The following is a 143,431-nucleotide window of genomic DNA, read 5'->3' as shown; positions in this document are numbered from 1 at the left end:
CAATATCTTAGTCTTAAATATCTCTTATGCATATATGTTAATATATGTTATTACATACAAACAGCTGGGTATGTTTACACAATAAATGTACTGTTTATAAGCCCACAAAGTGAAGTTGATTGTAACTATCCTTGACTTGTGCTTGCTTGTGCTTGATTGATGTCGTTACTGTAGACCTGGCTGGTTGAAACGAGTCTTCACAGATTTCGTCACCTTCACAGTGAAACTTGTCATTAAAGGCCAGGTAGGTGCAGAGGCAGACCTGTTCTCAAAGATGTCTTCCTCAGAAGCATTAATTGCTCATCTCTGCCCCCTGTTGTTTATCTTAAAAATAACATGTGGAGAGTAGTAAGAAATGCCTGTAACAGTGTGAAGTATGTATTTTTCACCGAGTTGTTAGTTATTAAATGTATCATACATTATGGCAGTAAATATCCTAAAGAATAACATTAAATAAATGATAAATTATGAAGTGTCAGTAATATAGCCACATCAAAGAAGCCAAATCTATAAGTGCTTCACTCAAACAGTAAATAATTAATATTAATTTAGTTTCTTTGCTTAACTACAGATTTGCAAGGAGATCAACAATGTAGCAAACATTCTGGCAGACTTCATACAGAACCAAGCAGGTACTGGCTGTATGAGTTAAACTGACTCATGCATGAAAATGTGTACAGGGTGCTTTGCTTGGTCTCATCTATATTGTTTTTTTAATGTTTGCATATGGTTATCCACAGAACAGTTTCTCAGTGATGGCAACATCACAATCAACATCGGAGTGACCTCAGCGCCAGTCATCACCTCCAACTACGTGGAGTCTTATCACAAGGTGGTGGACACAAGATGGAAATTAAGTTTTATTTTGTGAAGGCTTGCATTTCAGTTCAAGATTATAAGAACATAATATAGGCCTGAATAAATGTCTGGGGAACTGTCCCTGGAATTTGTCTTTGTAAATCGCTTTGGATAAAAATGTCAACTAAATGCATGCATGAATGAATGAATAAATAAATATGTGCTTTCCTTTCAGACTTGAGCTTATTTGTTGGTGCTTGTATTTTCAATCAGGGTCTGACCATCTATAATGGCACGAAAGCTGTCATCAATGGCTCGGTCTTCCACCCATCTCAGCTGACCGAGGACCACATGCTGTACTTCTGGTTATCTGATGGCGTCTTTAACCCACTAATAGCTGCTGCTCACCACGACGGACGCTTCATCAGGAACATCAGTGGAGCTGAACTCATGGTGCGCACCTTCGGGTTAGATGGATCAACAAGAGATTAGTTTACTGTTTATCAAGGCTAAGCCGACTACATTATGAGAAAGGTGTGGTAGTGGCCCTACATAATGTACATAACACACCTTTTAAGACTAAATAAATAACAATCCATTATTCTTTTAATGTGCTTCCCAATGTATGCTTTGTAAAGTATTGATCATGCAAGGGGAACTTCAAGTTTTTTTGTAAATGAACTCAGGTTGTAGGCCTACTAATAGCCTTGCTTGTCATATTTTTGTTAGCTAGTAGGGAGCAGTGTAGGACAGATAAAGAAGTGAGATGGAAATGAGGACTGTACAATGCACAGTACTTTGTGACTTCAAGTGAGGAAAACATCTCTGATTCATTGCAGAACCTCTTCAAGACAGACCTATCTACAGAAATGCCAGCCTCCATCAAGCAGGTATGATAGTATCTGCAGCACTGAACACATGTCTATGTTTCCACATTCCCTATTCAGTGTCTTCATATGTACACCCTAGTCTGTGTGTCTTCATGTTTACACCCTAGTCTGTGTGTCTGCATGTTTACACCCTAGTCTGTGTGTCTGCATGTTTACACCCTAGTCTGTGTGTCTTCATATGTAAACTCTAGTAAACACTGTAGTTTGGTTTACTCTTCAACAAAAGGCCCAGAGGCCCTAAAATAACAGACTTTTATGAATGGGTGTGTCTCTGCCCCTCCCCCCCAAACACACACAATTTCTGTCAGGCTCAGGCTAGCTGTCCCACTGTGGCCCTGAAATGGCGTCTTTGTTTGTCAGATCCTTGCCTCGGAGGCTGCTGTGTTGACCGCCTGGAGTGTAAGCGTGCCTCAGCTGTGGAACGTTCCCGACGGAACGCACGTGAAGGCGGTCGCTGCTGTAGAGCTGTCCCCTGGCGTCCCCAGTGCCGACATCCCCTCACTATACTTTGAGACGGTCAGCAAAACCAAGCTTTGTCACTTCATCTTATCAGCCTACCTATAACAACGCTCCCTGTAGCTGCATGGACCTAATTGGTTACTTAGATACGCTGTATGACCACACTGCATGACCAGCACCACACATCACATCCCAGTGCATCACAACACAACACAACACAGCACAGCACAGCACAGCTGCAGTATGAGGGAACAGTATATGGAATGCTAATGCTAACATGCTGCTAATCACCTCTGCTTTTATTCTTGTTTAAGGTTTTGCTTTTAACCACAATGTGAAACAAATATAATGTGAACTCTTGTTTCAGGAGGTGGAGGTTAGTGTGCAGACATCTTACGCAGACAAGAAACTCATTCTGAAGGCTGCGCCTGTTAAGTAAGTGAAGTGTGTTTTGTGTTAGAATGTGTTGCGTGTTGTGTCAGTGCACCTGACTTGATGACTGAATATCATGACATAGACTTTATTGTCCCCATGGGGAAATTGGGTTTTCATCACAAGGCACTTCATCGCAGAGACACAGACATCAAACATGTACTGTAATCACACCAGAGTCATACTCATACCAGATGACATTCTTTCCACCCACATATACCCACACCATGCACCATGGGCATGACCAGGCCAGCTGGACAATTGACTTATTTTCACTAGTCTTTATAGCTTGTAGAACAAATGAAACTTTGGCCAGAAGAGGGAGTCAAACACATTGCCTGATGACAACAATTTAAATGGTGAGGCAAGAGGGTGTGTAGTCACATACAATGTTCTTTGCCTTTTTCATCAGTCTATCTTTGTAAATGATTTCTATGTAGTTAGTGTGATGCCAAGTAGATTACTGGCAGGGGTGGCTGTCTTTCTGTGGCATTGCCAAACCAGATGATACAGCAGGTTACACTTTAAGTCAAAGCAGTAAAACATTTAAAGCCTTTTGTTGTTGGCATTGGCATGGGTAACACATGTTGAAATAGGTTTAGCAGCCTCTGATTAATTCTTTCATTTCTCTTTAAGAATTTCCATAGATAAGATTCTTCAAAACCAAGATACCATTGCGGTAGGTAAAACCGGACAATGTATACCTTGCAAACATATTCATGCATGGATATGTGCTGTCTTATCTGAAAGTTTTTTATCTGCAAATTTACAAGCTGGAAGATGCCCTGGTGAATTACTTAACTGAAGCTGTAGAAAGGATTGGGATACCCAAAGTCACATCATGTAAGTCTTTGTGTGTGTGTTTTTGTGTGTGTGTGTGTGTGTGTGTTGTATCTCTGGTGTACATTTTACCATTCTATCTCATTTCAGACCTAGAGCCAGGCTTGACAGCTTTGATGGACATGCAGGGACTGAATTTGTTTGACATCATCAATCCTGAGGTGGTGACACAAAATGTAAGAGCTCTCTCTTTCTCGTTCTCTCTAGCTAGCTCGACCTCAATCAAAGAAATGTAAATAAACAAATCATATGTAGGCCTAATATTTTTACTCTGTTGTTGCAGGGGTATGTGGTCGTCCGGATGGGATTTGGATTTCCTCATCATCTACTTGTTGAGTTTCTAAAGAAAACACTAGTGTAACATGACTGTGTAACTGTGAATTGACTTTTTTGGGAGGTATTTTGTCATATTTTTGAATTAACTAAAATAATTTGACCTTTGTTTTACCTCTGAGAAGTGTTGCTTATTATCTTCTTTTGCAAAGCTGTTTACTTAGCACACACACACACACACACACACACACACACACACACACACAAAGCATGTGTACCATCCCATTTATAAATCATGTATTCTTAAGTTATAATTAAAGTTGTATATATTGTTAACAGAAATATTAGTGTCTTGTCTATTTATATATGGTCAATATTGGACATTTTTCCAACGTCATGACTTAAAAGTGCAGTCAACAAGTATGCGAAGTATCGTGCGCACGTGTGAGCACATGACCGTTTCGCGTGAGCACATAAAAGTTTCGTGTGAGCACATGAAACTAAACTAAACTTTAAGTTTTTATTTGCGCATGTCTCCTTAGGGCAGGGGCAGGCAAACTTTTTGGCTCAAGAGCCACATTGGGTTTTGAAAATTGGCCGTCAGACCAATCATGGTACAGTGATTCTGACATACTTCATTGTAAGACAATTTGATACGATGCATGTGTAACAGAAGAGGAAAAATATTCCTGGAGAGGCTAAAAGTGTTTGTTCACAGTATTTGTATTTATGCAATACATTGGGGTGTCTGTTTCAAAAAACTGACCAGATGAACCTGCCTTGCCTTAAATTTCTGGACTGAAAATGTGCAAAGTAAATTCACATAAAAATAAATAAACAAGTAAATGACTGCCAAAAATACACATTTCAGTTCTTAACAAGCATAAATAACTTATTTTATGTAAACAACAAAAGAGAGTGTGAAAAAACACCATGCATTGAACCTGCCTTGCCTTAAATTTCTGGACTGAAAATGTGCAAAGTATAAGTATATATACTTTTTTGATCCCGTGAGGGAAATTTGGTCTCTGCATTTAACCCAATCGGTGAATTAGTGAAACACAAACAGCACACAGTGTACACAGTGAGGTGAAGCACACACTAATCCCAGCGCAGTGAGCTGCCTGCTACAACAGCGGCGCTCGGGGAGCAGTGAGGGATTAGGTGCCTTGCTCAAGGGCACTTCAGCCGCGGCCCACTGGTCGGGGCTTGAACCGGCAACCCGACGGTTACAAGTCCAGAGTGCTAACCAGTGGGCCACGGCTGCCCATAAGTAAATTCACATAAAAATAAATAAACAAGTAAATGACAAAAATACACATTTCAGTTCTTAACAAGCATAAATAACTTGTTTTATGTAAACAACAAAAGAGAGTGTGAAAAAACACCATGCATTAACATTCAACTGCTCAAATATACAGTGATTTATAGTGATTCAGTCTATTGGGGACTTGTCTGCAGTGTCTTCATCTTGGTGTCTGTGTGTGTGCAGCATTTTTAATCCTGTCCTCATCTCTTCTTTAATTTAGTCTCAGCAAACTCCACCTTCACCCTCTGCAGCAGCTCAGAGGACAACACCTCTAGGGTCAGCTCGCAGGTTAAAGCGGAGCTTTGTTACAACCAGTGCCTGTTCAGACCACCATGGGGCCCTAAGCAAAACTCTGCTATAAGGGGCCCTCCTACCTGAACTCTGTGAGACAAAATGTAACATTTTTACAGTCCCACAGTGCTTCCAATACAATCATCCCACCCCATTTTGAATGTCTGTAGGAGTTACCAAATGTATCTTTTTATGGAAAGAAAAATAATTGTGTGAATCATCTAGCTATAAATGCCCAATTTTAGGGTCTGGGCTGCTGGCTGTAGGCTATCTGGTTGTGCTACTGGCTGAAGCTGACTGTTCTTGTATCTAGGTGCAGACATGACAAACAAAATTGATAAGCCTACTTTAATTTAGTGGCCTGTGCATTTTGTCCCATATGTGCATTTTGTCCCATATGCAGCATAGCAAAGTTAATCCATTAGGCTTTACATTTGTCATACATTCAGTTGTTCTAAACCAACCAAAGCTTGACTGAAATGTAAATGTTTTAAAAAGAAATGTAGCCTATGGGAAGAGTGAAATCTCTCATCATGTCTCATTAATTAAGAGACAGATCCTCGCATGTTTCTGCTGGGAAAACTGCATGGTTTCATTACCAGTCGCCGACATTCAAAAAACGGAATAGTTCAATATTCTACATCACATCACATCACCTGACCGCTCATTTAAAGGAAAATTCCGGTGTGATATTGACCTAAAGTGTATTGAAACATGATACCGAAGTGTGAATGTATGTCTCAGAGCCCATCTCGCTTGTCCCCTGCACTCCAAAGTCTGGCTAGTTAGCCGATGCTACCAACAGCTTTTTCAATAGTGGTGCTTCGGCATTGGGCTAGCCATGCAAATAAATCACTGTTTTACACCCATTTACGAGGCTCAATGTATCTCCACACTTCATTGGTAGACTTCCGAGGGCCCTGACATTTAAAACGAGACATTGAGAACTTTGAAAAGCACTGGTAGTTTATTTACAAGGCGATTTATACAGACAGTATCTTTCGAAGTTTAGCGTTTGCAGCCATCTTGAATTTAGTCCACGATAAAGTCGAAAGCAACAAGTAAGAATGAACTGGTATGATAAGGGATCAGATTCCAAAAATAATTCAGTGGAAATGCATGGATTCCAGTTTCTTCTAGTAGCAGCAACTGGAATCCATGACCAGACGCCGGACAGGTCGTTTAAATTCCGAACTGTCCGGCCTAAATCTGGATGTATGGCCAGGGATGGATTACTGCACGGGCCTACCGGGCCCAGGCCCAGGGGCCCAAGGGGTCAGGGGGCCCTGAAGCCCAAACCTTTGCATGGAATTATTGCCTCAATATCAACAAATCAGGATGTAGGCTATGAATCTGATTGAATTTAGTATTGGCCATCCCCAAAATGCACCAGAATACAGGAAATCACATCAAACAAATTAAACATTTTAAACATGTTTTAATAAGTGGGGGGCCCTTAATACATCTGGTCCCAGGGGCCCGAAATTTCATAATCCGACCCATGCGTATGGCCACCCTACGTACACGTCCTCGCATGAGAATATCAGTTTGTAATTTGCATTATTCATCTACTGTACGCCAGGGGTTCCCAAACTTTTCAACCCGCGACCCCCAAAATAACCGTGCCAGAGACTGGCGACCCCCACTATCCCTGGATGTGACTCAAAAAATAAAATAAAATGTGCGCACCGGCCATACCCACTAGGCTTATCCAAACACGGGCTTAACGACAACACAAAAGAACAGAGCAGCCTGCTATGATTTTACCAGAGGTGGAAAGTAACAAAATACATTTACTCACATTACTGTATTGAGTACTTTTTCTGTGTATTTTGTATTTTTTAAGTAGTTTATAAAATCTGTATTTTAAATTTTACTTGATTACTTTTTGAGTGAAGTATTGTACTTCGCTACATCGAAAATCCCGTTACTTGAGTAAAAAAGTTAAGACTAACGAAAACAGAAAGGGAGAGAAAAAAAAAATCACCTAAACCACTAGCCTAGTGATAATGATCAACATGTAGCCTACAACAGGACATGAATCAAGCTGGCGCCATGCAGTCTTTCTGAAAGTGATGGAGATGGAGCTGGATCACGAGATGCATCAGATTAGCCTGACCTATGAAAGTGTATTTTCCGCTATTTCAATGGGCTGTCTCAGTTCGTTTTAGCACCAATGATTGCGGAGACATTCAAGCAAACACCATGGGATTTCGTCTTTTGATGTTTGTGCTCACCTTTCTTTGGAAAGAAGTTTATTGTTTCCCCTCATTTTGATGTCTCTCTTTTTTCCTGTTTTGGCCTTTGTTTTAGTAACCTGACTTGGCTTTCATGGAGAAAGACATTGCACCAGCAGCACAACAATTAACGGTCCACTAGGCCTACTAGCGATGCTCAACTAAATAAACAAAAGATAGACTACCTTATTAATCGTGCAGGCGGACTAAACCATTTAGCTCTTTAGCAAGGGAGAGTGAGAGTGACCTTAGACAGTTTTCACTATGTTTTGTATACAAAATCCAGTCAGTCAAACTTACATTTCGTCCCTGACATTCATTTTTACATTTAATTTGGAAGTTAAAATATTCAGGTAAAAATAAATATATGGTGGAAATAAGTATTGAACGCTTAATTTTTTTTTCAGTAATTAGCCTAAACTTCCAGTGAGTCTATTCGAAATTTTCACCACACATTATATTAACACACATATAAAAAATCCAAACATAAGAGTTTTGTGTATTAAAGTGGAATGACACAGGAAAAAAGTATTGAACGTGCCTACTGAAATTTCATCAATACTTTGTGGAAAAGCCTTTGTTTGTAAGACAGCTTCAAGACATTTCCTGTATGACAAAACTTATTAGTCGCAGTATCAGGTGTGATTTTGGTCCATTGTTCTAAACAGATTCCAGGGTCCCTCTTGTGAATCCTGATCTTTAGTTCCAGATTACTTCCAGAACTGTTTAATTGAATTTAATTGAATTGGCTGCCTTCAAGTCTTTCTGGAGCTTTCTCCGAGTGGTCCTTTGCTCTTGGAATTGACTATCCTTCTGACTCCCTGGTCAGAAATATTGCGAGGAGATCCTGTGCCTGTGCGGTTGATGATGCAGTGATGTTTCTTCCACTTGGAGATAATGGCTCCCATGCTGCTTACTGGAAGATTCTGAAGTTTTGAAAATGCATCTGTAACCAGTTTCATTGATATGTTTTGCAACAATAAGGTTGCAAAGGTCTTGGGAGAGCGTTTTGCTTTTATCCATCATGAAATGTTTCTTGTGTGACACCTTGGTAATGAAAACCTTTTTATAGCCCATCAATATGTAAGCTACTAACCAAGCTTATATTAATTTGCCCAGATAGAAAGGATAACTACTCTCTAACTACTTACAGATTCCAGCTCGTTCCTTCCCTTTCCTTGCCTTAGTGCTTTTTTTTCTTAGCGTGTTCAATACTTTTTCCTGTGTTATTCCACTTCATTACACATGACTCTACTTATGGAGTTGTTTGGATTTTTATGTGTGGATTACCTGAGTTATTACTAATGCCTGATGAAAATGTTGTGCCCCTGTATTTCACTTTTCAGGGCCCTCTCCTCCATTGCCCTATACTTCCCCAGTTCAACGCCCTTTAATCTGCTGAACCTTCTGCTCGTTTCCAAACTCTCTGCAACTCAACATTGGCCTGCCTGCCTCAGCTGCCTGTGAGGGGCTTTTCAGTTGGATTACTGTTCACTGCAAAGCGACCCAAGGATGAGTGCAACTAACTTGAAAAATCAACTACTGCTCAAACTTAAAAGAACTTAAAGGTGGTGATTTTCACATAGATCTCCATTTCTCAACATCCTTATCAGGCAAGTACCTCCACTCGGCTGCCATATTGCAACACTTTTTGGGCACTTATCGTGCATCTATTTCGGCAGAAATGTGTGTGCGTAACGACACCAATCTTGCTCAACAGCGAGATCACAACAGATGATTGGCACGATGTCTTCACAACCACACCACATGATTGGCTCAATGTATTTTACAACACACCACATGATTGGCTCAATGTATTAACATGTCAAAGTTTTGCCGCGGAAGGGTTGTGATATGTGTAGACAACTGCCATATTGGCATTACAAACTAACCCCATGCATTACTATGGAGGATTTTTTGAGTGCTGTACCCAAAAAAAGTAACTAAGTAACTTTTACTTAAAGTACATTTTAAATGAACTGCTTTTTACTTTTACTTGAGTACATTTTCAGATCTGTATTTTAACTTGTACTTGAGTAATATTTCATCAAGGTATTGGTACTTTTACTTGAGTACAATATTTTCATACTTTTTCCACCTCTGGATTTTACATATAGAACTTTACTATATGATAAAAGCAAAATACCTTAGTCAAAAAATAATATCCATGTAACATGAGTGCAACTGTGAAACATTACTTTAAATTCCATTTTAAAGCAACACCAAAGCACTTTTCCTGTCGCACGCACGCAATTGTTTATCTAGCACTGGCTTTGGAAATAATGTCTATAGACAAGGTAGAGTACGTTGCATGATTTTATGAAAGTATGATGTATTGCGTAAGATACGTTAAAACGAACAGAGTATGAGCTGGTAACTGACATTTTAAACAAAACGTCCACACACGACTGAACGTGGGGAGGCAGCGCGACATATATGCGACACGACAAAATGAAGTGTCGTGCAAGTGGATCGGTACCGTAATATCAAGTTACACAGCAGATGAAATCGAAACCTTATTGTAGGCTACCCTTTGTGTCTTACTTTCGTTTTCTCTTTTAGCCTAGGCTACTGCGCGACGTTATGCTCGACTCTGGTGAGTTTTTCTCATTTATTAGTCTATTATCTTAGACTATTTTGTGTTTGTGAAATTGCCGATTGCAGACATGTGCAGAGTTCAGACTTGGTGTCAACCATTCAAAATAACCGCTTTATTATGGCAGAGGCAGACGATATTCGCATCATCAACACTCGGGGTTGTTTCAGGTCAGGACGTGTTGAAGTTGTGAAGGCTACAGAGTTATTAGCTTCCAGTTTACATGAAATGAAGCCTAATATAGACGTTTACCATCCTTGGGGAAATCAAAGACGCGCTTTCTTTCGCGCATGTAAACAATTGAATGAAAAGCCATCAAGTTGGTCCAAGTTATGAATTTGATGGGTAGCCGTCACATTAGTTGTAATGGTCTTTTAGCATTTTAAATATTTCGAGTAGGCCTAGTCCTAAATTGTTATTTATCGTTTTTATGCTGCGGTGCCTGTAACCGTTAAGCAATTGTTCTTGGTTGCCAGACTTTAGCTTTTGGTAGCTTCGAATGCACGTGTTGGTAGTCTAATGATGTATTGGCACAAGTCAAACGTAACTTCAAAACGGAAAAAGTTATTCTTTCACCGATGTGTTATTCAGAGGAAAAAAACTGCTGAAGCCACGTTTTGTGAGTCTTACTAACATACAGGGTGCACCGCTGCTATGCAGTGTTAACATGTTTGCAGGGAGATGTTAGGTGTTGAACTGAGTTGAGTGTTGCTGTGTCTGTCACCTGGCACTGTGAAGGAGGCCCAGAGCTATTGGGGGCAAATGGGTCACAATGGAGAACACAGACTCGGAGGATGGCGTACTCTCCGTGCTTGAGCAGCAGAGTCTGAACCTGGTGGAGGTCATCAGCGCTCAGAGGCCGCACGTGCTTGACCAGCTCCAGAACCAAGTGGAGGGCAGCGTGCGAGACCAGCTGTTGCAGCTGACCAGTCCCCGGGACAAGGCCGCCTGGCTGGTCGACCACTTCCACAATGTGGGGCCGGTGGAGTGTGGACGGTTCCTCGAGATTGTCTGCATGTGCTGCGAGGACATGCCCATGTTCCTGGAGTCACAGCTTATGTCAGTCTCGGGATTTGTGACAGGTACTGTGCCTCCGCCATGCTGATGATGTTGATATCTGGAATACTGAAGTCAGGTGGAATTAATTTGTTTTGAATTGTAACATACCTCAGTCAAAAAATGCATACTAGCAAACACGTTCTTTTTGGTCTCTCTCTGTTGAGTGAGTCTCCAAAGGGGATCTCAGGGTATTTTCTTGTAAAAGTTTAGCTGAGTAGCCTAGTTCCATACATAATGCAGCATGTTATGTCTTTCAGGAGATATCAATTCAATTTTCAATTCAAATGTATTAGTCACATACAATTATAAAGTATAGTGAAATGATTTGTCCACTGTCTCCATGGCTGTGCAATGTGTAAATAAATAAGGAAATTAACAGAAAAAGAAGCTAGCTTGGGGATTCTGTAGCAGGAGCACAAGCATGTTGGAAACATCTTATGCACTTTTTTTATTCATGTTTTCATCATTTAAGCACGTTTTGTAACATGTAATTGAGTAACTGTGCCAGTATTCTGAATTAAACAAAGAACAATGACGCAGTATTCTCAACTGAGGCAATGAAGTGAAAATGAAACCAAAGTAAACTGAAAATAAACTGTTGGCATTTAGCTAATTTCTATTTATTCTTCTGATTCTTAGGCAATCATATTGAATACTTTTCAGTGTTTGGCTTGATGCTTGAAGAATCATGCCAAAACCCCCCCTGTAATACTCGTTTTTGTTATGTTTGAAGGTGATGTTGGAAATCAACACCAAACAAAGAGATCAACTACTGTGCAGATATCTGCTAAGCGTCCACGATTAGGTACTTTCTTAATTGCTAACTTCCTTATTGTGGCCAGTTGTAGCACAACATTTAACCCATCTCTAGATTCTGGGTATTTTCACGCAACATCAAAGTCTGTGATAAACATTGGAGGTATTAAAACATTAGTTTAATAATTAATCTTTTAATTAATTGTGATATTTTACACTAGATGTGAAATTAGAAATACTTGCTTAATGACAATTTGACAACATTGACATTTTTAAAAATATATAGGCCTACTTTCTTGCATTTCCTTTTAGACCATGTACAGAGCTACACAGATGAAACTAAGTCATTACTGCTGCAAAAACATAAAAGCTTCACAAAGAATGTTGTTAGCGAGGTACGTCTGGACGAGACGTTGGTCAGCCTGCGCCGCAGGATCGTCCCCCGAGGTCGAGACAAGGCAGCTAGAGTGCAGGTCACGACCTCGGCCTCCTCCTCCTCCTCCTCCTCCGACCTCCAGGACTCTGAGGAGGCTTGCGTGGAGGACCGGGTGGCGGTGACGTCCCTCCTGAAGACTACTGGCCAGGCCACGGTGCTGCTGGGGGTGGCCGGCTCAGGGAAGACCCTGCTGGTGTACAGCTTGGGTCAGCGCTGGGCCCAGGACGCCTACCCGGCCCTCAAACTGCTCTTCCTGCTGGAGTTCCGCCAGCTCAACGCTGTCTCCCGCCCGATCTCTCTCAAAGACCTCCTCTTCCGTTTCTTCCTTCCTGCTGAGAGTGACGATCAGGCCGAAGCCGTGCTCGACTACGTAGTCTCCAACCCTGAGAAGGTGTGCTTCATATTCGACGGCTATGACGAGTTTCGGGGAAAGTTTGCGAACCCTGGCGACCTCAGGGGGGCCTTTGACCCACGCTGCCCGCTCCCAGTGGCGGAGCTCTTGTCCGGGCTGTGCGGGCAGAAGATCCTCCCGAGGTGCACCCTGCTGGTCACCTGCAGGCCCCGAGATGTGACTGACCTGTTTGACAGCTCGGGCTGCCGCATCGGCGAGCTGCTGGGCTTCGAACAGGAGCACATCCGCGAGTACGTACGGCACTACTTCCAGAAAAGGGATGAGGCGCTGAAGGAGCTGGCGGTCAGTAACCTGACCTCCAGCCGCCACCTGCTGACCATGTGCCATGTGCCAGCACTGTGCCACCTCTGTTGCGTGTGCCTGGAGCACCTGTTCGCCCGGGAGGGCCCTAGCACGACCACGCCACTCCCTGCCACCCTCACGCAGATCTACTTCCAGATCCTCGCCGCATTCCTGAGTCGCCGCACTCCACCTGCTCGGGACGGCGCAGCCTCCAGAATGTCGGGGGCTCGGCTGGACAGCGTCACGCAAGTGCTGGCCAAGCACGCTGGGCTGCTTCGAGAGCTCGGCCGTCTGGCCCTGGAGGGACTGGAGGAGAGCCGGATCGTGTTCGCAGCGGAGAGACTCCGGCCTGAGCTGGCCGAGTTCGGCAGCCGCACCGGGCTCCTGTGCCCAGTGGAACTGACGCTGGAAGACGGGGAGAGGCAGCCGGGGGTGTCCTTCATGCATCTCACTATGCAGGAGTTTCTTGCCGGACTCCACCTCATGACGAGCGCCGAGGTCTCGGACACTCAGTTCAAGAAGAAGCTGACCCTCAAAACACAGTGGAGAGCCAAGAACGAGCCCAAGACCGTCTTCACAGACTCACTCCAGCTGTACCTGTGCGGTTTCCTCGCTTCCACATGCACGCCCTACCTGATCCAGCTGGCCAGTGGTGGCGCCAAGCACATGGTCCAGAAGCGCCGGACGCACGTGGTGAAGGTTCTGGAGAGCTTTGCGGGGAGTGCCAACCTCAGTGGGCCCAAGATGGTGGAACTCTGCCGCTGTGCCCACGAGTCACAGGACGTGCAGCTGGCGGCAAAGGTCGGCTCAAGGCAGTGCTTCGAGCTCAGGAACATTCGGGTAACCCCTGTTGACCTGGAGGCCCTGGCCTTTGTGGTGTCAGCGGCTGGTGAGAGCATCGCATTGGACTTTGGAGGCTGTTCCATGGAGCCAGAATCTCTGGACCTGCTGGATGGCTGCAGAAACGTGGAGGCCCTTATGTGAGTTAGTCAACAACAAGGTGTCTTCTTTTTCATCTTTAATTTATGTCAAAAAATGTGTTCAGCCTAGATGTCAGCCTTCCCCTCCAGGACAGTTTGATAGTGGGATTATTTTGACAGTATGAAAGCACAAAACCATGTAGAAAACATATAACAATGATTTAGCTCAACAGAACACTTTGCCTATAGAATAAAGGGATGAGAGTAAATATGACAATATCCTGTGTGCTGATTTACATATGAAGAGGTACCGGTAGCATGAACGGTGTTGAAGGGTTTGTCATGACCCTATAGAATCTAAAAGAAAAGAAATGGAAATATTCAGTCAGAGAGTTTTTGCTTTTAAAGATGCATTTATAAATCTGTACTTTGAGCATGTCACCACATTTATTGTGGGCTGCCGTGGCCTACAGGTTAGCGCTTCGGACTTGTAACCAGAGGGTTGCCGGTTTGAACCCCGATCAGTAGGAATGGCTGAAGTGCCCTTGAGCAAGGCACCTACAGTGTTTCCCACAGAATTGGATTCAATTTGTGGCGGTAGCTGACTTGGGGGGGGGTGGTGGTGGTGGTGGTAGCCTATAGGTCTGAGTGCCATCACTGCTGATGTGTGGATGCAATTCAGAACATTTTCTGCATAGTTAAAATAAAGGTTCGTACTTCTCCTTGGGACAAGCACTGAATTTTGGAAAACACTTTTCCATTTACATCGGGATTTTGCAAACATTCAGTGTCGGAGTCAATAAAATGAGCCCTTTAACGAAATTGACAAGCAGCTGTAAGTAGGCTAAGCATGCTAAATTCGACATCCAAACAGTATTCTGACGTTAGCTTTGAGATACTGCTTGATTGCATAACTTAACTTAGTTTAGTCTCTTCAGTGTAGCCTACTATGTTGTGATAAGATCTTAGCAGAGTTAACTTCAATGCAGCAGTTTTGAACAAATTTCGCAGCGCAGTCCGCGATGCTAAGCGGATTTAATAACAATTTAGCCAGGCGTATTCTATGCAATGCGTTCGCTGGACAAACGCCAAAGTATGCTGGCCAACACGCTGGCTGGGCTGCTGAGAGCTCGGCCCGTCTGGCCCTGGAGGGACTGGAGGAGAGCGGATGTTCGTGAGAAGGGAGGAGACTCCGGCCTGAGCTGGCCGGAGTTAGGCAGCCGACCGGGGCTCCTGTGCCCAGTGGAACTGACACTGGAAGGCTGGGAGAGGCAGCCGAGGGGGTGTCCTTCATGCATCTCACTATGCAGGAGTTTCTTGCCGGACTCCACCTCATGACTTAACTTAGTTTAGTCTCTTCAATGTAGCCTACTATGTTGTGATAAGATCTTAGCAGAGTTAACTTCAATGCAGCAGTTTTGAACAAATTTTACAGCATGGTCACGATGCTTGATTTAATAAAAATTTAGCCAGGCGTGTTCTATGTAATGCTTCTATGTGGCAACAACAATCCTTCAACAATCGTGAATATTTTGTTAAATGCACATGCAGAGGAGGGGCAGGGGGATACGAGAGAGAGCGGGGCGGGACAAGGAAAGGCTGCGTGCGTATAAAGCGCAGCTCAATGGCAATGCAAGGATTCTTATACTTAATTTAATTTATATTAAATTAAATTAAGTTAAATTAAACATATAATATTTATGTGTGGCGGCCGATTTTTATTTCGTGGCGCCCCGTCACAGATTAGTCAATTTATGGGAAACACTGCACCTAACCCCTCACTGCTCCCCGAGTGCCGCTGTTGTAGCAGGCAGTTCACTGCGCCGGGATTAGTGTGTGCTTCACCTCACTGTGTGTTCACTGTGTGCTGAGTGTGTTTCACTAATTCACAGATTGGGATAAATGCAGAGACCAAATTTCCCTCACTGGATCAAAAGAGTATATATACTTATACTTATATATTTGGGTGTAGCTGTATAGTTTATGCTAGAGGCCCATAGAGGCTAGGCCCATTTGTGTTGTTGGTGGTGATGATTGTGTACCAGTATGTATGGGTGTGTGTGTAGATGTATGCAGATTTTGTGCATTTTTGTGCCCTTTTAGTTTCCGTAGCCGAAAGTATGATGATGTTTTTGCTGAGATGTTGTCTGCCGTCATTCCAAAACTCCAAACCCTGAAGCGTCTTCAGTGAGTCATTCAAGCATAACACCTTGCAAGGCACATTTGTAAACAGCGATTTCTGTGGTGCCAAGTGCCAACTGTAGTTATGGCACTTAATGTGTAACATCTTTTTACAATATACAAGGCCAAATATTGTAGTAAAGCGTTTTCTCCCTGTCCTCAGTCTGACAAGTGCAAACCTAACAGAAGTTGGAGCTGCTACACTTGTTCAGGCCTTGAAGAACTGTCCTCTGATTGAACATGTGGAGTAAGTGTGATATCAATCATGGATATACTTCAGATGCAGTAAAGGTAGACACAGTGAATGCTTCTGGTTTCTGTTTTGACATCACGTCTTGTTGGTCTCATGGGGCTTTTCCGACAGCAGCCTGTTCACGTGCCGATGTGGTGCAAGATGAGCTGAAATTGCTGTTGTGGTTTCAGTTTGGGAAATAGTTTAGACTTGCCATGCACGTCTTGGCAAGTTAATCCCTTGCTGAACAGAAAAATAGGCCTAAGTGAGACAAATGAAAAAGTATAAAGTCTGCTAGTTTTGGAGCAGCTTTTAGTGTGTGTTAGCCTAGAAATCTAGACGCGCCTCTGGCTCGTCAGGCTAAGTGTGTGTAAAAGTGATGCGCGAGTCGTTGGTTTTTATGACTCACATCCGCCCAACATGACAAAATATGTGTTACATATCGACCTGAACCTGACCCGACTCACAAATGGCTAATTTGAATGGTATGTAATGTGGTTGCGTCCATATGATGGAATAGGCATGTTTCCTTATTTTATAAGACATTCATGTAGGCTAACAAATAAAATTAAAGCACTTTTTAATTCATGGGACAATCCAATGCAGTCAATGTAGCCTTGTCTAAATTTTTTTATCTAAGAGTGAGCTGAGGAGCAGGGATGTTACCAGACATTGTGGTTAGGATCTAATCACATCTATCCGTTTGCTTACATCAGGTGTTTTATGAAATAGAAGCGTTATTTAGGCTATCACCTGCATAATTATAAACAACAGTTTAACTTATAGTGCGGATAGGCTTTGTCCCCTCCAATGGGGTATTTTTGTATCCAATCAACGCTGGTGTGTATTTGAGACAGAGAGGAAGAGAAAGTGGAAGTCTCTCTTTAGCCTACTGTACATCACACACAATTCTGCACATGGATTGTTGCACATGTTGGACATGTTGGCCCACGCATCACTAGTTTTGGGGACTAACAGTTTTTCAAATAGAATTGGCTTGTCATTTATCATCGACGATATGTGACTAAGACTAATCTATTGATTGTTCTGTTTTTAGCCTCAGTAACAATAACATAACAGACCGAAGTCTAGAGAAGATAATGGACACTTTTCCCCAAGTCTCAAATTTGAAAACAGTTTTGTAAGTTTTCCTGTCTTTTTCTTTGTTTTAGTTCTATTTCAGGGCCTTATGTTATGCCAACTGCTGTGTCTCTATGCAATGCATTGCTTTTTCACTTTTTAAAACCACATTTAGCCAGTACAGGCTCTCACCAGTCTCCACAGCCAATAAAGGTGGCGTCATGAAAAAATATGCTAACATATGTAGTTTTACATTCATGATTTCACTGTTAACATGATGTATACACAAATCAGATGTTTTCAAGTATATCGCAGCATGGAATATGATCTTGAGTATTTGAAACAATTATCTTTCGAGTGAATCATGCACATTCTCTAAGAATCTTGTTCAGACGTGAATCATGCAGTACAGTATACAGTAAAGTATCAAATACATTTACAGGCTGGGGAGAAACATTTATACCTGGAACGGACTGTTCAGACTTGTCAAGATGATGATGACCTGTGACACTCTTCAGCTTGTGCTTGTAAAGTGAGTTGAGCTACTATATTGTGTCTTGTGGAGAGAATACTTTGTGATTAGAATCATTTAGCATTTGACACAGCCTAACACTTTCTTTTTATATCAGGGGAGCCAGTGTGACTAAGACAGAGGAAGTGCATGAATTCAACCTCCATTTTATCGGCAGGAAAAGGTATGTGATAGTTGACACCAGAACCTTCTTAGTTGTAACTGAGAGTGGGTCTGGGGAAGGTTCATTCACAGCACATTTCCGAAGGGGGGTCAACAATGGACGTCGATCACAATGCCTCTGCACGCATTATGATCAACGTCCATTGGTGACACCCCTTCGGAAATGAGCTGTGAAGTAACCTTCCCCAGACCCAAGCTAGGTTTGTGGATGAGTAGCAAAACCACAGCTCTCCTGACACAGGAATAAGGAAGTTGGTTCACAATATTTAGATAAGATAATCAAATCACATGGTTTACCAGGGCAGTGTACAATGCACTATTGTTAAGAAGTTAAAACTTGATTTAATATGAACAAGCCAATTAAGATGTACTTTGCCTGATTAACTTATAAATAAATATGCAATATGTTTGTGGTCATCTAGATAGCTGTGTTGGTTTATTTAATGTTAGCTAGGCCAGGACCTGTGAGCTGTCATTAAGACGAAGATTAATCTTGGGTGATATCTGTTTTGTTTTTTTTTGTTTGCCTAGTGAGAGCAACTTGAACAATCTTGACCAGGACAGTGAAACTTCAAAGACTCTTGTGTATGTACAAGCTGAATTATACTCACATCATGTGTATTTATTCATGTTTACATTAAGATACATTATGATTATATTTCACTTGTGGTTAATATTGAAACTGCTGATTTATCGTGCTATAATATGTATTATACATATGTATTATTATCATATGTATTATTATCCATAATATGTAGAGTAAGAAACATTATTGTGGGATTGATATTGTGGTTAATATTGAAAAGGCTGACTTCCCCTCACTATTGGCTGCTTTTAGCTGGACAGACTATAACCTCAGTGTGCCTCGTTTGAAAGATTTGTGTGATGCACTGAAGAGCTACCAGGGCTTGACAAAGCTTAAGTGAGTAGTAACACAACACAGTATTGCTACATCAGCATTTACTGAATCCAATGTGATTTTATTAGTATTGTACGACAGAGTATTAGGCCCACACATGAAGAAAAAAAACATTTGCTGCCGTTGCTCCGTTGCTCTCTCTCCAAACTAATTTTGATGATATGTCAAGATAAAATGTTGAGATTAAAGTCGACATGATATGTCAACTTTATTCTCGAAATTTCGAGTTTAATCTCATCATGGCAAAATATGTTTTTCTTCATGTGTTGCCCTAATAGGCCTTTATCACGGCAGCCGAAGTAGGAAGTGAACAGCCCTGTTCCTGTGTGAGCACAGGTGTTTCTAATTAAGTGTCAGATTCGACCACAGTTACTTCAACCAGAGGCCTCGTTAATGTTTTTAGGAACACCTGTGGTTTGCCTGCCAACAGGAAAGTGAACAGCCCTGCTTCAGCTGCCCGTGGGCTGCCGTGATAAAGGCCTATACTCCGTCGTAGTATTTAATTATTTTAAAGGGATATTCCTTGTGAAATATCCCTTTAAGTATACTTAAAAAATGTTACTCTTAAATTCCTTAATCCCTGATTAATGATAACCATGGGTTTTACAGGCATAGGGAACATGATTTGAAACTCTAGAAAAATACATTAGACACTCTGTTACTCTGTATCTGAGTTGGCGCGAAGCATGGTACGGTGACAAGTCCCTTGGTCCTCTGTCCACAGCCTGTCGAGGAACTGGCTGGGGAATCAAGGAGTGATGAAACTGCTTAAGCTGCTATCAGCCCTGGGGACCATACAGGAAGTGATGTAAGAATCCATGCTTCTAGATTCCCGCTAGCCAAGTTCCTTAGCCCTTGCATTACCACCACTACTATGCATAGTGCAGTGTCACATTTATTACAAATGAATTACACACGAACACCTTTACATAACTAAACTCAAAGCAACAAGGTGACTTTTGTTAAACTGAATCAACACATTTACTTTTAGATTGCAGTGTGAGAGCTGTGTAAGAATGTGTAATCTCATAGTCTCATGCTTGGCTCTGTGCTAGTGTCAGTGAGAATGGTGTGGACATGGATGGTATGGTGCTCATCGCTGACCTGCTCTCCAAGGACACTGGTCTGTCCCAGGTGGATGCCAGGTAGGCCACTCTTGTAGGCTAACAGTGCACAGATGTCCACATTTGCGTCTGTTGGGCTATGACCGTTGCCATTGCTTTAGTTGGACTGTTGAGCATCTGTTTTTCATTTTTGACAGCGACTGTGGAGGGAAAGGACTGGTCTTGAAGTTTCTGCCAAGAAAAAGGTAAAGTGCTCTCAGCCTGTCATGATAACAGATCCAGTCTGATGTCAGTCTGATGTTATTTTAATAGTTACTCAATCAGACTGGATCAAATCTATTGTTGTTGTTACAGCAAGCCGATCCCAGCATCTCAACAGACCCAATCCCAAATGAGGAAGAGACTTGACTCCGAAGACACCAAACAGCAAGGGGATCAGTTGAGAAAAACATTCTGGTGTGACTAGGAATTAACTCACTTTTTCATTTTCTGTTATTGTCTCACCCCGGTGGCCTTTCAAAGAAATAAAGCATTCAGTAGCACAGGTGTAGATCCTGTCATTGTGTGGACAGCACAGTCACACAACTTCAGACATAGGAAGCAGACGTATACATTTATTCATGGCTGTTACTCTCTCAAAACACTTAAAACTTGCAGCAAAAGCTAATTTTGCCTTCAAACAACACATCCTGTCGTCAAATCACTGTGTGATTTCAATCAATCATTACAAACTGGACAACAAAATGCAAAATATAGTTCTCAAAATTAGCATTTTTGTTATGTCTGTTTAATTTCTTTCTCATTTTTCTGGAATCAGAAAAAACTGTGAAAAGACTAAATGTACTGAAAAAAAAAACTTTATTCATTCCTCCCAAGATGTAACTGTCACTGACATGTAAGACCTACAGTAAGCACCTAGGCAAGACAAATTTCATTGAACTACAGTTTGTCATTTTTCATCGAAATAGACCTACAGTAAACACCTTTTGTACTGTTTTTTTCACCAAATAAGCAATACAGTACTTTGTCTAAATGAGCATTACAGTAGATCCATACTTCCAAATAGCAACACAGAACAGACATGGCATCTCTTATGGATAATGAATGATTGCTGATTGAAGAATTGTGTTTCACACAGGTATATCAGAGATTCAGACTGATGCAAGGAATCTCTATGCAAGGAATCTCCACCAACTGTGAAAATATGTTCTCCTTTTGTTTAGCACAGGAATTTGGGGTTTCTGAATGACTTCTGTGTGAACTGTTTTGCAAAAGGGTGTAACAAATATGTGAACCCAATGAATATGTGTGAACACATTCGCAAGAGATGACTTCTGCTGTGCAGAGAAGTGTTCATGAAGACCAAGTGGATCCCAGTTTCTTTAAGCAGGTCAAAGCAATCGAGAAAACCTGTAAATCAGAAAGTTGGGAAATGAGGGTTACACACAACTTTGTTCCCACTTGATAGTATAGCACACAGGCCTTCTGTGTTTGATCATCTTTGAACTTTTGAACTTTATGCTCTTGACTGACCTTTTTAATCTTTACCATTTCATTTCCTGCAGTCTGAAACACAGCACCATCCAGCCAGCCAACATGGACAGACTGTGCAAAAAACTGAAGCACTGTCCCGGCATGCTAAATTTAGAGTAAGTGTCTCCCGATTGTCTTCCTGTATTTCTTGTAATTTATCTCTTTCTCTCTCTCTCTCTTTGATATTACAACAGTATATTTTTCTATATTTTTATCTCTCAGTACATACAAGGATAGTGGGTGAGATCAAATCAGGGATGCAAACTGCTCACCTTTTTGATGCTAAAACAAATTTGGAAGTCAGAGGCCTGTTCAGTTCCGTGTGCATTCTGATTGGCTTTCAGGTTTCAGATATATGCTGTATGTCCCCTATGTGCCTTTTTCAGCTTTTCTTTTGGGACCTTTGAAGACAACACCATTAATAAGCTAGTGAAGAACCTCCCTAGCATGATGGGTCTTCACCTGCTGAGGTGAGAAAATCTCACTGTGGTCTTGACTGAGCTGCTGCTTTTGACACTGAATGCTGTGTAGTTTATATATTATATTATCTTATGTTACTATAGCAATGGTCACCTTTTTGTGTAATTATTCGATTTAACTCACACTGGCTCTTGTCCTGTGTGTCATAACTAATGTTGAGACAGTAAAGTTTTGTAGGATTGTGAGTGTTTTGACTTTTGATTGTGTTGTTTTCATAAGATATACCAGTATTGTATACCTTATGTTTTTATGTGTTTTTACGCTTCAAGGAGTGACACTCATCAGTTGTGGTGTTTATGATGTTTTGTTGTAATGTAATGATTTGAATTTCCCTTGCCTCCTGCAGTCTTAGTCATGTCCAGATGTCCACAGATGGGGCTCTGTTATTGGTCCGTTCTCTAACGGACTGCCCACGGGTAAAAGCAGTGGAGCTCAGGTGCGTTCTCCAGCATCGTGATCCTCATTGTTGTCATTTATGACTTAAGCCATATTCAGCAAATACTCATGAGTGCACGCATGATAAACCTAGTGTTTTCACTGAAAATACCATCCCTAAGTAGGTTTTTAAACTCTTTTAAAGGAACCATATGTAGGATTGTGGCCAAAACTGGTACTGCAATCACTTTCAAATTACTGTAGAGCGGTTTATCCCCTCCCCCTCCCCCCTGACTCGAGGTTGCCAACCCGGATGCCAAAACACTACTGACTTTGCGATTAGTAGATAGGTGGAGGGATGAAAGCATCATTCCAAAACACAACATGACATGACAAAACACGACATCAACATCAGTTGAGGGCTGCAACTTCAATTTTTAAATGACAATATCCTGGCCGGACTACTGTTGTCAGTGATATAAGTATTTGAACATGATTTCTTAATGTCTAGTGACATATCAGGGACATTTTATGATTAATTGAAATACATTTCTTACATACGGTTCCTTTAACTCATCTAAATCTACATAATCTTAATACCTGAGGACCTGTGTTAATCCCATTTTTTTCTGTTTTTATGTTAATAAATTACAAAGTAATCATTTTGCCACCATGAACTGATGTTTAGGAAAGTGTTATTGTTAATCCTAGCTTGCTGTAGGGGTTGTATTTGCTTCTTTTCATTTACAAAATCAGCAGCATGTGATATGTTCAAGGGTGCCCAAATCTTTGCATACAACTGCATGCCATGTTTCCATCAGTGCATATTGTACATGTACAGTGCATGCATATTGTCTCCTTTTGGGCTTTTGGTTTCATACAATGGCTTTTGGTGTGTGTGTGTGTGTGTGTGTGTGGTGTGTGAATCTGTTTAACAGAGTAGTCATGAAAGTTATGTGCTCTTCAGGCCCAGAGGAGAAGCCTTCATAAAGTTTTGGGAACTGAAAGCAGAACATGCGACTTGCAAGTGAGTATCGTTTTCTCTCTCTTCTCTCTCTCCTTCGCTCGCTCTGTCTGCTGAGGCTTGGAGAGGAAGTTAACTCTTGCCGCTAAAATGATGATTGTGGGTATCTGGTGCTCCGTAATTACAGGATCTGTAATCCTTGTGCCCACATACTCACACCACTTACTGTGGTGAACTGGTGAGTGGTGATGCAGCTGCATTTGTCTGTTTTTGATTCGTTTTGTTTGCTTGTGTCCTCAGGCTCACTCAATATAAGCTGAACAGCAGAAATGTGAAAAAACTCTCTGAAATCCTCGAGCCCTGTGCACGAATTTCTGACCTCGAGTATGTCAATGTCAATGTCTATTTATTTATCCTCCTGAAGTCTTCATTGTATGACCTTGAGCTTAACTGTGGCCACTTGTAACTAAGTGCACTTAACATGGAGAAGTCATTTATAAATTCAATACAGAATCCAATGTAGCAACTGAATTGCCCAAACTTTTCCAGAAATATGAATATGCTCTGGCTTCCGTACAGTAATTTTGGAGAACTCCATGTTACACACGTTAATGTATCATGTATATAAACAATAAATGTCTGTCTGGTTGTCTGTAAATATCTGATGTTATTTGTATTATGTTTTTCATGCAGGTTTTATTCTGAATGCTTCTTTGTGACATATTTTGTCTCCTTTCCCCTCTAGTCTGTCCAGTAATCGCCTTCAAGATGAGGGTGTGGAAATCTTAATGGACTGGCTCCCAAAACTGCGAATCGGAAACTCTGTGAAGTAAGTGACTTGAAGTTGCAGTGCAGAAAAGATGTACATTTATTTTGTGGACCTGAGCCCTTCAACTTGCCATGTCTCTCCAGTTTTAATCTAACAGTCAACCCACACGAAAACTAAACAAAGCAAACACCATTCTCAGGTTGGGGCTACACCAGGTCTGCAACTGAAGCACTCTGTTCGCATAGCGTAAAAATAGTTTTGGGAAGTGGTCTAATTTTTTCGGATGTGTCCATGCGTACAGTGGAAGCTAATTGTTGCAGCAGATGCTCTGCCAGCAGAATGCTTCAGTTACGTGCCCGCGGTAGTCTCAATAAAGCATATCATCACAGTGCAGATAGACCCCAACCTAAACGGTAACAATTTCCGTTATTATTGCAAGGGGAGGGGAAATCCCCCTTTATGCAGACCAGAGTAAGCCCTTTTTAAAGCTGGTTTACACAGGTGACTGTACTCTCTTGTAGCAGTGGCAGTGGTTCCTCTACCATTCTAGCCTGGTTCACATGACTAATTAAATTAAATCATGTCCTTAAGAATGATTATGTATCTTAATGGACTTGAACACAATTATGTTTATTTGTACTTATTAAGAGAGAAAGTTTATTTTTTTGAAAAGTCGAACTGTCCCGCTTTGCTCCCAAGTAGTATACGTTGCTCTATAGTAATCAAGGGATCTTAGCCCTAAACCTTTAAAGCTGGAGGTGGTACTCTCTTGTAGCATAGTGGTTCCTTTTGCACAAATCTGTGTGACTTTTAACTTTTTGGCGAAAAGTAGGAACACTGGAATATTTTGCTGACTTTAATTGGCGTGAACAACGCGTTTCGCAATTGTGAACCATGTGAACCTGATGAAGCAAATTGCGAAATAAAGTCAGCAAAATATACCCTCCAGTGTGCGATGTATACTACTTTTTGACTTTTCTAAATGCTGCAACCATCAGGACCTGGTGAAAGAAGGGCTGTGCACAGGGATTTTGAACCTTGTACTTTTTTTTTATTGTTGTTTTTGGAACCTGCTGTGTTTGATGTTTTTGTTGTTCTTGTTGAATAGCTTAAATGACAACGGGCTCACTCAGGCCGGTGCCCTCCACCTGGCGAACTCCATCAGCACCTGTGAGAAGGTGGCGGCAGTGAATGTCAGGTGCAGTTTGATTTTATAATTTCACTGCCACTGTTTTTCAACCTCGTGTGTGATGTGATTTTTTAAAATCTCTATACCATGGGTTCCCAAACTCCATCAATGTGGGCCTCCTCTCTGAAAACAATGACACCTCCCTTGTCTTTGTTTTAGTCTGGGGGACGAGGAGAAGTCCCTGATTCGCTTTATGCAGGAGAGTGTGCAGGAGAAAAGTCTGAGGTGAGTTAGCACACAGGAAACTTCTCTGTCTGTCTGAATGAATGTGCTCGACCGCAACACTTCATGATCGTCTCACAGGTGTGTGTGTGTGTGTGTGGGTATGTGTGGGTGTGTGTTGGTACAAAGCAGATCTCATTCATAGAGCAAAGCCTCCTTTCTGCCACTCCTCAAGCCACTTCCTGTTCCACTCTTTGCTTACTTCCTGTAGTTTGAGAGAATGCCACTTCAGACCTGAGGATTTGCAGAAGCTTGTGGAGATCCTTTGCAGATGCCCCAAACTGGTCAACCTAGAGTGAGTTTCATTACATCTACATTGAAAACAATTAATTTACAAACACTATGAGACTAATGACCATGACTAGTACCGTAAAACTCCAAACAATAGCCTGGGCTTTTATTTTCCCAAATCGCCAAACTGCACCGGCTAGTATTAGAGACAGGCGCCTATATGAGACAGGCCTTTAATTCCCTTTACACAAAACTTTTCCTCTGCAAAGATGGAAAATATTATAGAATTAATTATTTTAAACACACTGAATGTCTACCTATATGACTAGGTTATCTGATGACAATTACGGATCATCATTCATTTAGTGTTGAGATGTTGTTCATTGAGTAAGATACAGTAAGATCCAAATAGGATAGCCAGAACAGATGAAACACGTTTTAATTAAACGTAATTTACAAAGAGATTGTATCACACTGAAAGCTCATATTTTGTCACTAGCAAATAGCCTATATCGGTCCTTTGTCAAATACAGTTGCATTATCAGCCCTGACCAAAACCAGGAATTATTTATGCAAAAGTGGAACGTGCTTAATGTTTCATTCTCCCTCCTTTTCGGCACGAATGAAGCAGCATGAGAGAGCATGAACCATATTGTTTCTCCCGTTTTATATTTGCCAAATTTGTCTACATTCAAATCATAGCCTACTTCCAGGCGCATTGGGAACATATTTTTGACCATGGGGTGCTGAATAACAAAATAATCATAGATGTCCGACGATTTCTCCCCCAGCATATGATTCAATTTAGACAGCTAACACGCCATTTCAGCGCCGTGTATGAGTAGGTCTAAGAGTGAGAAGTTTTATAATGCCCTGGGCAGCCACATTCCACTGCAACTATCGCATCACTTGCCAATCCGACTCATCAATAAAAACTGTCGCGGCGCACACACCAGTCCCATAGAAGCACTTGACTTTACATCATTAACCTATTTCAGTATACCTGTGTAGCCAGAGAATGTCCGTAGACGGGCTCTGATATAGCCTAGTCTAAGGTAAATTCCTTTTCTGACTTCTTTCTCTTTATCGCCATGGCATTTAGAATAAAGAATAACGTTCGCGAACCGTTCTGGTTTTGTTGCCAGCATAAAAACAAGCTTACCATCGGCCTATCCGGAAATTTTAAACACAAGGGATGAATTGAACGATGACGAAGTCGGACATATAGGCATAGTTCATATTGAAAAAAAAAGTTATACAATTTGGAACTCTAGCTTTTCCCCACCGCAGTCTTTCAATGCCATCTAATCATAATGTGCGCAGTCTGCGCCATACTTAAGCCCAAATCACACCCAAGATTTGCGACGAGATGAGCAGCAACTTGATGCAACATTCTAAAACCTTGCAACTGTGACCAGACATGCTGAATGCTTTGCGACGGCTTGAAACGACGTGCAACATCTAATTCACACTGCTGTAACGGTTTCGTGTCATTGCGAATCTTAGGTGTAAATTAGGCTTTAAACAGACGATCTGACGGGTTTTAGAAGATTAAATACAACCCGAAACTAAAAAACAGACCAGGCCTCTACTGGAGACCGGCCTTTAACCCAAACCTGTAGCCATGCCAGGCGTTTAAAAGAGACAGGCGTCTCTTTGGGACTCGGCGATTAGTTTTACGGTATTATCCTGTATTTTTTTTTTAACTCTGTACAATTGTGAAAGTCGTAATCAAATAATTCAGTTCAGATTTATTTATTTTGGTGACATTTTTAACAATGACCAATGGCTTCACTCAATTAAAACAAAATAAAGACCCCTCCAAAATCCCAACATCAAACTCTCAGTCATATGTATTAGTAATACTAAATAGCAGTATTGTAAATGCCCTGTCACTGTACTGTAAGAGGGTTGTGTTTAAATAAGTGTTTTATCTCTGGTCTGTAGGCTGTCGTACAATACCCTACACAATGAAAGCCTGAGCATACTGAAGAGGCTGGCCCAACTGTGCGCACTGCAGAATCTTGAGTAAGTGTGACACAAACATACACACACACAGACACACACACGCGTATGGCATGCACGCACACAATTTTAACCACACAAGCTAAACTTTGTTTCCTCAAGCACATTTAACCACATATACAGAATTATAGTCTGACATCAGACACACAAACACACACACACACACACACACACATACTGTATGCAACTGAAATTACCACACAAGCATATCTACTCAGTTACACAGGGTTCCTACACGGTATGGAAAACCTGGAGAAGTATGGAATTTGATTTTAGTAATTTCCAGGTCTGGATAAGTATGGAAAAAAGAAACAAGGGTATTGAGAAATATTTGTGTTTCCAGACTATTGCATCTACAGTACTAATCACTTCACTCAGGTCATAATGAACCATTCCTACTGTTGTGTAGCTTAACTGTCAGTCCACATCAGCAAGATACAATTGAATGGGGGTCCTCAGAAAAAAATTATCTCCCACAAGGGGACCCTGGTACCAAAACCAAATCAACCCCTGTTCTATGCAAGTGGCCTACACCATTGTGCACTGGTATGTTTGCTTAGCTCTGCTATTTTCGGCTAAAACACATGTAGACTTTTTTGATTTTATGTAAAAGATACCAAGACATGGACACTGCGTTATCTGATAAACTGTTATTGCAAACAAATAATATTGTTTATGGTGATTTCTGAGGCCTCTGCCAGCAGTGCACTATTCTCCAACATATGTAGGCTATGCTTGTATCTACAGAGAACTAAAAATATGAGTGCACCTTCCAACACAGCACTTCCCCCAACAAAAAGTATCCAAGGCCTACCAAGTTAATAATAAACATTATTATACAGCTCTTCACAATGCTAGTAGAACGCTCCATTGACTGTCTAGAATATGGACAGAAAAATGTACCGAGAAGTTTGAAAATTTGAGTATGGAAAAATTATGGATTTTTTAAATGGAAAATGTGTAGAAACTATATGCACTATTTATCGGCGGCCGATATATTATTAGCCGATAAGTGAAAAAATGAAAATATTATTATCGGTCCGATAACAAAATTCTGGCCGATAATTTGCGCCGATATTTTTAAAGTCCTAATTTAGGCCTACACGTGAAGGTCCGCCTGGCTACACTGAGCTAGCCTACTTGAGCTTGGTTGGCTATACTTTTTCCTCAATATAATGTCAGCGGTGTGAATGTATTTCACCACTCTAACAAAATCTGTGGATATGCGTTCATTTGGGAATCTGTGCATCTCAAAATCCTCTAGTGAATGATCCGCCATTTAAAGGAGAATTCCGGTGTGATATTGACCTAAAGTGTGTTGAAACATGATACCGAGTGTGAACGTATGTCTCATAGCCCATCTCGGCTTGTCCCCTGCACTCCAAAATCTGGCGCTAGTTAGCCGATGCTACCAACAGCTTTTTCAATGGTGGTGCTTCAGCATTGGGCTAGCCATGCAAATAAATCACTGTTTTACACCATTTACGAGGCTCAATGTATCTCCACACTTCATTGGTAGACTTCCGAGGGCCCTGACATTTAAAACGAGACATTGAGAACTTTGAAAAGCTCTGGTAGTTTACTTACAAGACGCATTTATGCAGACAGTATCTTCACAAAGTTTAGCGCTTGCAGCCATCTTGAATTTAGTCATGATAAGTAGAAATAATTTAGTAAGAATGAACAGGTATGATAGGATCAGATTCCAAAAATAATTCAGTGGAAATGCATGGATTCCAGTTTCTTCCAGTAGCAGCAACTGGAATCCATGCATTTCCACGGAATTATTTTTGGAATCTGATCTAACTAGCGCCAGATTTTGGAGTGCAGGGGACAAGCCGAGATGGGCTATGAGACGTACGTTCACACTCGGTATCATGTTTCAACACACTTTAGGTCAATATCACACCGGAATTCTCCTTTAACCTTAACAGAGCGGAGCTCAGCCCTATCTAGAGCCGTCTTGTGCTGGTGTGTTTACACTTTACCGCGCTGGTTGGGGAAACAAATAAACAAACTTCGTTAGTGGGACGAAAGTACATAAGTAGGCCTAGTTCTAAGTTGTGTTTTAGTATTATATTTGCATTACTTTAGCTTGGGTTTTGTATTATTACCTAGAAATATGCTAACCATTCGGGCTTCAGTTCCAGACAGGTCATCATAATAAGTTATTAAAACCTTCGGGGCTAATGCCTTTCATTTCTGCTGCAGCAGGTTGTGCACAACAGAGTAGACGGACATAAGATAGCCTACAGTCTGAGGAGTTGCAGTCGCAATTCACTGACGTCAGGTTCACTTAAAAGAGCCGCACATACTGTAGGGCTAGGCTACTGTTATGTTGTTGACTGCCATACTATTGAGGACTATTATGAGTTCTGTCCATCATTTGGTGGTAGGTAAAATTACTGCAATAAAATTATGCTTATTAAATGCTTTCCCCAAATCACTTTTCACAATTTTTTTTCAAGAGTAATATTATCGGTTATCGTATCGGTATCGGCCACAACAAACCAATAAATATCGGTTATCGTTATCTGCCCTAAATTCCATATCGGTGCATCTCTAGTAGGAACCCTGGTTACAGGCCACACCAGGTGCACAGTTGAAGTGTTCCATTCATGGAACACAAAAATAGGTTTAGATGACTGGTCTATTTTTCCGAATATACTGTATGCATAGCTATCACATCTGATGTAGCCAGTTCCATTGATTATAGTGGAAGCTAATTATTGCAGCTTATGCTCTGCGAACGGAACACTTCAGTTATGTGCCTGATGTAGTCCTGCACAATTACAGTGTATCACAATATTCTGACAGTATTTGCCATTGCACATATGTTAACTTTGCACTGACCAGATTAATGTTTGATGGTTTTTCAGAATGAGGAAAAATGGATTGTGTCCGGATGTGATAGAGGAGCTCTTCCAAAACATAAGCCACTATCATCCCCAGTGGACCATCAGGTCAGAGAGAGATTGTCAAAAGTAATGTGTTAAATGCAAAAATGTTAAAAGGGATTGTTTGCATATGGACATCAGAAAAGTACAATGGCTCTCTGATAGTAGCGGCAGTTTGTCCTGCAAGTTGAGAAATTAGTTGATATGTGTCGGAAGAAAGCTAGTAGTTCTGCAAAATAGACAGTTTTAGCGATTAAAACGTTTAAATTGTAACAGGAAATGAACACAACGCAAGTGGCAACAGTGGAATAAGCGGGATAATGGACGACACGGTGGTCCTCCGCTTCGCGTCGGGGCCGTTTTACAACCTCGACTGTGCATTAAGTAAGGGATAATGTATTGTCCGCCGGTAATTATCAGAAAATAAGTCCCGACAGGGAGAACAGAACCCCGACGCGACAGCGGAGGGTTTTGCTTCGACCTGAAGGACATATTTTCTGATAATTACCGGGCGGACAATACATTATCCCGCTTTATTACACGGCTACTTGCCAAAACGAAAAGAAACCTAACACAATGAATCTTTAAAAATGATTTTGCTACTGTTTCGTGTCTTCCGCTGACAAAATAAATAGTTCGCCACACAGATAGAACTTGACAGTTTCAGGTGTTCCCTTTCAATGAAATTCCATTGCAATAAGCGAACGGAATTCTTGCGGAGGGATATGAAAGACGTTAATCAACCCGTTGCCATTGACAGCGGTGATTATATACTTTGCCGGTGATTTATATAGAATTAGCATAGGCCCGAACGTTGGGAAGGCCCATTCATGTGAATGGAACTTTCTGCAGCACTCTGAAGAGCCGTGTAATAATTTATGTGAACAGACTACCGTGTCGTCCATTATCCCTTACATAATCCATACTGTACAGATTATTCTGGAGGTAGGATTGTTGTGATTTTGGCCACGGGCCAAACTTCTGATTAATGTCTTTCATTAACTTCTGATTAATGTCTTTCATATCACTCCGCAATAAGTCCGTTGATCGCTTATCGGAAATTCAGAGCCGTAACGTAGCGACACCTGGTGGAAAAATGGACGACTTTCCCATTAATTTTAACATTTACTGCGAGGACGAAACTTTTGAGCGCTAGTGGCCAGCCCAGTTTTTGAATGAGAAAACAGAAAAAAGAAAAAGGGAAACATCTGCTGAAGAAAAGACAAAGAGGCATAAAGTTTTGAAGGACGAAGAGGTCAACAAAATAGAGGAGGACAGACGAACTGCAAACCAAGAGGAGCACAGCATGGGCGATTAAAGTGCTCAAGGACTGGTTAGTGGAGAAGGAGATGTCTGAAAATATAGAAGAATATGAAGCAGAAAATTTAAATAACGTTTTAAGATAATTTTATCCATCTGTTCAGAACTCCACGGGTCAGCCATATTCCGTTGCGAGTTATGTTGCCCTCTGTTGCGGAATAAGCCGTTACTATGGCAAATTTAACGTCCTGAACAACCCGGCATTTAACTCCAGCAACATGAAGCGGCTTAAAGAATCGGCGGCCCTCTCTACAAATACAGCCTTAGGATTGGTCCGGAAGGTTTGGTTTGATGTCCAGTTACATCTTGCACGGCGAGGCAGGGAAGGTAATAGATACCTGACCATGCAATCTTTTGAACTTAAAAAGGATGAGAATGGGAAGGAGTACATCACACTGTCCCACAACGCGGAAACAAAAAATCATAAAGACCCAAGAGACCCGCAAAAGCAAAACTACCGTGGATGTATATTTTCTGAGCCGGGCAACCCCAACTGCCCAGTGGCCAGTTTTAAAGCATATATTTCCCGTTGTCCACCCGATGCAAAATCATTTTATTTGCATCCCCTAAGAAAAGATCAGGCGATCTTGAACCAGCAAGACATCTGGTATTCCAGAGAGGCAGTGGGTCACAATGCCCTGGGGCTTATGATGGCCAACATCAGCCATGCAGCTGGACTTTCACGGCGCTACACCAACCACAGCCTGAGGAGCACCGCAGTGCAGCTGCTGTCAACAGCTGGACTAGAAACCAGAGAGATTATGACCGTCACCGGGCATAGGTGCGTGAGTAGCCTGAAAAGCTACTGGGCTCCAACCACCACAGACAGGGAGAAATGGAGCAATATCCTGTCAGGTGAGCTGCCCAATAAAGTCCAAACAAACATAAGTTCTAACATTTGCCTAACATTTTATGGCCTTTTGCATAGGCTAACATTGCGAATTATGTTGTTTCAGGTGTGTCCGACAAAGCCCCTATGGCAAGACCAGAAATGGATGGGGATGTCAACCTACATTTCCCCAGAGACGTGCCATTCATCCTCTCGAACTGCACGATAAATGGGAATGTGCAAATAAATATGGGCAAAAGCTAGGCCCATCAGTCTAAAATACTGTAAACAGCCTAGGTTCCGATAGTTTCCGATCTACGCAAGACTCCTAATGAGTTGCTAAGCAACAATTCAAACTTTACAGAGTTCTATTTTGCCTGGGGAACTATTTTTCTCACCGGCCAATAATTGCCACAAAATTCCAATAAAATGATTTTAATTAAATGCTGTGTTTCGTTTTGGCAAGTAGCCGTATAATAAGCGGGATAATGTATTGTCCGCCGGTAATTATCGGAAAATAAGTCCCTTCAGGACGAAACAAGACCCCTCCACTGCGTGTCGGGGTCCTGTTCGCCCTGTCGGGACTTATGTTCCGATAATTACCGGCGGACAATACATTATCCCTTACATAATCCATACTGTACAGATTATTCTGGAGGTAGGATTGTTGTGATTTTGGCCTCTGTTCCTTTCTGGCAGGATTGAGGAGGAGTGGATGAGCAAGGAGGCTGTGGTTGTCCTTGTGGCGGACTGCCTGAAAGTGAATGCCAACATAAAGGAGATAGGGTAAGACCACGCCTCTCAAACAAAAGAACCACAGGGTTATTTATCTCACCAAAATCTATAGCATCATTTGAATGAATGAAACTATCATCCTTGATGACCTATAAAAATTGGAACATGAAAATACATGTTTATATCTAATATTCCCAGCAGTCAGGTGAAAGTATAGGTGTATGAACACAATATACATATTCCGCAAATGCCAGTTGTGGCCGAGTGGTTAACTGAAGTGAAACTGTCAAAACCCACATCTTAAGTGGTTGCCATAGAGACGTATGGTTTTGTCAGCCCCCTTTGTACCCTGTCCTTATGTAAACTGTGCTTATTCTGCTGCATTTAGTGTGGTCCGTAAGGTACTTTATATGTCAAAGAAGAGTTATATGAATTTAATGACTGATGTAAATCACCGTCTCATTCTTTGCAGGGTTACCAACACTCTATTGACTGTTTCTTTGTCAGGAAATGCCAATCTGGCAAATCACAGGTATGCTGTATGTATTTTACCAGTGCCCATATTAGCAACCATATCATTAATTATTATTATTTACAGGCAAATGAGTCCTTGGCCATTGCCCTGCTTGGGTTTCCTCAGTCCTCAGAGGCTTCGTCCAGTCTCATTACTTTTTCTCCTAATAGCACTGTAATAGCGGATGACACTACAGTTGCAGTTACAGCTACAATTACAGTTAAAACAAAGTCCTTTATAAAGTCTGGTTAATCAGAGCACTTAAAGTGGAGCCTCTCTGTTCAGTAGAGAGTAAGTATAAGTATATATACTCTTTTGATCCTGTGAGGGAAATTTGGTCTCTGCATTTATCCCAATCCGTGAACTAGTGAAACACACACTAATCCCGGCGCAGTGAGCTGCCTGCAACAACAGCGGCGCTCGGGGAGCAGTAAGGGGTTAGGTGCCTTGCTCAAGGGCACTTCAGCACTTCAGCAGCTACTGGTCGGGGTTCGAAGTACAAGTCCGAAGCTCTAACTAGTAGGCCACGGCTGCCCCCAAGTACAACACTGTTTCCAAAAAAGTTGGGACAACTTCAAATCTTGTAAACCCATGTTTAGCTGCAGAAAGGACATAGACAACATATGAAAATTTTAAACTATGACAAATTTGACTATTTCAGGAAAATTATAGACTAATTTTTTATCTGATTCCAGCAGCATGTCTCAAAAGGGGCAGCAAAAGGCTGGAAAAGTTTTCCGTCGAAAAACAGTTGTTCCTCCACGCTTCTGTAATTAACTAACTGGTGCGTCAACGGGAGAGGACTAATTGTAGTGAGAGAGAGGAGTTTTTCCGGAGCAGCACAGATGTACAAACTTCAGATTTTATTTTAAAGTGCCAACATAAGGGACTAACGTTTCGATGTTCTGCTACGTCTTCGCCAGAGTCTAGTCTAAACAAAACATTTCAGTAACTATTTAGATTAATTGGCACCATGGTGAAAAATGGAGCATCCCAGAGAGGCAGAGGTATTCATCATTCTGTGAAACCTTTGTGGGCAAATAATGCAACAATGTAAAAATAATGTAATGAAATTGCCAAAATGTTTAACATTTTTATCATCTATAGTACATATCATTTTAGAAATCAGAAATCTTAAATATAGTATTGGATCTCCGTGATCATACCTCAGATGATACTGTGTTACAAACAGACAGGTTTCTTTAAAGAGAACCATTGTATGGGCTCAGGAAAAAATCTGATAGCCATTCCCTATGAACACAATTTGAAATTCTATTCAAAAGAAAGATCCTACCATGCAAAGAAGAAACCATATTTAGAAATGATCCAGAAATGCTGCCGTCTTATCTGGGTCTGAGCTCATCTAAGATGGAATCAGACAAAGTGGAAAGCCATCCTGTGGTTAGACCTGCTATAAAAATAAATGTATTATTTTTATCATCATCCAGACAAAGTATTTGACTATTTCAAAATAATGCCAAACTGCATTGCAGTTTAGACCTGTAACATTGGGTGCATCAAGAAACAAAAAACACAATTATGAAGACCCCATATTGTTGAGCAGCTGAAATCCTATATCGGGCAAAAATGGGACAACATTCCTTTCTCAAAACTCCAGCAACCAGTCTCCTCAGTTCCCAAACCTCTACAGACTGTTGTTAATAGAAGAGTTAAAGCAACACAGTGGTCTCAGCTTTTTTGAGAAGTGTTGATGGCATCAAATTCAAAATGAACATGCTGTATATTTTCCAAAGAACAATTAGTATGGTAATAATTGGTAACAATAAATATGGATTTTACATGATTTGCAAATCATAGCATTCTGTGTGTATTAACATTTATTATAATTTTACTTTCTCCTCCATTTCAGTGCTCACTCTGTGGACACACCCTCCTCATTGACATCTATTAGGTGAAGTCCCTTCTCACCCATAACTGAGTAATGTGTGTCTGGTTTCACAGTCAGCAAAGTTATGAACGATATGTTATTGGTATTAGCAATGGCATAACCATCTTGAAGTACCCTTAACTATCTGGTTTCAGTAATGGTCATTTAAATGGCATGGTAATTAATTGCATGGTATATCCCTCAGGTTTGCCAACAGTGAAATAATGGGCCATCACCTTGTCCTCCTCAAGCCTGTGCTCTCAGCCTCTTCTCTGCTACAGGAGATAGAGTAAGTGATGGACAGACCTCTGACAAGTAGAAGATACCAGACTGTTCAGTTGTGCCTGTGTTTGTGTGAACCATGTGTTAGAGCGCCCTCTAGTGTTGAGAACATTCTGGATGCCACCCTCCCTAACTTTTGTCTAGACCTTTCCCCTTACCATTGTGCTACGATGTTCTTTCTGCAAAGACTAAAAAAAGACTAAAACTGTCTATCTAGCACTCTTGTTTTGAACACCGTGAAGTCTGTATGTTAGTACTGTTATTCACAAGTACTAAGCCTTTGACTTGAACAAGGCCAATGAAAATGTCATACTGTAGATGTAGTACATCCAGTTTCTGATTGTTTAAATGTGGATAGTACTTTAAACTGGTGATCTGTAGACACTCGCGATAGGATCAGGAGACTAGGGTGATTTGAGGACAGACAGGAACAAAAACAATGGTTGATTGAGCAGCAGAAACCAAAGAGAAAGTGATAGTATTTTTTATTCTTTCATTTTAGGAGGGTTGCTTACACAATTAACCAAAACAAACAACAGTTGAACATAAATATGCTCAACTTTTAACTGTTTCCAGCATTTTGTCCTGTTCAGTGCCCAAAATCAGGTTTGATTGGTCATACTAAGAGAAACCTTCTTCTTTCTCTTTAGTCTGTCTCTGAAAAACATTGGCATAGATGGAACTGAGTTTCTCACTTCTACAATGCAAAACCTGAGGAACCTGAGAAAGCTCAGGTAAGCCCATGGGATGCAGTGGTCTTTATCAAAGTTTTCAGTATCTCTGATTGTTAATAAAATGAGGTTAAGCCGGCTGAACTTCATTCAGTCAGCTGTTTGATATACCCACCCGTTAGATATATAGATGTCAAATAACAATTTTCTTTTTCTTTCTTTCTCTCTTTCTCTCTCTTTATTTTTTATATCTTTCCATATTTCTTTATGTATCAGCCTTTATACTGAGCAGTCTTCTGAGGATGAGGTGTTGAGTATTATTGCTGCATTGCAGGGATGTCCAAACCTTGAGAGTATTTCGTAAGTTAGAATTCTTTTCATGACGCACATTTACTGTTCTTTTAAAAGCATAATCCCTATGGTTTTACTAGTCTTTGTGTGTTGCAGCTTGGGTGGCTATATAATCAGTGATGAGGGAGCAATGGCACTCAGAAGAGTGTTACCCAGTCTGCCTCATATCAAGTCCATTGGGTAAGACCTGTCCCAACATTTCCAACAACTGTATTAAAATGTTCCTCGCGTCCTTAACCCTTAAAGGAGTACCGTCACACTGGTGTGACGGGAATGTTGAGAAATGAACGTTCTAAAGAATATCTGGGTTCATTGAATTCAACATAGAATTTTAGAACCTTCAATTTGTTGCGGAACTTAGAATGTTCAAAAACCTACACCTTTAAGGGTTAAAGGGGAACTCCGTTGAGCCCCGTTGTTCGAGGTCACTGAGTACTGTCGGTTGGAAAAAAAGAAAGGAAAAAACCCCACTGGATTTATACAGTTTCCTCCCAATTACTGAGTTAAACATGCATAGTAGTGCCTCGTAAGGATCCTGTTCACAGGTGTGTTGCACAGCACTTGTATTGACATTTGTAATGAGTCTGTTACATTTGTAATAAGTCTGTTAGAGGCACAAACACAGTCTAAAATCTGCCTCTATAACATACGTAGCTTTGTAGCTGCCTGGCTGCGCTAGTCACTAGCAGGATTACTCGAGCTATACACTATAGCTCGGGGTCATGACGGCCAAACCCCTAACTGCTTGACTGCAGTGTTTAGCCAGTGGTGGCAAGCGAGCTAATTAGGCTATCAGCTAGTTCAAAAGTTTAAGTACTTAATGAAGATATCCAGGGGTCTTTATGCCTCGACTAAGTTGATGTTGCCTATAAACAACAATTCATGTTCATAGAAACAACAAGGTCACTAAGACATAATATATTTCATTCCCCGTGTTGACATGATTTCCACCCGCTGTTTATTGCGAGACAAGGCATCCGCTTTCATTCATTCATTGAACGTGCGCTGTGCTGTAATGGAAACTTTATTGCGTAGGCCTAAGGTAGCCTAAATTGAGTTGTTTTTTTAATTATGCATGATTTACTTTTTTATTAAATTTGTAGGCTGGAATGCCTCGCGGCAACAATTGAACAATTATGTTTAAATGTAGGCTAGTAGGCTACTGCTTCAGACTCTGGCAAGCTCAGAAGGGGGCGGCAAGTGACTAGCTTGAGAGCGACGTGTTGGAGACCCAGTGTAGGACAACAACTTTTCATCTGAGGGTCAGCTATAAATAGAATCATGGCCTTAATTAGAGGATTTACGGTGTGCACGTGTGTTTTAGGCATAGTGCAAGCCCTAATCTCTGAACTTGTGCATTTACATAACAATATTTAATACATTTTCCCGGTGGTGACACCCCCGAACCCCCTCTAACTTTTGAGCTTAAGTAGCATACGAAAAAATGTCTGACCTGTCGCAAGTTCACCAAGCTCCCGATTTCATTCCACAAGCCTAGAGCGCCCTCTTGCGGCTGTAGACAGTAATGTTTCATGTCGGGTTCATGTCAATTCATACTGACTAACATTTAAAAACATGTTAAATTATATATATTTTGATATGTAAGTCGCACCTGACTATAAGACCAGCCAAACTATGAAAAAAATGCGACTCATAGTCTGGAAAATACAGTATTTGTGTAGCCTGGGTGTTCCCATGCTGCCTTGCGCGCGATTTGATTCACGCTGCTAAGGCAGCCTGGAGACCATGGAGCAAGTTTTCGCCTGAGATAGGGGACCAATCACAGAACAAGGGGGAAAGCAAGACGATGATGAGCTATGCACAGATACATTTGATAGACATCCGTGGCACCCAATAAACGGATCTGGGCATTTTTTTTCAAATACGAGAAAATTAACGTATGGTTCCCAGACCACGTCTCATTGAGAAGTGGTGGCGCTAGCCAGGCTAGTATTTGTGCATGGTACAAGTACATTTTTTTCTTTCACTATGTTGAGTGACATAAAAACTTTCTCCTGGGAGCTTTTAGAGAGGTCACACTTTAAAGTTACATCTTTTCCCACTTCCCAGTTGCTCATGAGTGCACTATCAAATAAAGAGAAGTTAACAATAAAGAGAAAGTCACCTCAACCCCAATGCAATATCATGTTATGTATTTATTCTTGACACAACGCAAAGAGTTTAGAGTTGCAGAAGCATGAAATGTGTGAGCTATTGCTGATGGCATCCCTTGTTGTCCTCATAATTGCAGGTTGTCTCAGGGTTCTGGCTGGTCACCACAAGGAGCTTTGGCGCTGATCATGGGAGTTGTTCAGTGTTCACCACTAGAGAGCATCAGGTGAGAATGCAGACACGCAGAAGTGGGAGATGGGGCCTTTTATGCCTTGTAGAACATGTATAAATGTTGAAATATTGCATCTATTCTCTTCTTTGTCTGTCTGTCCTCTGTCAAGGCTGGACCATATTGTGCTATTTCCAAATGCGGTGATCTGTCTGGCCCAATGGCTTCAGCAGATGACCTTTTTGAAGTCTCTGAGGTGAGATGACCTTGCTGTATATAGCCATGACCCGCGAGAGATGAGATGTGTGGTGTGTGAACACTACTCGTTGAACTGCAGTAGGCCACAGTGGAGAGAAACCGAGTGGACAGATTTAGAATGACAGGAAATTAAGCTGGTGTGTCAGAGTCGATGTGTTCACAGGAACCACACACTATGTGCCCTCTCTGCCGTTCAGTTAGCCTTGGTCAGCCTTATTAGATTGCTATACAGCCGTTTTATATATTAGATGTTCACTTGCTTTTATAGTTCATGTAAGTGTGGCAGCTGCAGTGCTGTTTTATGTATGGCTAATGTTTATTTGTGTTGTTGTTTAGACTGAATAGGATCTCCATGGGGACAGGAGACCCTGAGGAGTTGAGCAACACTGTTCTGTCTCTAATGGCATCACTGCAAGGCTGCGCCTCGATAGAACAGATTGAGTGAGTGCACACACACACACACACACATACACACACACACACACGTGAGACTCACCTGTTACACTGTTGCACACTATGTCTTACATACACCAATGAACACAGAATACACATGAGTAAAAAAGGGTAAACACACCTTGCTGAGGTGCTGACTGATTTAATGAAGACTTTAATGACACAGAACATACATACATTTACTCAACTCTCTCTCACACACACACACACACACACACACACACACACACACACACACACACACATAATACACAGACATACATTTACTCAACTCACACACACTTACACACACACACACACACACACACACACACACACACACACACACACACACACACACAATACACATACGGGACACTTACTCAACTCACACACACACACATTGGACTAATGGATCAGGGTTACGGTAAACCAGGATTCCTACCATTGTGAGTCTGTCCCTAAATTTATTCAGAAGATGGTTACCTCAGTTTGAATCTCTTTATCTGTCATAATACACATCAGTATGACGAAGGCCTGAACAACCCTATTGACTGTCATTTGATCATTTGCTTTTCTGTGCAGGTTGGAAGGCATGAGGCTTGGAGACAGTGGTGTACAGGAGCTGATGAAACACATCCCCAGATGGACCAAGCTCAGACGGATAAAGTAATTGGACCACAGATACTGACGTCCACATAATCACTTATGATGAGTTATTGATATTTCAACAACCACGACAATAACAATAGTTCCAAAACTACTTTAAATATTATTTTGTTTACACATTTTATTTCATCTAAGTACAATATAAAATGTAGTGCCACCTGCAGTACCATTCTCTGTTCGTTTGCGAACACTTTCTGACAGTTTGAGGAGGTAGTTCTCCGCCACCATACAGTGGAGCTGGATGAAGGGGTACCAAATGTACCAAATGTATGGAATGTTTGTACAAAATTGTTCACATTTAACTGTTCAGAGAAAATATTCGCCGCAAACGTTCGCCTGTGTTTGTGAGTTTGAACTGTGAAGTCCCCTGCTGTAAATGTCCTATGTGCTTGTACTCTGCAGTCTGGCAGACACCAGCATGACTGACAGTGCTGGGGAGAGACTGGTGCAGGCACTCACTCACTGCACAGTACTGGAAGAGCTTGAGTAAGCACTCATTTATCACACATTGTTTAAGTATAGTATAAGTATATATACTTTTTTGATCCCGTGAGGGAAATTTGGTCTCTGCATTTAACCCAATCAGTGAATTAGTGAAACACAACCAGCACACAGTGAACACACAGTGAGGTGAAGCACACACTAATCCCGGGCGCAGTGAGCTGCCTGCTACAATGGCTATTTCGGGGAGCAGTGAGGGACTAGGTGCCTTGCTCAAGGGCACTTCAGCCACGGCCCACTGGTCGGGGCTCGAACCGGCAACCCTCCGGTTACAAGTCCAGAGTGCTAACTAGTGGGCCACAGCTGCCCCATACTTAACTAGTCTATATATACATCCACCCATCATCCACAACAAACTTTAAAATAATTATGAATAATGAGATAATAAGAAACAATACAATCCGTGTGGTTTGATGTTTATTCTGTTATGACACAGTATCTGATTGGTGACCTTGCACTTCCTGTCTGCTCTAGTCTCAGTAAGAACAGGCTGGGTTATGCATCTGTAACCAACTTGGGTGAAATTCTGAGTGGTCTCACACACCTTAGGATCTTCAAGTAAGTCTGTCATGAATTTATACACAAAATGCAAAAGAAAGCTTACAACTAGGTACTTACATGATCATATGATTATTGTAATGATGTCTTACAAAACATTAGATTAATAATGCAATTGCACGATTATAAGACTGAACTATTCTGCGTTAAACTGGCTCTTAGCGTTCTTTAAAATATGTTTTGTCATGTTTTGCTATCTGATATTATGACTAACTTTAGTTTAATTTTGGGCTTGAAGTCTCTCAGAGAACCAGGTTACTGCTGATGGTGCTATGAGTTTGTCTGCAGGACTGATGAACCTTAAGCATCTGACTAAGTTACAGTAAGATTCTCCTTTGTCTATTAACACCTAAAGCTAAGTATGTCATGCCATGAATCTGGTTCAATATTGTTGATATGTGAGCTCAACAGCCAATCAAATTAGCCCAGCTCCTGAGGCAGTGTGAATAGTATATTTCTCAGTCAGAGCCATTTTGTTTGTGTCTAATTCACATAGTCAGGAGTGTCCAAACACTAAAGTTATTTTGAGCACACACCCAGAATGACCAGCTCAAGGACTCAAGTGAGAAGCAGTTAGCTGAATTTGACTAAATGTGTATTGGATCCCATTCACAAATTGCACATATAACTATGTGGTAACTATCTGGCGTTTTGATTCTTCTGATTGCAATAGTCACATTCTTTTCTATGCCTAATCGATCAAAAAGGAAGGTAGATTTGAGTCTATATTGAGAATAATGGGCACATGGTATTGGATGTGGATATGATATGCAATATAAATTACTATTTAGAAATTATTGTCATTGTTGGAGAATGTTTTATATTCTTGTGAAGTTATGAATGCTGATCAGTGAATATATATTACAGTTTAATCTCTATTGGGACACCTGAACTTGCCAGTGTGGCTGACTCCTTAAGACACTGCGTCAACATTGAAGATATCAGGTACTGTCTGTTTTTGATGTTTGTCGCTGTATCTACAGTAGTCTTTCAAAAGAATGTGTAGCATTCAACCTAATAAGACTGCTTATGTTAAACATTTCTGTTGTGTTAATATATGTATTGAAACCTTGCTTTGTGACTTCCTCCAGTTTGGCCTGGAATAATTGCGGTGATGAGGTGGCTCTGGTGCTGGCTAAGGTTCTACCTAAATGTGTGAATTTGAGGTGGCTCGAGTAAGTGACCTTATACAGTTCTGAATTTGGTTTACCTCATTGCAAAGCGCTCTTTTATTTATTTAGTGTAGTTAATCGCTTTCAATCTTTTCTGTGTTTCAGTTTGGAGTGTAACCGAATCAGCAGGGAAGGAGCCAGAGCTCTTGCAGAGAGCCTGCACTTCTCCTTTAGCATTGAGGTTGTGAGGTACACTCTTCTTTATCATTTCCTGCTTTTAATTTTCCCTACTAATATACCTGACTTATGACCTTCTATATTACTACCATATTTAATTTGCATTAGTACAGTCAGGGCCTTAAAGCTGCAGTTGGCAAGATTTTTTTTATCATATTCTTTTTTATCATATTCACTGAAACCGACAATATGCTCCGACAGAACAACATAAATCAGCCGGTTTTAGAAATAAACCCGCACTTTACCTCCACCTAGATGCTGTTATTTGTTTTGCAAAAATCCACAGCTCCCGGTTCTTCTGGTCCAATCAGAGTAGGGATGTGTGAGATCTGACTGTCAATCACAGTCTGGTGTGCACTGACGAGCACAAACTTGATGAGAGGGTGCTCGGTGGTAGTGGGGGAGGGGCATGTAAACATTAAAAATTTTGAAGTCCCCTCAATCTGTCAGACTTGCCAACTGCAGCTTTAACTGTATGAACCAAAATGCATTAGTATTCATATTTGTTTTTGATGTTTTATCATGATAGTTGTATACATAAATAAGTGTCTTTATTAATTTATTACAGACATTAACTTATTTATGTTGTTTGTTACTGTATTATCAGCTTTTTGCTCTCAAATTTTACTTTTCCCATCCACTTGTGCTGTGTTAAATCTCCCTGTCTTGTCAACAGGCTTTGGCGGAATCCCATCAGCAAAGATAAGGAATATGCACTAAGACAGACTGAGCGAGACTAAGCTTTTCCTCGACGTAGTGGTCACTGCACGGTCCATCCTCACTAGGTTGAGGTTTTATTTGCACTGCTGACGAGGAGGAATGTGAATAATGTTTACACGATAATGAGGAGCACGCTACCTCAACATGTGCTTCAGGAGTAGAAGGCAGGAGGCGCAGGACCCGCAACTGAGGGATTCACCATTCCAATAGAGCTTTGGAGGAGAAACACAGAGGACATACATTAGGCCTACAAACATGACAAATCTATATATGAATTCCCCACCCCATACCCCACTGGGCCCCACAATGGACTTGTAACGGATTCCAGTTCCATGAGGCTGAAGTGCTCTTGGGCAAACACCTAACCCCTCACTGCTCCCCGGCTGCTGTTAATTAATCGTTAACAGTCCACCATAAATGGTCCGATTCCTCCATGAGGTAGAGTAATTAATCAACAGTCCACATAAACGAAAGGATTATCAGCCTGGGAATATCAGGACCCCTTACAACATTATTTCTCTCCTCTGTGTCCCTCTGAAACAAATCTGCAGTCAAAAGTATGTGTCTGGTGTTAATCGGTCACACAGCAAAACCATAAATCAGTTTAAGGAAATATGCTAACGCTATTGAGAAATCACATGGATAGATCAGGAAGCATGATGCTCCACTGTCTCTGAATACTTTGGTATTTAGATAGATAGTATCTAATGATGCACTTTTGTTTCCTACTCAAATTGATGCATTCAAATTAGTCCAGTTAATTGGACCTTTGGCTGCAGCAGATACCTGCTTACACACGCACAGTGTTTTAGCAGCTTCAAGCAGACAACTTTGAGTGTTCATAAACTCCACACACACACACACACACACATGGGTATTCCTGTGTTCACCTGAACACACGCACTTTGTGCTCTTCATTATTATATATTTTGGGTATAAATATTGTTACCTTTTTCGTTGTGTTTTTTTTTTTTTTCATTCAAATAAGTTATGGATGTGATAACCTAACTCATCCCTAGATGGCGATGTACACCCATAGTTGGAAGATGAAACTTATAGGCTACATTATATTATTTTAAATATGTTTGCTATTGAATTATGTAGCCTACATTATGCTTTGTCTTATGACTTGACATGTATGTAATGGAAGCTGTATCAAGTCTTGACTTGACCAAAAAGCATACCTCTCAAGTGCATCGGCGTTTTACTGTTTTACTTGGTAATGCAATGTTACCAAGGCTGCAAAGCTCTTCACTCTGGAAATAAACAAAATCAAAAAAAGACTTCTTAATTCAGAAACCCTTGTCAAGCAAGCCAACTGTCTTTTTGTTGGGTAGAGGGGGAAGAATACCATGAAGACAACAGTTTGTAGGAGAAAGTCATCCGTTTATGATATTTAAGACATATTACTTTAGGCTAGTGTCACTGAGTAGGGAACAGACCCTAACAGGGCTGTATGGCTTAACTTCTATAAGAAAGCCTCTTGAAGACTTACTATAAGTCTACTGCAACTATTATACAGAAACAACTGACGTAGCTATTTGTTACCGACTACAAATTCACTGTATATTATTGCATGTCAAAAGAGCGCTTCCTTCAACGCAAAAGACCACATTACTTTACATTACATTACATCGACTGCCTGCATCGCATTGGTTAGGAGGGCTTTGCAGGAACCGCGAAGGAAAACAGACGCCAATACTTGCAGGAAACATTTGGGCAGAGACACTGTACGCGAGAGTTGTCGACAGTAGGCGTATTGTTCGCTACAATGAGTCTTTTTTGACTGACTTCAACTTTTCCGTGCTGTTGAGGTCAGGCTACCTCTTTTTGGACATGATGAAAATAACGCATGGTCATTTCCAGTAGAAGTGCTCTCGCGTTAATCGAAAAAGCGAAGGGATTATCAAAGTATCGAATTCAGTTAGCGTAAGTATTCATTAATCACTGCATACTTTAAATTCGATAATTATTTGTGATTAAAAGAAACAATTGCACAAAGTAGAATTAGCCTAAACAAGACTGTTACCGCTGCGATTAGGCTATATGATGACAGATCGTCACCTTGGTAGCCGACATTTGACCATATGGTCAAACAATTTAATTTCATGAAGCGCTAACCTATTTGTTAAAACGCTCTGATTTAAAAAAAAAAAAAAAAACTGCGGGGATATAACCTAGTAGAAAATGAAGCCACCACTTGTTGGAAATGACAACGGAGTCAGTATTTTTCCTCTGTATTCCCTGTTTGTAGTAGGCTAGACTAGGTTTCTCAGAAATGAATAAGATGTAGTGGCCATGGCCGTGAAGTGCCACACCTGTAACTATTGTAGTAGTTAAGCTACTGTGTAAGTGTAAGCTGAAAGTGAAAGCTTGATGCACTGGAGTGACATAGTGCAGGTGTAGGCTGCAGGTACCAGGTCTGTGATTATTGTGTAGAATGAAAGCCTGTAGGCTATAGATGCCCTTAGGTAATTAGTCCTGAAGTAGCCATTAATAGGCTACTACATAGGTGCTGTTCTAGCCTAAGTGGCATGTGAAATGGATCTGAAAGTGTGTTCTAAAAGATATTTTGCACAAAAGAGCCTTCGTCACATTAAAGTTGTATACTAGTTGTCTGTCCTTTGGAGACTTATTCCAGTGGTGTATGCCATTATAAAGTTTGCCAAACAGAGGTTTGACCATGATGGTGCTGTACAGGTTCCCCTTTTTAAGTGGAAACAAGTGACTGCAACCATTGTCACCTATTAACAGCAAGATCTTTACGGTCAACCATATAGGCTAGCTGAGAATATGCCTGTAGTTATGATGACACACAAGGGAAGTTTTTGAGGAATGTGGCTGTGTAGTGTTTCTGGATATTGTTGTTTGGTGTCATTCCCATTAATGTTGGGGAATGTTAATAATCACTAGGCAAATGATCATGATCATTCAATCAGAACACATGGAACCAGTTGGTTGCCCAGCAATATTGCTCATAAAGACAACTTGATCTTTATCACAGGAGTATTGTTATTGCTAGATGGATGAGAGCAGAAGTGTTGCTTCTGTAAATTTTAACGACTGATGATATCTGTGACAGATCTGGGATGGATCTGAACTTGACACAGCAGAGCCAGAACCGTGCAAGAGCTGGCTGCTTCTTAGGCAGACCTGAAGTTGGATTTATAGAACCTGTTCTGTGACATATTTACATTAAATGTGTTCCAGCACCTCCACCTCCAAATACCTGATCAGATAAAGGCCACATCACATCACAGTACTTTTTTTCTCTTTCTCTATCTCTCTGTCTTTATCTCTCTCTTTCTCTTTCCTCTCTCTCTCTCTATCTCTCTCTCTCTCTTACTGTGTGTGTGTACATGTGTGTGTGTGTGTGTGTGAGATAGAGTGAGTGAGTGTTAGACAGCAACTGGGTTAAGTGTGGTTAACACTTGCTGCACACCCTAAACTAAAGACGGTTTGTGACACTGGAGATGCACTGGTCATCGCAGTCTTTAGTATTTTAGTATTTAGTCTGTAAGAGTCTGAAAAGTCAGCTTGTGAGAAGTGGACCCTGCTGCCCATCGTCAGTCATGGTAACAGTTGACCGTCTGTTGTTTTTTGTTTGACACGTTTCACACTCTGACCTCCGAGTGGTTTTGTTAGTATTTGTTTTGAGAACGCCTGAGGATACTTGTGTACATATTTACTTTATTGGGTGTGGCCTAAGTCTGGTGTGTGACTTCATGGTTTCAGATGCTTTGGGCAGGCGTTGTGAGTGATATTTATAAAATAAGTCGGTGACACTTCCTATGTCAAGTTTCTCACAGGAAGTCAGAGAATGATTGATGACCAGATGCTGAAGACAAAGGTTCAGGCATTTCTCTACCAGCTAAGCCATCCGTGTGAATGCCAGTGTGGAGTTTTTTTTCTGCCTTTTCTGAACAAGCTGCTCCTTTTTTCTGAACGAGCTGTTGATGTCACTATGATGCAGACTGTGACATGGGCAATTCCATATCTGTGGCGAGGGAGAGGTTTTTCTTGGGTCCATGGTGTGGTGCTGAACGTATCGTCATGGCAACATGACATTTCCAATGGCAGGCTTTATGAGGACGTTTATATTGTATGAAAAATATGTGTGTCTGTTGTGTGTGTGTGTGTGTGTGTGTGTATTTGTCTGCAAAGTCTTCCTTTTTGCGTATTTCACACTGTGTCCTTCCCCAAAACACAATGCGACCTTTTGAGTGGCATTACTTAATGTCATTGCACACAATCTTCAGTCTTTTGGTCATAACCTCAAAGCAACACACCCCTATTTTCTGGGTGCAAACAGTCTCTTAGGACGCTGAAAGCAGCGGCTTAGCGTGTGAAAAGGCCTTAGCAGCACCCTATGCTGAAATGGCAGATCAGACATGTAATTACACATTAAAGATGATGACCCTGTAAGTGCTGTTTACTAGGTGTGGAGAGCTGTGAGCCTGAGCCAGAGTTTCCACTGTGACTGATTGGGTGGGTGGGTTCTAGTGTGTATGTGTGTGTGTGTGTGAGTGTGTGTGTGTGTGTGTGTGTGTGTGTGTGTGTGTGTCTGTGTCTGTCTGTGTGTGTGTTTATGTGTGTGTATTTATGTGTGTGCATATTTGTTTGTGTGTGTGTGTTTGTAAAGTTTTGCAATGTTGTGTTGTCTAGCACACAAGTCCTCTCACATGTGATGTTATGTGTACAGTTACCAATTATGTTTCACCTGGTCATTATGGTCATAAGGGGATATAAGGACAGGGCACTTCACTTTGGAGTGTCATTCAAGGTGTATTTTCTCAGCAGATGGGGTGTGTGAGAACACTGGATATTTTCAGTAAGTTTATTCTTTTGAAGTTCAATTATTATCAGAATCTGAACATTCGCTGTCTCATCTGTTCCATGGCTGTTGTAGTTCTACAACATTTCAAGGTAATGTAATCAGGTATGAATAGGAGTTTATTACCTCTGCCAAGGCGGTTGGGTTTTCACTTTGGCTTGTTTGTCTGTTTGCCTGTCAGCAGGATCATGCAGAAACAAACGGGCCGATTTCCATGAAGCTTGGGAAAAACCCATTGCATTTTGGAGCGTCTGATCAAGGAATTGTTTTTTACTGTCTTTAACATTGCAAGATAGGGCATTTGTTCATGGTGTGAAGTGTGGACTTATATTTAGATGGTTCTGTTTGTACTTTGATACCTCTCTCATCTGAACTTTGAAGAGAGAAAGAGAGGTTAGGGATTAGAAGTGTGAGAGTCTATAAGACCCTTTCAACAATAAAAACAAAAACAATGCTTGAACGTTCTATTTGGGCCCCAATCTACTTCCTCTGCATTAAGATAACATATGGAATGTTAAAAAGGAAGTCTTGTGGGGCCAACTATGATGCTGATAATGGAACTCTCTTGAAAGGGTCCATATGTGGGTCATGAGAGTGGAGCTTTCTGTTGAGACGAGGAAAGCCTTGCTGACAGTTTGCTGCGGTATTTTGAACTGAATGCTAAACAACTAAAGCCACTACAATATTCTTTCAGTTTATAGCATGTATTGCAAATTATACTGTTGTTTTCTCAAAACTGAAGCCAAGCTAAAAGCTTACTCTGTCACATAGTTCAGTGAGTGTCCAAAGGCATGAATATTGATAGAAATTGATAGAAATTGAAAGAAAAAAGGTCTCAATATTATTTGAAAATGCATGTGGTGTAACCCATACATATTCAACAATTTAGCAATGTGTTTTCTATCCACAAACACACCTTTCTTGTGACTTCTCACACTGCATTCGCACTGGGTTAGAATCATCTGTAATGTCATATTCTGTATTACAGTACCGGTCATTGGCAATTCCATGATCTTTGTCACAGCAATGTACTGACAGAGTGACTTGTACATTAATACATCAGTATCTTAGCAACAAGCAACCTCAATAGAATCTCCTTGTCCTAGCATGCCAGTTTCTAGCTGTGTGTGAGTGTGTGTGTGTGTGTGTGTGTGTGTTAATCGTATGGTACAGGTGAGATATTGAACAACTGCGCAGCATGCGTCCTTGATACTAACAGACCCAGTGAGATGCAGAACATTCCTACCAATTAAGTGTACATAATATGAGCTCACACAGTCTCCTCACTTATCATCAGAGTCTGTCACTGAGGATTTTAATCTTTCTCTCTCTCTCTCCCTTCCTCCCTCCCTAACCCCTGTGATGTGATCAGTCATTAACATTCTTGCTCTCAGTATGATAACAAAGCCGCTGACTGTCCGAGTCATGTGTGCGAATCATGTGTGTGAAGGTGCGCGCGTGTCCCTGGTTCAGAGTCACTGAAGTGTGTTCTTTTGTGAGTTCGGTGAAGCGTGGCCACAGTGGACCGCCCGGAGTGTGTTCTTCGTTAATCTGTGAGGGAAACGAGAGGTTGTGTCTGCTTTTGGGACAGTGCACAGGCCTGGCAAGTGGTGTTGTCCTGGCAACATCTCTCCATCTTGGTGTCTGTTTTTAAATATGCTCTATACGTATGTATAAGTGTTTGATCATGTGTGGTCATACACTGAACTGTGTATTGTTCTTAATAGGGATGTAACATTACCATAGTGTGTCAATTTGGATTGATTTATAAAGGCAGCAGTACTAGTCAGTAGACACTAAGCGTCAGCCTGAAGAGCTATAGACGCACATGTAATGGCTCTATAATGCTGTTTTATTTGTTTCACATCTATTTTTCACATTATTATGTGCAAAGATTCAAGTTACTCAGTGATATCCAATGTGATTATTTTGGTCATGGCCACACTGAGCCATAATGTATGTGTGTGTGTGTGTGTGTGTGTGTATTCTGTGTGTGTATAACGTGCATCTGCACTGTGTGTGAGTAATGTGCATCTGTAATGTGTTTGTGTAGTGTGTATCTACACACACACATGTATGTGTGTGTGTGTGTGATGTGTATATTTTGTGTGTGTATAATGTGTATCTGCACTGTGTGTGAGTAGTTTGCATCTGTGATGTGTTTGTGTAATACACATGTTTGTATACATGTGTGTGTCCTCAGGTTGTGGGAGTCCAGCCTGTATGGCCTACACGCTCGGCTCCGGGTCCGACTCCGGCCCTGCCATAGTGCCCAAGCACTGCATCACCAAGGTGGAGCTGTCCGTGTGCGGCGCCAGCCTGCTGGACCGGGATGTGGCCTCCAAGTCCGACCCCTTCTGCGTGCTCTTCCACGAGGTGGAGGGCAACTGGGTGGAGGTGAGTTATGAGCAGACTTGCCCACTGGGGTAGGTGGAGGTACATAGTTGCCCCATGGGGTAGGTGAAGGTACATAGAAATACAATGGAGTAGAAGGGGATAATCCCAGCAGTGATGAAAGTGGATGAGCATAGAATATGAATATGGCAATGCTTTTACTTGTACTTTGTACTTTCAGTACTTAAGTTTGTTTTGCTACTTGTCATACTTAAGTACTGCAAATAATAGATACTTTAAGACTTTTACTTGAGTGGTATGCTTATAAATTACTTTTACTTAAGTAATTTTCTGATCAAATGTCTGTACTTCTACTCAAGTGTGTGTTTCGGATACTTTATACAACTCTGTCTGTATCAAACACAGCAGAATAGGTGACTGAACTGAATTCAATCCATCGAGGCTCATAGACAGGCTTTGTTGGTTACGTATGTGCATGTGGCTACAGTATATGCAATGATTCCTCCATACTCATTAAAATAAATTAGTATAAGATGCCTTTGTGCACATGCTAGTGCCCAGTAGCAATAAACATCATTCCCAGCAAACTATATGGGAAGAGGCAGCAGAAACAGAGAGATGGAAAACAGAAGGAAGCAATTGAAGAGAGGAAATTGTGATGGAGGAAAAGAAAACGAGTCCATGTCTTGAGGAATGTTTCCGCTGCCCTTCTGCTCAAGATGTTACTGTTCACATCTGACTAGATAAAATGACTGAACAATGAAAACGTATAAAATGCAGGGCACGGACGTGAACGGAGGCAAGGACAGGATGAGGAAGAGGAGGGTGGAACGAGTAGAGATGTTGGCAGATGCGGATGAGAGAAATGCTAGTGGAGGGTTTTAAGAGTTCAAATCGAAATCAGACAGAGAAGAGAGACTAGAGAGGGAAAGGCTGGCTCATAGCCAACATCTTTGAGCACAAGTGTGTGTGTGTGTGTGTGTGTGTGTGTGTGTGTGTGTGTGTGTGCGTATATACTGTATGTGTGTGTGTTTGCGTTGTTTAGCCCGGGGCTGTGTGACTCTACAGGCTGCCCTCCTGGTGTGGACAGTGAGCGCTTCTCTTCAGTACTGCACCATGCTGGGCTTGATTAGCATAAGCCCCGCACTGCTGGTCAATAGGGCAAGCCTAAACATGAAATCACTGCTTTGCAAGCCGTGCCGTCGCCATGGAAACACGGAGGGAAACAAAGGAATTATGTTTTTTTTCTCAGTGATTTTCGGTGAAGAGGAAAGCGATGGAGCAGATAGCTTAGACAGAGAGTGTGTGTGTGTGTGTGTGTGTGTGTGTGTGTGTGTGTGTGTGTGTCGGGGGGGCGGGGGGATTCTCAGAGGAAAAGATGCTATGAGGGAATTAGAAAATAAAACTGAATGATGCGATAGACTATTCTGGAAAGGAAATGTCTAGTGTATCTCCTGTAACATCTCGTTCCTGTTTCTCAAACCTGCATGTCTTTGAAAACGCAGGACTCAAGGAGTGTGAGGAAAATAGAACTGATTTTAAAGGGGATGGTCATGAGTATTTTCTGTTGAGCTTAAAGCTTCTTGCTCCCAGGCAATTGGTCGTGCTGTAGTTGCAGGTTGTGTGAACGGCTTAAAGAAAGTGCTCCTCCTAAAGCTGCGATTCTCACACATTCCCGTTCTCTCTTGCCATTTTGTGCAAACACACACACATAAATCACACAAACATGGAGCCTCCCATGGGATTAGACTTCTATTACTTCAAGCAGTCACATATTAACACTCATACACGCACACTCTCACACTCACAAACACACTCATACACATACACATTACCCAGGCGCTGTGGTTTTAGAAGGGATTTCTCGCACATGTGTCACCACACTTGGTGTGTGTGTGTGTGTGTGTGTGTGGGGATTGTCAGCTGGGATGCAGGGGCGACAAGGGGTAGGTGTGATCACACCGCGCTGGTAGAGGCTGGCGATGGCTGGTGGAGAGGAAAGGGACACGATGAAACTCAGGAAGGGGGTTTGTCTGTCAGCATCCGAAATTATCTTCTGTATCAGGGGAGAGCCCTCAGATGTGATTTTTGTAGCCATTTAAATCATTTTATGGGGGCATTTTCTTTACATGAAGGCCATGGCAACCATATGAAATTAAGTCATCCACTCATAAAATGACTGATCCCAAAAGAATTGGTTCCCATAGGGGTATAAGCTTGGAATCCTAATGGTTACTAATGGAAAAGAGTGAATAACCAAGCCTATAAACTCTCCTCATACTGTGTGGACAGCAAAGACTGTGGATAATCGTAATCCGTCATTGTTAGCCATCACATCACAGCAGTGTCAGTATCCCTTACCATATGCAGCCTAAGCACCCACACTGTTCTGGGTTTGAATCCATGTCATGTCATGCCCAGTCCTATTCCCCATATCTGCCCCCCCCCCCATTTGTTCTGACCTTTGACCTCTTGTTTCTTTGGGCAGCTTGGTCGGACGGAGACTGCCGTGAACAATTTGAACCCTGTGTTTGGGGTGAAGTTCCAGGTGGACTACCGCTTCGAAGAGGTGCAGAAGCTCAAGTTCGCCATGTTTGACGAGGACAAGTGCAGTGCTCAGCTTCACGAACACGACTTCTTGGGCGAGTTCACCTGCACTCTGGGAGTGGTAGGTTCAGATCAGGTCCTTCTCTATAAAATAACTATCAGACTGCTAACAAAGAGCTTGGTAGCGTTAACATTTAAGAACACAAGATGGAGGTTTTTGTGTGGAACTTTATGACTCGACACCGTGACCTGAGACTAAGTCAGAGTTTATTAATCATCCCCCCTGCTTGTGCAGCAGTAGCCTGGTATTAGGATCAGTATATATATATACTTTTCATTTGTAGAACCTGCTTCTGAAAGTGAAAGTGACCAATAGCCTACCCCTTGACTGATAATAGCATACTTACCTGGGGACGAATGGGCCAAAATCTCTCATTCACGACGAATCATGGATTTCACTTGTTAAAGGTCGGATGGCGGGGTAACGTCACTTCTGTTGATGTTCAAACAAAACAGAGAGCTAACTCGCTACTCCCTCCCGTGCAATTGAAACTCTCCTAAACGCGCATCTCGTCAGTTATTGGTTGAAACACTTTATTTTGCCTTTGAGTGGTTGCCGACCCTTGTTGGTAGCAATTGTTTTTGTGTACAAATCTCGGAGCCTAGGCTGCCTACAGAGACGCGTTTTTTTGACGGCCTGCTTATGGGGCAAGTAGCTAGCGGATCGTTAGGAAAGATTAGATGAATGTGATCATTTATGTTTGGGCCTTTTTTTGGGCCTGAAATCGCTGATACAACCTTTAATGCCAAATACCCTCATTCACCACTTCCCCAATGAGTCCCTCCAGTCATCATCACTTCCCATGCACAGAACTGATCTAGTCACTCACTGTACTGTTCTACCTGCAGATTGTGTCCAATAAAAAGCTGCAGCGGCCGCTGATCTTAGCCAATGGCAAGCCTGCTGGGAAGGGGGCAATCACGGTGAGATCTCCAGACTCTATTAGCTACTGTGTTAGATTGAGTGTTAGCTTCAATTTGTTGTTGTTGTCGTTGTCGTTGTTGTTGTTGTTGTTGTTGTTGTTGTTGTTGTACAGTTCTTACAGTAAAATATTGCCCATGCGCTAACCAATGTGACAGTAAGTGGACAGTTTCAGCATTGTTAAGTTTTATTTCTGTTTCAGATAACTGCCCAAGAGCTCTCCGACAACAGAATAATAACTCTGAATATGTGTGGGAGAAAGTTGGACAAGAAGGTGGGAGTTTGGAACTTCTGTGTCTGTCTGACATGTCGCATAGAAAGGTAAACTCAACAGTGACTCTGTTATCTGACTCTGTCCTTGTGAATTTTAGGACTTTTTTGGCAAGTCTGACCCCTACCTCGAGTTCCACAAGCAGGGTGATGACGGGAAATGGATGCTGGTCCACAGAACAGAGGTAACAGAAGAACGTATCATCACTCTCAGGCGCCTGAGGGTTGGACAAAATTGCGAGTTAGCTGGCTAACCCGGGTCACTTTGGGAGTAGCCTAACCACTGATCTCTACTTTGGGAGTAGCCTAACCACTGAACACTGCACTAAGCAGCTATTGTTTCTAAAGTAGCATGTTGTTTGAAGATGAGGTGTTACTCCTGAAGTTACCTGTGTAAGCCAGTAGCCTTGCTTCATAATTCACCCTTCTGGTTCTCTGAAATAGTCATGTCCAGAACTGCACCACACTGGGCTGCCAATTTGTCATGCACCCAACAATGATTGACCCCATGTGTGTGGGGAGCTAATGTCATGCCAGAGAGGAATGAGTGGATGCATCACCAGACCCTGATGATAAAGGGTCAGATGTATTTTGCATGCCCAGAGTCCACAGCAGACTGCTTAAAGATGGACAGTCAGCAATTTATCATGTCCCCAAATAGAGGCGATGCAAAGACTTTTGGCTGAAGTGCTATGCAGTCTGCACTTCAGATGTTCAGAGTTATGCAGTTAATGCAGTTATGCTATGTAGTTATGCTAATTATGCTATCATATGACATGGAATACATGTAGCCTACATGCTATGTAGTTATTAAGATGCTAAGATACAGCTACAACATGCTTTTTCATTTTGAACCTGTTGTTTGTCTTTAGGTGATAAAGAACACCCTGGATCCAGTCTGGAAATCGTTTACTGTGCCCCTCATCTCACTCTGTAATGGCGATGTGGACAGAAACATTAAGGTCTGTCACATGACAACATGCCTAGCAGACTAAATGTGAACCACAGTTGTGTGGTTCATCAGATGTTCTCATACTGTGTGTTGTATTTTCTCCTTCTCGTTCTATTATTTATATAGTTTATAGTCAAGGTATTAAAATAGGAAAAAACAAACATGATGAAAAAAACACAATGAGAAAATTGTACAATACGCATTAGTCTACAAAATGTGTACAGCAATATTAGACATTTCTCTCTAGTTCTTGCTGAGGAAACATGTACAGTGTTGTCTTGTGTGTTTTGCAGGTGTTGTGCTACGACTATGACAATGATGGAGGCCATGATTTCATTGGAGAGTTTCAGACCACTGTCACCAAGATGAGCGAAGCTCAGAATTCCTTGGAGGTGGGTGTGGTGGAAGGGCAGGTATCCGGCTTCTCTTTCGCGTCCTTATTTTTGGAAAAGTTTGTTTGTTTGTTTGTTTACATTTCTTGAAAGATCAGCCCAGTGCTCCATGAGTGCTGAGAGACCGATGTTCTGGTCTTCATTAGCCGTATCAGATCAGAGCCAGATCCATGCTACTGTAACCGAGGTCGTTATTCGTCCGCCGCTCACGGCCCTCGAACCCGCACACCGGCATGGGAGTCGAACGCTCCAACCACTGAGCTAAAAGCTCAGGCTTCCAACTCAGCGTTTAGAAGCGTTCTTAAGGTTAGGGGTGTAAGGATTTACACGGGCAACTGGCACGCTAGCTCAGTTTGCCTCCGTTACACTACTGTCACCTTCCGTACAAGTCATTAAAGGAGAATTCCGGTGTGATATTGACCTAAAGTGTATTGAAACATGATACCGAGTGTGAACGTATGTCTCATAGCCCATCTCAGCTTGTCCCCTGCACTCCAAAATCTGGCGCTAGTTAGCCGATGCTACCAACAGCTTTTTCAATAGTGGTGCTTCGGCATCGGGCTAGCCATGCAAATAAATCACTGTTTTACACCCATTTACGAGGCTCAATGTATCTCCACACTTCATTGGTAGACTTCCGAGGGCCCTGACATTTAAAACGAGACATTGAGAACTTTGAAAAAGCACTGGTAGTTTACTTACAAGATGATTTATACAGACAGTATCTTCACAAAGTTTAGCGTTTGCAGCCATCTTGAATTTAGTCACGATAAGTCGAGCAACAAGTAAGAATGAACAGGTATGATAAGGGATCAGATTCCAAAAATAATTCAGTGGAAATGCATGGATTCCAGTTTCTTCCAGTAGCAGCTGTATACAGTATCAATACCCTTTCTCCACAGTCACGGACTGCTTCATTAATGATCCACATTTCCTCCCTGGCCCTTCAATAGTGGCACAACATGGCTAAAGTGTATTTCTGTCAGTGTTTGCCGTCGGTCTGCGGTTGCCCGGGATGACCTTGCGGTTGTTAGGAGTCATAAACAAAATATTTTAATGATATTCGGGTCATTTCTTGGGCTGGTCAGTTAAAATTAATTAAATATATATTTAGGCCTACAAATAGGCCTAAAATATTAAAATACAAGAAGGCTGGCATCAATACAGTAAAGCATCAAAAGGCCTACAGTAAAGTCAGCAGTAAAGAAGCTGAAGACTTGAGTAAAAAATAATAGACACCCCTTCAGGAAAAGCTATATAGGCTATGGGAAATGTTGGGAAAAGTTCTTAAAGAAGATGACAGTAAGTTATGGTCTATGTAGGCCTGCTTCTTGCGAAGCCATTTAAAAGTATGACAGCCAAAGCGGGCAGCCTGCAGGAATAAATGTTAGGGCACAGACTACACATCCTATGTATAGGTTCACAGATGCATAAAAGTTACAGTTCGTTGTGTTTGTGACTTTAAACAGTGGATGTGCTTTTGTAAAACTTTGTGCTTCATTCAGCATTATAAACCAGTTCTTACATGCTTGTTTTTGACCAGCAATGTATCTCTCTAGCCTACCTTGCCTCACCATTTCTGTTTTTGAAAAAGAAAGATGTATGTCCATGGCCTTCAAATCTTATCCTAGTGTTCTAATCCTTGGTGGTTGCGTGGCGTGCTTGCGCTCTTATTCTCATTCTCTCTCCCACTAAAACATTATGTTCTGCATGCCTAAATAAATTAGTTTGTTTTACAGAAATGGCCTACTGTCACACTGCATGCAGACTATAACCAAAAGCACACATTTTGTAAATAAGCGGGTCGGATCGCGGGTCGGGTATAATTTTGTCCTAATTAATATTCGCGGTCCGAGTTGCGGTCGGGTTGATTAAAATATCGGGCGACCGCGGGCCGCTTGTGACCAAACCCGCGCAACACTGATTTCTGTCCACTCAGATAAAGAGCAGCTTTAAGTGAAGGATCATTGACACCAGTGCGTGCAGTATCTCTGCTGTAGTATCTTAGCTGTGCAGATGTGGCTAGTTCACGTTAGGGAAGCAACATGGAGGACTGCACAGACACCTCATTCACTAGAGTGGTGTGTAAATCCCAGGGAGTGTTGTGTGTTAAGCTCCAGCAGTAAAATCAGAGAATGAATAGGAGTGGAAGAAATAATGGAGGGAGAAAGAGAGAGAGAGAGAGAGGGAGGGAGGGAGAGATGGATATGGGGAGGGGTGTGTGGCTGAGATAACAGGCCCTTTTGAGATGCAAATCAGTTTTAAACGCTTGTCTTGTTCACTAGTGCAGGCATCCAGTGTGTGTGGTGATGTGCCTTGGCATAAGCAGGCATGCATGCACAGCACGCGTTAGTGAGGAAGCGTGTTCCACTCACACACACTCACACACACATGTGCAGTGGTTTGTCATGGCTGACGTGACTGTGTATTACAGTCACACACCGATGTGTGGTGTGTGTGTGTGTGTGTGTGTTGGATCAGCTTCCTTCCCTGTCAGTCCCTCTCAGTAACTTATCTCTCTCTCTCTCTCTCTCTCTCTCTCTCTCTCAGACACACACACACACACAGACTCTCATACACACACATGCAAATGCAGGCTCATACACACATATGCATAATGGACACACACATACGTATGCACACACACACACACACACACACACACACACACACACACACACGCACACACACAGGTGAGAGACTTACACACATCGTGGCAACCTGTGTGTCTGATGTTACTACTCTAAAATGATGACTCACTTTGGATGCCAAAGATAATGTCTTTCCTCAGGCAACAGAGGAACATTTGATCTCCAACCATGTGTGCCCAGTCTGAATGGCAATCTAATTCCATGATGTTTCACTATTGTGTTGTTGTTATGCTGGATTTGTAGGCTCATACTGATGTGGTCTGGCATGCCCTTGTAGTGTAACATAATTTAAATGTGAGTAAATAATAATGTGAGATTTTAAAAACATTACTCTCCAATTTCAGGTTGAGTTTGAATGCATTAATCCCAAGAAACAGAAGAAGAAAAAGAACTACAAAAACTCTGGGATCATCGTTGTGAAGTCTTGCAAGGTAAAACAAAGAAGAAGAAGACAAATCCCTTTGAACAAATACATTTAAGACAGTTCTTGCCTAAGATGCAATTAGTGAGCTTACTCTGAGCATTTGAGTTGAAACACAAAATGTGGATAAAAAGAACCTCATTTAAACACATTATGTATGCACTGTAAAGCTCCATACAAGCTGTGAGTAACCGTTTTTAATTGAATTTTATATTAAGAATATAAACCAGCAAGGGTGCCATTTTCGCTGCCTCAGATTAAAATACTAACCTTAAATCCCCATTCAATACATCAATTATTGACAGGACAATACAACCTGCCCATGCTATAGAGACAACCTGTTGCTCATTGCATTGGCAGGACAATACAACCTGCCCATGCCTTAGAGACAACCTGTTGCTCATTGCTTGTAAACCTGCCAGCATTATGTGTGACTATTTTATTTTTCTGCTATTGCCCTTTTCCATGGTTCATTTATGTATTATGTGTGGCAAAAGGATAGCCTGGAGATTCCAGACCCAAATCTGAAAGATTAATGGTCTGGCCACGAATAATGTAATGGCCCAACTGGAGGGGCGGTACCAAGCGTGCATTTGAAAATCTCACTGCACGCAATTGGATAAGACTATGCGACCAGTGTTAACTGACTGATTCCGGACTTTGATACAATTGGATAACACTACGACTGTCATCTGTTTCACTCGCCTCTGGCCCACCTATATCAGATACACAGATGTGATTGGTTCCCCGCAATGCAAGAGGCAAAAGTTACGTGCATCATTACTCATTGCCAGAGTCTCTCGCTGAGCAAATGCTTCCGAGAGAACTCTAGATTCCCAGGGTAGCAAAAGGAGGGTTTAGTCATGAAAACTGTGCAGTATACAGTAGCCACGTATGTGCTTGGATAAAATGGTGTGGTTATGCATGGGTGAAATGGTGTTGACCTGATATGTGACAATGATCTGCCCACAGATCACAAGAGACTACACCTTCCTAGACTACATACTGGGGGGCTGTCAGCTCATGTTTACTGTGAGTATGACCTCATTTGTTTACACTTCACCCCATCTTCACACGCCTACTGAGAATCAATACATTTACCAAGAATGATAACTAGAACGATAACGGCAAAAAAGTGTTGCTCTAGCTAATATGAATAACAACGTCCAGACATCACAAATCGTTATCGCCATAGTTTATGTGTTGACGTTGTCATTCATTTTAGCAAGCAGTACCTTTTTGCTGTAATCGTTATAGGTATCATTCTTGGAGTGAAGGACCCTTTACCCTCATACTGCTGTGCTGTGGGGCTATGGTCATGAAGAAAAATAATTTGATCATTTGTTATATATCTGTGTCTGTCTATGCTGCTCTTTCGAAATACTGTGACTTTCTGTGTGTGTGTTTGTACTTGGCATTGACAGTGGCATCAACAGTTTGTTCATGTGGAGAAGTCCGTCTGTATAGCTAGGCGGGATGCAGTGAATACTGCAGTGATCTCATACAAGAGTATTTTTGTCAGAGGCAGAAGAGTGTGTGTGTGTGTGTGTGTGTGTGTGTGTGTGTCCATTCATCCGTGTGTGTGTGTGTGTGTGTGTGTGTGTGTGTGTGTATGTTTGTGTTTGTCATCACGTTATGAGCTAACATAAACAGGATGTTTACAACAAACAATGCTGAGACGTTTTGTTCCTCTTACTAAAGCCAGTCTGGTCTCTCCCTAGTAAACAAAAATGGGCGCTGTAAGAAATGACATATCCTGAACCCAATCATTATCACATATACTGTATTGTTGCATTACACATTGTCACTATACATTGTTAGAAATTTTGTTGATTTGTCCAGATGTTTCACTTTGCTGCATTGGTAGAGTACCAGTTCTTTCTATTCTGATGTGATTTTGGGAAGCCTCCCTTTTAGCTCCCTGGCCACATTCTGTAGAGTTTTGAGTGTATAAAGCTGTGTGCCGATGGTTTTATATAACATTGCACCTTTTTCAGTGGCTCGGTCTAAAAGAAGAGAGTGCAAAAGGAGAGCAACAAAATGCTGAGGTTACTATAGTAACAAACCTAGACGATGCTGAAGAGGTTGCTAGATCCTGATGGAAATGGTCTGAGAGAGCAGTGGCCTAGATAGTAGCTACCTCTGCGCCAAAACCGGGCCAGAGGGAAGCCAGATCAAGGCCGGATCATAGCCAGTTTAGGGCAGGATGAGGGTCTGGGCAGTGGCTGAGAAATAGTGGCAAGTGAGCTATTTTGTGCTGCAGTATTGTTTTGTCTGCGAGTTATTCGTTCTTTATGGAAATCTCCACTAGCAGCTTTGGTTTGATAAATGGTTGATATTTCCAGCCATGTTTTTTATGTTTTAAAAAAGACTTTTATAGAACTAATGTTGCCCTCAGACCCATCTTCATGTGGGATAAATTGTGTACATTATTTCTTTCTAAGATTAACAGCGTCTGATATTGGCTCGGGCAAGATTTACTGGTTAAGCGCAAATTCTACTCCCCCCCCCACCCCTTCCACTCCTACCCCCACCTTCACCCAAATCCTCGACAGCCCATAGCAGAGCTGCGCTAATCTTGGGTCTTTGTACAAGAGCGCAGACATTTTGGCGATGCAGAAAATAGCTCTCTCATTCTGTGGCACGGCGTTCAATCAGCTTCAGCCTGGATCTTATTCATTCTGTTATTACAGTACTTCTGCAGGCGATACACTGCTCTGCCAACACTCAGGGCTCTCTCTCTCGCTCTCTCTCTCTCCCTCTGTCTCTCTCTCTCTCCCTCTCTCCCTCTCTCTCTCTCTCTGTCTCTCTCTCTCTCTCTGCTGATCTGAGCGGGAAGAGGTCTAGAGACCAGTGATCACAGCAAAGCTGTCAGGGAAGCCAATCATGTTGATGCACGGCCATAGTGCTGTCATTACCTGCTTGTGGTGTGTATTTACAGTGCTGCTGGTCTGAGGCAATAACAGGATATGTTGCTGCCACGTACAGCGTGTTGTATGTTGTTATCATTTTACATCAGTATCAGTAATGGTCAGTCAACCTGTAAGCCTCATCTTCCTCACAGCTATTACCCATCGCCTCTGGTGTCGTTTGTTTGTTTTGTGTGTGTGTGTGTGTGTGTGTGTGTGTGTGTGTGTGTGTGTGTATCTGTGTCTCTGTGTCTGTGTCTGTGTGTCTGTCTCTGTGTGTCAGGAAGTGCCAGATGTCAGTGTTAGTATGTGTATGAGAGTGTGTTGTCGTTGAAAATGGCGGATGGCTGTCAGTCTCCTTGTGTTTATCTGGCTTTAGAGGCAGGGGAGGGGAGAGGGCAGCTTGGGCATCGGCTGGTGAAGTGGAGGCCTGCGGGGTGCACACAGGGTCACATAAACATAGTGACACCCTCATTCTGTCATATCCCATCTACTCCACTCACTCCCTTCTCACTGTGCACTCACATTGTGTCTCTCTCTCTCTCTCTCTCTCTCTTTCTCTCATTTCTTTTTATCTCCATCTCTTTCTCCATCTCACTATCTTCAACCACGCTTCTCTCTCTCTCTCTCTCTCTCTCTCTTACTGGGTTTCTTTTTTATCTCTTTTATCTCTCTATCTTACTCTCTCTCTCTCTTTAACCAGTTTTCTCTATCCCTCACTCTCTCTCTCTCTGTTTCTTTTCCTCCTCCTCAAATCCTCTCTGGCCCATTCACACTCCTCTCCTTCTTTAATTCACAAAGATAGCGTTCGCCTCAGGGCCAGTTAGGGACGTATGTAAGCAAGGCTCAGATGGAGGTTAGCAGAGGGACCTTAGTGCCCCAGTAAGCAGAGATCCCCACTGGACGGCTGGGCGTAGCAGCTGGACGAGGGCTCAGTGAGGTGTGAAGGTGTAGGATAGCCTCCAGAAGCACACTGTCAGATTACATTCCATTCACATGACGTTCAGATTTGAAATTAAAAGACAGTATGCCTGCGGGTGCGATCTCTTATCGCAATAGCTATAGCGAAAACTTTCACCTATTCATGCAGCTCTACTGATTGAGCAAGGTGGCAGCTATGAGATCATGGGTTCTCGGGAAACGCACACACTGTTCAAATGTATAACTTTCCTGTTACATAAACTGGTTTGGTGTGAAAGATAGGATGGAATCAATGTAAATACAAAACTGATATGGGGGAATAATTGTGTAGTGATAATTTTGTAAAGGCTAAATAATAATTTTCTGAACAAGGCTTGATTAGTTTCCTCCACTTTGAATGTAAAACCCTTTGAAAGTTGAAGATAAAACGCTGAGCTTAGCAGCCTTTGAAACCTTCGATGTTACTTCTCATGCCCTCAGGTTGGCATCGACTTCACGGCCTCAAATGGGAACCCGCGCGAGTCTTCCTCCCTACACTATATCAACCCACTGGGCAGCAACGAGTACCTGTCTGCCATCTGGGCAGTGGGCCAAATCATACAGGACTACGACTCGTAAGTCTGTGATTGTATAACATATATCAACACTATGATTATGATTAAATTCATCACTGGTTATGACTTGGAAGTGTTGATTATTATTATGATTATAATTAGGATTAAATTCATTACTATGGTTATGACTTGGAAGTGTTGATTATTATTATGATTATAATTAGGATTAAATGAATTACTATGGTTATGACTTGGAAGTGTTGATTATGATTATTATAATGATTAAATTCATTACTATGGTTATGACTTGGAAGTGTTGATTGATTATTATTATGATTAAAGTCATGGCTGTGGTTATGACTTGGAAGTGTGTGATTTATAATACAGGCGCATGACTCATTAGTTACATTACTTTGACTCTGGTTATGATTATTATGATTGGTAAGACCACAATTCTGTAATGGATCAATCAAGACTCTGGGGTGATTCAGCACCACTAATAGTCTGTGTTGAATATAACACAGATTAAATAACAGGACTAAGACTTGTTAGTGTCCAGCCAGTTTCCCCCACGCCTGGCAGATATCTGGTCCTGGGCTGAGTGTGTATTTCTGATGGTGCTGATGTGGTGAGCGTCATAGTAACCAGCTAAATCAGAGCTAACACAAGCCTCGGAGCCTGCCGCGGAATAGACAAAACCAGGAGCTGAAACCAGTTACTGCACAACACTACAACAAGTCAATGGTCAATGTCACAACTTCAGTGGATGTTATTTGCTCTTGATGAAGCTGTTTGATGAGTGCTGAGTGATTAGCTGAAAATGCATAATGAGCTCGGCACCCGGCTCATGTTAGTGACTGAGGGTCTAAAGCAGTTTGGTGAATATTGGCTGTCGTTAATCAGCCTGAATAATAATAATGTTTTTTTCCCCAGAGACAAGATGTTTCCTGCACTGGGATTTGGAGCCCAGCTCCCACCCGACTGGAAGGTGAGAGCTGGTTGATGTGTGTGTGTGTGTGTTTATGTGTGTGACCAAGAGAAAGAGATAGATAAATAGGGGGGGGTGTAAGAGTTTGTTTAATTCTGTGGAAAGAGATAAGAGTGAAGTCACAAGAGAACATTGAACAGGGAGGGACAGATGAAGAGAGAGACACGGGGAGAGATGGAGAATATATAATACATGCATACTGTGATTATGCAACTGTCATTCCATCTGGGTTGCTATGGCAGTGGACTGATGAAAAGGAGATTGGAAGAGAGGGAGACAGGCATAAAAACTGATAGATTGTTCGGCTTGGTTAAAGAGCAGACGAAGACATTGCCTGTACATTACCAGCCTGTCACAAGCACAGTTACAGAAAGGAAATGATGGCCAGAAGGCTCTGTCAAGATAGAATCTCAGACAATACAACAGGAAAGCATGGCTGAGAAACAGTAGGAACAGGGGATGTCAGGTGGCTGAGAAATATGAGAAGGTTTGAATGGTTGATTAATGGTATGCAATTAAAGCCAAAAAAAAATCCCTAATTACTTCTTGTGGCTTGCGTATTCACAATGAGTATAAATAAAACAGTGGCATGTTCCTTTAAGCTATCGCAGTCTTTATGATCTGACAGCTGAGGAGAACATATAAACTCTCTGAAGTGAAAAACTGTCTCGGGAACCCTCCTGGGCTTTCCATTCTGTGGCTGAGGATTCTTCACAGCCCATGTGTAACTGCAGGAAGTCAGTAAACATTCAAATATATTGGCATTCCTGTCCGCCAATTAGTTTTCTTATGTACAGCACATTAACTGGAAGAGATGGGTGTTTGGCTCTTAGGGTGAGAAGGAAGTAGGATAATAAACACAATTTAAGTTCACAACAGTAGGCCTACAGCTTAGTTGATTGGTTTAGCACCTATCTCATATCTGATCTGCAGAATGATTTGTGGAAAATTGTGCCTTGTGTTTCTGCTATTCACTTGAAGGTTTCCCACGAGTTTGCCATCAACTTCAACCCCACAAACCCGTTCTGTTCAGGTAAGAAGAAGAGACATCTGTATTCCCATACAGTTTGCAACTTCAGCTTTCCCCCCATATTTGACTGTGGACTAATTACTAAATAAAAGTGCTCCCTAACTCTTGTTGCGGCCAATGTCAGAAGTTCTCTTCAAAAAGGGATAAACAAAAATAGTTGAAAATTAGTAAAAATGTGCAACTATTTAATAACCAAAAGTCCCTACTTCAAAGGTGTGCTGCTGATACTCACAACTCCTTCAAAGGGCGTTCTTGATCTCCCTGTTTTTTTAACATCTGTTGTGTGTTTCCTCTGTTTGACAGGTGTGGAGGGGATTGTCCAGGCCTACTCTAACTGCCTCCCCCACATCCGATTCTACGGCCCCACCAACTTCGCCCCCATCATCAACCACGTGGCTCGCTTCGCCTCCCAGGCTCTCCAGCAAGACACGGCTGCGGTGAGTCCAACCAACGAGACTCGAGAAGGAAAGAGTGAGAGTGAAAAATAGATATTAGAAGAGGAGAGAGAAGGAGGACAGAGATAAGTAAAGAGAGTGATTCATAATGATGAGGAAGGAGTGAATGAGGTGATGAGAGTGAGGGCCAACTGTGCATATGTTGGAGAACGCAGCGCAAACAGGAACTTGGGCATTCTGCAGAAAGCGTGCGTTGTCTTCCTTTCTTCCTTTTGCATTGAATGTACTTAACTTGCGGCTCATCACGCAATCAACACGTTGCTAACCACTAACACGTCACCAACCGCTAACCGCTTAAATATGTGGTGTCCACAACTGAATGGAATCATTCAATCGCATTTGTATAGAAGAACAATGGAATAGAATCATGGAAAAGCTGACCAACATAAAAAACAAAAGTAAAGGCTGCTTTTAAAATGGTACAAATGAGTGAAGTAAGTGCTCAGAATACTGCTTCCATTGTGTCTGGACGTTTCTCCCATGCATACATCAAACACGCCATCTGATTTACACCATCTGTTAAAAGATAGATAGATAGATAGATACTTTATTGATCCCCAGGGGAAATTCAAGAAGACATGAGCTGCCCGCCGTTGTTTTCATACATACAATAGAACACATAATCAGACACTCCTTCCTAGTACATCTCCTATAGTTTTGCCCCAAACTCCCACTTTTCCCCACAGCCCTCCCATGAATACATGTGCATTAGTCAGAAAAGGTGTGACATTCTGCGCTCCTGTAGCAGGTAGATTGAGGTTTTAGCCATGTGCGGTCTGTTCATACTTATCTTGCCAGATTTTACACACACGTTATATTGAAATGACACCTCAGATAGGTGCTAACATGTTAATACATCTGTCCCTGAGCATGAAGAAAGAGAAGAAGGCAGCAAGAGGAAGGGAGAGAAGGACCACTGAAGAGCAGAGAGGATGGTGAGATCAGCGAGTGAGGACTCGTAGAAACAACTGATGAGAGACAACGAGGGGGAGGACGGAAATGAAGAAGGGAAGAAAGCTGGGTAGAAAGAAAGAGTGATTTAGAAAAACAGGATAAAAGAAGGACTACGAAAGGAAAAAGAGTGAGAATAGAGAGGAGACAGAACCAAAGATGAAAGTGAGAAATAGAAATGAGTGATTAATACAAAATTAAAAAAATAAAAAACTATCTGTGCAGGCGCTTAGTTTCTCTGTTATTATCAGCAGCACTGCTGGAGTCAATATAATAATTGGGGACCTGGTTCCTGGCAATCACAGGTCTCTTTCACCACAGCACTCAGTGTGCCTGTTCACCACTGCTAGGTTAATTACACCAGCAGAGCAGCCTGTACTGGCGCCCAGCGCACAGCTGTGCATCCAGAGAAAGAGAGAAAAAAGAAAGAGAGAAAGAGAGAAGTAGAGAGAGCAGAAGAGAGGGAAAGAGGTGGGTAGAGAAAGAGAGGCATTAGATAATTTGTTTCCATGCTCTGGAGTTTTAGTGAACATTCACTGCCAGTGCTTCAAAGACCAAAACATATTGTGATATTGGCTCTGTGCCGAACGGTTTCTGTTAAAAGTAAATATTAGAAACCACTGAACCAGCTCATCTCCACGCTCAGTGTGTGCACCAGCCTCCCCATCACAATTTCCACTGCTTTGTCCACTTGTTGACACGGCACCGCTCTTAAACCACACACCAGCCACAGACCGGTCTAAACAAGACCTCATTGTCCTGGGTGAAAGACAACTACAGTGTCAACAGGGAAGACTGCAAAAAGAGTAATTGTAATATTGGAGGCAGTCAACAATAAGGCCCAAAGTTGTCTCATTGCAGTGTAAATTGAACTCTAGAGCAGTGTTTTTCAACCTTTTTTGTGCCACGGCACACTTTTGACACTTAAAATGTCCCACGGCACACTAACATCCTGTGTGAAGAAAAAATAAACATACCATAGCCTAAAATTTCAAATAATACACAGATATGGCCTCATTATGGCTTCTATGCAACACCTGCTCAACAAAACAAGCGCCCACTGTTTCATTTGTAGGTGACTATATCTAATTTAATTGATGTTATGAACTGGATATGTGATGATTCTGTGGATATGTGATGATACTGGATATGAGGATGATACTGGATATGGGGCCCCCCAGTGCTTAATTTGTAAAGTGGGAGGTGCCGGAGCGCAAAGGCGGAGTGGATCCGGCGACTCAAAACGGGGATTTGAGGTTACGGACCAACAACAAAAAAAAAACTGCGTACATAGCTCTGACTAAAAAAAACTAAACAACGCGGTGTGTACACCAGGGCAATGTTTATTAACTTCAGAACTTGCAACACACTGCACTGCATGGTGTAAAATGTAAAAAAAAAAAATTGCAATGATGACCACCCAGTAATCAATAATCAACTAGATACAGTGTGGAATGATTAGTAATTTCTGATTGACACATCTGAATACCTATCTGAACACCTATTCCCCCACACACACCTCCCCCCAATCAAAACACATCGGAACTGACACATAATATGTCACAGAGAGGGAGCGGGAGACACAAACACTCACGCGCACACACACAAACACACACAAGCGCGCATACAGACCGGGAAAACAGGAGATACAGGGGAACCAACAAAACAGTCCAACAAGGGGCTAAAAGCCTCGGCGCTAAAGTAGGCCCTATGTTATATATTGCAATGATGACCACCCACACCCAGTAATCAATGATCAACTAGATACAGCGTGGAAGCGTGATTTCATCCTACCGTAGCTTAGGCCTACTTGTCCAAAATGGCCCACACAGCATCCAGACCCCCGGCCTCCACTACCCTGCTTCTTTCTTTACACCTCTCTACACCTCCTTTAGAAATCCATGACCTCACGGAAGGGGTTGAACCGGGCAAGCGGCGGGCCGACAAGGCAAATGGGGAGGAGATGGTAGAGGTGGTATTCCCTGAAAGCCCTGATGACATTCCGCGGGCTATCGATGCAAAACTGCTGGCAGAGCGTCTCAACTTCTCTCTCCCCGAACAGCGCGTCACCCTCCTGTGGCCAATATTGTGGATAAAGCACTTTCAAATACTCGATTAGCTTGTTGTATCCTGTTTGGTCTTCCCTATTTCTAAAGACTAATAAGAAAGATATCAACATTGAACACTACACAAACAGTAATTTATTTATTTTTCGTTTAGGCCAGGGGTCTCAAACTCAAATGAGCTGGGGGCCACTTCTGCCAACGTCATCTGATTGGAGGGCCGGCTATTTCTGAAAATGCAATGTTCTTTTTTTCAAATGCCACACAAAACTGCAAACAGAAAGTGCAAGTGTTTTTATCTAGTTTTAGACACCTGTGCTAGCAACCTTAGCTTATAAATAAAATAATGATAAAATAAATATTAATACAAATTATAAAACAAACGCATAAAAAACAAAAGCATAAAAACAAGTATGTGTGTGTTTCACACCAAAAAAAAAATTTTCCTCTCATAACTTTTTTAAACCTGGCAAACTAGGCATCAGGGTTAAGAAAGCAACACCATTGGATTTTTATATCAAAATTTCAAAAGGCCATGGCTTGAAAGTGGTCAGAGATAAAGTCCTACTGTAAATGTAGAAATCTTTGAGTATAAACAAAAGTTTATGAAGGGGGTAAATGTACCCATCACTGAATGGCAAGCACCTCAAATTATGCACATTTCAGTAAATACTGGATGAACATATTTGAGCAGGTTTATTTTCCTTTTTTCATATTACCCACATAACAAATTAACAGGAAAACACCTAAGATGTATACCAACTCCTAAGATGTATATGGTTTAGTGATGTATTACTAAACCACAAGGCCTACAATAAAGTATTCTGGTCAAATCAGTTTCTATCGCGGGTAATCTGAGTACCCAGAAGTTCGCATCATATTGCGGGTGACTTTGTAGTTCTTTAGAGCCCTGTTTCTACTAGCCCTGCGGTCTGTACCACGTCCATTACGGACACTTTCATCACGATTACCACTGCAACCTCCAAGCTATGTTGGGCAGAGGGTCGAAATAAGCATGGTATGCTTAGTAGACACCGTCGTATACACATAAAGGCGCACCTCCATTCACAGGACGACTGTGACTATCACTGTCAATAGGCGATCGATCATAATCTCCAAAAGGATATTCTCCTTCAGAATCAGAATAGATGAATAACATAGCCTACCTAAGACTTCATCACACGTGAACGTTTTTCAACATTAGGTGTAGGCCTATTTCTGCTTCAATTTGTGCAAAACTATGGCCTGCGTCGCTCCCGCGTCATTACAATGCACGTCTTTGTGTTTCTCGCGTGTAATACAAGTTTTTCCTGAAAACTTTGCGCAGCGATTTTGGGTTTGAATCAAGCTCTGTATGTCTAGCACATAGTGGAGCAGAGTAGGCTACAAATGAGATTTGTCACCGTACTTGGATCTATCGTCTATTTTAATCAGTATCGTTGTTTGTCGCAATTAAAAATAGCCTCAAGGGCCGGATTACATTATTATTTTGACATACGTCGCGGGCCGGGTGTTTGAGACCCCTGGTTTACGCGATTTATTTTTTATATTGACGTAAGAGTTGACGGATCCAATAAATAAGGTTCCGGAATCAACGTCGGAGGTGCCGGAACATGTTCCGGCGTGTTCCGGCTCAAATTAAGCCCTGGGGCCCCGTTGTACAATGCCTGCATATCACAAATAGTGCAATCATACTGTAACGATTTGATAGCGATACACACAGTTGTTCAATCAAAAGGTTTATTAGCTGAGAACGAGAGCAGGGACACAGACCAAGACACAGAACTCAATACACACGGGGCAGGTCAAGCAGACACACACACTACACATACAGGGGAGGACGCAGCCCCCCACACAAAAAGGATCACACACGAGGGAGAACTAAAAGGGAAACATGTTACAATAAAGATGCTAACATTACACTCAAAACTAAGGAGAAACACAGACATAAACCCCCCAAATGTTCGCTCTCGTATCCCAGGATGCCCTGCGCGGGAGAACGCTATGCAATGTCTTGTGCGCCGACATTACAATACAATCAATGAGAGCATGTGGTTATAAATTCTTTGATGCAACCGTTGCTTTTCTGGACCAGTGAGTGACATTTGGGTAATTTTCTGCGGCACACCTGATGATCTCACCCCGGTGTTCCAGTTTAGATGGTGAGCAGGTTAACTTGTGATATTTGCATAAAATCAACAATGAATATTCAACAAGACCCTGCCTACTTGTTAACAACGCTTTGCTCTGCCTCCGCTCTTCCAGTGCTGGAGATTCACATTTTCACAAGCCTACAGTGCGTGACAGAATATGAAGCAAGATCTTGCCGAAAACATGCGGGAATCGCTATGTATAATGCATGTCTGCTTAAGCATCCACACAAAATGTTGTGCAAACAGGAAATGTGTCAAAGTAAATCAGCGAAGGTTTTATTGGGTTTCGAACATGAGTCTCACTGAGGCAAAATGTTCCAAGCAGTAAGCACTATCACCACTACACCACAGAGAGCAACGCTTGTCATTAGTCTATTAGTCTACTAGCTTACTAGCTATCCTGATGTCCATGTTAACTGGTGATAGCCTATAACATGAGCAAACACAGCGAATGCATGCCTTGAATAATGCAGATTAATTTTGCCTCAGTAATTTTGCATCACAAACAGTAACAAATGACCCCATCAGACGTTGCTCGTTTTTTGTGCAGAAACACACATCGTGATTATAATGCGCAAAAATTATGAAGATCACTTGGGCCTCGAACTGCTCACTAAAATAGCAAGCTAGCAGTAATAGTCCACCCTGCTAACCAATTGCACCACTGGTTATTTTGTATCTATGCAATAGCATGGTGTTCCTATTAAATGAATGTAGGTCTATGTTGTCTTGTGACCGCTTATTTGTCAATCGATCAAGATATTCATTATAGCAAACATCTAGGCTAAGTGAATGTTTTGCAACAGGCTGCTGAACGAGCAGTAAGTAGGCTAAACTATTTTCTAATTTAGGCTACGTGGGAATCTGAAACAGCAACATCTGTCATCAAACTCTCTAGCTACATCAAAGTTTTGTAATATATGCTACCATGATAACCATTTTGTGTCGTCAAATTAGGACCAACACAAGAAAATAAGTTTCATGTGTTCACTTCAAATCATTAGACAGCTCACTGCATAACTTCACCGAGACATGACACTAAGGCAGATGACACATGAGGCAGAGCAGATTAAGAAGTAGGCAGGGTCTTGTTGAATATTCACTGATTTTATGCAAATATCACCAGTTAAACTGCTCACCATCTAAACTGGAACACCGGCACAGTGGTCGAGGAACACTGCTCTAGAGTATTCTAGACCATTTGAATGACACTGAAGAGTGTTAATAAATCCCTGTAGTGGAATTAGATGGTGTCAGTGAAATAGACACAATTTTTTGCTATAGTTAAGAGTTGTGACACTCTAACCCCAAACACATCCAATAGCACTCATCTAAAAGTCGTTTAAAATTCAAAACACATTCTAAAATAATTTTTTAAAATCAAAACCAGACTTCTAAATCTAGAATATATACATTTTAATCCTCATTGTCCCTGGTAGCTCAATATTTCTTCTCATTTGTTCTATTTCCGACCATCGGTATTGACCATAGTAGTTTGATAGCATGATGGGAAGAATATCGCGCATTGAAGAGAATCTCACATGGTTCGGCTGCTCAGCGTGGTAGAACAATGCTCTCCTTCAGGTCAACAAGCTGTTGTTTATCAGCGCTGACTCACCACATGCACTGTTGCGTGTTCAGGATTGGACAGTGAGCCCCTACAGCACCAACGTGTGTTTAAGTCCACCTAAATATTTGGAGCACAATACTTGTTTTTCTGCCATCAAATATAAACATGTGGAGGAATGGATTTGAAGATGTTATGTTTGACGTGTGTGTGTGTGTGTGTGTGTGTGTGTGTGTGTGTGTGTGTGTGTGGTTATGGGAGTATGGATGTGTGTGTGTGTGTGTGTGTGTGTATGTTTTGATGAATGTATTTGGATTGGCTGTGTGGGAGTTGTGTTGATGAGGAAGTTTAGTAGCAGGAAGAACAAAGGATTATTTTATTATTACGGAAGACTCAGTCAAGACCATGTACCAGCAGAACCCTAACTGCTCGGCAAAGAAAACTAGACACACGCAAACACACAGTCACACACACAGACATGCACACACACACACACACACACACACACACACACACACACACACACACAAACACACAAACACACACACACACACACACACACACACACACACACACAAAACACACACACAAATTGGGCTCTCTCTAGTCAGTTCAAAGTGTGTGTGGCTGGAGCTCTTTGAACGTTGTCTCAGCATTTCTGCTCTCTCCAGTTATCAACCCAGTGGAGACCAGCCATTAAAATCTCTTTTCAATTATGGCTATTTATAGAAGGTGATTCAGTGAACAAATGTTCTCTGTTTTTTCCCTGTTGTTCCTCTGTTTTAATGACTAGTGAGGCGATGCCCCATGGTGTGGTATGTTTGCAGCCCAACAGCACAGACTATGGTGTATGTGGTGAAAACACAGTTGAAATGCTTTGAAACTGGTTGATCCGTGTAGGTAGGGCCTACTCTGTGTGAACACAAAGAGGTTTTAGGACTAACACATAATGATGAATTAGGTACGGTTTTGTGAAACAGCGTATGCTATGTAGGTAGCCTTTGTGTAGACACACAAAAAAGGCATTGTGACTAACAATGTTATGAAGATGCTTTAGGTAAGATGAAGAAGCAGTATAGTTAACTCTGTCTGATTGCTCATATCAGATACCAACATTCAAGAGATCTAGAGAAAAAGACTGCTACGGATATGATGCCTTTGTAATGCCAATTGCTTGATATCAAGTTTTGAGTTAAAGCATAAATAACTGCTTGCTTAAGTGCATAGATCAGGCGGATGGACCCCGGGTGATTTGTGATGCCGCAAAGAAGCAAAAAATGAAGTTAATAAAGTGTTTTGATGTCGACAGGAGAGTCGTGCAGTAAAAGGGCAAATGTCAGAAGTACAGAGCCACACTGGCCAGAATGAGGTTTTAGATGGGGCTATTATTTCCCTGCCCTCGCGGCTGACCTCTATCTGTGTGACAAGGCCGCATGATCAGACAAACAAGGTCTGTGTAGTGGCAGCGCATAATAGCTAGTCATTATTTAAGCTCCTCTTAGGGAAGAGCCTTGGGTGCTTTTTGTCCCTAATTGCACCCTGTCACCTCAGAGAGAGAAAACAGAGCAGAGAGTGAGGCAAAAGCAGAGAGAGAGAGAGAGAGAGAGAGAGAGAGAGAGAGAGAGAGAGAGAGAGAGGGAGAGAGAGAGAGAGAAGTATTTTAATCTGTGGAGGTGGGAGGAGAGGGGAGCACTTTTTTACCCACTGCTTTCAGATATAGAGGAAACCAGAGCTAGAGGTCTGCAGCCTGTCAGAAAGGGTTTTGCAGGGAATAGAAGCACAGTTTCAGGGAATGGAAGCATTCATATTTTATTTCACGCTGTGTGCTTCAGGGCACAGGTGATTATAGCATACATGTGCACATGTAGAGACCCCTTTGAAATAGGATTGCAACCTGTCAGGGAAATGTGTGGCATTAAATGTAGTGAGGGGTATTAAGATGTCTTCTCAGGTGCAGTATACCTGAAGGCTGCTGTAGCAAACATGTGGTGCCTGCAGGAAGTGACATTTCAAGTTGAGTATATCTTCTTACTCACTGTTGATGAAATATGTTTGACATGGCTTTCTTATTCATACATATTCATACATTCAAATATCTTGTCTGGTTTATAGGCTAACTTACCCAAACAAATGAATATACTTTAGCATATTTTTGCTCAATTAACACATTTTACAGTTACCATTCTGCCATCCTTCATCTGCAACAAAAAGGTGGTTTGTGGGACAGTCAGTTGGTCAGATGGTTTGTACATTTGCCTGCCAATATTGCGATGAGACTTTTATCTCACATTTTGCTTTGAAATTCACACTCGTGTTCAATGGATACTATATATTGTTCCAGTCCACACCCATGGGCATACAGACTCCTGCCTCTTCCCTGCCATTATGGCAGCTCTGCACAAACATGCATAACAAAGAGCAAACGGAATAGATGTGAGTGGAGTATACTATCTACTACCCTATCAGATCACACTACTGATTATTTGTGTGTTATCTGTATATATATATATCATTTTACATAGTTGAAGCTGGCTCTACTGTGCAGAACCATTTGAGTGTGATTTTTGATCATGGAATGGGTGTGAATTGTGCTTGTGTGTGTGTGTGTGTGTGTGTGTGTGTGTGTGTCTGTCTGTCTTTCTGTCTGTCTGACTCTCTGTCTTGTATGTGCATTTTCATATGTGTGTCTCTGTGTGTGTATTTTGTTTTTCCCCCCTTTTATCCTAAGTGTCTAATGAGCTTGCCTGCCAGCACATTAGAGAGCCAGACTTCAGACGTGGCCAGCCAGGGGAGGGCTGCTGGGCTGCTGAACACCGGCCATCATTGGTGTCTCTTGAGAGGAAGGTAGTTCTCAGGGCTGGGGGGGGGGGCATGGATGAGGTGGTGGTGATGGGGTGTGGTGGGGAAGGGATGGGACTGGAGTATGGGAGAAGGCGTTGGTGATGTTAGTCCAAGAGGATGGTAACCAGCTCAACAGTCAGTTACCTGTCAGATTGTATGCTTAAAAATGAACATATTTAAGCAATATAGCACGAGTGAGAGTGGGGTTGGTCATGGATATTCCCACGGGTGTTGTTCGGCCGTATAGGCAACAATCCCATATCCATGACCAATCCCATATCCATGACCAATCCCACTATCACGAGTGCTATATTGCTTTTATACAACAATTCAACCTCAAACTAAATAATCTGAAAACAGATTTTTTTTTATTGTTTAAAAATGTTAATTTCGACATCGTTCTTACCAAAGATTCTAGAGCGCTCCGCTCTAGAATCTTTGGTTCTTACGCATCAATCTATAGTTCCCTTTTCAATAGACAGCGTCTTGGTTGCTAGGTAACCAACATTCCAGATCCCTCGTTACGGGTCTTTGTGGTGTACATCTTGAAAGAAATGTTGAAAGTAATGAAATTGAAATTCATAACTAGGTTTGCTGCATGCATGTTACAAGGACACTGGGCCATGTCATGTAAGGGACATGGTACTGCAAAAAAAACGGAAACATAGTCTACATTGCAGAACCATTCAACTTTATTAATTTATGGCGAATAAATGTTACACTACTGTGCACAGCCTGACGTGACGATGCTAGCACGTTAGCAGCGGTTAGCTAATTATGCTAACGTTAGTTATCTACATCTCCTCCAAGTGACAATCATATTATACACAATGCTGGCAATGCTGAGAACAATTAGCATCCTCGTTTATCTTACTTACAATGAGTTGACTGTGTGGCTTAATCCACAGATGTGGTGAAGCACTGTTTCGTTATGGTTTGCTAAGGAGTAACCCATTGCTTGAAATAGTGGAGAGCTACTACTACTAGCTGTAATCACCACCACCTCATCCATGCCCCCCAGCCCTGAGAACTACCTTCCTCTCAAGAGACACCAGTGATGGCCGGCGCTTTGACATGAAAAACACAGACTATCTTGCACTAGCTGCAGCATGTGAAGCAAATGAGGATGCACCTTTCTGTGTCTCTGAGGTAGATGTGAGCAATGCCTTTAGAAGGGTTAATTGTAGAAAAGCTGCTGGACCGGATGGAATTTCTAACAGGGTTTTGAAATCCTGCGCTGCTCAGTTAGCTCCTGTGTTCACATTAACACATCATTGGCTCAAGAGACAGTTCCTACTTGCCTCAAGCAGTCTGTTATTGTTCCAGTACCGAAAAACAAAAGTCCATCATGTCTGAATGACTACCACCCAGTAGCCCTGACGTCTACAGTGATGAAGTGTTTTGAGAAGCTTGTGAAAAAACATTATCTGCTCATCCCTCCCTGCCTCCTTGACCCCTCCAATTTGCTTACAGAGCCAACAGGTCTACAGAGGATGCCATCTCAAACCTCATGCACACCACCTTAACTCACCTGGAGGAGGGGAATGGGAATTATGTGAGGATGCTGTTCATTGACTTTAGTTCAGCATTCAACACGATAGTACCTCTCACCTTGGTCACAAAGATGAAGGCCTTGGACTGAAAACCACCCTGTGTCACTGGATATTTGACTTCCTCACCAACCGTTCACAAGTGGTTAGAGTGGGGGGTCTGACATCTGACTCATTAACCATCAGCACTGGTGCTCCCCAAGGCTGTGTTTTGAGTCCACTGCTGTACAACATCTACACACATGACTGCAAAGCCAACAGTAGTCATACCTCCATCATCAAGTTTGCAGATGACAGTGATCTTGGGCCTGATTAGTAACAACAATGAACAGCTCTACAGCTCAGGATCAGGTTGATGAGGTGGCACAGTGGTGTCAATCTAACAGCTTGACACTGAATATCAATAAAACCAAGGAAATGGTAGTGGATTACAGAAGGAAGCAGCAGAACTACAGTTACACCCCACTAATGATCAGCGGGCAACCTGTAGAGAGAGTCACAAGTTTTAAATACCTTGGTGTCCACATTACTGAAGACTTAACATGGACTGTTAACACTCAATATGTTCTAAAGAAGTCCAGACAACGACTCTACTTCCTTCTACATCCATCATGAAGGCCTTCTACACTTCAGCGGTTGAGAGTGTTCTAACTGGTAGCATCATCACCTGGTATGGGAACTCCACAGTTAGAGATTGTAGTACTCTGCAGAGAGTAGTGCGCTCAGCTGAACGTACTATAAGAACTCAACTCCCTGCTCTACAAGATATCTATTCCAGAAGAGTACTCCTAAGAGCCCAAAAGATTCTGAAGGACTCTTCTCATCCTAACAATGGATTATTCCTACCGCTGAAATCAAGAAGACGCCTATGTAGTCACAAAGCCAGAACTGAGAGACTCAGTTTTTATCCCCAGGCCATCCGAACTCTGAACTCACACTATACTGACTTTGCACACATTCACTCCTCAGCACTCTCAAACATTTCCCAACTCTGAACTCACACTATACTGACTTTGCACTCTTTCACTCCTCAGCACTCATGACCCCCCCCCCCCCACACACACACACACACACCTACAAGACTTTTACATCCCTCTCCCTATGCTACAGACGTTTTATTTATTTTCTTATTTCATCACACGTCAAAACACACACACACACACGCGCACACATATCTGACTTTCTCCAACTTTTGCACATCTCCATAGAACTTTTTATTTATTATTTTGGATTTCTCCTCCATCTACCCATGTCCTTGATTGCCTAGCCTTTCTACCCCCCACCCCACCTCCATCCCCAACACACACACAAAAAACACACACACTTACATCATCACTGTCAGTCATCACCTCACATACATACAGCACACTGCTTGCTACAGTAAGCCTCCTCTACATACTTGCTGCACACTGCCCGCCCCCCCTCCCTACATACACAGCACATTGTCTTCAGGATCTTCTCCAACACACATCCTCTACATACTTACAGCACACTGCCCCCACCTACCCACACACACACACACACACACAGTCACTGCTCTACTCCCCTCCCGCCCACACACACATCTTCACTGTCATCACTCACATACATAATACATACAGTACTCTGCTTGCAATAGTAAGTCCCTTCACCATACTAGCAGTACACTGCCCCCCCCCCTCCCCTACCTACACAGCACATTATTTCATCAGGAAGCTTCTCCAACACACATCCCCAACATACTTACAGCACACTGCCCCCCTTCAGGAAGCTTCTCCAACACACATATTGCACACTGCCCTCTCCCCACATACACAGCACACTATCCCATCTCCCCTGTCATCCCCCCAACACACACACCAAGACCCCTGGCAGTTGGGTTAGCCCCTTGAGCCGTGGATCTGCTCAAGGTTTCTTCCTTGGTAAGGGAGTTTTTCCTTGCCCCTGTTGCTCTCACACACACACACACACACACCTCCATGACTTTTAGCACTTTTATTTCCCTCTCCCTATGCTACAGACATTTTTTATTTTATTTCATCACACGTCAAAACACACATACACACAGGAGTTTTTCCTTGCCCCTGTTGCTCTTGGGTGCTCCTTGTTGTCCCCCCCCCCAATCCCAATCCTCCCCCACCTTTCTTATGCAGCCCTTGCCACTTAATCTACTAAACCCCTCTTCTACTGCACTTTTTTACCCCCCCCCCCATAAATGCACAAATAGGCTGACACCAGACATAATTTCACTGCATTTCTTACTTCCAGTAACTATATGCATGTGACAATAAACTTCCTTGTATCCTTGTATCCTTGTGTCAAATCTTCGAATTGTTTTGCGGAGTGATTTATTAGCTGTGCAAAGTCTGAGTTGAAATGTCCAGGGATATTCCAACTCATGGAACGTCTCTCGGCCAATCAGAAACAAATAAATAGTTCCATAGAACCCAATTGTTGTATAAGAGGGTGTGTGTGTGTGTGTGTGTGTGTGTGTGTTTGTGTGTGTGTGTGTGTGTGTGTGTGTGTGTGTGTGTGTGTGTGTGTGTGTTAGCTTTAAGGACTTAAAGTGTTAATCCTCTTGCAGACAGAGGCGGCTAGTGATCTTTACCTAGTGTTGGAGGTTGATGCACTAAAAAATCAGCAGGAAGATGTAAAACTACCCCAAGATCAAGAAATAATGAAGCTTTATGGACCCTTTCAACAATAAAAACAAAAACAATGCTTGAACGTTCTATTTGGGCCCCAATCTACTTCCTCTGCATTAAGATAACATATGGAATGTTAAAAAGGAAGCCTTGTGGGGCCAACTATGATGCTGATAATGGAACTCTCTTGAAAGGGTCCATAGTCAACTTATTGTCACAATGTTTTGGAGCGGAAAACAGAGACTAACAGAGAGGTCTTTAACGAATTTTGTAGTACCTTAGTTGAATTCATTTTTTGTGTCTTACTGTAGTGCACATTTCAGTACAGAATGCACTCGCTCCAATGAATCATGTGCTTCTTACACACCCGTTTCTGTTTGTTTGGAAAAGAGAAAGATCTGGGAGGTCACGAGTGTACAGCATCACTTTGATTCTTCCATAATCATGAAGTCCCTGAGGATCGCTAGATGAACAGAAAGCAGGTTTTTTTTGTGGTTGGGTTGAAATAATGTTTCTTTTGGTCGGTTACGCAAGGCAGTAGTCAGCAGATGAGTGTGTGTGGCGCATGAATATGGAGTACTCTAAAGTGCCCGGAGTTCACACACACACACACACACACACAGGGCCATATGCACACAGCTGACTCAGTCCCCCCCACCTCCTCCCTCGACCAGCGGGGTGAGGCTGAGGTGACCGCTACTCTTGCTCCTCTACCTAATTAAGATCCGCTGCAGCATCATGATCCAAAACGGCTGCGTTTACTTAGTAACCTTGTTATTTGTGGGGTTATTTATAGTTTAGATGTTTTTTTATTTTGTAGGTGGTGCTGGTGTTGATGGTAATCATGATTTGTACCATGTTTGCCATTATGCAAAGCTGTTCCACAATCTCTTGCCAGAATTACTTGAATTTCCTGGAGTTGTGACTGAAACAGGTGTGTTAAACCAATTTAGCACACAAACACAAGAATATGGTTCCGTGTACTACACAGTGTGTCTGTGTATTCCAGCAGGGTTCTGCTGCTGCAGCTCTCCTGGAGAGACACCCAGTAGGCAAAGCTGTGTGGCCAGGCGACAGTGTGCACACAGCAGCCCCACAGCTGGGGGAAGATTTGTATTGCGAGGCTACACTGAGCGTGTGCAAATCTCTGCACTAAATATTAGTGTCACAGAGCTCCACAACACCACAGAGTAAGGGGGAGGAGAATGTGACAGCAGCAGTAGCAGCAGCACAAATCCCACTTCTCCCACCAACACCCAAACCTCAAGCCCGCTCACTTTTGAAGGGGGAGGGTGAAGATGGGGGTTGCCATTACATGAAATGCTCTTTTTTCCTTCCTTTTCCTTTGCTTTTTTTTTTTAAGTATTTTTTTGGGCTTTTTGTGAGTAGGAGAGAGAGATGGGGTGGGCTCAGGAAATAAGCGCAGGTCGGATTCGAACCTGGGTCCCCGTGGGCACTTGGACCCGAACATGGTTATGGGTGCTGTAGCCTGTTGTACCACACCGCCCCCCCCTCCTTTTCTTCTTTTAATCTCTCTCTCACACTCTCCCCACTCTCCCCCTCTTTCATACCCAGCATGGGTTGGATCCTCCACAGATCTTAATAAGATTTATCTGCTGCACTCTGCAGAGATCCTAATTGGAATAGCCTACGTTATTATATTGTAACAATTACAATGCAAAGTGCAGGAGGGTATTTGACAAAACACTGCAGGATGCATTCATGTTTTATGAGAGGGGGGTCACCACACAGCCCATTACAGCACTGGTTGCCCCCCCCCCCCACGATGTCTCTTATGAGAGGCACGCAACATCTGCATTTTCCCATCAGCATGGTGTGAACAAACCAATGTTGTCATGATCTCTTGCTAATGCCATCATGAGATGCAACAGTCTTCTGTTTTCTCCTTTCAGCAGCTGTAGTTAACACAGCCATAGACTGTCCATGTATTGTATTAGTATGTGTCTGTGTCTCTGATTACCATTCAGATTACAATAGACTACTGGCATGACATTACATTTGCATTGTCAGTGAAGTCAAAGATACAGAGCCCAGGAGGTGTCATTGTAAGATTTTTTATATAAAGAGAGAGAACGTTTTAGGATGTGCGTTCATTTTACTAAAACATGTACTTGTTTTACTAACACGTATTCATTTTACTAAATCGTGTTCGTTTTCTTAAATCATGTGCTCATTTGAATAGCATTGTGTGCTCGTTTTTATTATTTCGTTCCTGTTGCATTCACAGAAACTAGGCCAGCACAACAGACCAACTTGGGCTACTATGTTCCACACATACAAAGTAGACCTTGATCATTAAGTCAGAAGTGAGTCATTGTGAAAACACAAATACTAAACCTCTCCAAATATAGAAGGCTACAACCTAATATTCAAAGAATCTAACCCTAAGAACTGGATAAATAGTTCAATGTTGTGCGCAGAAAAAGACCGGCTACTGCAGTCGAATGACAAAGTCACTCTGTGATTTAAGAATGTTGACTTCTGATTTGTTCATCAAGGGGAACGTTCAATGTGTGAATAGGCAAACTTTCCAGATTTACCAAATGATCTGTTGTGCTGCCTCTCCTAGTACCTGTGAATAAAAATGTGGGAACGAAATAATTAAAATGAGCAAAACAAAGATTTAAGTAAAACGTGCACACGATTCAGTAAAACAAGCACGCAATTTATTAAAACGAGTACAATGACACCACCTGGGCTTTGTACAGAGACAAGAAATACATATGTAACAAAACATTATGATGTTAATAAATTATGTTTTGTGGACGTAGTACGTTCATTAGTGTGGTGTCTATGTATGTACATGAATTAAGCCTGGTCCTGTTAAGCCAGGCCTGAATTAAGCCAGGTATTGCTGTTTTAGGTCTTGCTGTTCTCATAGTCGTAGTGCTACTGTCTTTGTGGAAAAATGCTAATTTCTCTCTCTCTCTCTCTCTCTCTGTCCGCCTTTCTCTCTGACCATGCAGCAGTACTTCACGCTGCTCATCATTACGGATGGAGTGATCAGTGACATGGACGACACACGCCACGCCGTTGTGCAGGCTGCCAAGCTGCCCATGTCCATCATCATCATTGGGGTGGGGAACGCCGACTTCGCTGCCATGGAGTTTCTGGACGGGGACAGCAGTGTCCTGCGCTCTTACACCGGCGAGGAGGCTGTGAGAGACATCGTGCAGTTCGTCCCCTTCAGAGACTTCCGTGATGTAAGTTTTGCTTTCTTTCCTCACCTCTTCTAGGCCTACTGTGTGTAAGTGCACCATTTGGAAATTTATTTATCCTTTGCTTGTTTGCAAGATTATTATTTTACATGTTAGAAATAATCAAAATATGAATCAAATAAGAATTTGGTATTTCAGTAATTCAGAGATACTGTTGTTGTTAACTTGTAATAATCTGAACTCACTCTGAAGACATTTTGCTCTTGATAATAATGCATTTGTGGGAAACTACAGCAATTAACACGTATTACAAGCCTGTCATGAACACATGATGCATTTAAATATACATTTTGATAGGAAACTATAAATCACTGGAATGTGGTGTAGATGCAGACCCATATGCTCCACACAACTCTCAGGCTCCAAAAGGGCTTTTCAGCTATGCTTCAGACAAATATTCTCCAATGCTTTTTTCACCTGTTCGGTGCCAGTACGAGTTTCACTCAGTCCCAAAGCATTCCTGGTGTGGACAGCCCAACACTGGTGTGCATGAATATGCATGGAAATGTGCTCCACAAACACCAAACTCCTGCAACACCAGTGTTAATTTGGTCAGGCGAGACGAGAGGAAATATGTTAGATCAACTACCTTTTTTTTTTTTTCATGACTAAGGCGAGGCGATGACGAGGCGGCAGTAATGTCCTGAAACAGACTAAGACTATCTTAAGATGCATTATTGTTGACGAAAAAGACGAGACTAAAATGTTTTGCATGAAATAAAAACTAAGATAAAATCTCCTTCATGTTAGGTCTACAAAATGAGAAGACAGAATATCTAGCTGTTATGTTTTTTAAAATATTCGAATGAGTTTATACGCAACAGCTTTCCTGGAGGCTAGTCGTGCTGCTGCTGCAACCCTGTGGCTGCAACACCTAAACTACATGGAACAAGAACACGAGATTTCTGCCAGTTAGCAAGCTAACTACCTAAGCTTTATGCCACAATGCTACATACCCAGAAGTTGAAGCTTCTCTCATACATTACATTACATTACATTACATTACATTTGGCTGACGCTTTTTTAACCAAAGCGACTAACAACATGGTAAACAGTAAGTTTTAGAACAATTCTCACAATTTTAGGACAGTTTCAAAAAAAAACATTAGAGTACAGTAAGAATAAGTGCGTCGGTGAGTGCTGTTTTTAGCAGTTACTTGTCAGTTTAAAACGGCTGGTGAGTGCTAGGATCAGTAAGACTTGTTGTAAGTGTTGCTATGAGAGTAGATGGGTCTTCAGGAGTTTTTTGAAAGTGGAAAAGGATGTCCCTGCCCTTGTAGGAACTGGCAGTGTGTTCCACCAACGAGGAACAACAGATGAGAAAAGTTTGGATTGGCTTGAGCGTACCCGGTGGTAGAGCTAGGCGTCGCTCGTCAGAGGGCGCAGCGGTCTGGAGGTAGTGTAAGTCTGTATGAGGGCATTCAAGTAGGTGGGAGCAGAACCGGAGATTAACATCCCCCAGAATGTCTATACGAAAATGTTCAGCATGTAATGTCAACTATTCATCTAGTTAGACTGATGATGCAAAGTTTGCTAGCAAGTAAGCTAATATGGAAAGTTAAGCTAGCAAGACAGCCGAGAGTCTGTTTGGGGAATGTGTTGTGTTTTAGCATATCGCCATCTAGCGAGGCGGAGTAAAACATTATTAGTTTGGCCTACAACAGTGTTTCTCAAACTCTTTCAGTTTCAGGACCACTTAAATAACCCTAGCTAAAAAAAACTATACTATACTTCAACAGTGGCCTATAATTAGTCTACACAATAGGCCTACTCACTGAACCACCTTGCTTATTGTCTTTTGCACTTTGCTTATTGTGTCAGAGGATTCATACTGTATGATTTAAATTGGCATATCTTACATAGACAGTGTTGCAGAACTGTTTGGATTTAGATACAAGTTATATTGCAAACAACTCATCTATATTATATTTTACCACGTCTGCTCGCGGACCACTTGGGATAGCTTGCAGACCACCAATGATCCCCGGACCACACTTTGAGAAACACTGGTCTACGAATATGACAGTGGTCCAGTCAAATCTTTTACTGTCTATGGTCAAATCCCAGCCGAGCTATAACTGTAGCTTCGACTTACCTGTGCATGTAAACATACTGACTGACAAAAATCAGAATGAGTAATTATAACAGACGAGTAGCCCTGTGGACACACAATGTTGTTAATCAGAAATAATTTGTTATAAAAACAGACTAAAATGTGTTGACTAAAACTGACTAAGACTAAGATACCTTTAGTTTTCTTTTGACTAAAACTAGACTAAAATGACGAGACTTTTAGTCGACTAAAACTTGACTAACAAAAATGATATTTGAATGACTAAATATGACAAAGACTAAAAAGGACATTTCGTCACAAGACTAAGACTAAATTAAAAATAGGTGATAAAATTAACACTATGCAACACACATACAGTATGACAGTGTTTCCAGCGTCTTAGCAATGAGTTTGGCCTAGTTTAGCTCTGTTCCCAATTAACTCCAGACACACTACATAGGCCTACTGTACCAAGGGGCTATTCCAAGTATGTGGTTTAGTGACAAACCTGGCCAAGTTAACTTAATAGTAAGTTTTAAACATCCTGATATAATGGTCCTATGGCTTAATTCCTCTTGCAAAAGAAAGCATTGGAGCTCTTCTTTTAGGAGGTTTACTACTTATTCTGAGTTAACCTACCCAAGCTTGTCCATCACTAAACTATGTATTGGGAATACCCCTCACTCACTGCCATGAAACTGCCACACTAACATCTAAAGCTGGTATTGTTTTCCAGCTGGGAAAGATTGGGCGGCAGTATTGATTTTTAAAACTGTGACCAAATAGAGCTTCAGTACTTTTATAAGGTCCACTGGATCTGGCGTAAACAGGATCTGCAGTAAACACCTCTAACCACAATATGTGGGACTGCTTCATAATGATGACACCCCCATCAGCCTATACACCTCTCCTCTGCTCTGTCAAAAATCTCATTGATAACATGTAGGAATTTCAGGCAGAAAAAGATTGCTGTTTAGCAGGAAAACTATAGGCTAAAGAAGACCATAGAGTATTGGTTACTACAACCATTGCCATTGAGTTTTTTAAAAGATTCTTTTGCAGATGTGATGTGCACTATTAAACGGCCAGTTTTTAAGTTTTCTCTCAAGCTATCATTCAGATTTTCTTGATGGAGGTTTTTAGAGGTAAAGTCTTTAAGGTCTGTCCTCATCTTTAAAATGCCTTATGCTACTTTGAGGCAGAATTCCTCCAATTGATTTGGTCTCAGGTCTGCCGACAAACGGCCACCTTCACATCTCTGCAGCGCAGTGATCAATACGCGTGGGGCTCCTAATCTATGGTCTGATCAGTGTTCTGATGAGATGGGCCAAATAGACTAAGTCGCACGTGTGTAAACAGCAGCCTTGGTGGGAGTGGGAGTGGGCGTTCTGCATGCCACGTGACTTCCCTTAGCAGCAGGAGGGAGCAGACAACAGACCTTGGCATCGACCAGCTGGCAGCAAATTAAAATTCATTTAGTGAAAAAGCACGGAGCGTCAGAGAGGCAAGCCAGCTTTTTCTCCACACTAGTAACAGATACTCTCATTAGTCTGTTTTAATGAAAGAATCTTTCAGAACTTTCAATGACGTCTTTTTTATGCTGTTTTTGTCCTGACCACTTCGTTTAGGTGTGTGTGTTTTTTTCTTCTGTCTTCAAAGGCTCCGAAGGAAACTTTGGCCAAGTCTGTGTTGGCAGAATTGCCGCAACAGGTCACACAGTATTTCAAACAGAGGAACCTGTCGCCTAGCAACACAGTGCCGGATGAGGCCTGAAGTTCAATGTGCATGTTGCCAAAATGTATTCACTGTTTACATATTATTATATAAAAAAACAAGACCAACTATGATGAAGCGCATGATTTTTTAAAAAGACAAGATAAATGTTTTTATTTAATAAATGTTTGTTGATAATACATGTTTATAAACCTTAAATTTAAATGAAAGCTGTTGTGTAAGTGTTAAGAAACACTAAATGCACCCTCTGAATTGTAAAGAAGATAGAGGATTTGAATGTACCTTTATACAGATGTTCTATGTTTAAAACAAACTATTTAACACAAATGTATGTACCGATCATGTAGTGCATATGTAATTTGTGAAAATTGTATGGTACCTTGGTCAAGGTGTATTGATTTTATACCGTCTTTTATGTTACCACTCAGGTCAATAAATTTTAATTGAAAAAGAAAACATATGTAACTGATCTATTCATCTAGGCTATTTAACATAACAATGGATGAATACAGTCAAGCACATATAAACACATTATATGTACATTTAATTCCGCTTTTTTCCCAATGATTTGATTTAGACACAAAACAAAAACATACGTACACCAAACATTTTTTTTTTTTTTTTCCCCTTCTGATATGCCCCTGCCATTCATAGCACAATAATAGATGTCCATTTCTTTCAGGTAAGAATTCATAAAAATTCCAGCTTTCTCGCAGTCATAGAATTTTTATTATTTAAAAAAATAAGAGGAATAAACAAACAAAAACAAAACAGACACTCTGTTTGCCTCACAGCTCACAGGGCCAGTATCTGCCATCTGTTTTAAATGTTATTGGGGTGAAGTTATGGTATTAGCGTGACCGTTAGCAGTCTTCTCCGCCATCCTGAGCTGTCAGTCAAAGTCCCCTTGGCCAATACCACTGCAGAAGCCTCAGGGGGGGTGGGATCGTCATCAGGTTAGGGTGCCGGGGGGTTTAAACTGTGTAAAATGTAATATGGGAGGATGGGGAGGGGGTCACGTTTTTGAGATGCAAAACACCATAGCAACAACCGCCGACAATCACAGAATAATCATCCCCACTGAGGGCTTTTAATAATTGTTATCATAAGGCAATCAGGGAACGAGGAATACAGTGAGGTTATCCGTGCAAGAACACACACATGCGTAACCGTGAAACTGGAAATGAACATACACACTCTCACAACTAAAATGTGGAACTCTGTTGCTTCTGAGATTTACGTTTAGAACTACACAGCTTATTGGTTAATTATAGAGCATTAGGCCACTGGTATCACAGCTGATGTGTGTGGTAACTTAGAGGTGCAGATTCTGTGTCATATGGAGCTTTGATTGATTGGTTGACTTTATGGAGTTATTGATTAGCTGATTGCCTGTGAGTGACTGACTGTGTGGCGCGTCTATCTGAAGAGTCTGTGGCGCTTTATCGGAAAGGTCATTCCGTCCACGCTACCTTCGCTGTCGCTGCTCGACTCGGAGTCGCTGCTGCCCGAGTAGGCGCCCAGGCCTGGCAGGATGCCCACGCACACCGCCGCTGAGGGCAGGTGCAGGACGCCGGGCTGGGTCACTGCCACACCGACCCCCGGTGCTGCTGCTCGAACAGACATCACGGGTCCCACACCACGCTTAGCCGTTCCACTTCCTCCTCCTCCAGCCGCCTGCTCTGAGGATAAAACACACACATACAAACAAACACACACACACACAAACAAACACACACACACACACACACACACACAGAGAGAAGCACACAGAAACTCTCACTCACTTGCTCTTGATTGATCCCAACTTTTACCAACTAGAATTCCAAAGAGCTCTTCATCGCTACACAAAGTAAAAGAGTGATTTTTTTTCTATTAGTTGTATAATACCTTGGGTCAACTATCATGTCTATGCGTTATCTATTTGCAGAAACAGAATTATGTCCTCTTACAGCACTGATAGAGACTGGATATAGAGTGCTATAGCAACAAATCACAACTAAATGATGATGAAATATACCCAGTTTAGTGCTTTTCTCTGCACGGTTTATATTTACATTTCTCTGCTTTGTCTGACAGCCACACTCCTGGTTATCATGCTGGCATGGCGTTGTGCGGGCTCCATAGTTGTTGACACAGGCCCCTGTGCCCAGCTTCAGCTTAAGCCGCTCTGAGCATGCTCAGATCCCAACCCACCTGTCTGGCTGCCGTTGCCCACCGCCGACTCCTCCCCCTTTGGCTTCTTGGTTCCCTCTGACGACGACTGTGACGAACTATATGGGAGATTTAGGAGACAGTCAGAGATGGAACAGAAAACAGCCCCCCCCCCCCACACACACACACACACAATTAACTAGAATGGCTGAGGGTGAGGGTACAATGTTGTATTTTGCAAAATTACTGAAAATGTATCTAAATGAGGCAGAGCCGTTCCAAAAATAAACAGATTCTCCACTGGCCCATGCTACACCAAGTTTAGTGAAAATAAACCTGGTACATTTTGAATAATCCTGAACAGGTACATTAGGCAGACCAACAAACAAGAAAACACAGAAAATGTGTCTGCTTCCAGCCTTCCAAATGTGTTGTCACAAAGTGACTTACCGGTAGTATGTTCCTCTCTGAGAACCACAGCTTAAGAACTCAAACCAACCAAAACCACACAGGAATTTACTGTGGCACAAACGCAAAGAACCAAACCCCAAAACACTACTCAGGATAGTGGCATGATGCGGGGGTTTGCGGCACTTACGCCACCATGTTGACTGTATGCATGAACGGTTAGATCATCAGGAAAGTTCTGTTCGAATAGCAAAGAACAACCAATCACTGCATGCCTGTACAGTTCTAGTAGACATGCTTAAGGTGAGGCAGATGTGATATGAGGTTGTAAAGTGCATTACACTAATACTTTATAGGTCCAATGTAATGCTACTTCATCTGGTCCTGTGCTTTCAGGGCATTTAAAGGGAACACCAGGCAACGTTTTCGTGTTAATTAATCATCTTCGTAAGTCGGTATATGGTTAAATGACTCATTACGGGGCGAATGAAAGCTCTCTCGCCCGCCCCTACTGCCTATATGAAGAATATCCCACTTGCAAGTTCGGTGTATCCTACCTGCCGACTGAAGCAGGATCAGTTTACAGCACAGAGGCAGGCTAACGAAATGCTAGAGATTGTTGCAAACGTGTGTATAATGGCAGAGCCGGCGAAGAAGCAGCGAAAACCCTTGACGGAAGACGCAAAGAAAAGGAAAAGAGCTTCAGACCGAGCGAGGGGGAGTTTCGTAGAGAAAAAGCATCAGGCTTGCCTGGTGTCCCTTTAATGAAAGACCTAAAGTCACATAAGGGTTTCCTCACTCTTCCCTGCTCATCTGCTCTGCATCTATCCCTGCTCCATGCACACTACACACCTATTTAAAGTCATATGCAATTGCCATGTTCACTCTCAGCTAAATCAGGTATATTCAGTTAAGCCAGAGAGCTGTTGAGAAGATGGTTTAGTAAGACAGGTGGCCCATGAACAGAACTGAGAACCACTGAATCAGTGGCTAAGAAGGATACTCTGACTTGCATATCTAGGCCCAGTCACACAAGCTGGTTAATGTATAAATGTCTTCATTTCTGAAAACATTCATATTCCTCATTGCTGATTTACAAACTTTATCGTCTCGACATGAAGTCTGTCCTGTGTGACACCAGCAGGCAGAGATGGGAATATAATAATAGGTGTATATGTGTGTGTGCCTATGCTAGCAAGCCAGTTTAGCCCTGCCTGGTAACATACTGTGCTAGTGCAGCCCCAGGTGAGCTCAGGTGTGCTGCTCACCTGCGCCTCTTGACGGCCCCGGCCAGCAGGTGTGCCTGGGACAGGTGACTGCGATGCTCCGGAGGTTTGGAACCTGCCTTCTTCTCCGGCTCCTTGCGGCTTTGGCTCTCGCTGCTGGAGGACGCCAGCTTCTTTATGGCACTGTGACCAGCCCACAGTCAAGGGAAGCACTGACGAGCCACGTCCACACACACACACGCGCGCAGATACACACACGCAGATACTCACACACGCACACACTAACACAGATAAAACAGACCTATACACACAGACCACACACAGATACTACATAACACAGATAAACAGACCTATACACAGACCCACACACATATACATATACACAGACCCACACACATACAGACACACACACACGCAGATACTCACACACGCACACACTAACACAGATAAACAGACCTATACACAGACCCACACACATATACATATACACAGACCCACACACATACAGACACACACATACACACAGATAAACAGACCTATTCACAGATACACAGACAAAGACACACACACAGAGATACACAGACACACACATATATACACAGACCAACAAAGATACACAGATAGCCGCACCCACCCACACACCGCATGCAGATGGAAAAACTCATGATGGACAGATGCGCCTGTTAAAGGGTTTCTTTTGAATTTTAATGAATGCCATGTTTACTTATTAACCAGCTAATTTGCTGACTTATTTATCGACATGTGAATTAACATTTGTGTGGCCATGGAGTGAATATGTTTCCAGCTGTATCTCTTTGTCCTTTCTCCTCATAATATATTGTGCACTGTCATATGCAAAACAACAGATGCTTTAAGCCAACAGTGTGCACTGTCAAACACCCAAAAACACAATAAAGGTTCCTATGAGTAGGCAAAAGTGTTGATTGTGGGTAGTTTTGAAAGTTCCTCTGTCTAAACACAGACTCTGGGTCTGTGGTCTTCAACCACTGACCTAAAAAACTGACACACTTAAAGCCCAGAAAAAAAAAAACCCAATGCCCAACAGAGTCTGCTGAACTAGGGCAAATCTGCCAGAAGAGGTGTGTGTGTTGAGCTCAGCTGTGTGATCCTCCAACCTGGCTTCAGAACGTTGCAGTTGCCACGACAACACATGTTGTCTTGTATGCAGACATACCTGATTGGCAGGGGTGAGTGTGAGAAAGAAACACAGAAAGAGAAAGATGGAGAGAGCTGAGGAGACTGTGTGTGTGTGTGTGTGTGTGTGAGAGAGAGATACGAGTACAAAGGGAAAAGACCTGTGGCAGTGGCATGGCAACGGGATCCAATGGATTGTGTGATACAGACAGACGCAACCCTTTGCCAAGCTTATATCGAATGTGGGAATCATCTGTGCAGTGCAGTGCCACGCAGTAGTCGCACGCTTCTGAGTCAAAGCAGCTTTGAATACATTTCCATGTGTGAATCTGTGCACATCAAATGGGCATTACATCACTGGTTTTCCTCTCTCGACTTCAAGTGGAGGAAACTTACTCCTCAGTGAAAAGGTGTGAGGTATTTTTAGGCTAATCTTTGCTTAAAGAACAGCAAAGGGATATGACAAAAGGGAATATGGCAATCAAATGAAAACTAGCCCATTTTTAGACGCATAGAGAACTTGAACATGGCATCCATGCCATAACCAAATGAGCCTTTTCAAAGGGATCATTCGCTAACACGATCTTCATAATTACCACTCTTGTAATTGCTACTCTCAAATTTGTCGAAGCAAAAACCTTGAGGCAGCTTGTGAGCGACAGGATGACCGGCATGGAGAAGAGCATGTTAAAGGCAGCAGCGTTAATCACCTGTCTGCGCTCAACTGCCGCACAGGTCGCTCCAGAAACGGAGCTGGGTCTCGGGGGAGCCAGCCTCGGCTTCCTTGAAAGCCAGCGCGCTAACAAGGTGGAGGAGTCGGAGGATTTGACCTGACGCTGAAGGTGTCTGACAAGCTCTGGTTTTAACGAAGCAAAGAGTGGGAGTACCGCCAAAGCAGAGAGAGAAAAGTTCACAAAAAAAAAAAAACGATTCAAACTACAGATTCCACTACACAGAAATGTGTATCTGTCAGAGATGGAGAGAAAGAAGTCAGATGGAGAAAGCGTGAAAGAGTGTGTGAGTAACTGTGTGTGTGTGTGTGTGTGTGTGTGTGTGTGTAAGACAAAGCAAGTGAAAGAGACAGAGAAAGATGGAAAGAGAAGAGAGAGAGAGAGAGAGAGAGAGAGAGAGAGAACGCGAGTGAGGAAGAACAAGAGAAGAGAGAGAACACCATGAGAAGACTGAAAGGATATCCTGTACTCCTGCAGTTCATGTCGTTCCTCATCTCTCCTCTGTTTCTCCACCAGTGACTGCTGCCTTGACACCTCATCCAGGAAGTGGGACTCGTCTTCATCCAGGCCTTTTACCATGTTCTCTGCAGGAGGAAACATGTCAAAGCAAATCATTCATTTACCTCTGCTACTTTTATTCACACCACAACCTTCAATTAAACAGATAACTTATATTACACCATTTAAAATGTTACCATTTCTACATTTCAGAGCCTCTGGTCTAGCTTCATAACAATCAATGCAATCACTGCCAACTGGCCGCAGGGTAACTCAGAAACGCTAAGGCAGAGAAGTAACGATGGCCACCAGGGAGACAAAGAGTAGGTCTGTTACATTGAGGGATAAGTTATGGTGCCAAAAGTCTTTTCATCATTGGCGCAAACAATAACAGACCTGCTCCTGCTCAGACGGGCAAACACAAACACACACACACACACACACAAACAACATTACACTCTTCCCATCTGCGCACACGTAATCACCCACTAATGTTGGTGTGCAGTGCACAAAGTACATACACTGATAACTGGGTCAGATCTGAGAAGATGGGGCCAATACTGCTGGTGTATTTGATCCGAGTGTCAATATCCCACAGAGAAGGAGAGAGGGCATGGGGTTGGGGGGTAGGAGAGAGGGCATGGGGTTGTTAGAAGAGGGAGATGGGGCAGGGAGGGGGGCGGACTACTCACTGAATTTGAACTGCTCCTCATACTCCTCTTGCTTCTTGTCCTTCTGCTCCTGAAGTCGTTCAAATAATGATCGAGAGTCATACTCCTCCTCGGGGGCCTCTGCATCACGCATCACACACACACACACACACACACACACACAGCCATGATCAAACCAGTGAATGCACCGTCTGAGTAGGTGGACATATGAACTACAAGTGAACGGTCATACCCTCGGGGTCCTCTGGCTTCCGGACCTTATCCCACTCCTCCTGACGTTTTTTCCGCTTCTCATCAAGCTCAGACTCCGACACAAATTTCCTGCTAAGGTCCACCCCGCCTGTGTTTGCCATCTCAGCACCTGAGGCGAGTAGATGGACCAGCTCAATGTAGCATGTGCATAATTTTAAACTGTACGCAGGCATCCTTTTAAACTGTACGCAGGTGCCCTGGGTAGCATAAAAATCATGGTTCGGTGTGTACCTCGGTTTTGAAGTCACGGTTCGGTTAATTTTCGGTACAATAAACCTGTGGGTACTGCCAACCTAAAATTCACTTTTGTTTTGACGTTTATGACGTTAATTGACATATGGTCCGTCCCATAATATATGTTTGTACTGCTTGCTACAGTAAGCCTTCTCTACATACTTGCTGCACACTGCCTGCCCCCCCCCCTACATACACAGCACATTGTCTTCAGGATTTTCTCCAACACACATCCTCTACATACTTACAGCACACTGCCCCCACCTACCCCACACACACACACAGTCACTGGTCCACTCCCCTCCCACCCACACACACACACATCTTCACTGTCACCACTCACATACATCATACATACAGTACTCTGCTTGCAATAGTAAGTCCCTTCACCATACTTGCAGTACACTGCCCCCCCCCCCTCTCCCCTACATACACAGCACATTATTTCATCAGGAAGCTTCTCCAACACACATCCAACACACATCCCCAACATACATTATTTCATCAGGCTTCTTACAGCGACACTGCCCCAATACACAGCACATTGTCTCATGACATATTGCACACTGCCCTCTCCCCACATACACAGCACACCATCCCATCTCTCTTGTCATCCCCCCAACACACACACCAAGACCCCTGGCAGTTGGGTTAGCCCCTTAAGCCGTGGATCTGCCCAAAGTTTCTTCCTTGCCCCTGTTGCTCTTGGGTGCTCCTTGTTGGTGCCCCCCAATCCCAATCCTCCCCGCCTTTTTTTTATGCAGCCCTTGCCACTTAATCTACTAAACCCCTCTTCTACTGCACTTTTTACCCCCCCCATAAATGCACAAATAGGCTGACACCAGACATAATTTCACTGCATTTCTTACATCCAGTAACTATATGCATGTGGCATGTGACAATAAACTTCCTTGTATCTTTGTGTGGGAACTCGTATTTGAAACATGGTCCACACGCAAAAAAGCCTACTTCTATTACAGATAAAGACTGTATTTGGTACATTCGGTACAAATCTGTATTGAACCTAACATCCTGTACCTAAATGGTTAGGTATGAATAAATGTACCTTTCCACTCCAACTGAGTAGATAGCTGCATTTTCTACATCGTACAATTTTAAGCTTTTTCAAGCGTGGTTATGTTTATCATTTGTACATGGCTTAGAACTTCATTTTACCAGTACCAATCCCTCACTTTGTAGAGGTAAATACAGAAGAATCTTACCTCACTGGTGTCAAGCTGATTAAATAGATAACGAACTCCTTTTCATGAGGTCATCTGGATAATGGTAAATCTGGATAAAAGAATGTGTCATCATTAAGATTGACGGTATATTTAAAGTTATGTTGTTCCAATGCATAGTGAATGTACAAATCGATTTTGCTCATCACTTTACAGTTGTACACATGAATTTGAGGAACCCGTCTACAGTTAGGCAATGCTTCCCTCTGCTGGATGACTGGGAAGCTACCTCCAGTGAACAAGCACGGTTAGCAACACTAGCCTCTCTCAAACGTGCATTACACATGCATCTTAATTCCATTGAGTAGGCCAACCATCGAATAAAAAGTAAACTTGCTAAAAGCATGGGAGAGCAGTAGAAGCAGATGGGGTTGAAGCTTTTAGTAATCAAGGATCCTTGGTAGACATCTGACAACCCAACACAGCTAACAAGCATTTACCATTCACTTCCTTTTCTTCGCTCCATCTACCTACTCTCTCTTTGAACTATACTTTGAGTAGCGTCTGCTAAATGCATAAATGGAGAGGAATGAGTGGACAATTATAATCAGATTACACGGGGCAGTCCTGTGCATCTACGGTAAAGAGATATACGTTTTAAGTGTTTACGCTGCTGCAGTAATGTTAACGTTACCTACGTAAACCACTAATCCTTTCACTTAACATTAATAAATTGCTGGATATTCTGTATCAGTTAACGTTACCTACGTAAACCACTAATCCTTTCACTTAACATTAATAAATTGCTGGATATTCTGTATCAGTATTCGGCTGCAACACAGGAGTTGCATTAGATTGTCGTCTCATTACTAATTATTAACGTTACTTGTGATTTAATCCATTAAACAATTTAAACATAATACAAAACATCCACATATCAAGAGAGCTTCAGTTAGATAAAGACGTCTGGCTATGGATGATAGCAAGACGCTATCCAATATTAGCTCGCTAGCTAGCACGATACCATTACAGTCCATTATGCATATGGCATTTTCGAACGATTAGCTCTAGTAAGCCAAGCTGTCATGGTATGTAGAATTAGCACATACATGTTACTTACACCAGAAACACTGAGGAACATAAGGGACAGGCTAAAATGTGTCACGTAAACCAATTAGTTGACGTGCTGCTACTGGAACTCTGGGCTACTGGTAGACGGCTAGAATAGCAGGCACAACACATCAAAAATCAACCAGCCAACGCTAACGATGCAAAGCTAGCCACTGCCAGAGCTTACGATCCACGCAGCAGCAGTCGCACAATTTTGATTGATGCACATTTACAGGCATGATTCGGATTAGTCAATACTACAAACACACGCTAACAATTGTATCCGAATGAAACGATCGAGTGTGTAAATACTGGGGAATATACATGCCTCACCAGTCAAATGCCCCTCATATTTACCTCATCCAAAGTGTCTTGTGTAACTGTTTAAATGTTCCGACTGTAGTTATGCACCTATGTAAACTGTTCCCGTAAATTAATTGAGATGTCTTCACGAAGTAAATGGCCATAATCTGTTCATATATTTCCCATTTCTGTCTTTCTAGTATGCAAAAAATGTAGAAGACCTTGTAAAAATAACATAATTTATGAATAACTCACTTGTAATAAATCAATGGACCTTGTTCTGTGAGCATTGTATAAATAAGCCAGACGGGGAATAACAATTATAATATAAATACAGATGATAATATTTAGTAGCAACAGCAATGTTAATAAAGCTATTTTTTCCAAGAATTAAGCAGGACCGTATCAGTAAAATAAATATAGTAATACGCATTCTCAGCTCTAACTTTAAAGGTAAATTGACTCACCAGGGTTTTTTGTGTGCGTGTGAGGAGAGCATGATTTTGCTGTCTGTAAGTTAGCAGTGGTTGCCAGGATTAGTCAGGTACAATGTCGGCTATGTCATGTGTTGACAAAAGTATCACTGACATCATAGCTACGGTTTGGTTTTGCTCAGGCTTCAGGTTAACGTTAAATGTGTAGATAACAGAGCATTAGCTTCCTTTTGTAGACGTATCATATCGGAATTACAAACGTTTGTGGATTTCTTTGAATGAGCAAGTGGCAGCTATGGCTACCAAGACTAATCGCTAATTCGTTCTCTCATCTATATATTTTTTACTGCCAATAATTTTTGTGGCAACCGGGAAGATAAGTAACATTCACATTTGTTAATGTCAGCGTTAGCTACTTCCCTGACAATTGCCTGGAGTCGGAAAGGCCTATTTAGCTTGCTCATCCCCGCCTTTCTCGTATAGTGCAACACCGGAAATCTCTCCTTGTTTACGGGGTAAGGATCGAGTGTTGACTCCAGATAACTCCGATTCAACGACCTAGTGGTATTTTCAGGACTGACAAAAGGAGAAGGGGGCTTTGGTGGCCATTCCTAGAGCACTGTGTACAATTGGTCCCTCTGCTATAAAGGTAATGTTTATTGTTATTTACTTACCTTGTCAGAAAAAAACAACTACTTTTGCTCTTACGCTAGGCTAATGTTCGTTCCACAGGAACTGGCTTCTCATATCGTTGACGTTAGCGCTTTAGCATGACTCTGGTGTTGAACTATTAGCTAATCCTAAATTGAACAACTCTGCTTTTCTTTTAATAATTGGTAAGTTAAAATGTTCACTAGTTGGTATGATGCCTTACAGCTGGTTCGTTTAGCTCAAAAGCCAGCCGGTGCGGACTGGCTTAGAAGATGCCTAGCGGTAACCTAAAAGAGCTACCTTTTATCGAGATAGGCAAACAAGCAACAGATATTTAACTACAGAGGAAATATAGGTTTATACATTTGCTAACCAAGCAAGTGATCTAACAGTACCTAGCTAACGAGTGATGGTTATGTAAGCTAATGTCACTGATAGATAACGTTATTGCCTGCTAATTTAAATGCAACCTGTGACAAAAGCTGAGCTAGCCTTAATCTTTTGTGGTTTCTAATTAATTAACATGTCGCTCTTTAAAGACTAACGTTACAGAGATGGTTAGCTGGTTATTTTTCCGAAATTAACCATATGTGTTTTAAATGTTCATTATATATTTTTAACAAAATGTGTCATCCTCCTGTGACATTTGTGTCATGCAACTCCAAGAAATCTGATCAAATATGATGTGGCCTTTGTTTTCCTGTTGTCTCGCCTCTTCTCAGTGTATCCTCTATCTGTCTGACTTTTTTGTATGTATACGGTGTTTGTGACTACCCGGTACGTGAATTGCCTTCATTTGCCTTTATCCTGCGGTGTTAAATGTGACATTGTAAAGAGCGTGTCTCGTTTTTTTTAGGTCTACTGGGTGTAAACCCGCAACAGAAGTGTGTCCTGCCCAGCTGGGACTCATTGGAGGATGCTTGTTAACTTTACTGGTACTGTGCCTCTCTGCTCGGCCGATCACCGCCTCCAGTAGCACCATGACTGGTTGCCCGGGCAGGATCGACCGCAGACGCCTCCACAAATCCTCCAAATGATATGATAGTAGCCACCTGGATTGCATTCTGTGCCAGCAGAAGCCTTGCGCGGGTTCTGCGACTCACCGTAGAACAGCTGCACACGCTACAGTTTTGGCAGACCCTCGGGGCCACCGGAACCATGGGGAACAGCTGTGTATGCAGAGAGGACAGTGACGTGGAGGATGGATCAGCTCCGGGGCCGAGGCAGCTGAGGCGCGGCGACCACACCACCGTAGAGGCGCCGGAGGCCCGGGGCAGCCGCCCACGGGACCCGGTTAGGCCGCCCAGACGCGGTCGAGGACCGCATGAACCTCGGCGAAAAAAGCCAAACGTTGACGGCTTAGTACTTGATACATTAGCCGTTATTAGGACTCTTGTTGACAAGTAAGTTGGAGTTTTACAATTCCTGTAGATGCCTGTGAGGTTGGGCTTTGCTTGCACACTGTTGAATAATTTGTGTCAAACATTAACCTGTGTCAAGAGGCCATGTCCTAGAGCTAATGCACTGTGGTGTGCTTAAAGCAACACCAAAAGTTTTTTTGTACCTTAAAATAATGTTTCCAAAATCGTTTCAGTGGTTCATCAACTTGTAACAGGGTGAACGGCACTTCTGCATTCGCTTCACAGCTCTCTATCGGCTATAACCGCACTATGTAAGTTTTCCAGATCGGGTAGCGGACCTGTAGTTCGATGGAATGAGACATAAGAAACTACAAATTTGACTTGAATCTGATGTCGCGAATACATCAGACATCGTGCAACATATTCTACCTTGTCTATGGACATCGTTATTTGCAAAGCCGGTGCTGGATAAACAAATAGCGTGGTGCTCCAGAGGGAAAGTTCTTTGGTGTTGCTTTAAGAAAGTGAACAGAGGAACCCTTCATTTTTTTTTTGGCGATTTTGTAAGCCTTAGTGAAGCAGTACTGCACTACAGGGGTGTGTGTGTGAGAGAGAGAGGGAGAGATATTTGCGTTTCTCCTGCACTTAGTGCTCTGCACGTGGAGACTCCACTGCACCAGAGCCACACCCACTGAGAGCTATGCTGCCTGTGTCTAGCAGAGAGTGGGGTGTTGAGAGCAAAATCAGGAGATGAAGATCGTTAGCCTTCCCTCACATGTTTAAAGAAGGGGAAATTATTCATTCATTCATGTACACTCTCTCTCTCTCTCTCTCAAACATACATCACGGAAGCTCCTCAAAATGAATTGCCCAAACAGCACAGCTTTGTCAACTGACCAGCTCCTTAAAGCGTATGCATTGCATTCAAGCGCTCTTGGCCTGTGTTTTTTGTTTCTTCCTGTTACACATTCTCCCATCACCCTCCCACACTGACACCTGCAAAAGAAGCAGCCTGATATCCACTGGCCAAGAGCTGGAGATCTGTCACATCTGTGTGCTCCACTGTCAGATGTGTGCATCCCACGCTTGATTTGCAGTAGCTTTTTTCTGACATTTGCATCATGCCTGCGCAAACATGGCGCTAATCATGCCAGATATTTATTCAATTTCAGTTTTTTCTCAGATAGATTTTTTTTTATTACTTAATCTTCCTGTCACACACACAGTCACACTAACACAGTGGGGCATATATATATATATATAGATATATAGATATAGATATGAGTTGTGTATATGCCACCTTTGTTGGTTAAATTAACCAGCAAAGGTCATTACGTTTAATTCAATGCCTTACGGGATAAATCAAATGTTTTGTAAAGTATTGCTCACCCAACTGTTATCACACCTAGCCCAACCCAGAATCAGTGCATGAGAGAGTAAGAGAGAGAGGACTTAAACCCAGAGAGAGAACAGTAGAAAGTGTGTGTGTGTGTGTGAGAGAGAGAGAGAGAGAGAAATAGTGTGTGTTTGTGTGAGACAGACAGTGTGAGACAGACAGTGTACGCCGCGGCCTTAATTGCCCCTGCGGTGTGTGTGCGCCTCTGGCAGGGTCTCCCCTGGGTGGCTCTGGAGCTGCTGTTAGTGAACAGATTTACTGCCCAGGTTCCAGACCTCAGTCTGGGAGACGGATAGCCAGGCCAAGCCCTGGAGAGAGATTGGCACTGACAGCAGCAGTGGATCTCTCTTTTTTTTTTCTCTTTCTCTCTGATCTCATCAGGTTTTCATCAAGCTTGGTGGACTACCCCTTTACACCACATGCAAAATGTACAGGCAGATGTATGTAGATAAAGTACAGACTACATTGTGCAGAAAGACCATAACAAAGGCCATAATAAGATCATAATAATTCCTCTTGTCCTTACGGCCTCTACACACAGCTGCGTGCGTTGCAGTGCTGGAGACGCATCCCATTCACTTTACATGGGCTTATGTCATCCGTTGCCGAACTGAATTGTGGGTCCGTTGCGTCACGTTTCTGCCGTCGCTCGCATTGAGAAGTTCAGCTGTTGCTGCACCAACAGACGGCACCAGCCAATCTAGCCAATCGATGGATGGCACCAACCAATCAAATTACGGTTATACTTCAAGTCATTTGCATAGCTACCGTCGGGAACACCCACTGGCATGTGTTGACGGAACGCAACTGTGTTTAGAAGCCGTAACTCTCTCCCCAACACGGGGACTTGCATGTGACACATCTTGCAAAAATTGAGAATGTGGTGTATTGAATGGTTTGTGTTTTACTGCACACAAGAAAACACCCGCTCCATTCAGAATGAGGTCTCCTACACAGTTTAGAATGAGCAACAGAGGCTTAGTGGTCTGAACACCATTCCATTCAGAAACATTTGTGTGATTCTGTTTAGATTTTTTTTGTAGATAGCCGTGGCCTACTGGTTAGCGCTTCGGACTTGTGACCGGAGGGTTGCCGGTTCGAACCCCGACCAGTAGAAAGCAGCTGAAGTGCCCTTGAGCAAGGCACCTAACCCCTCACTGCTCCCTGAGCGCCGCTGTTGTTGAAGGCAGCTCACTGCGCCATGGATTAGTGTGTGCTTCACCTCACTGTGTGTTCACTGTGTACTGAGTGTGTCTCACTAATTCACGGATTGGGATAAATGCAGAGACCAAATTTCCCTCAAGGGATCAAAAGAGTGTATATATACTTAATACTTAATATACTTAATACTTAGATGCTGCTTGTCTTAACATGATCTTCTCTTGAGTGATTCATAACGAGCGTTTATCTCTTTGATCTGTCCTCCAGTGACCAGGAGCCGCCGTACTCCATGATCACACTACACGAGATGGCAGAGACAGGTGAGTGCAGAGACAAAACCTCTGTAATACTCCTTAAGCCCTAGTCACATACGCATAAAAGAAACTATTATAACTTTGTCACGCCACATTTCGCATAGCCAGTGGTTATTTCACCTGTAATCGCTGGATTACATCGACATTACATGGTCCCTTGTTGCTAGTCGTTGCAGTCTGAATGAGGCTTTGTCCTCATTGTTCAGTCATGTTTGTCTTGTATCTTTCCCGATGAGTATTCTAAGAACTTGGATTTGTGACAAGCCTGGGTAGGTTGGCAAACCTTCTAATGGCTCTGTTGTCCCTGCTAAACAAAGCCATAGGGTTCTTCTATTAGGCAGTTGACAACTGAGGTTCTTGGAATACCCCTCTGGTCTAGCTGTGTTTTCCAGTTGTTTTTTATTTGTTTGGTTATTTTTGATAAGCTTCAACCCTGCATGTGTTTACATTGCCTCAGGATGTTCTTATTAAATAAAAAATGATTTAAGGCTCTGTAGGAGTAGCTGTCCAGGGCAAGCTATGGCTATCTCTAATGTGTTTGAATTTTCGAGTCAGCCGTTCTTCTTCATGTTGGTCACAGCAATGCAAAACAGAGTAACCAGAGCTAAATAAGGACTGTAGGAGGCAGTAATGGAGGTGGTCTCAGGGGATGACTACCTCACAAAACCCCTACACGCATTGGCACAAAACAACAACAACAACCCTGCGGTGACCGAATCCCCTCCATGAAGAGAAAGCACATTAATGGAATCCTGTCAGTTTTCAGAGGATTTATTTCCTCATGACTGGCGATGAGCCTCCACTGTCGGCTTGTGCTGTAAACCTCCCTGGCTTATTCACCTTTCATTCACCCCTACGCCCTAATCTCATTATATAAATAGATAGTCTTTATTTGTGCAAGACACCCGAGCATGAGCTTGTGGCACCCCCTTTGTGCGGAGGCCGAGCCAGAAGGCACGCCTGCCTTTCCCCCGTGTGGGCGAGATGATGATGATGATGATGATGATGACGACGATGTGACCTCCAGAGCCTCCGTGGGTTCACTGCTGCTGCCCAGAGAGGGCAGGGATTGGCATGGGGTACTCTGCAGCTCTGCCTATCTCGTCTCGCTCCCTCACTGCCTCCCTCCCTCCCTCCTGCCAGCTGTACTGCCCGTGTCTGTGCCTGTGCCCACCTGGTGCCCGGGGTGGTGTAGTGTTGAGTGCACACACACACACCACACCACACCACACCACACCACAGAATGAAATACTCAGATCAGGACAATTTGACTTACTGGTGCAGTTCTTTGAGCTTTTCCTTTCTCTTTTGTGAACTGCCTTTGTTCCTGCAGCACAGCTGGTAGAAGAACAAGATAATAATAGCGACAGGGTCTATTCCAAGGAAACACACTTCCTGAGGGAGTGTGTACATTACCTGTGTTTTCAGTCACTTCAGGTAGAAACATCTGCCTCGAGCATAAATGTAATTGTTTCTATGCAACGCAGTTCACACCTCTGAGTGTTCCTTACGGGCATGCTGTTGCCTCTGTTGCCAATTTATAAAGAGCCCATTTATCAGAACCCTGAAGCAAGTAAATAGATTCCAGCCTTAATGGATGTAAGGATGTTTAGGCTGCTGGCTGTACATGTCCTTACCGATGATGGAAGAAAGCTTCCCCCCCCCCCATTGCTTGGAATTACGAAACCACAGATGTTGGATGGCGATTGGCATTTGGTGATTCATCTTTCATCTTTTTTCTTTGTGCTTAATGACTCATGGCAGCCTCATGCGAAAAACCCACCTTCCTCTTGTTACATGAACATATCATCACCTCATGCATAAAGGACTTATGCGTGAACCGCCATTCATTGACCGAGTGCTGTTCTCTTTCTGTGCCCCCTAGATGACGGCTGGTTGGAGGTGGTCCAGTCTCTGATCCGGGTCATCCCTCTGAACGACCCGCTGGGGCCTGCTGTGATCACGCTGCTGCTGGACGAGTGCCCTCTGCCCACCAAAGTGAGTCGGTGCCACTTGCACGTGTGCCAACCAACACCATCATAAGCTCAAGCTAACATATACAGATGTGCACACATCCATACATACATCAATTGCATATTCACAGATGAACACATTCACATTCACTGAGACGTACTCTGTAGACATACAGATTTACACACATCCATACATGCATCAATTGCATGCACATTCACTAATATGTACTGCTTGCACATAGACATACACATTAACACACACATACACCAAGGACATGCAGTCACGCTTACAGACCCTCATGCACACAAATTATTATGCACATACACAGGTACACACATTCTATACTTTAACACACCCCACACACAAATAATTGCACACACATCATGACCCTTACATACCCACACACGAATTACTACGAATTACTAACTATGCACGCAAAACACACACACCACACACACAGAGTGGTTTTGGTTTTCTTGTTGAAGCATCATTGCAGTATGTGCAACCCCATGCTGTAGTGATGCAGCAGCAGTAGAGGAGAGCTGCAGATGCAGATGCAGTGCAGCTGGGCTAAGGCCAGAGCACTGGTCTCCTGTGTGCACAGCTCAGCTGGGGACTCGCGGTCTTGCTCATGCGGTCTCTCAGCACAGTGGGCAAGAGCAGTCCTGACCTGTCTGCCTGTGCTGCTCTGCGTCTCATGATACCATGTTGTCTTTCTCCCTCAGTTTCCCTCCCTCCTGTTTCCTTACCCCCCCCCCCCTCTTTACCTTACTCTTGTCTTTGTCTGTGTCTTCCCTGCTCTTTGACATAATGGTTCACTCACACAAGCAAACACTCTCAAACACACACACTCTTCTTGAGTGTTTCTCCTGCTCTCTCTCTCGCTCTCTCTCGCTCTCTTGCTTGCTCTCTGTCCTTCCTTCACTCACACACACACACACACACACACACACATATACACAAACACTGTGTGTTGAGTCATCAGAGCTTTCTTTTGTCTCGATACAGCTCATCCCTGTAGCGTCCGTGTTCAGCTGTCATGTTTAGTGGCAGCCCATTTCATAACTGCCCATTTTGAGAGAGAGGGAGGGAGAGAGAGCACAGTTATCCACTGATGGAGCCTGTGGGTTTGCCCTGACTTCCTACTGTATGCAGCGCCTCCTCTGTGGGAATTACAGCCTTCAGTCTGTCACCCACAGGATTGTATTGTTTGGCAGCCCACTGAAGAATGGCCTCTGTGTGTGTGTGTGTGTGTGTGTGTGTGAGAGAGAGAGAGCAGGGAAGGGAAAGAAAGAGAGGGTGAGTGGGAAGGAGAGAGAGGAAAAGGGAGGAATAGAGAGAGAGGCTAATGTCACATTAGGTTAGTGCATATGGTGTATGTAGTCAGTCTGTCTGTTTGTGCCTTTGTTTAAGTGTGTGTGCATGACCTGGCTTGACTTTTCCCTTCCCAGGATGCTTTGCAGAAGCTGTCGGAGATGCTGAGCTTGAGCTCAGCTGTGGCGCGTCAAGATGCACTCATCCCTGCCAAACACCGCAACACCACCGCTGTGCTGGGCTGCCTGGCTGAGAAACTCGCCGGTGAGACACACACACACACACACACACACACACACACCTGAGCTAGCTGAGAAACCATAGAGCCATGGAGTGACGCACACACACACACACACACACACACACACACCTGATTCTTAACACACATGTTGAGACACTTAAATTCCCAACGTGCCCTAGCAAGCATACATGCTTAGGAAACAGCCACCTTCCCCATCTCCCTGCCAACGACATTGCAAAAGACTTCTCTACAGTTTTTTTCTTCTTTCTCTCCACAACGTTCCTTCTCTCTGGCTTGCTCTCCCTGTTTCTTTTCAGGAATGTGCCCCTTCCCCTCCCCAGTGTGTGATGTGGTCGTATATCACCATTAGCACTGACATGTGGGCAGTTCTGATGACTTGAGAGGTCTACCCCCACCCCCTGCTCCCCACTACAGCCTTCATTCCTGTCCTGCCCCTCTTCCCTGCCCCATCCACCTCTGCTGCTCTTCCTGTTGTTGTGAATGCATAGTTTAGATAGAGGCAGAAGCCTATCCCCTACCCTCTTAATCTCAGCAGCAGCAGCAGCAGCAGCAGTAGTTGCTTCCATCATGGCCTTGTCCCTGCTTCACATCATCCATACCGGCTACCTCTGTCTGGGCTCTGATAACCGCATTGAGCCTTTAGCTCCAGGGACAGACACAGACACAGACACAGACACAGACACAGACACAGACACAGGCACAGGCACAGGCACAGGCACAGGCACAGGCACAGGCACAGGCACAGGCACAGACACAGGCACAGGCACAGGCACAGACACAGACACAGACACAGACACAGACACAGACACAGACACAGACACAGACACAGACACAGACACAGACACAGACACAGACACAGACACAGACACAGACACAGACACAGACACAGACACAGACACAGACACAGACACAGACTGACTACAAAACCCCAGAGATGAAAACCCCAGAGTCAGGTCCCCCCTCTTCGCTGTGCTGTCACAGCTCACAGCTCTCACCCCAGATGCACTGTACACACACACACTCAGACATACACTCATATATATATATATATATATATATTTCTGTTTTGTATATCAAATTCAATGTTTATATTTGCATTAGACAATTTGTTGATTTGTTTTGTAATAATAACATGACGACATGTTGTAATAACACGATCATGCATCTGTTTGTTTCAGGCCCTGCCAGTATAGGCCTCCTCAGCCCTGGAACCCTCGAGTACTTATTGGAGAGTCTGGTAAGGCGTGAACACATGTCCTGTATGGTGCTATACATGCAAATCAGTCAGATGAGTTCACAGGAGATTAGAATGGACATGACGAGGTGACATGACATGACATGGCAAGGTGCTTCAGCATAGCTCAAAGTAGAGAAGCATAGATAGTGTTTCAGTAGTGCAATATTAAACCTCCAGATTGAACGCTCAGTGAAAAAGTTTCAGTTTCACTTTTTTGATTTGTGTTTAATTTTTATTCAAGTTTATTTTAATTTATTTAGGCCAGTCTAGTCTTAGTTAGGAATATGTGAGAAACTAATCTCAAAATATAGAAAATGGGCCCCAAAATGTTTGAGAACTCCTTGTAGAAAGTCTAATTTGTTCTAATTGAAGTAAATAAAGGACATCTGCTAACCAGTGTGCATGAGAATGGGGTTTCCTAATTTGCATTTAGTTAAAATTAGTCTTCTTGCTAATAAGGTGACCAAGACAATAACATCTTTCTTAGATTTTGACCTAGACCTTGAGGGAAGGTACAAACCCACAAGGATCTTATGGAATCCAGTGGATCTGGACGAAGAGAGAGAATTTGATTATAAATATCTGAAATTAACCCTTTCAATGAAGAACTAGGATTGAAAAACCTATCAAGAGGTGACTTGTTGGGCAAATTTGGGAAGGTTGTGTGAACAAAACTACGAATTTGTAGGTGATATTTAGGAGACAAGAGATACAAGAGATGGAGGGAAAGTATGATTAGTGGTTATTTTCTCAGTAGTTGTGTATATATTTGTTTTGATTGTGTGTGTGTGTGTGTGTGTGTGTGTGTGTGTTCCAGAGCTCAGAAGCACACCCCACTGTCATGCTCTTTTCTCTCATCGCACTAGAGAAGTTCTCCCAGACAAGTAGGTCTTTGTTCAGCTATTCACTATGAAATCTGTATATTCAATACCTTCATCAATACCAGCGCTTGTCATTGTCTTGATATTTCTAGCAGTCCATGTTTTCTGCCATCGTTGTGGAGTCAGTGTCTAAAGAGTTTAAATACCCGTGTGTGTGTGCGCGCCTCAGGTGAGAACAAGCTCACAGTGTCCGAGTCGTGCATCAGTGATCGTCTGGCGGTACTGGAATTATGGGCGGATCACTTGGACTACCTGAAGCGGCAGGTTGGATTCTGTTCCCAGTGGAGTCTGGACAACCTGTGTGAGTATGCCCACCAACCCCTGGCTCCACCCACCCAGCCCGCATTGAATGTCTGAAACTCAATCACAGCTTCAGGTCCAAACAATCATACTCTCGTACTCTCCTCATTAGCAGCTGAAGCCACACAAGCACATTTACGCTGAAGGGTTGCTATATAAGTGTCGGTAGTACATATTGTGACTGTAGTGAACTTACAGACGTAGTTATTATGCAGGGTTCTGTAAGTGTTTTTTCTGTGATATGCCCAGTATCTTGTTGATAGGGGTGGGGGTTGGGGCAGATGTTAAGATTTAGCATCTTAACCTCTCTTACCTCTCGTCCCTTTTTGAAGGGCTTTTTGCCTTTATTCGGACAGGCCAGTAAAGAGTGAAGGGAAGCGAGTGGGAGAGAGAGAGAGAGAGAGAGAGAGGGCAGGTTGACTACAGGTCGAATTTGAACCCAGGTCTCCATGGGCACTCGGACTTGAATGTTGTGCAAATGCTGCAGACGCCTGTGCCACTGCTCCCCACCTTTAATAACCTGTGCCACTGCTCCCCACCTTAAATAACCTGTGTCACTGCTCCCCACCTTAATCACCTGTGCCACTGCTCCCCACCTTAATAACCTGTGCCACTGCTCCCCACCTTAATCACCTGTGCCACAACTCCCCACCTTAATAACCTGTGCCACAACTCCCCCACCTTAACCTGTGCCACAACTCCCCCACCTTAATAACCTGTGCCACAACTCCCCCACCTTAATAACCTGTGCCACAACTCCCCCACCTTAATAACCTGTGCCACAGCTCCCCACCTTAATTACCTGTGCCACAACTCCCCACCTTAATCACCTGTTTTAAGGCCCATAAAGAAAAGAGTCAGGGGAGGAACTGAGGAGAATCTATGACTATAAGCCACTCTGCTTTCCAGCTTTGGTTAGATGACAGTGTTGTTATAAAGGCTGGTTCACAGTCTTGTAACATGATGGCAATACTGGAGTTTTCCCGAAGAGGAAATGACCAGCCAGTGACTCAGTATTGCATGGCTCTCTGAAGTGCTGATGCTAAATGCATAAGTAGGATCTGATTGCTAACCTCATAGAATGTTTATTTGGGGAAGAAGGTTGGTGTGTTGTGGCACACTCTGTGATTCAGCCTGTGTATTCCATCTGTTTGTATGTATACCAGTATGTTTGGACTTCCTGATTTCTTCTAGGAAGCAGGAATGAAAATGATTTCCTAGGGCATTCTGGAATTCAGGCCGTTATGTGGACAGACTGAGTCATTAGTCATTTGTGCTAAACCCACAGAGAAAATGAAAACGACAACGTTTGCTTTATAGGCTCAAGAGTCAGTGATTGAACTTGAGCTTTCTGAACTTTTGTTTCATTGAACCTTTTGTCTTATTGAACTTTTGTTCACTTTTGTCTCATTGGGTTTCTATTGTGGAAGTTCAGTATTAATTATAACAGGGAGAATAGTTATAATGGCGTTACTTTGTGTTTTTAAGGAGATCTAATGTGAACAGTAGTGAATGGCTTTGGTTCCTGCCATGGGTTTGTCCCAGCAGTTCAGGAGGTCCCAGAGGTGCCAGCTCTCCCCTGTTTGCGCTGCGCCCATGTTTGTATTGAATTTCCCCAGTATTCACAGACAAACATCCCTTCACACCATGTTGTATAATACTCACATATAAGTGTGATGAATACCATTGTGTATTGGAGTCTATGGGAGTATCAGTATGCAGAGTATGAGGGTATGAGAGTATCAGTATGCAGTCTATGGGGGATCGTTCTTCTAGCTTTTACATTATCTGTCTCTTCAGCTTCTTGTGCTTTTCCTTGAATTTCCCCACAGTTGTCTGCTACTTGAGTCTAGTGAACCTTAAATATGACTTTGCACCATCACAACTCGCTAACTGACTGCTATTTTACTTCACCTCACTGGTTAGTTGTTTTTGATGAACAAAATGTGTACTGGATGTATAATGGACATTTCATGAAATAACCCAAAGGTTTATGCACTGTAGAAACAAATCTCCAGGATGTAAATTGTGTGTAAATTTAGTCAGCATGGTCAGAGCTTATAGCTGTGAAGAAGCCCAACTTTCAGCACACAAAAGTGCCTTGTCTTGCAAAACAGCCACAGCAAATAAACCAAGTCATGGACAGGATGTCCTGTTCACACTGGCACTGTGGAACTGAGGGGAGCAAAGCAACTTTTTACACGTAATGCTTTTTCTGTGTTTTTCCTGCCTACTGCGGCTGTAGTCCTGAAAGATGGTCGTCAGTTTACATATGAAAAGGTCAACCTGAGCAACATCAACGCCATGCTGAACAGCAACGACGTCAGCGAGTACCTGAAGATCTCGCCCAGCGGTCTGGAGGTGCGACAGACTCCTATCACCACTGATAACATTTTCACATCCTCACTGCCTCGTCATCTTCGGAGGAAATGGTGTTTAAAATGATTATGAAGAAATTGTGAAAGTCCCTGTCATTTATTCACTTACTGGCAGAAAGACACAGACTCTTCATGTAGTCTTTGTTCATTGTATTTGCGCTCTCGCTGCACTGTATTCTTTCTCTCTCTCTCTCTCTCTCTCTCTCTCTCTCTTGCCCACTCTCTCCATCTCACACTTTCCTTTTCCTTGCCCCTTCCTTTTTTTCTCTCTCTTTCTTGTCTCTTCTCTCATGCTGCTCTCTCTCTCTCTTCCCTCTAAGGCTCGCTGTGATGCCTCCTCTTTCGAGAGCGTCCGGTGCACGTTCTGCGTGGACTCTGGCATCTGGTACTACGAGGTCACGGTCATCACCTCTGGGGTCATGCAGATCGGCTGGGCCACCAAGGACAGCAAGTTCCTCAACCACGTACGTCCCCTCCTCACATTATAAGCCCAACCACTTGACCTTCAAACCAGCATCTAGTAGAATATACACCAGAAACTCCAAGACAAAAACAGTTAAAGGAGAATTCCGGCATGATATTGACCTAAAGTGTGTTGATACCGAATGTGAACGTATGTCTCATAGGTAAGAATGAACAGGTATGATAAGGGATCAGATTCCAAAAATAATTCTGTGGAAATGCATGGATTCCAGTTTCTTCCAGTAGCAGCAACTGGAATTAACCGGAATTATTTTTGGAATGTCAGGGCCCTCGGAAGTCTACCAATGAAGTGTGGAGATACAGAGTCCAGGGGACAAGCCGAGATGGGCTATGAGACATACGTTTACACTCGGTATCATGTTTCAACACACTTTAGGTCAATATCACACTGGAATTCTCCTTTAAATTCATACCCACTATTCATCTATTTGTAAATGTAAATCAGGTTTCTAGGCCAAGTATACTGGCGTATACAAGGAATTTGGTCTGCATTTATCCCATCCATGAATTAGTGAACACACAGAGCACATAGTGAACACACAGTGAGGTGAAGCACATACTAAACCCGGAGCAGTGAGCTGCCTTGCTACAGCGGCGTTCGGGGAGCAGTGAGTGGTTAGGTGCCTTGCACCTATCTCATTTATTTATTTTCTTATTATTATTTTATTATACTTTTGTTTTAAGTTGTATCTTAATATATTTTAGCGTGCATTCCTCTTCCTCTATTTGTAGTACATTGATATTAAATTGTATTGTGACCATGTAATCTCGGCTTCATTGTAAATGAGGGATTCCCTCATTTAAATTTCCGAGAAACTAAATAAAGGTATCCGTGGTGGGTATGGTGGCTGTGTCCATGTATACTACTTCATAGGTGGTGGGTAAAGTGGCTGTGTTCATGTATACTACTTCATAGGTGGTGGGTAAAGTGGCTGTGTTCATGTATACTACTTCATAGGTGGTGGGTAAAGTGGCTGTGTTCATGTATACTACTTCATAGGTGGTGGGTAAAGTGGCTGTATTCATGCATACTACTACATACCATCCGTGTTGGGTAAAGTGGCTGTGTTCATGCGTATGCTTGTGTGTTTTGGCAGGAGGGCTATGGGATAGGAGACGATGAGTACTCGTGTGCTTATGATGGCTGCAGGCAGCTGATCTGGTACAACGCTCGCAGCAAACCTCATTCCCACTCCTGCTGGAAAGAAGGTCAGTCTTCACCACCGGACACATCAACACCACTGACCTGTTAGACCAGGGATGGAAATTAAATATTTTGTCCACTTGCCACTGTGGCTAATGGATTCCAAAATCTACCAGCCACTCAACTTTTTTACCAGCCACTAGAGATGTAATGAAAATGTTGGTATGAAAATGATATATGATTATAGTAACCTATATGATCACGGTTATTGGTATTATTGCAATACAATTCAAATGTGCTGAATTTATTTCTAAACCCACCACCAATGTTGGACAGAACTCATAATTGGCCTGTCCTCCATGCACAGTAGCAACAAAACTAAAGGTCAACAGAACAGCATTCATATGCCATAGTGGTGTGACTCCTTTAAGACACTCGTGTGAGTTCTGGAGCATCCTATAATCCAACTATCCAACTTGATCTAACTATATGCCAACGGTCTCTAGCTGAAGCAGGAAAGATGAACATAACGCTAAACAATCTAGATTTCTTTACTGAGACGTCCCTCCACGAAGTGTTTCCTTTCCTGCTTTTCTTAACTAGTGCACAGAATTGCAGACCTACTGACGCTCCAGTGCAAGTAGCCTATAAACGCTCAACAGTGTGCTATCTCAAAGGAGAGCTATTCACGTGAGAATATTAGCCTGTGAAGATTAAACACAGATCCACAGATCTCGCTCGGTTTATGTTTATGCAGTCATCCTGAAATAAGCGTAGCAGTGGCTCTTGAAAGCGTAGCGGTTGTTTCTCAATGGTAGTAGTGGCAACAAGTGCAGCGCTGTGCAGTGCGGTGCTTATGCTGCAGGGGAGACGGTGGCTCACAGGTAGTTATTGTAGGTAACTTCAAATCAGCACGATTTACCCGTATAGGCTACTGGCAACGTTACAGTGCCTATAAAAAAAGTATTCACCCCCCTGTATGCTGGCTCTATCTATTTACCCGCCACAGTGGCTGGTAAGTTGACCAAATTCACACGCCAGTACACAACTGCTAATTTCCATTTGATCTGTTTTCAGCTAGTCCACACCTTTTCCCAACATGCTGCTCGTTGGCTTGCGTCTGTTATTTGTTGTGTGACAGGTTTTTAATCCTGTGTTAAATGAAGGTGGGTTTAGTGGGTGTAAAAGTTGACACAGGTACAGAAAGTTCAGTAATGGTGTCCCAGAAAAGAGGCACACATCCTTCTCGGAAGGAGAAACTTTTATTTCTCTCTTGGGAAAAATGCGCGCACACACACACACACACACACACACGCACACACACTGTTGTACTGAATTAGTTGTATAGGTTAAGGTTGAATGGTCTATAACCTTTGTGCTCCATCACACAGGTGATGCCATAGGCTTTCTTTTAGACCTCAATAAGAAGCAGATGATCTTTTATCTAAACGGACATCAGCTTCCCCCAGAGAAGCAAGTGTTTTCATCAGCCACGTAAGTCTCTCTGTCTCTCTCTCTCTCTCATCCACTCTATCTTGCACATGTTGTGTAGAACTCGTTTTAAAGGATTGAATCTTCCATCTTTCAGGTCGGGCTTCTTTGCTGCGGCGAGCTTCATGTCTTATCAACAGTGTGAGTTCAACTTTGGGGCCAAGCCGTTCCGCTACCCCCCATCTGTCAAATTCAGCACCTTTAATGACTTTGCCTCTCTGGCATCTGATGAGAAAATCATCTTGCCAAGGTATGTGCATCGTACCTCTCCTTCCCCAACACACACCCTGGCTCCTCTAACCGCCTTTGCCACAGGGAAACTCTAGATCACTTCATTGCCTCCTCAGTTCCAGGATAATTTAATATAACCATGTTCTCCTCATGTTGCTGTTTAGTTGTCTCTATACAAAGAGTTTATACTTCAAATGAATCATCTGAGACATTGGTCTTTGTTAAAAGTGGCATATATTTTCTACCAAAGTTGAAGTGATTTTTAAATTAAATGGAGCTGTTCTGATTTCCCAGTTCTTACGTTTTTTTTTTTTTTTTTAAACCGGCGCTATCATTCTCCATGTGCTTGGCATGCAGACACAGACGCCTGGCCCTGCTGAAGCAAGTGAGCATCCGAGACAACTGCTGTACCCTGTGCTGTGACCAGATGGCTGACACAGAGCTCAGACCCTGTGGACACAGGTAGGCCACTGTGAAGCCCAGGGAACAAAAGAAGTAACCAGTACACATTGAAGAGGGCATATTGCATAGGGCCCTCATAGTTATTTTATTAACCCCTTTGGTCCAACTTTATATTAAGTAGTTGTGATTTTAAGTGTTAAGTGGTTCAAATAAGTTTTTAATTATACTTAATACAAATATGAGTAATTTACTTAATTCACCCATGGATCATGTTTTTGTATCATGTATGAGTTGTATGTAATCCTAGCCCTATATTTTGTAACACCATGAGCTTGTAAAAGAAATATATTTATTCACCTTACACAGAGTATAGCTCCAAGCCTGAACAAAAGAAAGACCTGATATTCGTTGTGCATATTAAATACAAACATGTTGTATAACTCACTTATGTGTTATATTATAACGTGTGTATGCAGTGATTCAGTGTTTTCTGACTTTTGTGTGTGTGTGGCGCGCATGCATTGCAGTGGGATTTGCATGGAGTGTGCCTTACAACTGGAGACGTGCCCTCTGTGTCGCCAAGACATCCAGACGCGTGTCAGACTAATCTCCCACGTGTCCTGACACCAGCGCTCCTCCCTCGCCGCCCTCTCCCCACCCACGCAATCTCACTGAGGGACACGGGGACTCGGACATTCCCCCGCCTTCATTCGAAACAGTCCCCTCTGTCCAACAGAAGACACACACCTGACCAACAGAATCATGATTTGAGGGCTCAACACTCACCGGTCTGTCAGCCCACAGAAAAAGAGAGGGAGAGAAAAACAAGAGAGGAAGAAGAGGAAGATGGGGGAAGAGTTTGAAAAGGAGGGGGAGGGGTGGACTGACATCTTCCCCTTGGAGCACTGCACAGAGTTGCAGACTTGCTGTCTGTGAGCGTGAATGTGTGTGTGTGTGTGTGTGTGTGTGTTAGTGCCATTGTCAGACACAGAGAAAGAGGGACGACAAGTTTCTGTGTGGAGACAGAAAAGCATTTGTAAAAACATGCCATAAAACTTCATGCGATACATACACAGCAACATTCTACACATGGATTGGCCTTTTGCTCTTTACTCCCCCAACCCCTTGGAGGAGAATATACTCCCAAGAGACGCTCTGCTCAGTGTGTCCTACGTATCTCTGCGTCAAGATGTGTTCAGTGTATCTGTGATATCTCATGTTTCAATTCCAACTTGACACAAAGGCACAACAGCAAAAAAAAAAAAAAAAAAAAAGAGCTTCGTTACCTGTTTTTATTTTCGTGGTGGTGATGTCGATGCCTGACTCCTGAGAGGTGCGTAGGCTGGGCCCAGCTTCGTCTCCACATGTCTCTCCTTTCTCTTCTGTACTTGAAACGGTTCTGGATAAACTCCCCACAACCTGAATGAGATGTGTTATAAAAAAGAGAGAAAATTATGATTGTGAAGAAACTGTGAGTGAAATGGTATATATATTTGTGCAAAAGATAAATGCAAAAAAGCAGATTCTGCATTTAATAATAAAATGCCTGATCATGAAGGGTATTAAGTTAATAATTAAATTTGTAGAGGTTCAAATTTGGAAAATGATGATGCCCAGGATGAACAGTTACCGAGAAGGGTTTTTGGGTATGATGTGCTTTTTGGCCAAATAGTTTTGGCTGCTAAGATATTTGTTTGGGGTTGTTGGGCAGCCATGGATGTATCCTGGGGTTCCAAAGATCATTTAATGACATACAAATCATTTTTTTCTGGATTGTGATGTTTGTAATAAACGTCTGTTTATGTGTTGCATAATAAGTGGTCAAGTTGTTAATATTTAATATAATATAGAAATATATTATTTTAATATTTTTGTTTAGGATATTTTAGTGCTAAAAGAGAACCTTACCATACCAGAGGTAGGCTACTGCAAGATATTAATATCCCCAACCATTAACCTTCGACACATTAACCTTCGATAAGTCATTACACATACTGAGATTCTTCTGAAGCCATTCTGTTTTGGTGACTTGAGGGATTGTGGATTCTGCTCGGGATGTAGGCTTGCTCTCCCTTGCTTTAGTGCTAATGTCTAATAATGTTTGGAGAGAATCGAAATATATTCTTTGTTTTGTTCGACAGATGCCATCGAGGTGTTACATAACTGCGGGACGGTTACCCACCTCCCCCCAACATTTTTAAATCAATTGTATGCACCATATTGCTATGTAGCATAGTAATGTTATACACCATTTCAAAGCTTTGACTCTTGGGAATCCAAAAATGACAACTTTTTTCATGTACAATCTGTATAGTGCTTTACATTCTTAGATTAATCTTATTATGTCTCAATTAAATTTGATACAAAATGCCCCCCTCCCCCCCTTCCGCTTTTGGCGCTACCCTGACTTCTGGCTGCAGTGTAGCTGCAGCACAATAAGTAGATGCAACATATTGGGTACTGAAATATTCACAAGAATCCATAGAAATTGAATCTTCATGTTGTGTTATCCAATATTAGTTGTACAGATGTATAGTCTATCTTATACACACTCATTGAACCAACAAAGTAAATGCAAAAATAGAGACATTTATGTAATCATTCCATATTAAGTGTAGTCATTCCATATCAGAACCCCTGAAGTATAATCCAAATACAAGCATGAAACCTCAAAGTGTTACCTTTCATTTGAGACCAGGATTATGCTTCTACACAAAGGGGTTCATGTGCAGTAAGCATTTGATTGTCAGTATGCATTTTGGATAACAAAAAGTCCTATGGGGAGTATCCATAGGCATTTTACAAAACGCATGGGCATACCTTGGCCAATAATAGTCTAAAGCACTCATATTTTCATTCTATATTGATCTACTTTTGCACACAACTTCACAAGACCTGGTGCTAGGGCTCAGTTGTGTTTCTAAGGGATATCAAGAGACCTAGAGGGCTGAAATGTGGTCAGTTCAGAGATCCTTGTAATCCGGCAGAAAGAAAAAACTACATTCTAGCCTCTGTAACTCTTTGTGAGTTTATCACACATTTATTTTGACTGTTTCCTACGAAAACTAGAGGTTCTCAGCTTTCTATAGAGGTCCAACATTTGATGGTAGGCCCCAGAAGAGGTGGGAACAATGCCCTTGTAAATAGGCACAGTGCAATTTCAGGCAAAAACTTGAAATTCTTTTTGAGAGTTATGTTGTTTTAAACAGTAAAATAAAGGGTAGGCTGATCAACCTTTAGATTGTTTTCTGCCCGGACCAATTTGAGCGGTGCACATGTGTTTTTTTTTTTTTTTTATCGTTGCCTTGGCAGCAGCTGTTGAGGCGGAAGCCACGTCTGGACGTTTCAGAATGGACATAAGAGAGAAAAGTGAGTATCCGTGGGTATAAATTTCATCAATATATATGTATCTAAGATTGAGTTATTTCATAGATGGACTAGGTTGTGTGCTCTTAGCTGGTAAAGATAGCCATCTCTGTTACCTTGCTGGATAAACATTACGAAGCTAACGGTAGTAAGTTAACGCTAACGCGTCACAACTTGGAAGCCAGCGATAGCATATTTGCAAAGATTGATTGATCATACTTTGAGTTGACGTTTCCTTTAAACACACTGCGGTCTGTTGTTGTACGTTAAACCATTCCAGGCATTTAGTTGACCATTCTTCGAGCTAGCTATCAAAATAAGATAATCCCACATAATCTTAGTTGATGCACCTGTTCATAGCAGAGATCTTCAGTCGTCTGAATCACTACAGTGACCATATATCGTAGTTTTAGGTTTGGAAATCTCATTTACTCCCTCAGATTTGCTGGGCGGTGGAGAGAATATTGTTGAAATGGACGACTTCGACGAGGAAGACTTCGCTTTATCAAAGTAAGTATTGCAATGCACACAGCACTAATGGACAACTTTCTGGTTGTTAGGCTAAATAAATATATTGTTGCTCAAGGAAAGAATTGTTTTCAGCGTTAGTTACTAATTCGCAAATATCCCTCAGGTCATCAGCGGCAGATGCAGAGTTTGATACAGTTATTGGCAACATCGAGGATATTATTATGGGTTTGTTCAATAAGTACACATCCTACAGCACTTTTATTGCCGAGTTGTGTCGGAGCAGTATTTGAAACACCTCATCTACACCGTCCTCTTCTTTCTCCAGAGGAGGACTTTCAGCGGTTACAGCAGAACTTCATGGAGAAGTACTACCAGGAATTTGATGACACAGAGGAGAATAAGCTCATCTATACACCCATCTTTAATGAATATGTTAGTTGGTTTCTTAACAAAAACAACTTTCCATTACTTTGTAGTCCACACATGCCATATTGGGATGTTGGCCAGGTCAGTGTAATAACTCATCATATTTCCTTAGATTGACCTCCTGGAGAAACATCTGGAACAACAGCTTGTAGAGAGAATTCCTGCATTCAGCATGAGTGCCTTCACACAGTCTCTCAAGTGAGAATTATTAATGAGAGTACAGCATCCAATCATTCATATTTGTTCTGTCATGTGATTTCTCCCCTCTCTCCAGTCAGAAAAGGCATGATCAATGCAACAAGCTATACTGAGAAACCTGTCCAGCTGCGGTCTCAGTCTCCGTGGTTTGCATTACAGACAGTAGTCTATTTGGCACAGTTGCTGCCTACTGTTCAGGCCTGTTCAACTGATCAGTGCACAGTACTCAGGTTGTATTTTGACAAAATTACAACACCTCTGATGGTAACAAGGCTTCTTACCTGCTTTGCGAGCAGTAGTGTTGTACTGTTATTATGAGTATTAGTTGTACTGTAATTAGTGATGGAGAAGGGAAGAAGCTATTATGTTCTCCACCTACTACTAGGGGCAGCCGTGGCCTACTGGTTAGCGCTTCGGACTTGTAACCGAGGGTTTGCCGGTTCGAACCCCGACCAGTAGGAGCGGCTGAAATGCCCTTGAGCAAGGCACCTAACCCCTCACTGCTCCCCTAGCGCTGCTGTAGCAGGCAGCTCACAGCGTCGGGATTAGTGTGTGCTTCACCTCACTGTGTGTTCACTGTGTGTTTCACTAATTCACGGATTGGGATAAATGCAGTGACCAAATTTCCCTCACAGGATCAAAAGAGTATATATACTTATATTCACTTACTTACTACTAGTGCACACTATTGTATAAATAGAACACAGCACCTTTGTCCACTATGTCTATTCTTTACCACTAGGCGGAGACATTCGCATAACTGATCATGCTGTTGTGTCAGACTGAGGTCAAGTGCTCTGGGTTTCTCTCTCCACTGATTGGCTGTCTTCTCTCTCTGATATGCTCTCTTGTTTTATAGGCAGCACAAAGATGAAGTCTCAGGAGACATATTTGACATGTTGCTGACCTTTACAGACTTCATAGCCTTCAAAGAAATGTTCATCGATTACAGAGCAGTAAGTTGGAAGCTAACAGTAGTCAGTACCTGCCCTCTGTGAAATCATCAGGGAGTATGTCATTATATACATTATCTTTGGTCCATGGCATGTGTAACCATTGTTAATGAGCCATTTATTTTTAGCCACACAGCTACCTATACCTACAAGACAGACACATAGATTAGATAATCACCTAAGCACATGGGTGTGACTCATGGGTAAAGTGACTCATGTATTCAGCAATGCATGGTGATAACTAATATTAGGCAATGTGTTAGTCACTGATTTGTTGGAAAATACTCCTCCTTACCACAAAAAGAAAACAAGTGCACTTAACATTCCTAATGAACAAAATCTCGCGCTCTCTTTTTCTCACATTCTTTCTACTGTCACCTCCGAGGTGGTTGTAAATGAGCCGAGTTTAACTGAGACTCTGCCTCTTAGAGCTGAATGTGACGGTAAAAGAGCAAATTTTCAGTTGGTTATAATGGGAAAATCTGAGCTAAATCCTCAAAACAGATAAAATACAGTAGCTACATCCAAAAGATGTGGTGTGTACTGAGTTGACGTGAGCCTGTCTGGGGCGAGTTGTCCTGATGTCGGTGTGTCCTGCCTCTGCCCTGCAGGAGAGGGAAGGCCGAGGGCTGGACCTGAGTCACGGGCTGGTGGTGAAGTCTCTGAGCTCTGTGGCCCCTACACCAATTCCTTCCACCGTGGCAGTGGGACCCAAGTGAGCCAGGAGGCTCATCTGAACCTAACACCTCCCCAATCCCAGTGCCTCTCCAACACCAACGCCTCCCCGATCTTCAAGGCGTCCCCGACCCCAACATCTCCCTGATCCTCAAGGCGTCTCCGACCCCAACGCCTCCCCGACCCCAATGCCTCCCCGCTGCATACTGAGCCTCTGACCAGTAATCGATCCAAACGCTCTGCTAGCCCACACCCCGAGCGACACACATCTCAGAAGAGTTCTGGTCTGCTGTGACAGGCTCCAACCACTGTCACATGGGAATGACTCCTGGCACACATGAAGTGAACTCTCCTGACTATGCCTGTAAGTTTGCTTTTGGCCTTTTTTTTTTTTCTTCTTCAAATGTAGTCTTCATAGACTGACTGTAAAATATGTGCATCCATATGCAGTATTGTGAATAAGCACCTGAACATAACTTTTTGTTCCTGTATTTTTTCAGCATTAGAAAAACAGAGAATGACTAATATTTATATGTTTATCTTTTCTTTTCTGTGTATGCAGATTCAGAGCGAGTGTGTGTGTGTGTGTTTGCCTGCCCCTATTTTAAAGTATGTGTGTAAAGTGAATGTTGTAGTTGTTACATGCTTCTGCGTAGACACTTGTTTCTTTTCGTGTTTCCTGTCCAGTGTTTCTTCCAAATGCTCACTTACATGCTTTAGACAATAAGCCATTGGTGTTATGTCATGTGTGTGCTTGACGTAACTCCATTGTGTTATTCGTGAATTTATGATTATGTTTTATTCAGAAAGGGAAATGTTTGCACTCTGTTCAGTGCATGGCTGTAGATGCAGCAGGTTTCCATTTTACAGGAGAACCCTCTCTATGCTGTGTCTACTGCAATTTGTACACCTTCATACAACACCTTTGTCCATTGCAGTCCCTCATTTCTTTACACATCTAAATGTAGTCTGTCAACTATACATCTAAACGTCATCCCACTTCCTGCTGTAGTGACTGAAGTCCCTGAAATCCTTTATGTAATTTTTTACAAAATGGCTGTCTTTTACATGTACATATTTGTTGGTCAGGCTTTGTTGATATGGATGTGACTGGTGAGAATAAATTCAAACATGGTTTAAAATCATTTCGTACTTTATCAAAATGTCTTTCAGATTTTGTACATGACATGTTAAAAAGAAAAGGAAAAAAAAAACAGGAAAGTGCATTCTCTGCACGACATAGATGATCTTCACATCAAGAATATGGAAGGGAGTATGTCACAGTCCTGATGTGTATGCACCAATACAAAAGCCTTGGAATGGTATCCATGGCAACATTCACATAGGCCTACTCATCAGGTGCTACAGTACACAGAAGCCTCCTTCCACAGTTGCCAAGATACCTCCAGTGAAATGAGGTCTTGCCGTACAAAATGCTTTAAGTTCATAAGTAGTAAAGTAAAAAAACATGCGCGCGCACACACACACAGATGGAAAGAAGAACACTGGTAATTGTAAACTAGATTTTACCGCCACCTATCGTCCTAGTGTAGACAGGTGTCTTCAGAGCAGTTTTGCTAGGTGTGCATGTGTGCGTGTATTGAGGGCTGTTTGTTCGGAGTGTCCTTCTACACTGGCACAGTGGAGCCTGCTGCATTGCCATCATTTCCTCTCCACATTGTGTAGGAAAAGAACGCGCTGGCTCCATATCCCACTGTTACTATACAACCAAAGACCTGTCAACAAGGCAGAGATAAAGACAGCTGGTTAATTGCTGTGGGTGTGTTTGGGCTTCACAAATTCTATAGATAAAAGACACAGCATGAAGGCCATTAAATAACGACAAGCCTTTAACATGTATGACTTCTGGGCTTGGTGGCAACTGTGATTGTGTATGTGTGTCGTGAGTGTATCTTTTCTGTTCAGAGGCACTAGACAACAGCCTTGTCGTGATCGCTTGTGGTGGACTGTGAACAGGGCGTGGAGTGGAACACATTCCTTCCATAAATGGTCTAACCTACTATAATACCAAAAGTACTATGCTCTTGCCAGTGCGGGTAAATGGGAGAGAAAGAGGAGAGGTAAACTTTGGACAAGGTCAGATGAAACCTATTTATTTATATAAAGGGGGGGTTATGCCAGAGTTTACCATACAGGATAATTTATCAAATTAAGTGATCATATAGGGCATGACATCCGGGGGAGGGGGGGTCTGGGTCTAGAGGATTATAGTTTTTCATAATTATTAGAACACATTTTATGAAACCTGCCACACTTTTCAGAAAACTATAAACACAAATCCCAAATCTCAAACTACATTCCCAAAACTTTTGCCAACCTCTGCAAAACTGAACAATCAAATCAAAACAGTTGTACAGGTGCTCAATACCAAAGCCAAAACCAAACCTTTAGATCATCTCAAACAGTCAAAATGAAAACACTACTGAGCAGTCACTAGACAATGGAAATGGAAAACACAGTGTTCAGGGCATATAGCTCCAGGAGAAATTGTATTGTTTACAATACAGTAAATGCATTTTGCATCTAAAAAACAAAACTAAGCAAAAATATTTAATAACTCGGTGGATTCAACATTAACTGTAAATCCAGTAAACATAAAGTATTGAGAATGGGGGTTTGTGTTAACAGTTTTGAGAAAAGGGTGGAAGGTTTAAAAAAAATGTTTTAGCAATTGTGAAGAAGCCTTTTCCCTGAAAAGACAGTACAGGCATTTCAGTACTGTAAATGAGTGCATTGCAGTCTACAGCCTACAATGTACTCACGAATGCCTCACTAGTTTCTGTCCATTGTTGATATCAACCTGCACTGTTCAGCAACCTGTTAACACTCTGAACTAGCTTATATTGGTTGCGTCACATCATTTGAAACAAGTGTGATCCTTTGACATCTGTGCTCTATTTGTGTTCACCTTTTGTCGCTTGTGGTTACCATTATGCATCACAAGTGCAGCACAATGCAAAATGTGCCTTATTGCATGAGAATGTGTTTAGAGTTTTGCAAAAAGACTATGAAATCTGCAAATTGTGTTTTATATTTTAAAACTGTTTAAGGTTTTGCCAAAAGGGGGATCAATTCAAGAAATGTGTTCAGGCAACTGAATTGGTTCAGAGAATGGAGTTCAGTGCAATTGTGGAAAAACTGAAACTTGAGCCAGTTAGCATCCCAGTTGCCCACCATCATCTTTGAAAAGAGCGTCTGACTACTTTTTTCACAAACAAGCCAATTAGGTGCCATGTTACTGGGGACACAAAAGGATGTTGTCTGTGTGGATTGGTAGATGAACTGGCAGTTTCCTGCTAGGGGATCAGCCAATCCACATGGACGACATAATTTCTGACCATTTATAAAATGGTACCTAACTGGCTTGTATGTGAAAATGTGGACAGAAGTGAGCATGTTAGATGACATTTTTAAAGCTGGCAGCAGCCCATTGAGTATATTTTTGGTTAAATTAGCCAGCCTAGTATTGGCCATTGAAGTGACAGGGGACAGTACTTCTTCACTTTATCCAGTTCTATAGACCAATTTGGAGAGGACGTCATACATTATTTCCATGGTGACGCCATAAGCTGGGGTGGCAGACAGCATAGGCTAGCCTGTTGCACAACAGAAAAACAATATCCACTCTTCTGTGAGTCAATGCATCAGGGTCAATGGGTCATTGTGATCAAGAGTGACAGTGCATAGCACAGCTGAACTCTGTGTGTGGATGTGTGTGTAGGTGGGTGTGCTTGCCACCATGCTTTTATGTCAGCAACAGAGTTTTCAAATGGGTCTTAATTTAATAGGCCTGCTTGGAGGACACTGTTTACATTTTCAGTCAAAATGCTTTTACAGTTCTGAAGTATTTACATTTTTTCATCATTGAAGCCTTTTGAATAAAAAAATGAATCATCATTGAACCTTGTAGACACGTAAGATGAATTTAGCCAGATTTTAGATTTCGCTTTAGCTCCGCCTAGCTTCACTCACATCCATCTGGGACCTCTTCCATTGAGAGTGATTTCTGCAACCGACTTTATGGTTCAGCCAATCAGGACGCAGGGCGGGAGTTTCATAGATGTGACATAGCGTAGAAGCGACTGTGAGACTGTTATTAGCGTCACTGGTTGGCTTCGATGTGAGTGGTTGAAGTAGCACGTCAATAGATGACGGACAAGTGGCTTATTCAATCATATGCAAGCATTTTTTGATTAGGCCCAGCCTTCTGAAGCAACACTTCAATGGATCGGTTCCAGATGGATGAGTGGAGCTAGGCGGAGCGAAATTCATCTGGCTAGGGTCAGGTTACTAGACACATAGCCTGGTAAACCAAATTCAGTCACAAAGTGAATAGAGTATGGTCACTCACAATTGTGATTCCTTTCCATCACTTGAATTGCGATTAGGGCTGTCACTTTACGTTCGAAAATCGATTGAACAATTGATTGGACCAAACAACACAAGTTTTGAAAACTAAAATAGGGAATCGATTTTAACCAAATATGTACAATATTGTAACGATTTGATAGCAACACACACAGTTGTCCAATCTAAAGATTTATTAGCTGAGAACGAGAGCACACAGACCAAGACCAAGACATTGAACACAATACACACGGGGCAGGTCAAGCATACACACACACACTACACATACAGGGGAGGACGCAGCCCCCCACACAAAAAGGATCACACACGAGGGAGAACTAAAAGGGAAACATGTTACAATAAAGACGCTAACTTTACACTTATAACTTAGGAGATATAAAGACATAAACCCCAAATGTTCACCCCCGTATCCCAGCATGCCTTTCGCGGGAGAACGCTAACACTGTCTTTTTTGCGCCGACGCTACAATATGTATTTTAAACTAATCAAACAAATAAAAAAAAAAGATGCAACAAAATTCACAAACAAGAATATAAGAATATAATAGAATTCCGAAGTGCAGTAAGCATAGACCTCTCCGGAATAAGTCCCGCCTCCGAAACATCCGGATCCACCCAACTTCCGGGCGTCGAATGTCTATGGGTAATAACATGGTGTTTCGAAATATCATACCTGTCAAACATCTGTAGGTGGCGAAGTAGAAGAAAATGGTGGGCCGATTGGCCTACACACTTCTGCCATCTAGTTTCCACTGGATTTTTTGATTGTCGGTATGTCGGTAATTGTTTTTTGAGAATGTTGCACTCCTGTTTGTCATTGTGCACGAAACTTCACGCCAATAAATCATCAGAAATATTGCTGGCTTGTGTCTACAAGCGCCCTCTTTATGTTCGTCCTAATGCCTGTTAGTTGTTTGTGGATTGGCCTATATGTTGAAAATGGAAACGTCTTTAGACATAAAAAAATCAATTTTACAAACGATTCAATGAACACTTATGTCTCAAAAATCGAACAGGATTTTTTCACAAAAGTGACAGCCCTAATTGCGATGGGCGTAGACTTTGCGCTAACCTTGCACTAAGTGAAATCATTGGTCTATCTTGACCAATCACATTGACTAGGGATTCATAACGTTACTTCCTACTTTGCAAACCTACTTTGCGAACTTTACAAACTGACAATAAACAGCACTGTCAGCCAGGAAACAATGTATGTGGGCCTACCTTTGCTGTAAATAAATGTACACATTCTTCTGACTGCAATTTTGTTTATGTTTGCAGGCGATGCTACTGCTGTTTACCACAGCCTTTCAATTTCAAAACTATAGCGTCATCCCCTCTCAACGCTGATTGGGCAGGTAATCTGCCGACCAATGAAAACTTTAGTGAACTATGGTGTTCTAGACTAGTATCTCCCTAAAAGGAGATCTAGGCGGGTGTGGCCAGGCACGTGTGCAACTTTATAAAATTGCTAAACTCTGAGCACTGTTGTGGTGCTATGGTGAAAATTCCTCTATATAGCCAACATGGTGTTTTATTTGTTTGTACAGAGATTTGATTTACAGTGTGTGCTTACAGGTACAGAATGACCCATGGCAGGGCGACTGTGTGTGAACCATGTACTGGATATTTATTTATGGCTGGGTGGCTACAGCACTTGATCCTGTGAGGGAAATTTGGTCTCTGCATTTATCCCAATCCGTGAATTAGTGAAACACACTCAGCACAGTGAACACACACACAGTGAAGCACACACTAATCCCGGCGCAGTGGGCTGCCTGCTATCAACAGCGGCGCTTGGGGAGCAATGAGGGGTTAGGTGCCTTGCTCAAGGGCACTTCAGCCGTACTGGTCGGGGTTCGAACCGGCAACCCTCCGGTTACAAGTCCGAAGTGCTAACCAGGCCACGGCTGCCCCTGTATAGGTGTTTTAAAGCAAATAAAGGTTGAACTAAATAAAGTTCAACTGGTTCATCTATTCAACTCATAACTCTGGATGCTTTGAAAAAAGAAAAAAAAACCTGTATGAGGTAGACATACCAGTGTGGCTGTTTTTAAGACAATGCTGCCTCAAATAAATACCAGCAAGAATTCTCCAGAAAATCAATAGATGGTAGGAGCTGCAGTGGGAACGTTGGTATCCCATACCTCCATCTCTCTCTCCCATACATCAATCTCTCTCTCCCCCACTCTCCACCTCTCTCTCCCACTCATCGCCTCTTTCCCACTTCCCTTCTCTCTCACCCTCTTTCCATCTCTTTCTCTCCATCTCTCTCCCTCTCCATCTCTCTCCCTCTCGGCCTCTCCCCATCTCCCTCTCCCACTCCCCATCTCTTTCTGCATCTCTCTATCTCTCTCTCCCTCACTCTATCTCTCTCTCCACCTCCACCTCCCACTCCCCCTGTCTCTCCATCTCTCTTTCCCACTTCCCATCTCTCTCTCCATCTCTCCATCTCCCTCTTCCACTTCCCCTTCTCTCTCTCTTTCCATCTCTCTACCTCTCGTCCTCTCCCCATCTCCTTCTCCCACTCCCCATCTATCTCTTCCTCACTCTATCTCTCCTACTCTCCACCTCACTCTCCCACTCCCCCTGTCTCTCCATCTCTCTTTCCCACTTCCCATCTCTCTCTCTCTCTCTCTCTCTCTCTCTCTCCATCTCTCTCTCCCAGTCTCCATCCCCCTCTTCCACTTCCCCTTCTCTCTCTTTCTCTCTCTCTTTTCCATCTCTCTCCATCTCTCTCTCCCACTCCCCATCTCTTTCTGCATCTCTCTATCTCTCTCTCCACTTCCCTCTCCCACTCCCCCTGTCTCTCCATCTCTCTTTCCCACTTCCCATCTCTCTCTCTCTCTCTCTCTCTCTCCATATCTCTCTCCCAGTCTCCATCTCCCTCTTCCACTTCCCCTTCTCTCTCTTTCTCTCTCTTTCCATCTCTCTCTCCCTCTCTCCCACTCTCCATCTCCCCCTCCCACTTCCCCTTCTTACTCTCTCCATCTCTCTCTCCCTCTCTCCATCTCTTTCCCACTCTCCATCTCTCTCTCTTACTTTCCATCGTTCTCTCCCACTATCCTGTCCAGTCTTTACTGTCCTATTAAATAAAAAGGCTAAAAAGGCCAAAAGTATGACACATTTCAAGTAAGTAGAGGATGTACTGTGTTCTATACTCACCGCGGCTGCAACCATGTGTCCATAGGCCCATGTCCAGTAGTAATCACTGGCGACTGCTGCAGTGGTTATGAAAGCAGTTAAGTACAAGAAAGCGGCCACACCATTGAAGACCAACACCTGGGAAAGGAAGCCCATAGAAAAGCAACACAAGCACCAGATCATCAATCACAGTATCGTATCGTATAGTACAGTATAGTGTAGTATAGTACAAAATAGTATAGTACAAAATACAGTATGCTGTTTGTTCAACATTAACATGTAAACAAATGTGGGTCTGGTATTTGAACATATACAGTACAAATGAATGAATGAATGAAGTGACTCACAGCGAGGGGCCAGGGCACAGAGGGTAACTTGTGATGAACCCCAAAGAGCAGCATACAGAACAGCACTATGGTCAGGAGCCAGAGGGTGACGGAGACAAACATCACCCAGCCAATGGCAGGATGGAAGATATGGATACTAGCCATCAGAGACCAGACCAACAGCCCAACAACCTGAGGAGAGAGAGGACACAACAACTCACTTAAAAGGAAGTTGAGGGTTTTCAGATGCTGCGTGACGTCTTTGCGCCTCACAGCGGTGCTTTGCCGGTGCTATGCCCGAAAATAGTTCCAAATCCAATTCCAATGGGGGGCATTGGCACAATGCCATGCCACCTCCCCCCTGATCGAAGTACATGAAAGTCCTACGTCTGCTTGAACTACTCGTGGCACCACGCCCCCTGCCCCCGATCAACAGACCCACCCTCCCCATGTCCCATTGACCCAGCTTCATGAGAGAGCACAAATTCCATTATTTCAAACACACTGTTTTATTTATTCTAGAACCCTATAGTAAATAATAATAAATAATAATAACATAAATTATATAATAATTTCACCCAAATGGGCCCTTTGAACAGCAGTGCCTCATTCTGCTCTAAACAAACAGAAAACAACCAAATGAGAAAAAGCACATTTAGCCCCAAAATGGTCTCTTGAACAGTGGTGGTTCTGTCCGTGTGTGTGTGTGTGTGTTTATGAGTGATGTTGTGTGTTGTAAGTGCTTGTGGCAGATTTTGATGCCTTGATGACTGATACTGGGGGCTCCCATTTAAAGCACTGTGGTTCAATGTCAGCCATTTTAACAGTCATGAGGCCATCCTTAAAAATATTCTTGTTTGCAGTAACAGCCAAAAAAAAAAAAAAAAAAAAAAAAAAAGGGTAGGTAGGTCAATATTTTTTTCAAGATTCAAAGTTAAAAAAAAGTAAAATTTTGGTCATGGTGATTACGTAGGTATGAATTTAAACAAATGTGCATATTGTGACGTAACTGACCGGGTCCTCAACCCGTGCCTTCAGGCGCATCACTGCAAACCTCAATCTGATGCAGGTTATGTACACCAGCCTTTCTCAAACTTCTTTGACCTGAGGCCCAGTCATTAGGGGGCCTATGTGTCTAATTTGGGGGCTTGTGGGATTCGCATGTTAATTTTTGGAGACCATTATATCTTTGTTCTAGAGGTTCTTAAGAGTAAAAAAAAAACACGTCTCCATTTTTTTGAAGGTTTTGAAGGACCCAAATCAAAGGTCAAATTCAGAAAAGGTCAAATTTGGTGTTTTATCCATAAACCTCACATTGCCGGTATTATAGCATAGGGTTTGGTGCCAAAAAGCAAAGATATTCTACAAGGTAGTGTGCAAAAGTGGACCACATAAACAATACAACATTATAAAACATTTTTAGGCTGATAATTGATCTCTTTAACAAGAAATTGTGCCTCGCTTGTCCGCTTAAAAGAGTACAAAGTGCAGAGATCTCTGTTAAATCAAGTTTAATAGACTTTTACATAGCTAGTACCAGCTGAAGTCTGTAAGGCCTTCCGTAGCCTATGTAAGTGTGAAGAAAAGAAAGGGTAAGATAGACAAACAGACAGGTGTGTGTGTGTGTGTGTGTGTGTGTGTGTGTGTGTGTGTAAGAGAAAGAGAGACACTAGCAGTGACAGTTGGCTGTTGATAGCTGGCAATTATAGAATTTAGAATATCAAATAACCTGAAGCAATTAGTGCTCTGTTCTTCATGGTTGGTGATATTAGTGACCTTCTAGCCTTCTACATTTGAGCAAGCACATTTTCATAGTTCATGGTGGCACAGTCTAGTTAGGTTATATTCTGAGGTGTGTCTTTCTGTTAGTCAGGTGATGGCACACATATTCTAAAAGAAACAGATTTTGGGCTATGTATCCAGTGGCAGATATGTGTGGACTGGTGAATGACCCATCACTAGAGACATATGCCAAATTTCTTGTTTTTGTCCATGAGAGAGTATGGGGATGGTGATCACAGATCAGCCAAAGATTACATTGTTACAGTGCAGTTATTTTACAACAGAACAAAGCAGTTTGGCACAGAAACTGCTACAAATCCACCTGTAACAGTAAGCATCTGCAGCATGCTAAGATTCGCTACTAGAAGTCATGTGAAGCAGGCAAGACTCAGTGTCTTCAGAAAAGACGTGGTAGACCATCTTCTGAACCTGCAGCAACACCTGCAACTGCATCAAGTCCATCTAGAGGGACTATGTACACTTGTTCAGCAGCAGCTGCTGCCAGCATAGATAAGTGCTTCTTCTGTCAGAAGCAGACAAAAGAGCGTCTTCAGGTGTCCTCTTTCAATGCAGGCAACCAACCAAAAGATATAAGTAATATTTTGAAGTCAATTACTTTTAAAAGGTAGCCAGTGTAAGGATGCTAGGATGGGGGAAATATGTTCATATTTTTTGTGTGTGTGAGCAGCTCCATTTTGTATAAGCTGTAAGGTCTTTAGACAGGTATTATTACAGCCAGCGTAATAGCATTGCAATAGTCTATCCTTGAGGTGACAAAAGCATGGATTAATTTCTCGGCATCTGGTAAGGATAAGGACTTCCTTATCTTTGAAATGTTCCTTAAATGGTAAAATTAAGTTTTGGTGATCTGTTTTATGTGATTATTATGACCGCAGATATAGGTTTAGTCAGATTTTTTTTTTTTTTCTTTTCGCATGTCCAAATTTCCGTCAAGGATTCCCGGGACACTGAAAGACCAGGGTACACAAAACTTGGTGGGCATTTAACCCCACATGGATAGCATGGAACCATCGTTTTTCGTTTTGATCTGTAGCCCCCCCGCTGTACTGGACCCCCCGAAAGGAGGGTAGGGCAGACACAGTTTTCTGTGAATATCTTGAGAACCGTAGGGCCTAGGATGACCAATTTTTTTCCGTATGTTTGCCTCCAGGGGTCATGTTAACCCATTCCATGTGCACACATGTGCATAAACAGATACACACGCACACACATACATTCACAGTAATCATACGTATGACACATACTCACACAGTAGACATATGTACGCATGCATGCACATGCACAAACACACATACGCAGGCAAACACACAAGCACGCACACACACACACACACCCACACACATAAACATAAACGTGTACACGCACACATGCACACAATTCAAGAATTTCTCAGAATTATGAACAGGCAAGATGGGGGGTGGGGTTGTATAAAATGAATTTTACATGTGAAATCTATGAACTAATCATGTTTTGGTACTTGTTTGTCTAGCAGATACCAGTGAGAATTGAGTGTGGATAATGCAATTTAGTGAGACAGTTAGAATCATATAGGCCTTTCAGCGTGATTTATTTTTGTGGAAAAAATGTGCTGGACTGGGCGGCGGTCATATTTTGTACCGCTCTGCGGTACATCTAGTTTAGTGCTAGGTCCTGGTCAATTATAACTCCTAGGTTTTTAACAATTGTGGATGAGGTCAGTGGAAGATCACTATATGTAGCCTGTGATGTGGATAGGATATATCCCTCATCTTTTTAGAACCTAAAACCGTGACTTCTGTTTTATCTGAGTTCAAAAGCAGGAAATTATTCGTCATCCATGTCTATATATCTCTTATACATGTGTCAAGTTTGGCTAACAGGATTAATTCATCAGGTTTTATGGAGAGGTATAGTTATGTATCATCTGCTTAACAACAGGGGCCCCAGTACTGAGCCTTGAAGCACTCTATATTTTACCATAATCTGGGTAGATGGTTTATTATGGACCTGTACAAATTGTTGACGGTTAGGAAGGTATGATCTAAACCAAGCGAGTGCTGAGTCTTTGATACCTATCAATTTTCAAGCCTAAGTAGTATGTCATAGTCTATGGTGTCAAAGGCAGCGCTGAGGTCCAGGAGGACCAGTATTGATACAAGGCTAGATTTTTTGAGGGAGGGCTTAATAACAGATGTCTTAAACGACTTCGGTACATGCCCTGAATATCTAGAGCAAAACATTATCCAGGAAGGGGAGAGCAGTCTTAAGAAGGTGAGTAGGAATAGGGTTTAGTAGACTAGTTGCAGATTTTGATGAGGAAATTGTGGAGGTGAGATAATATGTTGCTTATATGTAAATGAATTAAATGTTGTTTGAGGTCTCATCTGTGATTCTGTTATGTTTTTGCTATCTTTCAGCAATGGAGTATGTGTATTTGGTGAAACTGATTGGTTATTGATCTTATCTCTAATTGTTTGACATACAATCATAATACCAATTTGACATACAATAAAACCGTTGAAAATAACTGTTTTGTGAACTTTATTCATCATAGCCAGTGATTTAGGCAAAATGTATGGTGTTAATTATAGTGAAATATACAATTTCAAAAAATAGGGTTGAAACAGGTAAAAAAAAATGGAGACATAATTTTTCTCCATGTTCAATGACCTCTAAAGACAGTCCAACCACTCTCCAAAAATTAACATTCCAAACCCACAGAAACCACATAGGCCCCCTGACTACATAGCAGACTTTGGGGTCATAGGGCTCATCTACACGTACCCAAAAGCCAACCCCACTCCCTCCAAATCAAATTGTCATTATCATTATCACAATCATTATTATGCCTATATTGTTATACATGCACTTTCACTTAAATGTTTTGTAACATGCACATCAGAGGACTGCTTTACTAATGTAAGATATAACTAGTTTCATTGCTTTTGTATGGTTGCATGATGCTTGCATAAGAAAAGAAATACTTCTCAAAACAGCAACAATTATATGGTGCTATTGTTTTGGGATGTTTCCCTCATGCAAGCATCATACATTGGTAGGAAATAGAGAAAAAAATACATGTTTAATTTGAATGCCTGAATGTAAGGATTCAGGAAACACAATACCAGCTTTTTTGGCGAGCAGATAGGCGAAAATCACTGATCTGTTGATCTTTAACAGATAGAAAGAAGGCTACAATAGCTTTTGGCCACGTTATATTCAAATTTGACTATACAATACCAAAGATCCTTGATTACTAGCTAGTAATCAAAGTAGTATTTCTGCTACTGGAAGAAACTGGAATCCATGCATTTCCACTGAATTATTTTTGGAATCTGATCCCTTATCATACCTGTTCATTCTTACTCGTCGCTCTACATATCGTGACTAAATTCAAGATGGCTGCAAACGCTTAAACTTCGCGGAAGATACTGTCTGCATAAATCGTCTTGTAAGTAAACTACCAGTGCTTTTTCAAAGTTCTCAATGTCTCGTTTTAAATGTCAGGGCCCTCGGAAGTCTATTTGCATTGCTAGCCCGATGCCGAAGCACCACCATTGAAAAAGCTGTTGGTAGCATCGGCTAACTAGCGCCAGATTTTGGAGTGCAGGGGACAAGCCGAGATGGGCTATGAGACGTACTTTCACACTCGGTATCATGTTTATCACACTTTAGGTCAATATCACACTGGAATTCTCCTTTAAGGCTACATTGTTTATCACCTTGATAATGGCATTTTTAGTTATAATCTTTGATGAAAGACATATGTCTACTGCTGATAAAGGGTCATGCACATTTGGTAGGCTGTCCAGTGACAGCTTTGCCAGTGGGCTATTATCTGATGCAAGCCAAAGGATAATTATTTTGTAGCCTAGGCAGCTAATAATTAAAACTGTTTCATGTGTCGACGATTGTTCATGAATGTTAAATCAACTGTGTGCTACACAGATTAAATATAGGCATAAATTGAATTGAAAGCCATTGTTTTTCAGATTATTTTATTTCAAACACTTTGGGACTTATGGGAGACAATAGGCTATTATGTTGATAATAATTTATTTTATGACCACCTACACCTATAGACAATAATTTGGAGAGAACTCTTTTAATATAAGAACGTAGGTTATAGATAGTTTTGAATATATGCCTAAGTTGTTTTTGAGTTTATATTTATTCATTCACTCGTTTTGTTAAGCATAGACTGTATAGTATATTTGTTCAAGAGTGAAGTCAATCAAACTCGCAATTGATTTCAAACCATTATATTGCTTTTTTAAATGTATGCTTTCATTATTCTCCAAATTCTGTAGGCAATCTATTTTTTCTCTCGATGTTAAATTTGAAAATCCTGTAGATGGCGCTTGCCTATCGAATAGAAATCGTCTAGTAGGCTTAGGCTTGGGTATCGAATATTGAGTATTGTTTGGAACCGGGACTATCTTTGCGATTTTCCCGGAATCGTTCAAAAGTGTAAATTTCGATTCCTAGTTTCGATTCCCAGTCCGCCGACCAGAAGAAGAAACGGCTGAACACCAACGAAGAAGCGCATAGTTCATAGAATTAAAATTCATTGAGAATGTCAGAGTATTTCATTCAGAAAGCAGGGTTCCCGCGGATCCTTAAAAAGTCTTAAATACAACTGAATTTTCGAAAGAGAGGTATTAAATGTGCGTATGGGACCGCCAGCGAGTGCAAGAGAGCGAGTGATGTCTCCATCCAGTTTCGTGTATTTAAAACGCAATTGTATAAGTGATTAGGCTACGGGAGGAAGTGTAGTGTTTGCAGAGTGAAGATTTTTTTCACGGTTTGGTTAAAGGTGTGAAAATGGTAATAATACAGTAGGCCTATGTACAAAAAAATATGCCTGACGTTTTCGTGGTGTAGCTGAGGCCTGAGAGATAGACAGGTAGCCTACATGGAATGAGGGAGCCTATGGTAGAATGAGCGGGAGAAAGAGTTATAAGCCAGTTAGCGATAGGTTGGCCATACGTTCGAATTTAGGCCGGACATATGGATTTTAAAAGCCCTGTCCGGCGTCCGGCTCAGCCTCAAGCCAGACGCTCATTTGTTCTCCTTTTTGGAGTTGCGCTTGGCATCTAAAGTCTTTGCTCGGACGCAGCATCGTTTCACAAACTATGGACGCGAAGACCGCTGGTCAAATTATGTGCAGTGCTTCGCAATCAGGAGGAAATACTCTATATGTTAAGTTGATCTGTTTGCATCTTTCCAGCGTGTGTTTCTGGCCTAGCCTAGGGAAGAACATCTGTCTAGCCTACCTGTAATATCTGCCAGCAGCTTGCTTGCCAGCGTTTCCCAGGCTAGGCCTACTTCGCAAAAGTTGTGAAATATAACCGCATATTTTTTGAATGTCGACGACTGCTACATAAAAAAAAAAACGTGCGTGCTTGAGATGAAACCAGCAGTTTTCAGCAGGATCATGCGAGGAGGACCTGTCTCTTAATTAATTCAAGACAAGTCAATGGTTTTACAATGTTTCAGTCAAGCTTTGGTTGGTTTAGATACAACTGGTATGCAAAATGTAAAGTAGTGGATTAACTTTAATTTGCTGTGCTGCATATTGGACAATAGGTGCACATAGTAAATTATATAAAGTAGGCTTATTAAAATATCTAAATAGCTTAGTCTAACTTTGAAAAAAATATTGAAGGGAATCCAGTCCAGTGCACATGTCTTTGCTTGTCAACGGTCAGCTTCAAAGACCGTAAAATTGGGCATTTATAGCTGTGAAGGTAATTCACACACAATTCTTTTTCTTTCGCCAAAATATATTTGGTAACTTCTGTAGACATCCAAAATGGAGTGGGGGTTAAAATTAGTAGGAAAAAAAAATATTGCATAAACAGTCATATATATCTTTTTGTCGTGGTATAGTCTTAATTTTCATTTAGATGTCTTGAAAATATCTTAAAAAGTCTTCAAATTTGCACTTGGAAAATGTGCAGATACCCTGAGAAAGACCGTTGGTTAGCTAGCTCATTTAAAATATCCTAAACTTTTTTTGACCCTGCCTTTAAAAAAAAATCGGAATCGAGAATCGTTAGGAACCGGAATCGAAATAAGAAATCGGAATTGGAATCGGAATCGTTCAAATTGAAACGATACCCAACCCTAAGTAGGCTATTGTCAGAGAATGTCTAATAAAGGGAGAACCGCCACTCTCGGGAAACTTCCGGTTTCTGAACTGGTTGCAGTTCCCGTTCTGGTTCCACATGAGGGCGCTCACGAATAAGTGCAGAATTAATGGAGGTCTATGGCGCTGTACCCCTCAAATCCACTTTTCTCGGGATATATTTTTTTGCCCAGAAATTTGAATGTTGCATGCGAAAGAGGGGACAGAGAAAATACACACCGCTGAGTATTATATTTTTTGAGTCACTTATTTGTTCTAAAAGCCTTTCAAAATCGTCAATGACGCCATTCATTAGCAGAAAGCTAGTGTGTTGTGGGCAACAACGACCCAACCTGTAAGAAATCGAAAAGGACGTGAAGTTTTCGTTCATTCAACTTTTGACCTATAATCCATAGTGAGCTTGCAGAAACCACAATCAAATCTTCGATTTTTCAATGACAACCAGGTGAAAGACAAAAATGTAGCCGTCTAGCTCTATAGACCCCCATTATTTTTGCACTTATTCGTGATCGCCCCTAGTGGAACTGCAACAGATTGCAGGTACAATGGAGTTAATAGGGAGTGATCCGGCTCTCCGTAAACGGGCTCTGATATTGTCTTAATTTTACGACATATATCGTCTTTTCGTCAATCTACTGTTTTGGTCTACTTTTCTACCTCGTGCACGAGCAGAGATGAAGCTGAACTAAACCTCGCTTAAATAAATGAGGCCAAGATGACAATAACTTGAGTTAATGGAACGGCTTCAGCCCCAAGTGAAAGTCTACGCTAGTTCAAGCCAGGCCATTGCTGTTAAGCGCCGCCTTCATTAGCGAGGTTGATGGAATACCCCCCAGGTCGCTTACGAAACAGTCCTAACCTATACTGGACTAGTCCCAGCTGTCCCTCACCTGGTCTGAATTAGTCCCAGGTATGTCCCTCACCTGTACTGGATCTGCACCTGACCACTGCCACACCTGCTTTAGAGTCAGCTCCCATATGGGTTGATAACTAGTGAATAATCTAACTGCTTTGAATGGAAGACCATTCGCCTTATTCACCCGGCGGCCAGAACGAGGCTAAAGGGTACACTTGCCATTACACCTAAGTCCAGCAGATGGTGGTGGTAATGCACTCCGTTTACAAACTGTCAAAAAAAACTAACTAAAGAAGAACAGGCCAGTGAACCCTTCTTTTTCAGTGAGCTTTTTCTTTTTGGCAGTTTGCAAACGGAGTGCATTGCCACCACCATCTGTTGGACTGAGGTGTAATGGCAAGTGTACCCTTTAGCCTCGTTCTGGCCGCCAGGTGAATAAGGCGAATTAGCTTCATATTTAAGACAGAGAGAACAGGAACCATATTTGTTCAGTGAAAAATAATGCCAATGCTATGCCTCAAAAGCTCTGGCTGTATACATGCTCCTCTATCTGTCCTTTAGAAAAGCTCTGTTGCATGAATGTGTGGGGTGTCATGCACTGCTTGGTGGACAGTAATTTCTCATCATACTCCAACATAGACCAAGAAAATAGCATTAACTAGAAAAGCATTTCCTGAAGGAAATACAGTGCATAAAAATGCAAAAAATATTATGTAAAATATGCAGAATAAAACAAACTATATTGGTTGCTTGTTAGATAAGGTTTAATATAGTTGGAATGACTGAACAGTTAAATAGGTGGATAATTTAAATGGTTAAATTATTTAGGTAGATAAGTGACTATAACTGACAGTTGGAATGGCTCTAATGTTTGCTAGCAGTTATGCTAACTGTGTTAACAAAGATAATAATGCTAACCAAGTTACTTAACTTAGTTAACTTAGCTAATGTTTTCATTTTTAGTAGTTATGCTAACTAGCATGCTAACTATGCCAACCATGTGACTTAGCTAACCTAGATAATCATTTTAGTAGCTATGCTAACTATGCTAACTAACATGTTAGCAATGCTAACATGTTAACTATGCTAACATGTGACTTAACTAACCTAGCTAATCATTTTAGTAGGTTATAACTATTCTAACTAGCATGCTAACTATGTTAACCATGTTACTTAGCTAACTTAGCTAATCATTTTATAGGTTTTGCTAAAAATGTTAGCTAATGCTAACATGCTAACTATGCTAACCATGTGACTTAGCTAACTTAGCTAATCATTTTTAGCAGTTTTGTTAAAATGCTAACAATGTTAGCAATGCTAACATGCTAACTATCTTTAACCATGCTAACTAGCTACAGTGGGTAGGAGTCATAGTTGATGACAAGTAACAGTTACAATGGCTGAACAGTTAAAAAGTTCAGTAGTTTAAAGGGTTAAATTGTTTAACAGTGAAATATTGTAGTGAGGACTTTTATTTTGAAACAGTTTTTGGCAGAGGAAAGCAGTTGAACAGGATGTGTAGTCTTAATAGGGCCAGTTTGTATGCTTAAAGCCTGAGACTGCAGGTGGTTGAACAGGTGGCCTTAGGATCTAATTGCAGAAGATTCTAATTGCTGTGATGTCATAAAGGGCAATGTTAAGTCAATGGGGAAATTTCAATAGTTTTAATTAATAGTTTAAAAAGTATAAAATTTACAAAGCTGAAAAATACATAGCACCCATGTCCTAAGTAAGACCTATGTAACATAGTTTGAATGAAGTTTCTAACGTTAAACGGTTGAAGCTGCATTAAGTGCGTTAGAAGAAAAAGAATAAGAACTAGAAATGCTATTCCAAGGAATTACCAGTGCATGAAAATGCTAAAGTTGTGAAAAATATCATGTATAGTTAAAACAGATAATACAGAGATGGTTAAAACTGGTGATGCTAGGATAGACATGGTGGTTGCATAGCTTAATAAAAAGTTGATAGTTTGAGACTGTTTTGAATGTAGATAGTTTACAAATAGACTGAATAGTTAAAAAGGTTGATAGACAGCTAGTTTAATAGATAGTTTAATTATAGTTTAAAAGGTAGATAGTTGAAGGTAAATAGTTTAAAAGTTGTTGACAGACTGGAAGTTTAATGAATGTTGATATTCAAATAGTTTAATGGCAGTGTAAGCTAGATATTTTAACTGAAAGTTAATCATTTTGCTAGCAGTTATACCAGATTTGTAACTATCTTAACCAACTAATGTTTTATAGCAGTGCTATGCTAACCACGCTAACATTTACTTAACTAACGTTTTTTAGCAGTTTTTTAACATGCTAACAATGCTAGCTAACATGCTAATTATGTTAACCATGTGACTTAGCTAACCTAGCTAATCATTTTTAGTAGTTATGCTTTAACATCTTAAAACTTAGTTAACCATAGCTAATCGCTAATCATTGTTAGCAGTTATGCTAACTATCATGCTAACAATCTTTAACTAGCTAAACTTAGACTAAGCGCTTTTAGCTAATTTTTTTTAAAAGTTTTGCTAAAGAATCTAACATGCTAACTAATCTTAACATGTTAACTAGCTAACTAGCTACAGTGGGTAGGAGTCATAGTTGATGACAAGTAACAGTTACAATGGCTGAACAGTTAAAAGTTCAGTAGTTTAAAGGGTTAAATTGTTTAACAGTGAAATATTGTAGTGAGGACTTTTATTTTGAAACAGTTTTTGGCAGAGGAAGCAGTTGAACAGGATGTGTAGTCTTAATAGGGCCAGTTTGTATGCTTAAAGCCTGAGACTGGCAGTTGGTCCAGGTGGCCTGAACACCTGCCATAGGATTCTAATTGCTTAACAGCTCTATTGTGATGTCATAATCATAATGTTAAGTCAATGGGGAAATTTTGAGTTTAGTTTTTAATTAATAGTTTTAAAAGTACACAAAACATGTTACGTAAAAGTTTGAAAAATACATAGCTGCACACATGAAGAAGAAGAAGAAGAAGAAGAAGAAGACCTAAAAATAGGATAACAGTGCATTTTCATGCACTGTAAAATAGTTTGAATGAATTTTCATGCACTGTAATAGAAAAGCCGGTTGAAAGTACTGCATTTTCAGCACTGTAATAATGATAACAGTAGAAGAATGCACTCTAAAAACTAGAAAATGTAATTTTGAGGAAATTACCAGTGCATGAAAATATAAACACACTGTATATTAACATAAAATGCCAAACAAACTTTTATTCGGAAACAGTTGGCAGGAGTCATAGTTGATAACAACTGACAGTTGAAATGGCTGAACAGTTAAATAGTTGAGTAGTTTAAATAGTTAAATTATTTAATAGTGAATTATTGTAGTGAGGATATTTATTTTGAAACAGTTGTGGGCAGAGGAAATAGTAGTCTTAAGAGAGCCAGTGGATGCTTAAAGCCTGAGACAGAGTATATAGTTTAAAAGTTGAATGTAGATAGTGTGATGGATGTTGATAGACAGAAAATTGAATGGATGTTGATAGGCAGATTGTTTAATGGATGTTGATGTATAGTTTAATGGGTGGATGAGTGAATGGTTTGAAGAGGATGAATGGATGGAAAGTTGGATGGAATGTGCCTTATATCCTTGTAGAATGGACACAGAGAGTTGGCCTAGTTAAGCAGAAAGCAGTTGATACAGGTGCAATCAGTTTAACTGGCCCATTGATGGGTCCTAGTAGTGAGCAGCTGGAAGTTGATACAGGTGCAAATCAAGTTAATTAGTCCATTGTGATGTCATAGTCTAATGCAAAGTCTATGGGGAAAAATAAGCTTGTTTTTTATTAATATCTCAAAAAGTATAAAGTTTACAAAAGTGAAAAATACATTCCCCACGTGTCCTTTTCAAGACCTACGTTACAAAGTTTGAACGAAGTTTCTACAGTACGTTAAACGGTTAAAGCTGAATTAGACGCAGAAATTTGGTGGGAAGAAGAAGAAGAAGAAGACTTCGGATAACAGAACAGTGCATTTTCATGCACTGTAATAATAAGAATAAGAAGAAGCCTAGGAAGAACAGTACAGTGCATTTTCATGCACTGTTCTGTTATCCCAAGTCTTCTTCTTCTTCTTCTTCTTCTTCTTCTTCTTCTTATTCTTCCCATGGAGGTCTATTTAGGGTCTTGAAAAGGACACGTGGGGAATGTATTTTTCACTTTTGTAAAATTTATACTTACATACTACCGATTCTGTTCCTATTTCTTCTGCCCACACTACTCCTCACTACAATAATTCACTATTAAATAATTTAACTATTTAAACTACTCAACTATTTAACTGTTTAGACATTTCAACTGTCAGTTGTTATCAACTATGACTCCTGTCAACTGTTTCCAAATAAAACTTTGTTTTGCATTTTATGTTAATATACAGTATGTTTATATTTTCATTCACTGGTAATTTCCTCGAAATTACATTTTCTAGTTGACATTGTCAATGTTTAAAACTGTGCAAATTCATTGTGCAAATGACCCCTTGGACATATTATTACTCTGCCCCACCCTGCCAACATCACTCATTCAAGTCCCATTGGTGTTTCACTCTTATCAGTTAGCACATGCTTAGAGCAAACAGTAGAGCCAGTTCTTCAAATATCCCTCGCACCACTAAATGTGTTAAGGAAGTAAGGGACTTATATGTTACATAACATGAAGGTTTAACAAAATTATACATAGATGTGGAATTTTATACCCGTCATGCCTTTAATTTTACATCATAAACATTGAGGAAGTCACTCCCTTTGATGATGAAATGTGGGTTAGGCCTCTGTGTGAATGGCATGGCCATAAAGGGATATCTTTGAGCAGCAACCCCTTTTAAGAGCTCTAAAACAGAAACAGGTGGGGACCTTGAACCCTCACTCACACAGAGCCTGTGTCTGTACTTTTAACCACTTCATTTCAACATGTTTACTGTGTTACCCAAGCCAGTATATGCAGCAGGTGACAGTCACCCTGGAACATTATGGCAGGACGAGCACATGACCAATATTTTAACAGGACAATATCTCAATGATACAACCTTTGACTCAGGGTTATAGAAGATTCTTTACCTTTAGATAAAGGGGGACATTTCCATGCATGTTTAAGTGTGGCATCCTATCGTATTCATGTTGTGTTAAGATAGTAAAGTTGTGTCCTTGGCTAAACAATGTTTATGTCCCAATTGTAATATATGAGAAATAAGAGAAATGTCTGTTTTTCACTTACAGTCTCAGCCATCATGAGGATGGCTGGTATGGTCCTGACAAATGACACATCCACTGCCATTTTGATGTTTCCCTGTTGTGAGGCAGCAGCACTTGTCTGGGTGTTGACTTTTCCAGGGAAATCTGCCATTCAAGAGCAGAAAAAAAAGAAAAGTTCTGGGGAAAAGGGAAAAACACTCCTGTAGTTTAAATCCACACGCGGTACAGTTCCTCTGTCCCTCACCGGGCTACTAAGCGGTCTGTAAAACACAGGTCCTTCCTGTCTCATATAGTCACCTGAGTAGGTGTCTCTTCTCTCTTTCTCTTTCTCTCTCTGTCTCTCTCTCCGACCTGTGCCCCTTTATCCTCTGCGTGTGCTTGTCCTCCTCCCCATCCCTTGATCACGTTTGCTGTGTGGGCAGTCTCTCTGTCTCTCCGCAATGACACATTAATGTGTGACAAGTTGAGCATGACAGGGAGAGTGAATTATTTGTCAAACTTTATCATTCCACACACCAAACAACCGGTGATCGTAATAGAGTGCTTCAATGTTAAAAAAAATAATTTTCATTCATTCATTCATTCATTTCAAGTAATGGCAGAAAGTAGATTGTTCAGCATAACAGTTGGGCATATAATGTTTCCTGGAATGCTTTTTAGTGGCTTATCAAAACAGAGGAGGGATTCACAACATACATATATATTTATACCTATAAATATATATATATATATAGTAGGCCTACTTATATTTTCACAGTCAAAATTCCTTTGATAACTACCTGTCAGATCTAAAATGAATGTGTGCTGTAAGCATGCATGTGTAAATTTACATTTTGCTTGCTTAACTAAACAGTAGAATGTCCTTGCATGTGGTCTTCATGATATGTGATAATGTGTGTGCAGAGTGAATAATGATGA

The 143,431-nt window shown here is 42.0% G+C and overlaps 7 protein-coding genes across 16 annotated transcripts in view; 5 read left to right on the top strand and 2 right to left on the bottom strand.

Annotated features, from left to right (window-relative positions):
• LOC125303559 (cholesteryl ester transfer protein, plasma) overlaps positions 1-3,866 on the top strand; it is a 6,024-nt gene extending 2,158 nt beyond the window's left edge. Inside the window, exons 6-16 of the mRNA XM_048257367.1 lie at positions 175-244; positions 572-632; positions 741-832; positions 1,072-1,251; positions 1,638-1,688; positions 2,049-2,204; positions 2,515-2,582; positions 3,216-3,258; positions 3,353-3,422; positions 3,510-3,595; positions 3,703-3,866. Of these exons, the coding sequence (XP_048113324.1) occupies positions 175-244; positions 572-632; positions 741-832; positions 1,072-1,251; positions 1,638-1,688; positions 2,049-2,204; positions 2,515-2,582; positions 3,216-3,258; positions 3,353-3,422; positions 3,510-3,595; positions 3,703-3,780 (955 nt within the window). The 3' untranslated portion in view covers positions 3,781-3,866. The remainder of the gene's footprint in view (positions 1-174; positions 245-571; positions 633-740; positions 833-1,071; positions 1,252-1,637; positions 1,689-2,048; positions 2,205-2,514; positions 2,583-3,215; positions 3,259-3,352; positions 3,423-3,509; positions 3,596-3,702) is intronic.
• Positions 3,867-9,979: 6,113 nt separating this feature from the next.
• Positions 9,980-44,496, top strand: nlrc5 (NLR family, CARD domain containing 5). Of its 2 annotated transcripts, none has more exons than XM_048257537.1 (44): positions 9,980-10,125; positions 10,864-11,207; positions 11,918-11,989; positions 12,253-14,050; positions 16,094-16,177; positions 16,335-16,418; positions 17,461-17,544; positions 17,926-18,015; positions 18,113-18,178; positions 18,709-18,762; positions 19,016-19,099; positions 19,821-19,904; positions 20,152-20,241; positions 20,358-20,405; positions 20,515-20,616; positions 21,726-21,809; positions 22,080-22,163; positions 22,520-22,609; positions 23,516-23,575; positions 23,813-23,896; positions 24,258-24,341; positions 25,390-25,479; positions 25,630-25,695; positions 25,904-25,987; positions 27,871-27,951; positions 30,828-30,911; positions 33,694-33,780; positions 34,202-34,261; positions 36,114-36,155; positions 36,337-36,420; positions 37,064-37,147; positions 37,361-37,444; positions 37,532-37,615; positions 39,687-39,773; positions 39,889-39,972; positions 40,311-40,415; positions 40,992-41,075; positions 41,478-41,561; positions 42,051-42,134; positions 42,373-42,456; positions 43,002-43,079; positions 43,226-43,309; positions 43,412-43,495; positions 44,160-44,496. In XM_048257537.1, exons 2-44 carry the CDS (start codon positions 10,898-10,900, stop codon positions 44,221-44,223), a joined length of 5,388 nt encoding a protein of 1,795 aa, XP_048113494.1. In that variant the 5' UTR covers positions 9,980-10,125; positions 10,864-10,897; the 3' UTR covers positions 44,224-44,496. The 2 variants fall into 2 exon arrangements, with proteins under 2 accessions (XP_048113494.1, XP_048113493.1); XM_048257536.1 differs by having other exon boundaries at positions 10,786-11,207.
• A 1,315-nt stretch (positions 44,497-45,811) lies between these two features.
• cpne2 (copine II) lies at positions 45,812-87,695 on the top strand. The gene is made up of 16 exons (XM_048257527.1): positions 45,812-46,132; positions 51,241-51,434; positions 53,881-54,060; positions 54,849-54,923; positions 55,124-55,195; positions 55,293-55,376; positions 56,064-56,153; positions 56,437-56,535; positions 59,531-59,617; positions 60,580-60,639; positions 63,918-64,051; positions 64,925-64,979; positions 65,961-66,012; positions 66,313-66,446; positions 83,201-83,437; positions 87,165-87,695. The coding sequence occupies exons 2-16, from the start codon at positions 51,261-51,263 to the stop codon at positions 87,276-87,278; spliced, it is 1,647 nt and encodes a 548-aa protein (XP_048113484.1). The 5' UTR covers positions 45,812-46,132; positions 51,241-51,260; the 3' UTR covers positions 87,279-87,695.
• Positions 87,696-87,762: 67 nt separating this feature from the next.
• Positions 87,763-98,533, bottom strand: psme3ip1 (proteasome activator subunit 3 interacting protein 1). 7 transcript variants are annotated; one of them, XM_048257535.1, is made up of 9 exons: positions 97,217-97,248; positions 95,792-95,861; positions 94,315-94,443; positions 94,104-94,202; positions 93,376-93,497; positions 91,070-91,212; positions 89,436-89,512; positions 88,712-88,921; positions 87,763-88,218 (listed from the first exon to the last, which is right to left on the bottom strand). In XM_048257535.1, exons 3-9 carry the CDS (start codon positions 94,433-94,435, stop codon positions 88,214-88,216), a joined length of 777 nt encoding a protein of 258 aa, XP_048113492.1. In that variant the 5' UTR covers positions 94,436-94,443; positions 95,792-95,861; positions 97,217-97,248; the 3' UTR covers positions 87,763-88,213. The 7 variants fall into 7 exon arrangements, with proteins under 7 accessions (XP_048113492.1, XP_048113486.1, XP_048113488.1 ...); XM_048257529.1 differs by lacking the exons at positions 87,763-88,218; positions 97,217-97,248 and adding an exon at positions 98,271-98,533 and having other exon boundaries at positions 88,308-88,921; XM_048257531.1 differs by lacking the exons at positions 87,763-88,218; positions 97,217-97,248 and adding an exon at positions 97,630-97,718 and having other exon boundaries at positions 88,308-88,921.
• Positions 98,002-116,390, top strand: rspry1 (ring finger and SPRY domain containing 1). The gene is made up of 15 exons (XM_048257526.1): positions 98,002-98,245; positions 99,104-99,650; positions 102,433-102,485; positions 104,365-104,477; positions 105,905-106,031; positions 107,208-107,266; positions 108,084-108,150; positions 108,317-108,448; positions 110,693-110,808; positions 111,146-111,289; positions 112,406-112,517; positions 113,844-113,946; positions 114,041-114,193; positions 114,532-114,636; positions 115,104-116,390. The coding sequence occupies exons 2-15, from the start codon at positions 99,286-99,288 to the stop codon at positions 115,198-115,200; spliced, it is 1,746 nt and encodes a 581-aa protein (XP_048113483.1). The 5' UTR covers positions 98,002-98,245; positions 99,104-99,285; the 3' UTR covers positions 115,201-116,390.
• Positions 116,391-117,863: 1,473 nt separating this feature from the next.
• LOC125303930 (ADP-ribosylation factor-like 2 binding protein) lies at positions 117,864-121,810 on the top strand. Of its 2 annotated transcripts, none has more exons than XM_048257911.1 (7): positions 117,864-117,945; positions 118,383-118,452; positions 118,577-118,638; positions 118,739-118,845; positions 118,952-119,037; positions 119,897-119,993; positions 120,602-121,810. In XM_048257911.1, exons 1-7 carry the CDS (start codon positions 117,927-117,929, stop codon positions 120,707-120,709), a joined length of 549 nt encoding a protein of 182 aa, XP_048113868.1. In that variant the 5' UTR covers positions 117,864-117,926; the 3' UTR covers positions 120,710-121,810. The 2 variants fall into 2 exon arrangements, with proteins under 2 accessions (XP_048113868.1, XP_048113870.1); XM_048257913.1 differs by having other exon boundaries at positions 117,937-117,955.
• LOC125303931 (plasmolipin) lies at positions 121,801-142,861 on the bottom strand. 2 transcript variants are annotated; one of them, XM_048257915.1, is made up of 5 exons: positions 142,758-142,850; positions 142,536-142,657; positions 128,545-128,715; positions 128,219-128,335; positions 121,801-122,401 (listed from the first exon to the last, which is right to left on the bottom strand). In XM_048257915.1, the coding sequence occupies exons 2-5, from the start codon at positions 142,593-142,595 to the stop codon at positions 122,294-122,296; spliced, it is 456 nt and encodes a 151-aa protein (XP_048113872.1). In that variant the 5' UTR covers positions 142,596-142,657; positions 142,758-142,850; the 3' UTR covers positions 121,801-122,293. The 2 variants fall into 2 exon arrangements, with proteins under 2 accessions (XP_048113872.1, XP_048113871.1); XM_048257914.1 differs by having other exon boundaries at positions 142,536-142,861.
• Positions 142,862-143,431: the final 570 nt, after the last annotated feature.

Source organism: Alosa alosa, chromosome 11, assembly GCF_017589495.1.
Source record: "Alosa alosa isolate M-15738 ecotype Scorff River chromosome 11, AALO_Geno_1.1, whole genome shotgun sequence".
In the NCBI taxonomy this organism is placed as follows: domain Eukaryota; kingdom Metazoa; phylum Chordata; class Actinopteri; order Clupeiformes; family Clupeidae; genus Alosa; species Alosa alosa.
The sequence above is the reverse complement of the archived record's forward strand: the minus strand, read 5'-3'. Positions and strand labels throughout refer to the sequence as shown.

What these genes read in the sequence shown, in the direction of transcription:
- nlrc5 (XM_048257537.1), top strand. Translation starts at nt 10,898, where the DNA reads ATGGAGAACACAGACTCGGAGGATGGCGTACTCTCCGTGCTTGAGCAG. An exon ending in GCCTCGATAGAACAGATTGA is followed by an intron (nt 40,416 to 40,991) that starts GTGAGTGCACAC and finishes TTTTCTGTGCAG; the next exon opens with GTTGGAAGGCATGAGGCTTG. An exon ending in ACACACCTTAGGATCTTCAA is followed by an intron (nt 42,135 to 42,372) that starts GTAAGTCTGTCA and finishes TTGGGCTTGAAG; the next exon opens with TCTCTCAGAGAACCAGGTTA.
- cpne2 (XM_048257527.1), top strand. Translation starts at nt 51,261, where the DNA reads ATGGCCTACACGCTCGGCTCCGGGTCCGACTCCGGCCCTGCCATAGTG. An exon ending in GGAGAAAGTTGGACAAGAAG is followed by an intron (nt 55,196 to 55,292) that starts GTGGGAGTTTGG and finishes TGTGAATTTTAG; the next exon opens with GACTTTTTTGGCAAGTCTGA. An exon ending in ATGTGGACAGAAACATTAAG is followed by an intron (nt 56,154 to 56,436) that starts GTCTGTCACATG and finishes TGTGTTTTGCAG; the next exon opens with GTGTTGTGCTACGACTATGA.
- psme3ip1 (XM_048257529.1), bottom strand. Translation starts at nt 94,435, where the DNA reads ATGGCAAACACAGGCGGGGTGGACCTTAGCAGGAAATTTGTGTCGGAG. An exon ending in TGAGGAGCAGTTCAAATTCA is followed by an intron (nt 93,498 to 94,103) that starts GTGAGTAGTCCG and finishes TTCCTCCTGCAG; the next exon opens with AGAACATGGTAAAAGGCCTG. An exon ending in GGGGCCGTCAAGAGGCGCAG is followed by an intron (nt 89,513 to 91,069) that starts GTGAGCAGCACA and finishes TCTCCCATATAG; the next exon opens with TTCGTCACAGTCGTCGTCAG.
- rspry1 (XM_048257526.1), top strand. Translation starts at nt 99,286, where the DNA reads ATGATAGTAGCCACCTGGATTGCATTCTGTGCCAGCAGAAGCCTTGCG. An exon ending in CCTGGCTGAGAAACTCGCCG is followed by an intron (nt 106,032 to 107,207) that starts GTGAGACACACA and finishes TGTTTGTTTCAG; the next exon opens with GCCCTGCCAGTATAGGCCTC. An exon ending in CAAGTGTTTTCATCAGCCAC is followed by an intron (nt 113,947 to 114,040) that starts GTAAGTCTCTCT and finishes TCCATCTTTCAG; the next exon opens with GTCGGGCTTCTTTGCTGCGG.
- LOC125303930 (XM_048257911.1), top strand. An exon ending in CACCCATCTTTAATGAATAT is followed by an intron (nt 118,846 to 118,951) that starts GTTAGTTGGTTT and finishes ATATTTCCTTAG; the next exon opens with ATTGACCTCCTGGAGAAACA. An exon ending in TGTTCATCGATTACAGAGCA is followed by an intron (nt 119,994 to 120,601) that starts GTAAGTTGGAAG and finishes TCTGCCCTGCAG; the next exon opens with GAGAGGGAAGGCCGAGGGCT.
- LOC125303931 (XM_048257914.1), bottom strand. Translation starts at nt 142,664, where the DNA reads ATGGCAGATTTCCCTGGAAAAGTCAACACCCAGACAAGTGCTGCTGCC. An exon ending in TCCTCATGATGGCTGAGACT is followed by an intron (nt 128,716 to 142,535) that starts GTAAGTGAAAAA and finishes CTCTCTCCTCAG; the next exon opens with GTTGTTGGGCTGTTGGTCTG. An exon ending in CTGTGCCCTGGCCCCTCGCT is followed by an intron (nt 128,336 to 128,544) that starts GTGAGTCACTTC and finishes TTCCTTTCCCAG; the next exon opens with GTGTTGGTCTTCAATGGTGT.